Source organism: Electrophorus electricus, chromosome 9, assembly GCF_041902795.1.
Source record: "Electrophorus electricus isolate QZ-2024a chromosome 9, ASM4190279v1, whole genome shotgun sequence".
In the NCBI taxonomy this organism is placed as follows: domain Eukaryota; kingdom Metazoa; phylum Chordata; class Actinopteri; order Gymnotiformes; family Gymnotidae; genus Electrophorus; species Electrophorus electricus.
Window position 1 is genome coordinate 20,411,420 of NC_137505.1, and position 119,579 is coordinate 20,530,998.

Consider the following 119,579-nt stretch of genomic DNA (forward strand, 5'->3'; position numbering starts at 1 on the left):
TCTAGGCTACAAGCAATAATGTCCAGTTAAACTAAGACAATCTGAGTGAAAAAAAACTATTTAATACAGACAAACACTACTGTCCCAGACGCGTATACCCACTGACTGTCTACAGTGTGGGCTTATATTTGCCTAATTTAATACATTTAAGGCTTAATAAATTTAGCAATAAACCTTTCACGAAGTTGTTCGTGCGTACCATGGACCTGATTAGTATCTCTAAAGCTACAGAGGAATTGATAATACAGTGTGATGAAAAGGATAAGAAAAAAAACTCTTTATTGTTAATTACTGCACTTATTGTCACAGTAAAATAAATTAACAGCTTGTAACAGGTAAGTGAATTTATAAGCAATCACATTCGTTTACAGTAATATCTAAAAAGATGCCGTACAAGTTTATCTTTAGATAAAGATATCTTTAGATACTGTTGCTGGAGTAAACCCGGCCCATCTGGTGAAGCAAGTGGCCGAGCTGAACTAGAAGAGTGTGAGATGGAGTGAGAGAGCTGGAGATACGGGGAGGAGAGAACAGATTGAAAACAAATCAACTAAGATCTCCTATTGCACATCACAACGGCTGCTAGTCTCTGCGAAGTTTTTAATGCATTAACTGCCTTGTGAACAGAAAGTAAAATAAGGCACTTTTACACTATTGGCTATTTGTTTTGAAGTTGCGCGATTAATGCGATCATGGACTGCAGAAGTTTAAAAGATGCACGTCGGGCGCTATACCGCAACAATGAATGATAACGTTGACATAAAGATCGATTTGAAAATCGCATTTGTATTTGCAAAATCTGCGTGATCCTGCTTAAAAACAATCATGGATTTTCACTGCTGGCCGCAAGCGAGAATGTTTTGATGAACGTTAAGTTTTCTGAAGCGTGTGCATAAACTTTGGACGTGAATCGAGTGACAGAATCTACAAGCCTGAAGTTCGTTAACATCGGAGAGGTAAAGGAACTTTAATGAATCTACATGCTTTAGTTTATTCATTCTGTCGAACATTAGTCAGTTTAGCAAGACTTTTTGGCTAGTTTGTAACACTGGGTACAGCACTAGTTAGGTATGAAAAGATGATCATGTTTGAGAGTTTTGGACCATCCCTGAGTTCCGTGGTTCCGCATCATGCTAAATACCTTGCACTTTGTATATATTTTTAATAACTAAAGAAACAAACAAGCCTTATTTCTGGTGACATTTAACAACAGTTAATTTTGGTACGTTTGGCAAGTTAATTTCTCATAAACGGACACAGAGCAAGATAACTGTAACTTTCTCTCTCTCTCTCTCTCTCTCTCTATCTATCTATCTATCTATCTATCTATCTATCTATCTATCTATCTATCTATCTATCTATCTATCTATCTATCTATCTATCTATCTATCTATCTATCTATCTATCTATCTATCTATCCTTTGTGAGTGTGGGCAGATAATTTAATGCTTCTCTATACATTCACAGTTACATCATTTTTACATTGATTTCGATCTGTTCAAATACACAATTAGCTCAAACAGACCCAAACTATTCAGCTTCAAACAAAACAGATATAATGGGTGCCCTTCTGGAAACATTTATTATTAGTTATCATCATACTCTCAAATAGTTTCATATGCAAAATAGCTTTTGTAATGTTTACTCTCCCTGTAGTTCTTGTAGCTTTGTACAGGCAATTTGATATGAACTTTGAACTATGAATTATGTTTGTTTTCAAACATAATTCAAACTGAATGACTTTATAGCACTCTCTGTAATATTCTGCTACACTAGTGGGCGTAAGGTGGTGTGCTCTGCCATTAGAACTCCCAATATATAAACTATATAACAATATATAAACATGTAAACCTTCTACAGGAAAAACTTTGTTTACTGTTTATCTAGGTTTGCAGTTGACTAATGAAACCTATCAGCAGTTTGTGTGGTGGTTTAATAGTTACCATAGACTGAGGTCTGTTGAATTATAGTATGTGCTTAAAAAAAAAAAGTAACAATGTGTGTGTGTGTGTGTGTGTGTGTGTGTGTGTGTGTGTGTGTGTGTGTGTTTGCGTGTGTATTGTGTGTGTGCGTGTGTACTGTGTGTGTGTGTGTGTTGTGTCTGTGTTAAATTTAATGTGATGCCCAGTTGAGTCCATTAGCATAAGAAGAAAGGTCTTAGTGAATTTGCCATTGTGTGGAATGAGGAGTTCCAACAGTCAGAGGCAGAATGAGTGAAAGGGTGCAAAGAAATGATGGGCTATTCAGGCCATATTGGGCTCTGATCGTCAGCCTCTGAAACACGGGATTCCTGCATCACTTTCATTTATGAGGCCTGCTTTTCTGGGCATCACTCTCTCTCTCCTTCCTCTCTCTCTCTCTCTCTCTCTCTCTCTCGCTCTCTCTCTCTCTCTCTCTCTCTCTCTCTCGCTCGCTCTCTGTGGTATGCACAATTTAATAAACACTGGAAAAGGGGGACCTTATAAAACAAATATGAATATGATTCTTTGGTAGAGAAAGTGCAGAGACCACAACTGACAGCTCAGCAGCAGTTCTCAGTGAGTTAGGGCAGAAATGCTTATTCTGCTAAACGATACCTGAAAACTACACAGCAGTAAAAAGACAAAGAGCTGCAATGGTGGAGGCATGATGTCCTTGCGTCAATGGTTTTTTACATTACTCATTTCTTCATGTATGCTGTCAGTAAACAAGAACTGTGAGTCACCCACACGATGTCCTGCACTAGCCTCTCCTAACTGCTACCATGTTTGCAAAAGAGTTGAGGCAGACGGCACTATGTATAAATAAATAAACAAACAAATTAATAAATAAAACTGAGAAAGGATGTGCCAGGCAAGCTTCAGCACAATCTTCTGGTCGTAAAAAAAAACCAAGATGTCTTAATATGTCTGAAATAATTCTCATTAATAATGGTTTGAACGATCACTCTTTCAAGCATTCAATTAAAATGACCTTAGTTTGATTAATGACAGACACTATTATGGGACACATTAGCAGTTAATATTTTAGAGCTTGAATGAAAACCAGTGATTACAGACTGGCTTTTGAGAGACATTGTATCAGGTAGCACACTAAAGGGTTATTTGTCGAACAGAGATTGTCTTCCTGTCTTTAATGTACACTGGAGATGGTAGAGGCCTTTTTACTGCAAGGAAAGAGTGTAATTATGTGGACAGCCAATGAGTTCAGCATAACTGGAATCTTCCTTGTGCCTTGGACAATGTTTGTGCCAGACAAGACCTTGGAGAACTGTGAGGGTTTGCTGAAGTACACTTGTGTCTGCAAGTGGATTGATGGGGACAAGAAACAATGTGAAAGACAGCTATGTTTGGCACAAATATGCAGCGTTCCTTGTGGTGAGTTCAGCTGCAGATGAGGCCACAGAGGAGTGAGAAGACAGAGACAGGACAAGTGCTAACTGCTTACATTCATGGACCCTCTCAAAGAGTGTATTTTTTTTTTTTTTTTTAGTTTTTGCTCCCCAGTTCTGGCTTTAGGGCATAGGACAATCCCTGCCTTTTTAGCAACTGGTGCTGGGGTCCCCTCCAGACATGTGCAGCAGTCTCACATGAGTGTCTGGGGTTAATTAAGACCACATCACATCCGTTTTTGAGTGTGGATAGGATTCTTCATGCCTCTTGTGCAGCTACTAGGGCATTGTTAAGCACCAGCATTGTTCACTCTGGGCCTATCATCAAAGAAACCAATGAAACCACACACTCATCTGTGTAAGAAATGGCTTCAATGAGACTTTAATAAACCACTAAAAAGTGCATGGGAGTAATGTGCACAGGGCTGAACATTTGATTGATTGACCTCATTACTCTGAAACTATCCCAGGCCTAAGAAAATATGCCCCGTTACACGGCACCATTGCATCAACAGAAGTGGTGAAAAAGGGGCATTTATTTTAAGACTGAAATGGTAGTCCTTTCCCATAACACATAAGAAATGACATCATGAAATCATGAAAACATTTCTTGTTAATGTGTGTAAAATTTATGTCTGAGTGAACTGTTTGTCAGGAATGGTAAGATGGCACGTTTCTTCACAAACATTCTCAACATTTTTTTTTGGGGGGGGGGATGAACTAGTAAGAACCTTTCGTCCCATTTGATAAATAAAATGACACGATATTTCTTCTTAAATGCACCCTTTGGCTTAAAAGTCTATTTTGACCTGTTTTTGCTTTTTCTCTCTCTTATATATTTTGGTCTTCCATCATAAAAATGAAATTATCATACAAAGGCTGTTGACGCAAAGATATACATGATTTGTGTGAACTGGGCAATGACTCCCCAGAGCATTGCTAGCCTTTCCCAAGTCCCACATCCACCTGTGATTCAGAGCAAAGCTTGCAGAGGATGGACTCCAGTTTATTTCATTACTTGACCAAGAGCAAACACTACATGTTACCAAAATTATATGTCTTTCTAAGCAAGGGAGAACATGTAGAGACAGCTGGTGGTTCCACAGCGTGTGGCTCAACAGAGCAGCTTTAGGCCATGAGAACAGTCATGCTGGCAGTTAATCATTGGTGGTCCACCTTTTGAATAAGCTAGTGCATGGACATGGTGACCGCTTAGTGTCTGACTCACCGGGAGCAGGGATGATGGGATAACTGGAGGTGCAGTGGACACTGAAAAAAACAACACGGAAAAAAACAAACAAGAATAAAATTGGACTTTGCCAGCCTCTGATTAATCAAAAATACTGTACAGTATCATGTGTGTTGCCTGTCTGAGGACAAGCTTTTATGTCCTGCTCATTTCTGAAGTGTGAATACAACTGGATGAACCACTGTTAAAGCAGGGCCAACCGCTTGACAGTGGCCATTAGTGACGGCATCATCGTAACTGGTGTCATCTTCAGAGAATTCATTCTGTTTTCTCTGTCACTGACATTGACTCAAACAATAGTCTAGTGTTCCAAGTGTTTGTTGTGAGTGTTAATCGGATGCAGAAGCCATTTCTGAACCACAGAGAACCCACAGGCAGCCCTGTGAAGCCTTCATCAGGGACGTCTTGTGTTCAGGCTTCCAAGATGGGATTGTTGGAAGCAGTGAGGCCCATGTGAGTGAGTTTTAATTTATCGGACGACCTCCCGCCTCCCATAGATCCTGATCGGGCTTGCCAGGAATGGAGTAGGCGGATGGATCTCCCTATTATTCTCCATAGGATGAGTGAGCCCAGCCTGGGGGAGGGTTGGGGGTGGTGGGGGTGGTTGCTGAAGCCCTGCCAGGCCACAGACTCCGCTCCAGCCGACTGGAAGACGGGTGGGACATGTCTAGCGAGAAGAGGCCATGTGGTCCTCTTTAGCAATCGACCCGCCCCGCTCCCTGCCGCACGCACACATGTGCACACGTGCACTCCCATGCCTGGCCTCTCACTGACCGCCGCACTGGGCCTCAGCCAGGCTGAGCCCGCTTACTGAGGAACCAACTCATTACACGCAGCAGGATTAGGGTCACCTCCATTCCTGTCAACGTCACCCAGCCCCCCCCCCCCCCCGCAACAGAAATGTAGGCCTGTCCGCTGTGCATGGCTACATAGGCAGGTCCTCTTAGAGAGGCACAAGAGCCATGCTCGGGATCAGGAGGAGCACTACTTGTTGACCACTGGGAGGGGAAGTTAAAAAACTTTAGTTGTTGCATTGTCACTGCAGGGTAGGGAACTGGCCACCAGCTTCGATCAGATCTGAGAATGCATAGGTGTTGGGGTGTCAAGCAGCTGGTCTCCTCCTGGCCCCCCACACACTCTGCATCAGACAGCATGGCCCCTCTCCACAGCTGACACGACGCTGACTCACAACTCAGACAACAAACTGAGACACAGATGGATGTCTCACACTGAGTGGTAAAATACACTCACCCATGGCTAGAGTGTTTAGAAATCTTCTGAGAGAGACTTCTGAGAGAATGGAATCTGATGCTTTGAACGTGGCAAATTGGTGAGTGATGTTGAAGAACTTGCTTTATGCTTTAGGTCCTTTGGTTAAAAATACAAATGGGAGCTTTGTTTTTGAAGATTTGTCAACAATTTACCTCTGTGTTTGCTTATGCAAATCTCAGTCTTGATGATTGCTTGCTCAAGTAAATCTCAGTCTTGATGATAACTGCAACTACATCAGCAAACTGAGTAGCTAACTACAACTACAACATTAGCTAATTGATTAGGTGCAACTTAAAGCTAATTTCCTAAAGCTCATCACTCTCTTCTTGAGTCAAACTAAGAGGCAGAATACATACAATGACAGCAAGTAATACATAAAATTAATGTTTTATTCATTTTAGTTGCTATATTCAGGTTAATTGTGAGAACAAAAACATGGAAGGGTTACTACACTATGGGTTACTATGACACAGATTATTATAACGGGTTACTACATCATGCATTTCTATGACACGGGTTACTACACCACGGGTTACAAGACCATGGGTTACTATGACACGTGTTACTACACCATGGATTACTATGACACAGATTACTACACTACGGGTTACTATGACACGTGTTACTACACCATGGATTACTAGGACACAGGTTACTACACTACGGGTTACTATGACACGTGTTACTACACCATGGATTACTAGGACACAGGTTACTACACTACGGGTTACTATGACACGTGTTACTACACCATGGATTACTAGGACACAGATTACTACACTACGGGTTACTATGACACGTGTTACTACACCATGGATTACTAGGACACAGGTTACTACACTACGGGTTACTATGACACGTGTTACTACACCATGGATTACTATGACACAGGTTACTACACTACGGGTTACTATGACACGTGTTACTACACCATGGATTACTATGACACAGGTTACTACACTACGGGTTACTATGACACGTGTTACTACACCATGGGTTACTAGGACACAGGTTACTACACTACGGGTTACTATGACACGTGTTACTACACCATGGATTACTATGACACAGGTTACTACACTACGGGTTACTATGACACGTGTTACTACACCCTGGATTACTATGACACAGATTACTACACTACGGGTTGCTATGACACGTGTTACTACACCATGGATTACTATGACACAGATTACTACGCCAGCATGTGAATTTAAAAAAAAGGATCTGTCCCTACCACTGTAATCCCAACTATGTTGGTTTTGTGGTGGGCATTCATAATGTTAAGTAATTGCTTTTGCACATTATACCTAGAAAGACCTATAGTACCTTCCCACATACCATACATTGTGTTTGTTGTATAAATGCCCAATAGCTATAATTCCTGAGATGTAATTATGGCTTGAATAAGGGACCTTGCCCTCTGTGGAGTCTGTGGAGGATGAGTGCGCTAACAGCTGAGGCTGTGGTAACAGAGTGTTAACAGCACTGTTGGGCTTCAGCGTCTCCAGCAAATGGTGTTGAGAGGAAACAAATTCTTCCATGAACTCAGTGAGGTGACAAGCAACAGCTGTGTCTCTCGCAGAGTGTCATCTCAGCGGGCCATACCTCCTTTCCAAACACTTTTCAGTGCAACTGAAAATTGTAAAGGCTTGTAGTACCACCCCATAATGATTTAATTAGCACCACAAATGTACACCACGGCATTTCTCATGCAGCCAGTGCAGAGGGTCTGATATTAGAGAGGGACTCCTCATGTCTGTGTATAGGTTGTGAAGTCAACATCTGGTTTAGATTGCAGGAGGAGAGAGAGATTATCCACAGGATATTGCATTTACTGAGAGTTCGATGGGGGATGTGAGTCTCATCCTTTGGACTTCGTATATTGACATTTTTCCTGGAGGTCAGGAATATTATTGACTGAAGCCAACTCATCAAAGCATGCTTGTATATTAGTGATGTGCTGATGGTGTTTAGCACATCTGGCTTCAATAACTATTCATATCTACCTTAACAGGGCTCCACAGGAAAATGTGATCTCAGGTAGCAGATCTGCTGTCTAGGTCAAGGAAAACACCTGCAACATTGACTCTTGTGAATGGTTCTAAACTTCAACTTCTAAGTGGAGCTAAACTGAAAATGCTAGTGCTGAAGTTAGCTGAGCAAACAGCAATGGGAGGGTAAAGCTAAATTGAAATCTCTAATTCCACAGTAAATTTAGTATCTCTCCTCAAGGACAAGGCCTGACTATGAGTTCTGGAATGGCAGAAAATATAGTTCTACTCAACCATTATTTTGATATACTGTTGCGAAGACAGAAACAGTAATATACTGCATGTCCTCAAGGGAAAATTCTGGTTAGTAAAAAGTGGATTAAATTAAAGGTTTTCATGTTGCTGTAACTGACAAGAGGAAGACCACATTGGTGGACCAGCCACAGTGGTTAGGCCTTGTCTCAGAAGAACAGTCGGAATTTCCCCCTTTTTTGGAAGTGGCTTGAAATGGTCATGTTGATTGACTAATTCTTCTCAGTATTGTGTTATAAAACAATTTTGTGAACTGTGCAAGAGGTTGTCACTATCTGATTACCTACAAATAAAAAAACACAAATAAAACAAATCCATTAAAATGTTATGACATTTTTTTTCCATAATGACCTAGATTCAGTTTATATACACAAAGCCCTGAAATACACAAGAAGGCTTTTATTAAAGTAAATTGGAAAAGGTGAGTGGTTACAAATTCCATAAAATAGAGTCTAATTAAATGAAAGGTGTTTGCACTAGTGGAAAAAAGTGTCATTGGAATGGAATATTTGATACAGGTAGACAATAGTAACTGTATTTACTCGATCCAGTGGGCTTTTCTCATGATTCAGCTTTAACAAAGAATTGCCTTTGTCTAAGGATGGGTAGAGAGAGGAAACTTCAGTTCCCTTGACCTGCTTGTTGGGGTCACTGACTCAGTGGGAGAAATATGGTGGGCCACTATCTCCAAGTGGTGGACCACTATCTCCATATCCTCCATATCCTCCTGTGCCAGTGCATGGGGGCTGAGGAAGTGTCAGGAAACCGAACATCTCAAATTGGGAGGGTCGCTTTCATGTGTGTTTGCATTCTACTGGAGACTGGCGAAAGCCGGAAGCCATCAGAATGGTAGGCGGCTCTAAGGCAAACGTTCATTCCATCCAACTGCCAAGAATGCTGGAGTGGTCTCAGATTTCCTTTGCACTCTTACTTTATGTTGATTATCCCTGTCATTTAACTCATGATAAAAGGACCCTGCAGTGCCTCATGCTGCATTTAGTATTATAATAAGTCATGTACTTTTAAACTTAGACACATAGTCAACACAACTGAATACTGGTCAAGCAATTGAATGTAATATATTTTTTTTAATTGCCTGAAACTGCATATATTGGGGAAAGGGAGAGGCTGCATGCTATGTTTCTGGGTTTATTTGTGCTCATCTAGGGCTGTGAGTAGAAAGGTCTACTTCATACCTGTTGCTTTCTTTCAAAGCAATTACAGGCACAAAAGGAACCAGTCAAAGCTGTCCATCACAAATTCATATCCCCAAATTTCATTCTCTGTGAGTTTCTTTGAAAAGGGAAAAATACAAATTTGACACTTCGTGTTCCCACATAATTACTGTTTTTCAGCAGAATTACTGCAGTTACGTAAAATGAAAAAGGAAATATTTTAAAAGCTACAAGCAAGCAGATAATGAAGAGCTTGTTGATTAAACTGCTTGTCTTTTCTTTTGAAGATACCAGCAGGGGAAATATAAGAGGAAAGATGGGTGGAATCTAGGGACTCGTTCTAAACCTTATTGATAATGTCTTTCTTTTTAGCATATGTGCCAAAAAAAAAGGATTAAAGATGGCTGTATTCTGAAATTAAATACATCTAGCCAGAAAGCGGGCATTTATCCGACAGCCAGGGCCATGCCGTCGGGCTCGGCACCAGACGGAGACCAAGAGCAGCGGGATGCTGTGGATTAGCCCCCAGGCCTGCGTACTCTCTTCACCCACCATCACGTGGACTCGAGGTTCTGATCCTTTTCACATGCTGCACTTGTCAGAGCAGCCAACCAGAATGAAAGAGGCACTCTCTGGTTGTTCTCTCACCCTCGCCACCACCTGTCCACTTGGTTCCTGACACCTGTACCATCCCATCAGATCCTACAGCCCTGTCAATGGGATCCGTTGCAGGCTGATTCTTTGCAGAGTAGCGGCGAAGGCTGCGTGTGTTGTTGGCATCCCCTGTTGGGTGCAAGAAGCCCACAGGTTTGCATGAAATGCTCGCAGGGGTGCTTTTCCAGAGTGGGCCGTGCTTCTGTCATTTCTGGTTTCTGATGCCAGGTTTGTAGGAATGTGGGCATGTTGGAATTTGGGCGTTGTCTTTGAACATTGTCTCTCACTTAACGATTGTGTTAATCACATGGAACAAGAACAACATTGCATTGCAAGGGTCCAATTTACTTGGATAGCTTTCTTTATATGGATGGTTGACAAATGTACAAATTGTTATCACTGGTCAAGAGCCACTCGGTGACTACAGAAAGATCACAGAGAAACACACAGCAAGAGCATTATGTTATCAGGAGCTAAGGTGCCTTTTGAAATCAAAGTTGCTAAGTTGCATCTACAAAGGAAAAGCTAAAAAAGGGGACAATGAGACAGAATGGCAAACGGGCACTCTTGGCTTAGTAGAAGTGAAACAGATGCCATCCAAGCTCAACAGCCCACCTTTAATCGGCTTACCTTGGCAGTGAGATCTTCTACTGGCAGCGGCAAGGGGGATGATGAATACAGTCAGCATTCCTTTTGCAGCATGCTGACCATAAGAAAAAATATATTTTGATTTAACATTGCATAAACTCATGCAATGCTTTGTTTAGTAACAAATGGATTCTTAAACCTTGTAGACCACTAACATACAGGTTTCAACATGACTCTTAGAAGGCTTCCAAAATGGGGCAATCACAAGCCACAAGCTCAACAAGCTCATCACAGTACAATACCACAGAAATACAGGATGTTTTGTTACCAAACTTCCAAATTACTAGTTCATATATGTTTAACAGATTGGGACAATACATCTGTGGTATCTTTGTCTACCTAGAATCAATACTGAAAGCTTTGGCAAACAAAAAAATGACTCTGAAAATTATTTTAGATAGTTCAAGTGCTAATTGCCATTATATTGCCTTTAACTATAAAAACATTTACACAGGATAGTTCAGGTCCAACAGCTACAAAGGTAAACGGCTCTTCTCATGTGCCGTCCAATTTGGACAGTAAAGTGTCAAGGCTTGCCAACAGGTGCAAAGTCTTCGCACTTTGATTTGTGATTACATTATTGCCGTACTGTCTGCAGTAGGCACTACAGACACCAGCATCCAACCAACCTCTGGGGCTCGAATAAAACTGAACATCATGTGTTTTATTCATTTTATAACCTTGAGGATCAAATCCACATCATAATTTTCACTGTATTTTATCCATCTAGCACTAATCGAACACAAACAGCTTTAGTAGTTATTTCTTTTTGTGAGTAACATTGATGTTCATTTATGAAATGAAAAGTTCAGTGGAGGGCTGTGATATTAGCCTGCGGAGGGTCAGGCCAATTAAACCGCCGACATCATCTGTTCTTTAGCCACTCTTAGCAGTCTTGTTCATCAGCTAAAGTGCAAACATTGTGGATAGCCTCAGTCAGTGCCTGAGAGGTCCCAAAAGAGGGACTTCCTTTCAGTCCACCCCCTCCCAACCTCTCGCCACTTGTTTGCACTGCACCAAGGATAATCTTGTAGGTTCCACAAAGTTAAATAAGTGGCATGCTGCCACGACCGCTCTCAGAGTATGGTGTCTGAGTGCACTGACGGAGATACAGGAGAGCACGCTCTTTGTACGCTCAGTTCTGTAATCGCTGAGCTACACTTCCTTCAGCTTTGGGTGTAGGCAGGAGGTTTCTTAAACGCACTGAAACAACTGGTATTATGGGAGTATAAAGGATGGGGCTGATTGTGGAATAATGATGATCATTAAGAGACCACATACTTCCCTCTGGTTGTTTAGTGTGTTTTATTGTTTTTGTTTATTTTCATCCACCTTTACACGGCATTATAAAAGGAAGGACGCTGACCACAGTATTCTTTCTCTTTTCTTCCCCATCTCTTGCCTTTTCTTTATGTCTTTGAAATAAAAACTCTTGTCAGGATGTGGTGCTGTTAGTGTGCAGCCAGTTATGCAGCTTTGTCACTTTCTAATTTTCACGCTCTCACACATTTTCTTTTCCTTGTTCTATGCAGGCTCTCGAAGAGCGCCATCATGGAAACCACAACTCCAGCCACCCCTGAGAAGAAGGGGTGTGAGGGTTCAGGCTTGGATGCCAGCAGCTTCTCTGAGCTGCCCAAGAAGCTGTCACCCACTGCAGTAACACGAGGTACAGACTTGCACTCCAAAACGATTTGCTTCCACTTTGCTTGCAACTCCTAACGGGTCCCCATCAATATTAAGAGAGAGCGCTCTCCTAAATCATATGCGTCAGATGATTTTCATCTTCAGGTGAGCAAGACCCATGTGTGAAATATCAAATAGGAGATGATCACATGCTTTAGAGGTGACTTCAAGGACAGAGATCAATTTTAATGGAAGCAGTCCTATGGCACTTCTATGTAAAGTAGCCTTAAAATCTCATAAAAAAAGACAGTTCTGCAGAAGACTTTCACATAAGTTTGAACATAAGTTGTAACTTGTTACCGCTGAGGAAGCCATTTTAATTGAAGAGTTCGAAGACGCACATTCGAGTTGGCAGGCCTTCCAAAAGGTCCATTCATTTAGCACTTGTTGACTCTGTGGTGCAAAAAGAGAATAAGGCAGTGTGTAGAGGCAGCACATGTTTAAAAGATGTCAGTGAATATGTGATGAAAACCCAGACTAACGAGGTTGAAAGACCTTGTTCTTACCTCCAGAGTATAAACGTTATAAATTACTTAAAGCAGCTGGTGGAGCACTGGTCCGCACTGTCCATCAGAGTCCTCTTCCAGACATGGGGATGGTGAAAGACCTTTGAAATGCTAATGGCCTTTTCATATTGTGGCATTTTACTGTTTAATTAATGAAGGGCTTGGTGGCCTGCCATGAGAAAGCAGTGATCATTAATTGTTTAAAGAAAGTGGTAAAAAAAGGCATTGGTCTGCAAGGCTCTCAAAAGTCAATATTGAGAAAAGATTTTCTGATGATTACCCCAGATGTATACTGAATTCAAACACTGGACAGTGTTTCACACAAACAGTAAATTAAATAGTTTTAACAGAGTAACATCAATTAAAAATGTCATGCAAGAGACTGGTTTTCACATTTTTGGATGGTGAAGATGTTCACTGGGGCAGGTTCTCACTACAAGGCAAATTCAAAGCTCTGGAGTATGAATGTCATACATAACATATATATGACTGTTGGAACTTGCAGTCCTCACTCACTTTAACCATCTTGCTTGGCGAGAGTAACCAGTGATATGATAATAGAATGCACCATGGTTAGCATGGTATTGTTGTGTAATGGGGCATTGATGACAAGACGATAAAAGGAAACTATTATAATGAATCAGAATGGTAATTTTTGATATTTTTCAAATAGGACACACACACACACACACACACACACACACACACACACACTCAAGTTAATTAGTGATCATTCTTTGATCATACATTTATTAGTGGTAGAGTAATTGTGATCAAGATTATAAACATAAAACAGTATTTTATATGTGTGTGTGTGTGTGTGTGTGTGTGTGTGTGTGTGTGTGTGTGTGTGTGTGTGTGAGTGTGTGTGTCTGTGTGTGTGTGCGTGTGTGTTGTTCCAGAAAGTGAGACAAGACAGCACAGCACAGATATAACATTTTGTTATTTTAGAGTTCACTGTGTTTGATCCTTCAGTAGGCTGATTAGGCTGATTCTTCTGTAGTTGAATTTGATAGCCAGAATGCTTATTGTCATTCACTTGCATTGTCTATATTTTGAGACACAAGAGGAGCGTTCCTTAACACTTGGCAGCAAAATGTTAATATTTTTGTACCACACATTAAAATAGGTGAACTTAGAAGTTTTTATACTGAATTTGAATCTATTTATTGAATTGTTTTATCATGCGTGGTTTTAAAGTGACTGGGGCTGTTAAATCTGCTTAAATGTGTACAGACATACTTCTAAAATGTCACATGTAAGATTTTCACCTGTATTTGGCCTCAGAAACATCCTCAGTATCCAGCAATATTCTGCCAGTACAGAGGAGCTCCACTTTCCTTGGTACCGCATTTACATACTATACATATTGATATATGAATATATGGGAACAAAACATTATGGATGATAAATAAATTCTGAAAACATATTTGGATTCAGCATGCAATAATACATAAAGATATTTTTATGGGACAAAAAGTTTGTCTTTGTTAACTTGTGCTTCTCTCATTTATGTAGTCTGATCAGTCTCAGCTATAAAAAATAGATTAGCTATTCCTACCCAAAGTGTTATATCACAGTGTTAATCAACACAGTTAGGTAATCTGGATTAGATAGAACCATGAGATCTTTCTACATTGAATGGAGCCTTGCCTGGAACTGAATGGCGGTCAGAGGTGACTTGTAAATGAATTTAGATGAGCATCTCTAATTCTATTGGCAGTCCACATCTGTCTTATACACACTTAAAGCAAAGAAGTGCTCCATCTTAAAGATTTATAATGCTTTTTTGCCATTTGTGTTGGTTTAGTAGAAGCCACTCAACTGTTGCTTAGGGTGTAATGTATTCATATTAAGTACAAGGTACACAGTTAAAGGTTTTGAAAAAAGTGTCTGTTTCAAAGAAGGACTTTTGTATCGCAGCACCAGAATTTCTGACGTCATGTTTAGCCAGATTGCAGTGACAGACCATAGTGCAATGATCCTTTGGGCAATCGTTCAAGAAGAACAATGGATGGGAAATCTGACCAATTTGCAAAAGTAGCACAGGATCAGGAATTACACAGAGATACACAGGCTCAGCAGTCACACAGAGAAAGTAAATAACAATGATAAGTTTAATTTTCTAACATGTAGGACAATTCTCGCGGCTGAATTTTGAACATATTGAAGTGAGAGATACAGACTGTTTGGTAGGATGGCAATCCTCATTGGTTTTCTCCTGTAGTACTTTGAGCCGGTAGTAAGGACACATTATTTATCTCTCATGGGTGAACATCAGAGTGTGAGGCGGGGGGTGGGCAGGGCAGGAGTATTCTGCTCAGCCATGCGGCAGGTGGCCCAGGGGACCAGGGGGAATGCGCTCGGGGTCAGGCCACTGGCAGAGAAAAATGTGGCTTAAAAAAGCCGCTCCGTCCATAGCCCACTCTAAAGGGACAGCCACTAATCTTCCTGAGAAAGGGATTTATGCTCTGGGTTTCCCCCTCTTCTCTTTCTCTTTCTCTAAATGAGGCCCTTCCGCCACTGTGGGCTCTTGGTCCTGTGAAAAGCACTCAGAGAATAGGGATCTTTCACAGGTTAGTTTTAGCAGCCAAAGTGCAGATCAGCGTCACCTTTCTGCTAAAAACTTGCCATTCTGAAGCTCGCGTTGGACTTTTAACAACGAATGTAAAAGGACACTTTCAGTAGCATTTTTTTTCTCTAGAGTTCCACATGAAACTGTTATGATGACTTGATTTTGTGTTGAAGAAATTGATCAATTAATTTAGAACAAATTATTAATAGGGCTTGAGAATAATCCTGTCAAACACTCACCAGAAATGCCATGGTACAGTATAAATCATAATTGTTTCATCTTGGTATTGGCTTAAAAGAGTCAGAAATAACTATATTCAGTGGTCTATGTGTATCAATAAAGCCTCTGCTAATGGCCGATACCTGAGAAGGCTTTCAGGCAGATTACAGGAAGGCCTATTGACTCAGTGCAGTTTTCTCTTCCTGTCAGGAGTATATAGCTGCCCGTTATCTGGAACTGATGGCTTTCCTCAACAAGACACAGATATACTTACAGAGTGGGAAATATTCTTATTTTTAAATGTACTTTTTTTTGCTTAGCTCTGTGTGTCTGCTAAAAGGTAATGTGACTCAAGAATGTGTCTAATTTAATTACCAAATGTTTTAGAGAGAACAGGCCTTAAAGAACGCTTGCAGAAAAACCTTTGTGGCAACTATTAAACTGATGTGGTGCTGGGTTAGTGCATCTGAAAGGGCCCACTGCTTGACTTTTACTTGTGCTGTTGACTCCCTGTGCAGTCTAACTTTTAAATCCATGTGGAAACGTCTTTCACTAGTGGTGGCCCAGTGAATAACTAGGCTAAGGGGATTTGTGAGGAGATTAATTCATGTGGCTTTTTATAAACAGTTAACTTGATGGCTTTCCAAGACCCCCCCCCCCAACTCATCTTAAATTTCACTTGGGGTACTGGCCAGCCCTGAAGGGCGATTTACAGATTAGATATGGTAAAGGAGAGCAGGGCAATGTCTTGATATGTGTGTGTGTGTGTGTGTGTGTGTGTGTGTGTGTGTGTGTGTGTGTGTGTGTGTGTGTGTGTGTGTGTGTGTGTGTGTGTGTGTGTGTGTGTCTGTCTGTGTGTATGTTTTAGACTATGATTGGTTGTTTGGGGTGTTAATACTAGGAAGCCATTAGAATTTGAATAGGAAGCCAGAAAAGTTGCAGTGCTTTCGTTAGCAGTTTAAGGAAGTTGAAGTCATGGCCTAGATAGAGGATGAGGCTGGCTAGAGAAGTCCAGCACATTTCTCAGAGTTAACTTGACTTAAGCCACATGGGTTTTAGAGGTTTTTCTTCATCATTTTGATGTTGGCACTTAAAAATATCGGGCATATTTCAAAGATTAAAATGAGGGAAATAATGAATAATATATTTATACTGTTAACTTGTAACTTCTGAGGAATAATGTAGAGCTTTTAAGAAATTCTACTAAAAAGGGTGTAAGAAAGAGGTTCCATGATTACAGGGTAGAAGAAAGACCCATTTTAATGCTATTGGCACTGCATTGTAATAATATTCAGACATATCACTGCACATTTTAGGACTGACAGAGATACAAGGCAACACTTTAATGCTAGAAGGCGCTGCTCTGGCTTCAAAGCCTCTAGTTAAAAGTCAAAAAGAGAGAGCTTTAGGCAATGTCTGCACACATAAATCTCCCCAGTCTAGAGGAGTCTGTGCACATGGGCTCCAAAGACAACATGTTACATTCCAAGCCATTTACAAGCGGTGGGAGAGGAGTCGGGAGCGATATATGGATGCTTTAAAGGATTAGCCAGCTCCCCCTCTTATTCCCTCTTTGCTTCTCCCGCTTCTTTTGCCTTTCCGCTCCTTTTGAAAGGCATGCCGTTCCCAGCATGCACAGCTTAATCCCGGTGTCAGACGCGGAGGTGTTTCCTTCCTGTTTTCGTTTCCTGGTGCAGATTCGCCAGCACCGAATGCTGCTCTCCCCGGGTGTCCTGTGGCTTTGTTTTTTTTTTGGTTTTTTTTCCTGCTCACTCCAGCGTCGAGGCCTCGTGCACCACGGCATCTGATCTTTGGTTATGGCTCAGCCCCACAGTCTATAGGTACTTGTGGCAGGAGCTTGGAACAATAAATAACTGGAGGGTCTAAAAAGAGAAGGAAGAATGCAAAGAGAGCTGTAAATGTGAACTTGTGTCAACAGGCTACTTCCTCAGGCCAAGGTTCAGGCGAGCCAGTGTGAGATGTGATGTCTCTAGTGTTCAGACACATCTGCGCTAACCGTAATGAAAACACAGAGCCAGCCTCCACCCACAGCTGAGCCCCGGGCCAGGTCAGCAGAGCAGTTAAGCGTGACAGCAAGAACATGTCTGAAGCCATCTAGGCATCCTAAGTGCACAGGCAAGGACAATATACACTCCAGAGCAATATGTCCACCACGGAATCCAGAAGACAAAGATGGCATAGCTTACTCGAGTTTGCTCAGTATATTCTGCTCCACAGTCTGTATTGCAAAGCCATTTGGTTTCCATCACCATTTTGGTATTTTTAGACCACAAGAAGATTTCTGATGCCTCAGTGATGCAAAGCATTTTTTAAATAGATGGGGCTTTTATTTTACTGTTTTAACAACATTAAGCCAAGCAATTGACAACATGCTTAACAATCTCCCTTTTACTGACTATTTGCATTAATTAAAGGCCAGCCATGTGCTGGCAAGGCTACGCTGTGTTAAGATCAAAAAGAGTGTGCTTTAAAAAAATTATTACTGTGTTCATTTTAGGGAAGCTGACTCAATTGTGGTATTATTAGCATTGTTATTCTGGCTATTAGTAATTAGCACACCTATCAACCAGCCTAGTCTCAGGAACATTCCAAAACGCCAGCTGTTAACACCTGCAGGTGAAACAGCACTAACAGCGCTTCAAAAGCCCGTGGTGCCAATTGAAGCCCCCAGGAAGCAATTGTCTGTTTGTGAATCTCGTGCACGTGCATCATTATGCATCGGAATGTTGATGTGTTGAGGAACTTCCTGAAGAATGAGGAACGTCACAGTCCATATATACACAGAGGCTGAACATACCTTTGTCCTCCTTTCATTTTGTACTTTAATTCCCCTATCAGAAAAAATATGCAACCTCGCACTATTTTAGTATAAATTTTAAACAGTATCATTAACATATTAAATTAGTCATATATTGAATTATCATTCATCTATTGCATTTTAAATAAAATTTAAAAATACAGTAAAAATAGATTTAAAGTATTTAAAAGTGTTATTTAATTGTCCTTTTCATTCACTGCATACATACATACAGCTGTTGAGGGGACAGAGCTCTCTGTAACTGGCAAAGATTACAAATGGCAAAGAACATAGGGGAACACAGAAACTGTGACGATAAGGTTAAAGTGACATAGATGTAGGCCCTGATGAGGGGGTCATGGAGCAGACACTTCCCAAAATACACGATTTTCCAGGAATTTGCCCATTTTCCCATAGACTGTCATAGTGGCCTCGTGTTGCGAAGGGGGGCCTGACAGCAACAGTCATTACTGGCCATGTTCCAAGGGCCCGGCCCAGACAGGCTATAGTAAACTGTGTGACCAGCAAAATAAGCTTCAGGGGTTGACTGTGTAAATGTAGCGAACCGAGGGATAACAAACAGAGGAATCCTCCAACCACTGGTGGACTAACAGCCACCCTGGAGTGAAGGTGGCTAGGGGGTGTCTCTTCTTCTCCATTCAGCCAAATAGTGAGCGCTAGTGGAGCGCACTGCGACGGCACGAGCTCACAGTTTTCCCGTACAACACGCATGACATGGCGTGGTGAAGTGACCTGGACTGCGAGATCTGTGTTTTGTGCTTAGTAGTGGATTGTGGTTGTGGCAAATTAGGGCTTATTTTTCATGGAGGTGAGGTCAAAGCCCAAGTGAAATTGAGATTTGTTTGCACAGAGGAGCGTTTGGTATAGTTTGGCGTTCTGTCCGCAGAGATTTACGACTGATTTTAGAACTCTTCCCCTGATACGCCCTTTAATTTCAGCCCTAGCAGAAGTGAGCAATATGGCTGCTATGGTTTAAGGAAAAAAAACCCCACAAGCGTTTACTGACAGAAGCAGGTTGAACCTTTCAGGTGCATGCTTCGGACGGGCCTGATGTGGTTTGCTTTGAATATAACAAGGGCAGTCCTTTTTTCAGGTGTTGCTGATCACACCCTGGTAAAAAAAATTAGATAAACTAATAAAACTTCAGTGCGTTTGTGTGTGTGTGTGTGTGTGTGTGTGTGTGTGAAAGGTTGAGTAACATAGGCCACAGGCTCTACAGTATCCTATCTGCTGCGTGTTCTTTTCTTTCTGTGTGGCCCATGGTCAACAGTGTAATCCTGCCAGAGATGGACTCCTTTGGAAACTCAGAAATGTTTTACATGGGAAATGGAAAGTTTCCGTATTCATTTGCCTTCTGTCAAAGCTGGTTCATAGTCTTGGCAAAAGGATGAAATCTCCACCAGTCTTTTAACAACTTTCTCCATGAATGGATGACTTAAAAGGGGTGGGGGAAGTAGCATTATGGAATATATGGAAAATAAATCACACATTTGAGCACACTTTTTGGGACAACATTTACATATAAAAACCTTGAGAATGCCCCTTTCTTTGTAGTTTAGAGGACTCTAGAGTGTAGGTTCAAGGTCAGTCCAAATTGTCATAGTACAAACCAGTGTGAACTTAAACTCTCTGGATGAGTTCTAGCCCTGTTTCACAGCCCAGGTAATTTCCCACAATGTAAACTCTGCATTCTTGGCTTGGGCTTCAAAGAGAAGCAAGGTCATCGTGCAGCACTAGCAGATTCGGACTTGTTCTGAGCCCTCACGTTCAGCCCGCTCCTGCTCCCTCCAGGAGGCTGCCAGTTAAGCATGCTCCAGAGGGGGATCTTATCTCATCTGTGACTCAAACGATGGCATGAAACCGGCGGAATAAACAGGTCATGGTCATGGCATGCTGTGGCAGGGAGCCACGTACACATCATCACAAACACGCGGGATCCAGATACAGCAGAATTCTAAGCGTGGACACAGGCCTTTGGACATTGTGAGCTGCTCGATTGGACTTGAAATGCATGCTTGCAAAAGTTCGCATGCATGTATATTCATTGTTTTTGTGCATGCTATACTTTCCCAAGTGTTAGCTTTGACACAGGGATGGTTCAAGCCCTTAGAATGAAATCCCTTCCAAATCCTGCTTATTCAACACAGTTGTGTTGCATGAAAGGATCATGCTTGCACTGGAATTCCCACGAAACACGTAGAACACTTAAGAGGAAGGGAGGGGGTGAATGTTTATATTTAGAAATGCAAACATTTCTTTCAGCTCTAAAGAAACAACAATTTAATTCCTTCATGTGGGGAGCTTGAGTGTTTAGTGTGTGTAACAAGCTATTTCATTTTCACTGTTCTCATATCCCCAGACAATTTCCACCTAGGCCTGCCGCAAAACATCAACCCGATCTTATCCTTATGTACAGTAGCTCCTTTACAAAACTTAGATTAATTGTTTCCCTTTTTGGTTTGTTGGTGTAATTAATTAATTTAATTTGTATGCTTTTTGGTTTTATTACAACTGTATAAAAATTATTTGAATGTAGTGTTTATTAATTCATTTATGTTAGTCTTTGCAATTTTAGCAAAACTAGCAATTATTTGATTATAGTGTTTAATTTGATTATAGTGTTTAATTAATTTAGATTTTTTATTTAACGGTTTTAATACAACTTTATACCTACTCAGTTACTAAGGAAGTTCAACAAAATGAAGAAAAGCCAGGTCTCTGCAGCTAGCAGTGAGACTGCAGCCAGCCATGAACTCACCACAGTGCTAATGTTCCGCAGCTGAAGAAACACTGCATTGCTCAGTGGTTGGGTGTGGAGAAGCCCAGAGACACTGGGGCCTTCAGACACACCCAGGCATTAGATCATTCATTTTAACGCTTTAAGCTTTAGGTGCTTCAGGTACAAGACCAAACTGGGAAAAACAAGTGAGAAGGAAGAGGATACAGACAACTGCAGTGGTCAAGTGTAAATAAGAAACTTTTTATTAAAAAGTTCTTTTTCTAACAGTGGAGGTGGTTAAGATCTTTGTTCTATTCTTGAAGTTTACTATGCACATGGGAAAATTCAAGGTCGGCTAACAGTTAGTGAGCAATTTAAGCTGCTTTTACCCTTGACAGAACTAATTCTAAATTAAACGAGTAAATTAGTCTCTTTTCACCTAAATTTCCTTTGCTGTTTCCCTCTGTTTTCCTGCGGTTCGGTACGAGCTCTGTGCATATTCATTAGCTGGAGGTGTCTGGGCAGCAGCCAATTAGCTCCAGGTGACATTTTCTACTGTCAGGCGAGCCTCACCCTACTGCCAGAGACAGGGAGACGTCAGGGCCTGGGGAAGCTGTGGCAGGCCTGCCAAGAGTAGGCAGAAGGGGGAAAAACACACAGAACCTCTCCCACACTACCCACCACCGTGCCACAAACACTCAGCGTAAGGCTGTGGATGCAAGCAGCCCTCCCCACCAAGTTTGCGATGTTGCCGTGTCACTAAGCGAACCTCGGTCAGTCACTTACTGCATTTGCCCAGCGGCCGCAGGTTACACAGGAAGGAGGGAAGCAGTTGACTGAGAAGTCGTGCTTGATCAGCCCAAATTGTAAAGTTGGATCTGGGAGCAAATATGCTTTGTCTTATATGATTTGGTAGCGCTGATGCTGTATGTAGTGTCCCTTGAGCCTTTCCGGGGTAGCCAGACAGAGATCTGCTTCCACTGTTATGATTTTGTCATCCTTTATGTTGACAGATGGATTTCTGTGGGAGTTCTTATTGGTTTAAAGTGGCAAAGAATATTCCCATGGAATTTAACTTTGCAACCCAAGGAAATGCTATCAGGCACCCTTACTCATTTTTCTTTTTTTGTAATTATAAAAATAAAACAAATTATCAAAAGATCTTATATAAACAACTTTAGGGATATTCTGGTGTTTTGTTTTGGGGTTTTTTTTGTTTTGTTTTGTTTTGTTCCCACTTTTGTCAATCCCAGCTGCCTTAGAGCATTCACATAACTGCAGAGAACTTAAGGGAACCCCCAAGGGTCATTTGTTCAGTTATTTTTTACAAAGCACAGGAATAGATTTACTGTTGTCACAGCATATGCGCGGCACCTATGGAAAATCTGTGTCGGAGTAAGACTTTGGAATGTTATTACAGTGAGCGCATAGTTTTGCCCTAAATAGTCCTTGTGTTTTTCTATGTTTTTGTAGTTCAGGTTTGACACCTCAAGCAAATTTGACATAGCAGCTTGTCAGAAGCGCTGGGACAGAGCATGTAAATCCTAATGAAAATGTAGTCAAACAGGAGAGAAAAAAACATCGCCCTGTCACTCTTCATTTTCATTGGTGCTACATGTGTGACAGATCCTGTGATATTCACCACAGCACACACTAAAGCTTTTAAAAGTTTAAACATTGAACCATTTTGCTAAACAGCTACTGTATGCCTTGTGGTGAGCCAGTCACTGAAGGTTTCAAAACTGACTTTCACACTTGACAGAAGAGTGCATGGAAGGGTATGAGCAGCCGAGCAAGAAAACACTTACAATTTGTCTCCTGTTCTAAATAAATGAGTCCCCTGTGTGAAGGAGTGCATGTTCTAATTAAAATCCCTGTCCACATGTTCTACCTGCTTGAAGCGCTGTTCATTTCTTTGCTTTTTCACATGACAGCAACATGACAGCAAACAAGACCATACAATCATTTTAGGATGCTTTAAAGTGGCAGAGCAGCGTTGGCTGTCCAGCGCTGAGCTGTCAGATGAATCAGAATTGACTGTGAAAAAGTACAGCAGCATCTCATAGCAGCAGACAGGATTAATTTCTGCATTCATGCGCTGACAGCTGCTGGTGGCCAGAGTGCTTAAAGAGGAATGTCACTTACGGCGTATGACTGCCGGCCTTTGTATTTCTTAAAGTGCAGCTAAAGAGTCTTTTACTGTCTGATATCTATTCGCTTCAGCATACTGTCATGCGTTCAGACCAATACTGATGCACAGTGAGATCCATCATTACCCAGGCTGTTGAATGTGTAGACATATGATATAAAAGTTGATGGCCTTCTATTATAACCAAATAAATGCACGCCCACCACGTCAGACCTTTTACTTCGTCTAAAACAGCTTCGTCGGCATTGTGTTTTGCACTAGCTTGTTCAGTGGAGAAGCAAGAGAATGAAATAGGGGCACCATGTGATACCCATTACCGAAGAGAAGAATAAACTGTGGATCTGGACACATCTGTGGTACACGTGTACCGTCATCAAGCAATGGCGACGGTTAAACTTCAGTGTGCTTTGAGATTGCTTTGAGGTAAGGGTGAAAGGCTTTTTAATCAGATTCCTGCTAGACTTTGCCTCACTCTCCTCCATGCTGGTCCTATCACAGAGGTAAAGAGGCCAGATGTTTGTTGAACTTTGCGTTTAGATGAACTCTAATTTACATTTGAGGTCTGTTATTGTATGCGGTTTATCTCACCCATCGGTCTGGTAGCATTTAGATCCATGCTGGGTTGGCCTTACTCTATGCGGCATTCGTAACACAGCCTAAACGTACAGCGAAAATGTTTTAGCTTTTTTTTGTATGTTGCTTCTCAGCATCAGTAACACAGCCTCTCACAATGTATTTATAGGAAACATAAAACCTAGAACCCTCTTTGATAGTCATCCAAACGTCTCATTAAGAGAGTCCTGGTAGTGATTTACATGTGGGCCTAATGACAAGCTCCTGATTTAAAATGGAGCTTAACAGCACCGACTTGTGTGGCTATGTATTACAATACCACTGTGGCTAAGAAAATATTTTTGGGTACTATTTAACCTATTTTGCAAGGAACATATTGAGACATCGGTCCGTTCTCATTGCGTTTTAATTCATTTGCTCAGCATACCTTGATCGTTTACTGGACTGAGACATATCCACGTCCTGATCTTAGTTTGCTAGTAATACCTGTTCACTTAGCTTTCTCAAGCTTAGGCTGAGCTCGAGAAAAGGCCTACAGACCCTGGTTACATGACTCGACTCAAATGCTTCAGCAGACGCCATTAGGTCAAAATATACCACCCATTTTGCAAGCTGAGGACACACACTGAAAAGTTTTTTCTCTCTTGTACAGTCCTTTCTCTTTAGAGTGAGTTTGCCTGTCATTAATGGCCTAATTAGAAAATTAAGGTGTCTAAAGTGACAGGTCTCTCTATTATTTGTGTTAATGACCCTCCTCTTAGCTGAGACAGAACTCATTGTAGAGCCCTTCCTCACTGTCAACCAGCAGCCATTCAGGCAGTGGGGCTCTTCTCTGCCACCTCTTTCAGATGTTCCCTGATACACAGCTTTTATGTTTCTCACCTTCACTCTCACTGCCCCTATAATTGCTGACAATTTTCGATACTAATTTTGTTTCATTGTCATTGCAATGAACATATATGATGAGAACTGACTTTCTGACAGGTGGGCACTCTTGAGAGGGCTGTTTTACAGCTAAAGGGGGGGGGGTTAAGCATGATAACATTAAGATGACAGTTTTCAGAGTTACTCATGATTAGTCATTCTCAGAGTACAAGTAATAATTTGGAAAGAAAACTAGGGTAGGTATATATAATTCTATATGCCTAAGTAAATTTATGAATCTAATATTTACAAAAATACTACAATAACCTTTTCAATTATGAATTATGCATCGAGGTTGCTATTAATATATTTCCTAACTTTGCAACATTAAGCTGTACAGTATTCACTACCATTAGTATTCACTACTTGTAATATTGTCATATTGTAATTTATAGCATAGTATAGCATTTCCTTCTTGACCCCTGCACCTCTGGTCACTTCTCCTGTATGTGTCATCAAACAGTGCTGTGCTGGCTTGTCTTTGTCAGATCTCCAGTGAGCGCTGTTGAATCGGAGGTCGGTCACTGGTGCTTTTCAGTGAAGTGTCAGGGGACCATCTCAGACCCCTCTGAAGTGTTTACCTATCCCCCTGTCCCTCCTCTGGCCGCCTGGGCTAAGATAAATATTGCCCTACGCAGAGTGCACTCCGAGCACCACACAGAAGCATGCTTCTGCTCCTCGGACAATATTTACAAGAGCTCCAAAGAGGACTTAAACAAGTGTGTGAACAAAAACGTCGTGGACTTAGAATTGACTTTTACACCCTTAGTTTGATTCCAAGTACAAGAAGCTTTAGTGTGGGCTTTAATGCTAGCCCTTTAAGCACATATTACTGAGCAGAAAGCACACGCGATATGAGAAACATATACATTGCAATTACATTGCAATTGCAATTATTGTGTAAGCATTTATCAAATTAGTTTAAACTACTATCTCTAAAAAGCCCTCTAAATGTAATATCCTCTAGTCACCAAAGTATCTAGAAAACAGGCAGTGTTGTATGACCTAAAATCATAGGGTACTGATTCCTGACTTGTCTGAGCTTGAACAAACCTAAATCCCTCACAATGAAGTAGTGCATATGTTGGTATGGAGCTTTGTTGGGCCTTACACATGAGGATTTGAATCAGCAGGAGCAGGTACACTAACAACCCCATTGCTGCAGATTCTGACCTGTGCACTGGTGGGCAGCTGAAGAAAGGTGCATGTGTTACCCATAGCACGTTGTTTATTTACTTTCATACTTGTATCACAGCCAGGTAAACACTGCAGTTGCAAACTGTCAGAAAGTCCCCAAACAGAATGTGGTTTCAGAGGCCTTTGGGGAGTAGCGATTTCTCTCGGTGCCCCCTCCCACACACACACACACACACACACACACACACACACACACACACACACACACACACACACACACACACACACACACACACACACACACACACACTCACACACACGCACTCTGCAGGCTATAGTAATCACCTGGGGTGACCTCAGTCTCAGTAGCCGTCAAAACACTTCTCGTTTACTTAGATACATTGAAATAACGTGCCACTCATAACTTTTTCTGCCATTCTTATTCATGTTTTTGGCCAAACCATTGAGATTCGGACAAATGTAGCTAAATTATTTGATTTCAAAGGAAAGTTAGCAAAAAGTAAAGTTTCTTCATCCAATAAACTGTAAATTGCATATGAAGTTTCAAAGCTTATGCTCAGCTACTGAAAGCAGATTTTCATCACCTACAAGATGTACAGGCCTTGGACAACAAAGATATGTGGAAGTCAGGTCAGAGATGAAGCCTAACTGATTGAAATCTTAGTAGGATGTATTCTTAAACAAAGACAGAGGGCCTAAAAGAATAAACAGGTGGGTTCCTGAAATAGGACCAGTTTTCCCACAGAACCATGGGAACGCGATGTCGACGATGATTTATGGTAAACCACAGTGGTCTGACAACAGCTCGTACAGGCTTATTCCACCTTAAGAAACAATGTTGTGTCCTAAAATATGCGACAACAGCTGTGAGGGACTTCTCACTGGGTCAGTGCAGATTTTTTCCCCAAAAAAACTTTTGTCACCTGGTTTCTTTGACAACCAGCAAACAAACAAACAAAAAGAAAAATTGTCCACTTAGCAACAAAGGCATTAGGATGTATTCCAAGGTCCTAGTAAGTGGGTGATGATCTGTCCCACGCTTTCCTCATGAATCTTTAGCGAGTCATTTGAGTGGCACGTGGAAGGACAGCGTCGCTTGTTTTGGAGACCCTCTGCTGAAGCACTGGCACTGCTGCATTGCCACTCCACTCCAGAGAAGAAAACCACAGTCTCAGTGCTTGTTTGCCTGCCAGCTCCTGGAGTTTGCAGTTTAATTCATGCCATTGTCGAGTGTGGTCCCTTCCCTCTTCAGGCTTTAGCTCGAACTGCTGCCCCTCTCACTGGTCCTGACTGAGGCTGTTTATCCTTTTTTTTTTTTCTTGAATAGGACCAGCATTGTTGCATGGGGACTGGATTCATTTGATGTAGTCATTACCTCTATGACCCCTTACTCATGGGTCATGCAGGGTTTGTGAGCCAGAGCCCGTTATGGGCCCTCCTCCAGTGTCTTGTGAATCACCGTAAAAGCGGAATGTACGCCTATTGTTGGAGCGAAAGATCTGCCTCCCATCCCCCTGTCCCCTCAGTAACAGGGGGCCCCCATGCCAGACTGTTGGGCATTCTCGCAATCCCTTCCCCCTCCTCCCTGTTGCTATCCCATAAATTGAGCCTTCCCTTTGGAAGTACTAATTAAAAGCCTAATCTTCTCTTCCTTTGGAAAACAAGAGCTGAGGAGCGTTTCCTTAGAATGCTCCATTATCTATGTGTCCAGTGGTACTGGATATGACCGCTGTGCACTGCATTGTAAATGCTTTAAAAATAAAAACCCTAATAAATCATCATACATTTCCAAAGAGTCTGTGTGAGGCAGCAAGCTCAGGCCAACATGCTGTTCTTCAAAGAAAAGCATTTCTGTTGCTGTTGTTATGGTAGTTGGAATTGTAGCTTCTTTGAAATATGAAGGGTGCCGATGGTGAAGCCAACAAAAACTATGCTGAGCCAAGTGCAAGAGCCAAGAGAATATGGTGGTGAAGAGAAGTTGCAGCCATGGGGAGTGACACAGTCACAATGAGGAAGCATTTTAATGAGGGAGGTCTTGTTGTCAGTGGCATTGAAACAAGGCCTTACTGACCCAAAGCCCCACATAATGGATGTTATACATGGAAGTCCGGGACTAAGTGTTTTGCCTTGTTTATATTCCTGGACCCTGGAAGTCAAGAAAAACTGCATCTGTGCATAGTAGACCAATAAAAAGATGCAGAAGGATAATAGCTGAGAACTGGCTTTATGAATAGTTCAGATAAAGACAGTATGTGTCTGGAAGCTTATGAAGGCATAAGTGGAAAATGAAGAATGAAAGAGAGTGAGAGAGTGAGAAAAGACAAGAGATGTGCACCCTAGCTTTACAGATTGTTCTCTACATTCTTGAATGTTGGAATGGAACCACGAAACAAATTATTTTGTGCCTCTCCAGCTGTTTATAGTTTGGGCTTTAACAGCAAATATTTCCCTCAAATTCCATAGATGTTGGAGCCAGAGCCTAGATGGTTAGATGTCTGTTTTATGTAAATGGACCATTGATCTGACTGTATCTTATCACAGAATTTAGACCCTTTCTCTTACACTCTTGCTCTATGTGTTTTCTTTCCATGAAGAAGCCCTGCATGGAGAGATCTCAGCACAGGTCGAGTTCCAGCTGGGATTCCCTCAGATGGATGGACTCCCACTCATGTTTTTATCTGTCTAAGAGAGCACTTCCTGCATAGCCACTTCCCCTGCTCTTTTGCCTGTGTGCTGTAAAAAACCTGCAAGTGACCCATGAGTGCTGAGGCAGACCTGATTGTCACAAGAATGCAGGGATGTTTGGACATTCATTGTGCCAGCAAACAGGCAAAAGAGCAGGACAGGATGTTCTTGTGTTCTAATTTTACGTTTGTGGACTTGGAAATGGGAAGCCCAGTTTTGAGTTGGATCCAAGTTGGGAGCCCTTTATCATTTATAAACCAGTGCTCTTTGTTGGATTTTCTTATTGTGCAGAATGTTGATGCCTGTGGAATTCCAAAAGATAAAAAAAAAAACAAAAAAAAAAAAAACAGCAATTCACAAAGAGCATAAATGTTTACCAGAGGATGTGTAAGTGCCATTTTGAACACCATAAATTTCATTGGCAACCAAGAAATTAGTTCCAGTGGGACACTAAAGAGTGATAGATGTGAGGGGCTTTGGTAAACCTGTTTTAATTCACACCATCTTAATGACTAGCTTCCTTTCATATAGCTTTTGCTCATAATTAAATGCCAAGCTTGTTATTATTTCTCAAACTCTGATGATAATGGACCTTTTTGTGCAGAAGTAATTATTTAATCTTACAAGACCCATGAGTATAAAAGTGCTTTTAAGCATTCTGGTGATAAATTAGGGCACCGACAGGTGTGTGATTAGCCTTATGTGCAATTAGTCTTAGAGCGAACCCTTATCATCTTGTTAGCACCACAATTACGCCAATAGCATGCTAACATGGTAAAATGTGCAAGAGCATCACATCTAAGTCTAGTTACAAACACTGCCATAGACTTGTATTGCATGCCGGTTTGCAGTGATGCATTGGCCTTATTAGCAAGTGACCTTAGGCCAGGGATGCCCATCACTGATAACTTTTGTTCCCTGCTTGAAGTTCTGCACTAGTCTCTGGGCACAGTGGGGGCTAATAATTCTCACTCAGGTCTCTACTGCATGATGAGGGCCAACAGCTTGCTGGAAATTATGGATGAATCAGGCCAGTTGTTTGACACGACTTCAGGTTGCCAGAGAGAAGTCAGCCGAGCCCAGCTCTGTAAACATTAACAGGAAAGGCTCACAGGGCCTGCGGAGGATCCTCCACATCTGGAGCTACTGTATTTATGACAAGGTCCTGTAAACAAATGCCTGGGCTGGAGCTAAACTATCCAGTGTTCATTAACAATAGGTAAATCACGTGAGAGTTTCACAATTTAGCAGTCTGACTGGGCTTCATGTTGTATTGCTTTATTAGGTGAACAAAGAATTCCACCCATTTCTGTGATATAAATCATATACTGCGTGGGTGAGTTTTTATTGCTTTGGTTTCTTTTGGAGTATTTCTAGCAATTTCAGTTGTCCTGTTCTGGCTATGTGTTCATCTGCAACTGTAAAGTTAAGAAACATAGGTTTACATTTACACTGATAGATTAATAGAATTCAGGAGAATTCAGGGACACCTATATACCTATAGTGTCACCTATACAGAGTTAGTGTAGCACTATGAGTTAATGCTCTTAGCTTGACAAAAAAAAAAAAAAACTCATTATCAGTATTAAGTATATATATTTTACACAGTTCTATCAGTGTTAAATGAAAAGCCATTCACTCAGTATTTCCTTTCATACCTGGAAGCTGTTTCCATGCACTGCCCTAAACCTCTAATCCTTCTGCCGCCATAACTAACACCTTGGGGGTGGGAAAAACATCAGTGCAGACTAAACAGAGATGTTATATAGTGTGTATGTCTCCTAGGTGCTCGATCACCAGAAAACCCAAAACTCCTTTGGCTTCTTACAAATTGCAGACTGTTGCAAGTTGATGTGTATCAGTTGGCAAGTGGGGGAAAGGCTTATGTTGCTGAAGAGAACGAAGAAACAGACTGCACTCTACCGGGAGCGGCTCAAGTTTTGGAGGCTACCACTTGGCTCGTGGCTTCCCAGGGTTCAAGGCAGCTTGGGGACCTGTAGCGGATGGCATGGCACTGTGTAGTTAGGCCCCTTGCCAGTTATGCTGTTGGAATTTCCTGTCGGAGTTGACTCCCTCCTGCTCACTCCCTCGTTGTTCCTGAGCAGGACTGAAAAGCTGCAGTAATTACACAGTCGTTGCCTGGCCTCTCAGGATATTATTATTGTTCTTCAGTGCTTCCTCTGAGGATGAGTCGCTCTCACTGCAAAGCTGCCCTGCTCTCGGCTTCACTCGGACATGAAAAGTGAATGTTTCTCCTGAGCTTTGAGATTTGGAGCGGCCTGTCGTTAGCGTCTGACACCTGGCATTGTCTTTAAAAAGGAGATTCAATCCTAGCTTAATCCTCCTACAAAAACAGTGGCTGGTTCTCACCAGGTCCTTTCAGGATGTTTTGTATGCTGGAGATAATAATATTGGGGTGTGATGCAGGTTTTATTTTTCTAACTTAAATTAAACAACGTCTGACAAAATATATATTGTACTAGTACAGTGTAGATATCAACATAAAGCACTCTCTCACTGATCAAAGCCCTGACCCCATCCTTTGCAATCAAATAATCTGCTCTTGTTAAATCTCCACAACACTTACGTGAAATAATATACAAATAATATACAAAATGCTGACAAATTTGTAGGAAGATTTCTCATCAGACAGCCAAGTGTGGTCTAGCAGCAACCACTAATGCTAATAAAGTCTGTCTGTCTGTACCAGTAGCTGAGAGGTTCCACACCATGGGGACTGGGGCTACTCCAGCCATGAGACTGCACCTGTGAGCTCTCTGGGGCTTTTGCCTTTGGCGCCCCTCTTTGACTAAGAACAATAGAGCTGTCAGGGTGATGGAGTAAGCCTACTCAGCCAATACTTACACTGAAGCTCCACCAACATGCCTTCTCTCGTGGGGGCTCTGCGTTAGTGTGGATAACTGTCCACTCGGATCGTGTTTGTTGCATCGTGTTGCAGGCAAACAAGCCTGTTATCTCTGTGCTTTTTGTGTCTTTATGGTATTTGTAGCAGTGAGTCAACCCCTTGAGCTAAACAAAACTCCCACTGGAAACTACATGGCCAATCCTGTGCTCTGAAGTGGTTTAATGAAATCCTTTAGCGGATTACTTAATGGAGGTTCAGAATGAATTGAAATAACTTTTAGGAATAAATGATTGTGGTGTTAAGCAGCCATGCAGGCTGGAGCCAGATATGATCCCTCATGCTCTCTCCAGTACCAGCCTCCATCATTCTTAATAGCACAAACATCCCAGAAGGCCACCTCCCCCTTGCTAAACACGTCCAGCTCTCACGCCGGCATGCCACAGACGGACTTGGCCATGGTGCGAATGAAGGGGTTATGCATGCACACACTCCCCTCTCCCACACACCCTTAAAGAGAGGCTCATTATCCTGAAGTGGTCTGAAGAAACCTCTCTCTCTCTCTCTCCTCCCTCTTTGTCTTTCTTCCAAGTCACTAAGGACAGAGAAGCTAACTTAATGGCAGAGGAGGAGAAAAGTACAGATGACCAGAACCTGAGAAAATTTGGTCACTTTTTCCTGAAGGTCCCCTGGCTTGATGAGGAACAGTTTTTAAGACGCCATCCTCATATATTCTACAGATGCTGCATAATAACGATGTTATCCTGCTTTACTGGCAGTTGCATTTTCCATTAATGTTGCACAACACAAACATTGATCATTTTTCCAGGACCGATGTCATAGAGATTGCAGATGCCTATGTGCAACACAGATAACTGCAACATCTGTAATCCATACACTATCTGTTATACTGTACCCTTTTTCTACAAAGCTGTAACTTTTTTATCCACAGATTTGTTTTTAATGTCTCTCAGGCAATTAACTCAGCTATTAGTTAATTGAGCTTGTTGGGCGAGAGGAGCATCTCTAACAAAATGCTTTGACCCAAAGGCTTAGTGCTCCATTTAAGGACTCGCTCTCATAGCCAGTGCTCTCAGATGCCTTCATGATTTCAAGAACCAGAGCTCATCACACAGAGGGTTTGAAGCCTTTTAAGGATGACCCCTTTGGCTTTTAGCAGTCTATGAGTGAAGCCGCGTGTGCTTCAGAGTCATCCAAGAGTGATGGGCCTGGCATGCTGACTCATAGAGACCTCCTCCCAAAGCGGCCCCAGTGAGAGGCCTACAGTCCACCCTATCTCCACACTACCCCCGAGGTCCTCTCAGGTAGAGATAATGATCGCAAGCCTCCTCCCCCTCATACGCTCTGCTCTCAGGTCATGCCTGATGCATGTGACACCAAATGAATGTGAATGTGAGTCAGGAGCCTGCCCAATGTGAGCCCCATGCAGTAGGGTGCATTCATGCCTACAACTTTCTTTAGGCACTGGCTTTTCGGTCAAAGGAAGCACCACAGAGCACATGGTCTGTTTTCTATATCTGTGTTTATTGTGAGTGTTTGCTCATCCTTAGTTTGTGGTCCCATTCTGCAGTTATGCTGAGTTGTTGTATATATGCTCTCATGTGTCCCGGAGAATAAGTGCGTCATTGTTTACCGTCTCTGACTTGCTGCCTCAGTGTCTGGACACAAGCATGCTTCCATGCGGCCTGGAAATAGATGAGTTAACTGGGAACTTGTTTTGGTTTTTTTTTCTTTTTTTTGTACCTGTGCTGTCATGTTAGTTTGTGTTTTGACAGTGCTTCTGCCTTGATTCGCTCTGTACTCACACTTCAGTTCAAAGAGGGCCCTTGCAGGTCTTTGTCAAAAACCCAGTTCAGAATGTCTTATGTTGAAGATGTAGGATCTCACAGAATTACTTTGATTATTTATTTATCCCACTTCTCCTGTGTGATAGTGCCAATATCTTGCACAAGTGCCTTGCTGCCTCCAGAAATTCATGTGAGCAGTGTTGTAGCCTTTTTCTTTCTTTGAAAATTTTTTATCTGAACACCTGACTTATTTGATGTCTCCTTTTTTCCTCCATGTTCCTCTCTCTCTCTCTCTCTCTCTCTCTCTCTCTCTCCTTCTCTCTCTCTCTCTCTCTCTCTCTCTCTCTCTCTCTTTCTCTCCTCTTTGACTCCACAGCACCTCCTCTCTTCCCGACCTTTCACACGCCGATCCCCATTGACATGCGTCACCACGAGGGCAGATACCATTATGAGCCACACCCTCTTCATACCATGCATGGGTAAGTCAACTACATCTTTGAACCCCAAAATCCTTCTATCTGCAGGGAATTTTTAACTATCTCTGATGCCACAGGAGCCAGATTAAAGCTGCCCTGGTAATGGCTGAGCCAACACATACTCCGAGATGGCCAAGACACAGGACAAGGGCAGCACCTCACGTTCAGGCCAGGAGATCTCCCTGCTTCACTCAGTGCCTGAAAGGAGAGCTTCCACATAGAGCATGGAGCAAAATGCAATAGAGGATAGCCTGTTTGGTACAGAGCTGACAGAATGTTAACATTTCTACCCAGTTCTACTATCTCTTCCTCACATGTTATTTCATTGTGTCAGACAGCTTTGCAGTTCTGGCTTGCACTGAATCAAAGGAGCCTTGCCAATTGACATCCTCTTTCCATTTGTGGGGCTTTTAGTATGAGCGGTCAGGTACACACAGACACACACACACACAGACACTCAGCACCAAACGCCTCTTGATACGAAGTGCACGAGAAGCAATGGTGTGAGGGTGAGCTCACGAGATTGAACCCGGTAGGAATCCTCCTCTCTCTAGCGTTGGATCTGTTACCTTGACCTTGCATCAATTCAAAGGCAGCTTGGAGCTATGACGTGAACACTTGGTAAGTCAAACTTACCATGCATATAAATGCTACAATTAAAAGGCTCTGGCCAGCTGATTCAAATTTTCAACCATTGTAATTAACCCACTCTACTTTATCTCTCGCAAAGCTCACAAAGAGAAGTGCAATGGCAATCAATAGAACTGTGCATACTCATTTACATTCACAGATTTGATGGTGATATGTGATGCATGTCTAGCAGCAGCAGAGCTATTTATCACTGAGTGTAGAAGAGCCAAAAGAGGAGCACCGTCTCTCCTCTTCCTGCCTTGATTAATGTGACTTGCTCTTGACAGAGGCCCCCTAATTCATCAAGACCTTGATGTAACTGTCTTTTTTCTTTCCACCTGCACCAAATTCACCTAATTACAACGTATGTTGCACGGCAAATTAAGCACACTGTCACTGGTTGGTGGGGCCGGTGTTTTGTTATCTACTCAAACTCGAGTGCCATGGGTCCAGGCCTTGACCGCTAAGCATGTCTGCCCTGTATACTTCCTCTCCATTGCTGTTTGCATGTAACATAATGAGAGGCTGGCCGTTTTGTCAAAGCCATCACCCAAACAGCCTGCAGTGGGGTTTGGTCCTGTATGAGGGATGAGCCCTGCTGGAATATTCTCACACTGCGACTTAAGGGTGACAATGATTTGGCAGCATCTGTAGGACACCTTGTTCAAGCCGCTGTAATGTAGTTCCTCTGTTCACTACACAGAGTCCAATCAAGGTTGCTTTTCCTGTTTATATAAGCTGAATTGGTGAGCTTTTTGACAACAGCTGTATTGTTGGTGACGGTAAGTGAACATTTTTATAAAGGATGTTCTGTAATCTTATAAAGGACATTTTAAGCACCCCAAAGAATGGAAGCATCTTCCGAAGAGAAGAAGCCTCCAGACAGTTTTTGTGTATCACCAGAGCTTTTGCAAAACAGGCCTGACAAATTGCAAGTTATGTGTGCCAATATGTAAACGTGGTAATTAGTATCAAAAATACAGCTTTCAGTTACCAGAACCTCAATAACAGTGAATGAGGAAAACACAGTCTCCCTTCCATCTGTCTCAGGGACTGCATTTATCTATTTATTTACTCGTTCATTCTTTTCTCATTTATTAATTTCTTTTATTCATTTATTGACATTTTAGCATGGACATTTTTTCAAGGTATTCTGTGGTAAGTTACTGGTCATAACAGTCTTCTGTGCTAACAAACGAGCATGGACACCCCTTTAGCTCTCTATCCCATCTTAGGTTGATGTTGTGTTTTTATGCCATTGTTGTTGGGTTTTTTTTTTCCCTCCCAATGTAAATTGTCCCTAGGTGTGTGAAAGGCACTATATATATTGAACTTATTATTATTGATTATTATTACACCTGTTATTGTTGACAAATATAAAAAACAAAATGGGCAGAGACCAATAAAGTGTATGGCCAGAAGAAGTCATCCAGTAAATGTAAATAAACCTTATACAAGCCCATAATTCCTCTAATAATCCTAGTGTATATCCACAATAAACCACAAAAGTCTGACTATATACTGCACTTGCTATTAAAAGGGTAAATAATGACTTAAATCTGGCACAAATATTGTTTGTCGCCCTGAAGGTTTGGCAATAGGCTGCAGTGTGCTTAGAGTAACGTGAGTAGTCTGCTGAGGTCGAAGGCCACAAGGCACCTCGAACGCTGTGGTGCGGAATCACTGGCTCTTTTGCATGGGGAGGATGAGTGGGTGACGGTTTGGGATGAAAGGCAGGATTATGGAACAATTTAAGGGATTCCCCAGTCTGCCAATCTGTAGGACCTTGTCTGCCAAAATGAAGCCAGTGTATTTCTCAGTTTCATGTGAATGACTATTTTTTTGCATAATATTTATTGAAAGCTTTAATAGCTAAAGCTTTGCTCAAATGGGTACTACAATAAAGGGAAATCGCTAAGGGTTTAAGCGGGTAAATAGAGTGTATGTCTGCCAGAGCAGTGGCCTACAGTAATGCAGGAGGGCTCAAAGCAAGGGTGCAAATGCAGGAACTCTCCATCCCTCCTTCCTGAAATGCAGATTATGTGATAGTGAAACAAAACTGCCTTTCATTTGAGTTACACTGACATGAGCCACCCATGGCATTGTGATGAAACCTTCTTAGGATCTTTAGGTGTCAACTCTGAGAATGCTCCACTGCATAGCTTGTCCATGACTAAGGTCTCTTTAAGTCGGTCAAGTAACATCTTGTCAGAAAGAGGGTGGAACAACATGATTTCAGTTATTGCGTCTGTCAGAAGGGCCTCCTATACCTCGCCTCCAGTGGGCCTGACTCTAAATTATGGCTTATTATGCAGGACTCAAACAGGCACCGTGCAGTTTTCCTGATTTATTTAGTGTTAACAGGTTATGGTGTCATTTTCTGAAGGGTTGGCAAATGATTTAAAATATGGCATATGGGAACCCAGAGTTTAAAAGTGCTCAAATAGTTGCTGTGGTCAGACTTGTCTTCTCTTGACGTGTTTAAATCTAGCACTGTTTGTCATTTTGTCTGCCAGTTTTCACATGGATGTTGAAATAAGTGTGATAACTGAAGCTAGTAAAAGAATGAAAAATTTCCAGGTTAACTATGTAGCCTAATTGCAGTTTGTGTTATGCAAGGTCAGATGAAAAACATCCCAGGCATTTGCGTTGAACATTAATCATCCATCCCCATCTACTGATTATGCTTTGCCTGCAGGCCTTCTGTGTGAATGTGAAAATATATGTGTTGATTTGGAAACCAGATAATCATTTTTGTTTTTAATACGTCATCTTATTTAAAACGTCAGATTTGCGAATTATTTTTTGCGGCTGATTGATTTGGGGTACCTAAACCAAACAGACAACCAACCCCACCTCACTCAAAACCCCAGGATGCCGGCCAGGCCATGCCGATCCTGCCACCTGCACCACTATGGTTTCTTTGGAGAGGCGGTCAGGGAGACTGTGGTTCAGTGATTAAGATCGAAAAGGGGGGAAATGCCCCACTGTTAGCAATGTGTGCTGTGGGGCCGGTTTGTAAAATTACAGCGTTATTGGAGCTGAACATTAATGCTGTGAACAAATCTCCCCCCACCCCAGCCCTGCCTGGCAGGCAGAGGGGGGGTGGGTGTTTTGTGTATGGACCGTCTGTTTTCTCTCAGCTCCCCCAGAACAGAGCCGTCTTTATGGCCACCCTTTCAAAGGGGCTGATGGCAGAAAGTTGGCGCATGCACAAGCCTGGTAGTCTGCAGGCGTTTACTGGAAATGGAGCCGTCCTCAGCCCGAGCGCCGGTTAGCCTCCACACACACAGGAGGCATAAGTGAGTGACTGAGATGAATCCTGCCTGTGCCAAACATAATGCATCTGACACACACCTTTCAGGTAGCTGCACTGCAGACCTGGACTGAGCCCCCTTACTAACAGCTCTTGTTAGGAAGGCCTAAATCGCCTCCTGCATCCACATAAACTGCTATCAGAGGAGAGTTATGCACTAAACATAACAGAATATATTTAAACAGATGATGCCTTAATTAAGCTATCTTCCTTTTTCTTCCCCAGACGTTCAATTCAAAATCAGACAAAAATAAGCAAAATCAGGAAAACCAACATACTGAAACATCTCAGCGAGTCAGTGGATTTATGAGCGACTATTCCTCTTACCATGACTCTCCTTTTTTGTCTGAGTGATGTCGTCCTGTTTTCTCCGTGAATGAAAGTATAGCGTTAGAGACCTCACGCCTGCACTCATTAACATGGTTGTTTCCTTTTAGCCTGGAAAGTGACAGGTAACAAATGGAGCGTGAGAATTCAGTCTGGGCCGCTTTAGTTAACATTGTCTGACATGTCTGCTGCAAAAGTCCCACTCAGGCCAGGCTGACACTGTCGCAAGCCTGGTGCCGAGTTTACTCTAAAGTGCTGAGTTTACTGAAAAGGGTACAGTAAACACGTGTTTCATGTTTTAGTGGGTATATTGTTGATGGCAAAGCTACTGTTATTGCCATACTCAAGAAAGGCCTGCTACTTATATTGATTGTTGAGCGGGGCCTTATAGTTGCAGTTATGTGAAAACAGTCAGACCTGCATTACAGGACTGGGACTTCAGTCATGGCAACTCACAGGCCAGATCTAATCTCAGGTCATGTAGCAAGAGAAACTCTTAATTTTTGTTCTTGTTTTTCCAAGTTTGCTTTAAGTAGAATTTGCAACATACAGGTGTTGGTGAGGAGAGTACACCTGCCGTATCAGTGGTACGCACAGGCTATGTTATTTAGCACTAGGATTAGGACATTAATGGGAAACATGTCCTGAAGGGAGGGTGGCAAATTAATGTTGTTGCTTGCAGACTGTGGCCAGATTTATGTCCACACAAGATCTGATTGCACTGCATGCCAGTCGACTTCAACTTGTGCAGTTTCAGATGAGATCTCGGTCCAGGCCTGTCCTGAGAGGGTATAGAATGGCAGTTAATATGTTCAGGCATAATCAGCCACACAAATCAGAAATGAAAACATGCAGCCCTGGTCATGGGGTCATGCTAGACCCTCTGACCTCCAGGGAGGATGTTTGTTTTGTCATTCCTCCAGGTGTTATCCCAACCATAAACACTACCAAAGTCTAATTAGACTAGCATAGTCTGTCAGATGTGTAGATACCGCTCTTCAAAAGACCATGCGTGAGAAAAGATCAGACACGGGAATAGAGCTACCTTCAGGAAGTGTTACAGTTACACTCTGCTTCCTGCATGGCCTTCCATGGGTGGGCAGAAGGCCCAGTTACCTGCCAGGGGATGACACACTTATACTCCTGCCTCAGCTCTCAGGTTATCAGTGAACTTCCGCCCCGTTCTACAAGCAAAGATGGGCAAAGGTTGGCAGTGAGAAGGTGTGGACTTAATAAACAGCCTCAACACACCTCTGTAGACATGTGTGTCTGTGTAAGAAATACATTGCACCCAGACATCGCCACTTACACCAATGCATTACATTTATCTCAGTCTCAACATGCTCACTGCCCAAGGCATGGAAAAGGAGGAACCTGTCGTAGGGTATAATAGCTAGTGTGGGTGAAGTAAAAAAAAAAATGTCCAGTTCCACATCTATTCATGACTGATTCATTTAAAAGCAGTGCTCAGATCTCAATGTGTATGGACTTAGCTGATGGAAAGTCCTTTGTCATTATACTTAAAATGTAAAATGATAGATAATTGGTAAGGGAGGTAAGGGGTCTATCAGCAGTTTTACAGTGCAGGGTTTTACATGAGCTAAATAAAGTTTAAAGAAATACTGTTCTTTGGTTATTACTCTGCCTCAGGTTTATCTTGAAGCATTTACTAAACTATTGGCAAAGGGACTCTCCACATATTGCACAGGCAAAATGAACCTGTCTCGTAGTTGTCCAAGCATATAGTGACTCTGATCCTGACTCTGACTGCTTCCCTTTGCAGGCCTGCTGGATTAGCTGGAAGCCCAGTCATCTCAGATATCCCTCTGTACCGGCTGTCCCCCCATGCTGCAGCTGCAGCCGAGTCCCAGTTCAGCCCATCGCACCCTTACGTGAGCCCCCACATGGAGCACTACCTGCGCTCCGTCCACACCAGCCCCACGCTGTCTGTCCTTTCTGCCGCGCGAGGCCTGAGCCCACCTGATGGTGAGCCACACCCCCCAACCAAACAGATACACACACACACACACACAAACACACACCCACACACACATACACTGTTTAACTGAAAGCACTCATGGTTTGAAAACAGCCAACACTATAAACTCGACCCATCATGGTGAAGTTATGGTGCGCTGCCCCTAAGTGTGGAGACTTAATGGCGTTTGAGTTTACACTGCATGACCACGCATCAGGGAACGAGACTGAGGCAGCAAGCTGTGGTTACGGAGCACTCGGCACAAATACTTCCTCCCTTTCACACACAGACACTATAAAGAGTGTGACACCACTCTGCCGTGTGGAGGTTTACATAAAGGCTTATCTCTTCTGTTGTGGCAATTAATCCTATGTCAAATACGCTTTGAAACTTAAAACATTCTGAAAACCTGCTCTTATATGGCATGTGGAAAAGAGAATGAAACCATGGAAATGGGCAAAGAAAACACAACCAAAAAAGAATTTCCCCAAATTTAACTCCCTTCCTGATAGCCCCATTCTCCCAGCCGTGCTAGAATAACAGGTTGGGACGAGCAGGCCTGAATTAAAGATAAATCACTTTCTACAGTCTGCTGGCAGTAATAGCTCTGCGCCTTTACACTTAAATAAGAAATGCGGAAAAGATCGCATCACTGATTAAATGATGAGAACGCAAAGAAAATGGTGAGAATTAAGCTTGAGTGAGCAGAAAAAGCAGTTGCCTCTCACCTTCTTTTTTCCTGTAAAGAATACAAAAGCTCAGAATGCTCTCCTTTGAAAGATTCAGTCGCAATAAATCAGATTTCTGACAAGTGGAAATGTGAAATGTCATCATGGTTTTCGCTCGTAGTCTTTTCTGTTATCTCAAGCCATATTCAGCACATTCCCAAGAGGCCAAGAAAGCCAGAAATCTTGTTAGCCTCTTCACAGTAGCAGGCCCTCAAATATCGCCAGCCATGTACTGGATTGAGACGTGTGGATCAGACTGTTGAGAGGCCCAACGGGACGTGCCGCTGACTGGCTGAACAGACTGCCATCCCCGAGGGCTCCAGCAGGGCAGACTCGGCCACACCCCCCTTCACCCCGGCAAAGAGGCGGCGCCCCGTGACCCCGGCAAGCATGGAAAAAATAAACGGCCTTGTCCCGCCACAGGTCCAACACAAACACACGCCTGTTCTCTTTTGCCGCGCTGCAGCCTAATTGTCCTTGATGGACCAAACGTGGCATAAATGGCCCCACGACTGCGAGTGAAAAGAAGGGGCGAGAGCCGCTGCTCTCTGAACAGCACAGACGTGTCCCTTCAGCGCACAGGACGGGCGAGAGGAAACAGGGGAGGCACAAAAGGTTATCCGACCCAGCCAGAAAGAAAACCAGATTCATCTCTTAAGCTGATTGGCCCTGACACCTTTAGATTGTGGTTTACTATGTGCAGCTGTTAACACATCTTACATCAATGTTACAGAGGTGCTTAAGGGGTTCCTCTTATATGTGTAGTGGAGAGCGTTGTACATTTGTGGGGACATTTGTGTAGCGAAGGAGAGGGCCTACACATGGGCCTAAATGGGTTAAGCGTGCTCTTTTGTCCTGGCTGTCTTCTCTACTTAAGCTGCTCAGATGCCTGAGGTTTAGGAGATACACTAACACTCCTGGGTCCTGTCTTGCATCGCTGTGTACAGTGACCCACGAGCAGCTGAAAGAACGAGGGCTGTTCGGCCTCCCCGCCCCGCCGCCCGGGACCAGCCCGGCCGACTACTATCACCTGATGGCCAGTCACCGCAGCCCCTACGGAGAGCTGCTGATGCAAACAGGGGCAGCTGCCACAGTTGCTGCTCATCTGCCTGACTACATCAGCCCCGTGGACAGTGAGTAGGCCTTACGCCTGTGACCTTTACCATTAGTCTGTTCACAGCATGTCACAAATCCACCATCATGCAAGAGTCAAAGCAAGAATTATCCAGTTCCAAAAGTAATTTCTATTTAAATTAGAAAGGTGTTTTGCACTTAAATTTTATATTAAACATGTTCCATGTTTTACCGAAAAAAAAAAAAAACTGCATCAGTTAAAGAATTTAACATACTTTGACCAACTTCCTTGTCTTAATAGTTTTAAAATTCAAATTCTGTTTTATAGGGCATTGGTTCAGATTTAGATGAGTTCAAAAATACTGAAATCATATCCCATATCTCATAATAAAATGACCTGGATGCTAGTGGCTGCTTGCACTCTACTCTGGGAAGGGAGGATGTAATGTTGATACAAAAGAAGTCTAAAAATGTGAGTTATGATTTGAGTTACAGGATGCTCCACAAGGTTGCCACTTCAAAAGGAAGTGCATGTTTTCTTACATGTGTATAAAACATGACTTGTGGTGAAAACCGTCTATAAACATGAACACACTCTGCTCAATTTATGAGCTGTTCCTTTTGGGACCTCTAATTGAGACTGTGCAACAGGTGTGCTATGTTATTATAAGTAACATCCTTACACATCCACCATATCCTTAAATGGAGTGCGTGAGCATGAGAGGGCTATTTTGCAGAGGGGGTACTGCAGGCTATGGCATGGTTTTCATCTCTGCTCTTTGTTTCTGAAGCACTGTTATGGCAGGTACACTGCACCCTCCTGGTGCTTTGTAACATGATCCAATTAGTCATGTTCTGTAGCTGTGAGAATGCCTGATCTTTTAAGATCCCGACTGCTTTTTGGCACGCCGCTAGACGGGGCAGCATTGTCAAGAAGATGCCTGGAGGCTCTGACCTCAGAACAATGTTGCATTCACTTGGAATGGTGTAATGCGACAGCATGAAGCCTGGGCCTTTGGGTGTGACTACGCCGGGCCGCATGGCCCGATCTGCGGAGTGGGGCTGGTTTGTACAAACACCCACAAGCACCAGTACAGCGCAGTGCTTTCTACTCCTCGCGCCCGCGTCTTTGGCCTCCACTGCTGGCCGGATTGATGTGGTCTCGCTCCCGGCATTCGCTGGTCCGGGGCTCTCTCCTCTGGTCCACAGACACAGGGCCCTCATTGAGCGAGCACGCCAACTAACGTCTCGGCGGGCAGACCCCAGAATAATGGAGCCCCTTTAGTGGGACTGATAAATATGCATAGCGCAACCCGCCGTTTGTCTTGGAACAGGAGACCGGTGAAATTCATATGCATATTTAAAAATCAATTTATGTACTAATAAATTCAACGGACCCACCACAAGAGCGAGGACTCGGTGAACTCAGAGCACTTCTCTCACTTTTGATGATCCTTGTTTGAGTATCGGCCAGGATAGGAGAGGGTTTGTGCTTGGGCTTTCCTGTAAATGGTGAGTGTTTTTGTACAAGTGAGAAGCGTGCGCACGGAAAAATCTGCACGCTGTCATTAGGGCCAACATGTGCAGCAGTGTAAAATTCTCAGACAGCCTGCCACATTAACGCACAGTCGGGCTCAAATGGAACATTAACTGGCATGCTAAGATGAGTGGATTAGAAGTAGGTCTCAGAGTAAACTAGACAAAACGGCTCTGATTTTCCTTTCAAGTCGATGTTTTCTTTATGTCAGCATTGCTATTTCAGCACCATTCTTTGTTTCACGCCAGGAAGACAGACCCGCTCTGTGTCATGTGTAGCTAAGACCACAGTTGTCAGGAACCCCACTCCTTGTGACCAAAATCCAAACCAAGACTAGATTTAGGGTGCAAAACCAACCATCTGAGACCGAAATAACACTTTAAGCATGTAGCCAGGTAGCATGTTTTATTTTTCTTTCACATTTTTGTCTATCCTACCTTCTAAGTGAACAGAATGTTCAAACAATTACCAGCAAAATCCTTTATTAATTAAAGCATAAAATACACACTGGTTACATCATTTATTTATTACTAGTTGAGACCTAGCTAGTGCATACATTGCAAGCTCTTTCCATTGGTTGCAACCCTCAAATATACCATGGCTGCTGCATGTAAAAAAACTAAATAAAAACGTCTGTAAACAATGATAGGAGGTAGTGTCGGCCAAGAGGACGCCATCTTGCTTAAACGCTCCAGTGCCAAAAGCTTGTCCATGCCAATTGTGTGTACATGCCAATGACATGCACTTAACATGTTAATCACAGTGTCTGGCAGGACGGCACGCAAAGCAATAGCATGGGTAGTACTAAGAGTGACAGCCCCATTTCCAACCGTGCTGGCCCTGTACAGGGCCACTTCTGTTTAGCCACGGTGCTCCACGGGCCCTTGATGTGTACTTACAGTAGATCTATCCTGCGTGCTGTGTCACGGGTGATCTCACTCCGTGCCTTTGAATACCTGGCTCTGGAAGCACTGGCCCCAAAGTCCTCATGCATGGATGGATGCACGCATAAATAAATAAATCAAGGCCCATCACGAACCGTGGCCCTGCTCTGGCCCGAAGCGGAGGAAGCAGCTCTCGCGTGCCATGTCTGGTTCAGGCGCTTTGAAGGGGAGCGCTCGGGGAGATGGAAATGAGAGAAGCAGGGTCATGGTGGACTTGTTTGTGTGGCGAAGCCAGTGGGGAAGCGCTCAAGCTCCCATAAGCACCTGCCAAAGCAAATGCCTTGTGTCCAGCTGCAGAGGGGGACATCAAGTGTAAAGGATGGAGGTCTCGTCAGCACAGTGGCACACCAACGCTGGCGCTCACACACACACACACACACACACACAAACTTGCACACACATGTGCACGCTCATTTATGTTTGCATTTACATACTCTACTTATAAAGACACAAACTTGACTGGAATGAGATTCAGAATGCTGAAAAGCAGTGCTTGGCTAATTAAGTCCTCAGACATCCCATTATTTGGACTTCCCAGGAATAACCAGTCCTGCAGCCAGTGGTGTAACACTGGCCTCACTGGCAAAAGCTCAGGCAGCACTGAGCTCTTCTGCTGGGCATGGATGCCACTCAACTCCAGTTCAGTGACTAGGAACCACGAGGGCTAGCCCAGCTAGAATCGCCCGAGCTACAAACCCCGAAAACATAAAATAGCAATAGCATTATCCACTGTGGCGACAGGCTTTTCCTTCTGCCTCTGACCCCCGGATACTTGCAGCCTGCAGCTCTTCGTTACAGCCTGCCAACGGGCGGCGGGGCAGACGCCCGAAAGCCTGCTGTAATGGATGAAGGTAAAGGGCAGCAGGGGTGAGTAAATAACTCCGTGCCAGGGCCAGAACACTGGGCATCAGCTGGAAGCCGAGGGGCCGGACAGACGATTAACACCCACTGATTACATTATTCTGAACCTCCACAAAGGCGTCCGGGTAAAAGCAGCACTGCAGATGCCTGCAGTAATTGCCTCCGCTTTTGTAAACACGCAGAGTGCGCCTGTAATTTTAAAGCCATACATCAGGCCGGCTACCCAATTAGAGCCGCCCTCCACCCGGTCCCTTCTCCAGCATCGGCATCCCCACACCACCCTCCCCACTACCATCAAGGCCCCGCGGGGTTCCCCTCGGGCCGCGCCGGGCAGCCCCAAAGGCTCGCGGCTCCGCACATCTGCTTTTGTGCTTTCGCAGGGATCCAGTCAACCCTAAATTAGAGCCACGTTGCCTCTAAAGAGCAGGCCACGGCCGAGCCTACGGCCCTTCCGTGACCTTGGGCGGGCCAGCCGGGCTTCTGCCCCCCCCCCCCCCTCCTTTGGCGGAGGAAATGGGTGGCATTTTGTGGCCAGCACACACACCCACGTGGCAGCAGAGAGGTGAGCAGGAATGGATGAGTGTGTTGGTAAAGATGCCCTAATTTGGATCATATTGAGCTCCGCCTTCTGTGGCAGAAAGGCAAAGTCCCGTGCACGTGATGTGAAGCGACAACAGCACTAATTATACGTGACACCTTTATTTAGAAGCTGTGCCAAGGAGGCTTCCAGAGGTTCATTTTTGGTCTTTGACAGCTCTTTCATAAATATTCCATACAGTTCTCCACAGTTGGGTAGCTTTGATGCAGTTTTGTTGTTGTTGTTGTTGTTTGGAAGTCACTGACACTGTCTCATGTGTGTCTATGTTACATGAAAATGATTTTAAATAATAGAACGGACACTTGGATTCCATGTTGCAAAGTACAGGGGTTGAGTCTCTACAATAAAGAGAAAGTGGATGGCAGTAATCAAGCCATCAGCAGCAGAGGCTGGAAGTCTCTGGATGTTTGTCTTGGTGAATGAGTGATGGGCCTGTGTTGCTGCTGAATCGTCTCGAGCTTCCTGAAGTATGGAACAGCCTCCTGCTTCTGCTTGTAGCCATTCTCTCCCTGCACACACACACACACACACACACACACACACACACACATACACACACACACACACACACTCACACACACACATACACACACACACATACACACAGAGCATAGTGGATTCAAACAGGACCAAAGTCTGATGTTGGACATTTTGTAAGTGCAAAAGTAGTACGTGCATTGAGTCAAGCGTGAAAATAAGAGTCGATCTATTTAGGCTCAGAGCCGAGCTGAAGTTGAAAAAACTAAACAGCCTTGCAAGATTCAAAGAGATATTGCTATTAATAATAGCACAAAAAGACCACTGGAAAACATACCAAATCAGTTTGATAATGTTTTCTTCTCTAAAACAATCAGCCCACCAGGAAGGGGTAGTTTGTGACCCTTTTCAGTGCCTTTACTCTCTAATTGTGCTCTGAAATCGAAGTTGTTAAATTGCCTTCATTTAGGACTGGTGAGATGGTATCACTGTAATTACTGTAAACGATTGGGCTGATTAATTATTCATAGCAGGACGCCGAGCTTGCAGGAGTGTGGGAGCGATCCTGGAGATAAAAGTAGGTGAAACAAATCTCCCCCCACTGAGAGTTCACGTGTGTGTGTGTGTGCGTCCTCTCTAGTGTCACGTTTCCCCAGTCCCAGGCTGACACCCAGGCTCAGCCGCAAGCGGGCGCTCTCCATCTCGCCCATGTCGGACGCCAGCATTGACCTGCAGACCATGATCCGCACTTCGCCCAACTCCCTGGTGGCCTACATCAACAACTCCCGCTCCAGTTCCAATGCCAGCAGCTCATATGGCCACCTGTCCGTCGGGGCCATCAGGTACAGGCAGGCCTGGAGGAGGCAGGAGTGCCCGGCTCTTCTCCTGGAGCGACTGGAATCCAGCTGTTTCGTGAAATCCAGGCACATGTTAGAGTTGTGTGAAAGCGGTAGAATCAACAAAATGCGCTGGACTGAAGTCCTTCAGGATCAGAGCTATGCATACCTTACCTGCGTGAGACGTGTGACCTAAGTGTCACACGTGTCATTCATAAATCTTGCGTAAGCAGAGATCAGATCAGAAGCACTAACTCCAAACCCTCTCTACCACCTCTCAGTCCATCCTTCACCTTTTCCCATCCCGTGGCTTACCAGCAGCTGCTTTCGCAGCAGAGAGGACTCAGCGCGCTGGGCCACGCGCCCCACCTGCTCCAGCCCACGGCCTCCTTCGGCACCCGCCAGCCGCAGCTCTGTCTAGCGACCCACAGCACCAGCAGCAACCCCAACACCGAGGTCTGCCAGGTGAGGCAAGCCACGCACGAGCCACTACCAGAACTGTTGAACGCATCAGGAAAGTTTAGGGCAGCTTTCCAAAAAAAACCTTCTTCAAAAACCCTTCCTTCTCCTTGGATTTCAGGCATTCGTAATATATGTTCACTAATTTTAGAATTGCTTATTCATACGTGTTTTTTCCATAAAGAAATCTGAGGGCTAAGACCCACCCCCAGGGCTGTGTAATGTTCATCATCCAAGAATCTAAGTGTTGCTTCCACCTCCTCTATCACTTCCATGTAAACATTATGGCCGCCCAGAATGTAAACTTCCTCCAAATCTCTGACCCACTCTCATCATATCCAGACACCCACTAAATCCATTTTCATTCCTTTTCTATTTCACAACCCCAAAACGCGCACACACACACACACACACACACACACACACACACACACACACACACACACACACACATGCACGCACTTTAACAGTGATGAGAAACACATTTCCCCTGCTTTTCAGCAGGGCCATGTCAGAGTTATTGAGTTATTGAAAGCATTGCTCTCCGCAGTTCTTCAGTGGCTGGGTGGGATTTGGAAAGTGCCCCTGACTGCAAACTTTGATTTTCCCTGAGTCTCTGCAGCTCAGCTCTGGGTTCAGCGAGCCTGGCGCGTTGTGTTAGGGACTAATCCACTGATCAAAGCCCGAAGCCGCACTCTGCCAGTTAGAACTTCTCTCTTTTTCATGCTCCCATGTGACGGAGGCGCACGGGGCCAGTCTAAACTGTTTAGTCTGTGCGGCGGGTCGCCTCGTGAGTGAAGGGATCTGGAGCCCGGCGCCTCAGCCGTGGCGAGCTCGCCACTGCCAGCGCCGCGCCGTCCACCTCCCACTATGCTTCCTGCCTCTTTCGTTGCTTCCCTTCACCGTTTGCTGTCCTCTCATCCGTCGCTCTCTCAGAATGCTGGAGGAGACTCTGCTGTCAGCAGCACCGTCAACCCAATGATCACCAAGAGGTCAAAGGTGAAGATGGAAGCGGACGGACCGCGCCCTATTTCTCCTTGCTCCCAGGTACTGAACATTTGTCAAGGGCCAAAAGTTACTCTGCAGGTTTATGTATCTTAGGCAACACTGCTTTTACCACAGTACTGGAATAAAATTCACAAGCTGCTTTCTATGGCTTGTATTAGCCAGGGTTCCCAGATATCTCTTCTAGTAGTGATCAGAGGGAGAATTACTTCCACCTGTGATAAGCTATTTCCTCCCTCAAACCTTGTAAACTACGCCAGGAAGTGTTGGTGCTTGTGACAAATCAATTAAACATTACTGTCCTCTAAAAAGTCTCTCTTACACACTCTCTCTCTCTCTCTCTCTCTCTCTCTCTCTCTCTCTCTCTCTCTCTCTCTCTCGCTCTCTCTCTCTCGGTGTTGCTTCCTGTTTGCCGATAACTCTCACCTCCTCTTTAAACTCCACCTCACTCACAGTTCTCTCACGCCTCCTCTCTCTTCTTTGTTTTCTTTTGATAAATCTGGGGCTCCCGACATGCGCAGCGATAGCGTGGTGCTGTGACGCGGCGCGTCGGTGCGGCGGATGATCAGCAGGCGGTCGGGAGTTGACGAGCGCGTGTGCTGACTGCGCAGGCAGGACTGAGTGCAGAGGACGAGCTCTCGGTCGCGTCCAGCTGCCACCCAGTGGCCTGGCATCACTTCCCTGCTTTGCGTGGTCCCACGTGGCTGTACATCCCGCTGCTTTCTGTCATTCGCCTGCTAAATAAGCCTGTGCTTTCTTGAATTGCTATCAAACGAAATGAGCATGTGGAGGGGGTGGGGGGGATATCGGATGTGGCTGTAAAGCATTCCATTTGCTCGCCACATTAGAGGAGGTTTGGACCATTTAGGTTTAATGCAGGAATCATTAGAGCTCAAAAGCATTCTGAACATTCCCAGACCCCGAGAGAACAGCGGGTTAGAAAACAGTGCTGGGAACAGGCTAGGGATTTGTAGAGTGCTTAATCAACACCTGCATATGGTGGAGTTCAGACCCACAGTTTAAAAAGAATGAGTTTGGCATTAGGGTTATCCCTAATGCTTCTGCAGTCAGGTTATGGACTACACAACAGGTCTTGGATCAGTGTGTGACTGTATAAACACTCTGCACAGCAGTAGACTTGTTCTCCCAGAACCTGATTCAACTCTTTTCTGCAGGATCACGTGGAGCTGAGAGAAGAGTTGGATAAGGACGAGTGCAAGCAGGAGCCCGAGGCCGTGTATGAGACCAACTGCCATTGGGAGGGCTGCACCAAGGAGTTCGACACACAGGAACAGCTAGTGCACGTGAGTGACACTAGTGCACAGGAGCTAGTGCACAGGAGGTAGTTCATGCGAGTGACACTACTGCACATGAGCTACAGTAGTGCATGTGAGTGACACTACTGCACAGGAGCTAGTGCACGTGAGTATTGCTAGAGTGACCGTAACAACATGGGCTCTTGTATGAGATCGAGTGGAGATCAGTTTCCCCCAAAGCAAGAATCTGATTTGTGTTCATATCAGCAGAAGTATTATTTATTCGGCTCAGGACTAGTGGACTGTATTACAAAAAAATTACGAGAAGAAACAATAGTAAGTAATGAGGAACATAACACCCCATACATCTGATGCTGGAAAGCCTCCCCTCATTATACAATGGCATGTGAAAGTCCCATTCAGGCAGTGTTGTAACTGATCTCTTCCTGTTGCTGACACGTGCGAAGCTAATGAGCACATCAATACCCGCGGAGGTGCAAGCAGTCGTACTGGAGCCTTCTCAGCTCACACAGGGCACACACTAGCTTTCTCGCACACACTTGTGGCCTGTGTCTCCGTATGGCCTCTGACCTTTGACCTCACCAAAGGCCCGGCAGTAAATCCGTCGTCATTCTAGCAGCTCTGGCGTAGCTCTCTCATTCCGTGACATTCGAGAGCGGCCCCCTCGGTGATTAACAGCTTGAGCCTCGCGCTGTGACACCAGCACCTAGGGCTAATCCAGCACCATCCAGGCCTGGCCTCTCGGAGCCCGGGCCTCTGATCCAAGAAAGTCCAGGCCATGGAGCAGCCTACTTAGATTATGGCCTCCGACTCTGCTCCCATTCAATTCTGCCTGTATGGCACAAGCCTGAACCAATCCATTGTCTCTCTACTTCTCTAAAAAGTGCCTTATTTTATCAGTAATGTAAGCAATAGGACTTCTAGACAACCCATCCTGGCTGTTATAATGGCAAAAGTGCAACCACATTGTGTCTCAAGTGGTTGCAGATGAGCAGTTGTTTGGAATGGCCCAGGCCATTGTCCTGCAATAATTAGATTTCTAAGAAAGCGGATCAGATGATTAAGAGGAAGGCAGAGCAAGTGGAAAGGTTATAATTATTGGCATAGGAGGGGGGGGTTTGAAATATTGTGTTTAGAGAGCAGAGCAACACGGCCTACACCATCTCCTTCCACAGCCCTAAGGTCCTAGGGCCTCGATCTGTGTTTTTTCCATGCAAACTAAATTACACACCTTGAGAAAGTTAAATAATGGCATAGGAGTTTGGTTTTATTTGCTCTGAGCGGTCATTCCCCCATAGCTCCAAATTATGGTTTCATTCTGGTAAGAGGAGCATAGGATTCAAATTGGAAGTGCATTCCTAGGCACATGCACACTCTCCTCCTTAAAAAAACCCAGAGAGGAGAAGATCACTTCCCAACTCTGAGAGAAGACATACCTTCGTTATCCTTGTATCCTGCATTTCTTATCCCACACACCATAAAACGCGGTTTCAGGATCAGTTTAATTAAGCTCTTTAACTTTTAAGGGAAGTGGAAAGAAAAAAATCAAAGGGAATACACAGCAGGAATGAGCAGTAGCTTACTGTGCTCTCCTCCGAGACATCCAACTGACACGAAACGTCATTATGTATCAGATCACTTCGAAACTTCAGGATGCTTTCAAAGGTCGGCATTTGCTTGAATCGTGTCCAAGGGAAGTCGGTATTTGATACTGATGGATTTTGTTATGGAATTTCTGTGCCTTCATGTTTGCAGAATGTCCTTCATAAGCGTATGTGCTATCAAAAGAGATTCCACCTCTCTGATGCAAGCACAAAGTAGCACCTTCCCCCTCAGACCTTATCGCTCAGATGTGATGAATTGATCGTCGCGCGTTCCTTTGACGGATGGGGCTTTTGTTTCATGCCGTCGGCTACGAGTCCCGTGTTTGAAACGGCACTCGGGGTGCTGAGGGCCAGTGGCCTGACGGGGCCCTGCTCTCCTTACAGCACATCAACAATGACCACATCCATGGGGAGAAGAAGGAGTTCGTGTGCCGGTGGGTGGAATGTTCACGCGAGCAGAAGCCCTTCAAGGCCCAGTACATGCTTGTGGTACACATGCGTCGACACACGGGGGAGAAGCCCCACAAATGCACGGTGAGTAACATACCACTACTCAGCAGGCTTCAACCTGCCTGCCCCTTCAGCTGTGCCTCCCAATGCACACATGCACACACATGCTCATGTTCCCACTGCAAGCTAATACACTTTTCTATTTATAGTCTTCCAAATGGAGCTCTGTGATACAGCACAGGTGAAAGCTAGCCCAGAACTCTCAGTCTCTCCAGTGTAATTTTAGATCCCACCTACTGGTTTCAACTCATTCCCAGGCCCTGCTCTCAGTTTTTTTTTAAATCTAACATTGAGGGAATGTGGCATTGGCTTAAATCATCTTAAATTTGTTTAAACGTACAAGGATGTAAAACCTTCCTCACCTCTAAGTGAGTAGCCAGAGATTCTTCTAGAAGCAGGCCTCCAAAGAGGAGTTCCGAGTGCTGATTGACAACACAAAGGCATAATTAAAGTGTGTTGAAGAGAACAGGTGCTTATTAAAACATGCAGCCATACCAGTGCCCTCGGACTATACCTCAGACAAGTAGTGAGAGCAACAGGTTTCGTTGACTTAAATGACAGCTTTTTTAGACTGGTCTGTTTTTAACTGAGTGTATAGCATCAGTTAAAACTAGCAGTAACTGTATACAACATGAAGTAAAGAACTGAATGGCCAAAGAGGACCAGTCAAAAACAAGCCTTGATGACATACATCAAGCAGGTGGTGAAATACCTGTAACAGCTGCTCTAGTGTTAGTGCTGCCGGCGGTGTGTGTGCGCGCATGTGTGATGGCATCCTGCTTCAATAGCTGGTCCTCTGCCTGTTCTCTGCCAGTTTGAAGGTTGCTCCAAGGCCTACTCTCGCCTGGAGAACCTGAAGACCCACCTGAGGTCCCACACGGGAGAAAAGCCGTATGTGTGTGAGCACGAGGGCTGCAACAAGGCCTTCTCAAACGCCTCGGATCGGGCCAAGCACCAGAACCGTACACACTCCAACGAGGTAGTGTCACTCACATTTGCAGCGTCACACCCTCCCGTTTTTATCTCGGGAAGAGGTCAAATAACCTTTGCTAATAGAATGAATGTGCTACGTAAAGGTTAAATTTAGCTCATATTGCGTGCAGTCTAATTTAGTTACAGAATCGGAAAACCTGCATGAGAACTGCATACATGGAAAAAAAAAAGGATGCTTCTTTCACTGTACAGTGATTTTAATTCCACCTTCTTGCAGAAACCATATGTGTGTAAGATCCCAGGTTGCACGAAACGCTACACAGACCCGAGCTCTCTCAGGAAGCACGTGAAAACAGTTCATGGGCCAGACGCACACGTCACAAAGAAGCAGCGTGCCGATATTCCTGCCAAACCTCAGCCTCCTAAAGGGAGTGGGGAGAACGAGGCTGGCACAATGCACGCTGGGAGAGGAACCGAGGGGTCAGCCGAAGCCAACACCACCCCCAGAGGAGAGGAGGACCGCCTGCAAGTCAAGACTATTAAGACTGAGAACACAGCGGTAAGAGCACTAATTCAGTCTCTGCTCAGTATTAACAAATACTTGCAAGAAGATTTAGAAGTATGCTTACTTAAGTCTGATTTCATTGTTAGACTGTTTTAATATACTAATACCATTTCATTTCCTCAGTGGTGTTTTGCTAATTTAACACTTATTGAATGACTCTTAAATGTCTCACATGCTTTAAATCTAATGGACAGGCTTTACACAGGTGAGCACATTCTATATCCTGCCTTTTCCTGCATGCCAGACATCAGAGCATCTCAGTACCACAGTTTATTTGTCATGGTTCATTAGCTTTATGATAACACAAAGAAGACAATTTTAAGGCCAAATTACATTTTTAAATGGTTAAAATCATGTTATAGTCATTTAAAAAAATGATCTTTTTGGGTTTTTTTTGCATGTTTTAGTTTTACATTTAACAAGCAGTTAGGCTGCATAGCGAGGCTTGACACTGAATTTTTGTCTCTGTGTGTGTAGTCCTTCTCACTTCATTAGCTGTTTTTGTCTCTAACATAGAGACACACATCTTATTCCACCATATTCTGTTCTGTTCCTCTGTTGCCAAGGGATCAGTTTCATCTGTAGCACAGTAATAAAAGCCATTATATAATGAATATTCAGAGGCTGGGGCCACAGTGTGTCGACTGAACAAAAAGCATCAGCAATCATACTGTGATCAAGAAGAGCTTTTTAGTTTGGATTTGTTCAAAACTCAAATCACTGGATACTTTTCAGCTGGAAAGCAAAATAGAGATGTGGCCATATATTTTTACTCTTAATAGACTTATTTATTGTGCATCAAATATTAGACTGTTAAAAATATCAAATTATTTCTTGTCTTTCCTAGATGTATCAGTCCAGCCCTTGTGGGCAGTCCTCATGTAGCAGCGAGCCATCACCACTTGGTAGCACCACCAACAATGACAGTGGAGTAGAGATGGCCATGCACAGTGGAGGCAGTTTGGGGGACCTGAGTGCTCTGGATGACCCCCCTGTGGTGGATTCCACTGGTTCTCCAGGGACCTCAGCAGGTGTCGGCCTTCAGCTTCGTAAGAACAGGGGAGGCCTTCTGCAGCTCGAGCACATCAAGAAGGAGAAATTAAAGACTATGAGAGACTCCTGCCCATGGAGCAACGCAACTCCTCAAGTCCAAAACACCAAGCTGCCTCCAATACCGGCTGTCGGTGAGTATGGAAGCAGACAGCTTCTGTTGTTTGCTATGTGACTTGTAGTTTCAAGGCTAATGCTGCTACTTCTCCCCCTCAGGGTCTCTGCTAGAGAGTTCGTGTGCAGGCTCCCTGGGTGGCAGCCTGCCCAGCCAGCGTTTAGTGGACTTGCCCTTGTGTGAAGTGACGGTGCTGCACCAGCTGTGCGAGCGCAGAGACAGCACCAGCAGCACGCTGAGTTCAGCCTACACACTCAGCCGCAGGTCCTCGGGAATCTCGCCCTGCTACTCCAGCCGGCGCTCCAGCGAGGCCTCGCCATTCGGCGGGCGTCACAACAATGTGAGCTCGGCCGACTCGTATGACCCCATCTCTGCCGACCTGTCTCGCCGGTCCAGCGAGGCCAGCCAGTGCGGTGGGGCTGCCCTCCCCAGCCTGCTCAGCCTCACCCCGGCCCAGCACTACCGCCTGAAAGCAAAATATGCAGCGGCCACAGGGGGCGCCCCACCCACGCCCCTTCCCAACATGGACCGCATGAGCCTGAGGACTAGAATGGCACTGTACAACGACTGCCAGGAGAGCTCGGCACATTTGTTCCAAGTCCGAGCCATGGGCAACTCACGGCGCTGCAGTGACACGACCTACGGCACGCCTGGTATTATGCCTCATGAAGTCCCGAGTAACCTGCCAAGGAGAGCCAGTGACCCCGTCCGCCATGCGACTCTGGATCCGTTCTCCATGCCTCGAGTCCAGCGCTTCAACAGCACGAGCAGCATGAACCCCTCCCGGCTGCCTGCTGGCGACCGCCGCAGTGTTAACTTGCCGAACGGTACCTGGTCCGACGGTGGGTTGCATCGCCATCCATTCAGCCAAAGGCCGCCTAGCATCTCGGAGAACGTCGTCATGGAAAACTTGGCCATCGATGGCGCTGACCAGGCGGAGGATGACATGGTCCTTCCAGATGACGTGGTGCAGTACCTCAGGTCCCAGCACTCTGACCCGAATGCGGGAATGGCCTATGGCAGCACTCTGGCGCAGGACTTCCAGAGCGGAGCAACCTCCGAGCAGCAGAGGCACTTTTACGGGCAACGGCGCATGGCCTTGGCCGATGCCGACCTGAGCCACACGGAGCAAGCGACGGCCCCCTGCCACATCAGCCCAGGTCCCCAACAGCCATTCTTAGCCTCCGCCAGCATGAACAAGAGCCACATGCCTGTCCAGTGGAATGAAGTCAGCTCAGGTACTGTGGACAACACAGCAAGACTCCCAAAGCAGCAGCTGCTCAGAGCCAACCTGGCACTCATCCAGCAGAAACAGCTCGTTGGGCCTTATCAGTGCTTTGACACGAATCTACAGACCTCACCGATGAGCCAGAATGTGAATCTTCTACACCAAGGTTACCCCCAGAGGAATGCTCAGAGGATGAACTCCATTCAGCAGTACAAACAGTCCTACGTCAACCCATGTCAAAACCTCAGCGAGCAACCGAAGGCACAGCAGGGATGTCGGCAGGAAGTGAACCCTAATCCCTCATCAGGGAGCACCTGCCAAGGCCAAATATGCAACAGTATGGCTCTGCAAAATCAAGACATGCCAAATTACAGGTCAGCCTATGCACACCTGGATAACTTCAACCAGCAGAATTATGCCCCATCACCCCAAATCACCCTTCAAAATGGGGGCAGAGCTCCGTTTCAGCCCAGGCCTCCGACTGAACCCAAACCTCCAAGCAGGTACCACTCAGGTTCAGGTATGCCCCAGCAAAGTGGCTACATGCTGTCCAGCGCTGGCTCTGGCTTTAACACCTCAGAGGCTAGCCCTAAGAGACCAGCAGGGACTGCCGACCTCGCTAATCGAAACAATAGCACTGCATGCAATTTGGTAGAGAGCCACATGTTGGATAGCAATGTAAACTATAACTCACCCATGTCACCCTGTGCCAGTCAAGCTCCTTGTAACACAGTGCATGCAATGGCATCTCCCGGGGTCAACCAGGTCAGCAGCACAGTGGACACTTCTCAGACTGTTGAGCATACTCAAATTGATTTTGATGCCATGTTGGACGATGGAGACCATTCCAGCCTGATGTCTGGCACATTGAGCCCCGGTCTCTTGCAGAGCCTTTCCCAGAATTCCTCACGGCTCACCACCCCACGGAACTCTGTCACACTGACCTCAGTGCCAGCAGGAATCAGCAACATGGCTATTGGTGATATGAGCTCTATGTTGACTGCCCTTGCTGAGGAAAACAAATTCTTAAACATGATGGCTTAAGGATCAATGAATTATAGATGGGAAAAACCTAGGAAGAAATGTAATATGTTGTGCTTGGTGATCTTTCTACCTTTTTGTATACATCAAAGGAATAGTATTATACATGTGACAACATCCACTTATGTCTTAAGGGGAGCAAAATATGTACATATATTTTTAATAAGAAAAAAAAGCACTGATATATATATATATATATATATATATATATATATATATATATATATATATATATATATATATATATATATGACATATATGAGGGATTTAAGGAATTTCAGTTTAGTACATTTACATTTATGGCATTTAGCTGAGGTTAGTATTACCTAAGGCTTGCATTTAAATAGCTTACATTTCAAGAAATAATATATGAAATACCATCAGACTGAGAACTTTAAAGGCCTCAAGATGGCATATATCCATGTCAAGAAGCCATATGTTTTGAAGCATTTAAAAAAGATCAGGGTAATGGTCTCAGGCCATCTTAGAATAATCTGAATTTCCTTTCCTCAGCAGTGCATTGAACATGGTTCACTAAGTGCCTTGCAAAGAAAGTAGTAATAACTATTAATTAAAAGTCAATAAAAACACAAGCATTAAAATCCAGTCCAGTTGTATGTTATCTCATATGTAGTTACCATAATAGAGATATACATATTTGTGTTGCGTTTTAATTTCAGTTTCATTAGTTAATAGTTACTATATACAATGCTCATTAAATTATGTTAATTAAAAGAGGACCTGCTGGAAAACAATCCTTATTAGACCCCAAGGAGATGATGAGTTTCTTTAATGTTCTCATATATTCTCCAAGTGCCCTCCAGGAAGTGTAGATCTTTGGATACAGCCTGTCAGGCTGTTTGATTGAAATGGACAGCAGGGAGTCTCTGACAGAGGGCTGCTGGCCTTCGTTTCCCTCTACGATGTCTTTAAAGGAATATGCAAGTACTGTACATGCTCTTAGCAAAGATCACACCCTAATTAACAGGTTCACCACCCCCATGAGCTTACAAAAAGGAGTGTCTTTGACCCTATGGTGGCGTGGGAAGACAAATTACACCAAGGACAAGATGATAACACAAACTGATTTTTGAATGTTTGAATTAAAGGAGGGTTTTTTTTGTATTCCAGTGTCCCATTTAACATGCTTGTATAGTTTTTGTACATTTTTAATACAGTATCTTGAAACTTGGAAGCATCTGTTCTAGGATAGTTTCAATATTTTATCTCTCTCTCTCTCTCTTGGAACCATATGGTGCATTTCTAGTTGGCAAAATGAAAGCAGGTGTCATTCTATTGTCTTATAAGTATCCCCTGATGAATTTTTAAAAAAATGAAAATTTTAAGATTAAAGGGAAGAGATCTTCATTTCAATATGAACTCATTTTCATATTCATTTTGCCAATTTTGATCTAAAAATATTATATTTCAGTAAGGAAATTAATTTAGATAATAACAAATGTAAGTAGCGTAACAGTATATAAGACTGCAGCAGGTCAACACAACTTTTGAAACAAATCTTAAGGTCCGTTTTGAAGGTATGCCTAGTATCTTCTTTATATGTATACTACAATGTACAGTTAGTAATATCAAGGACTTTACTCAGTCATTTATTTACAATTGCGCATACAGTTCCTGTAATCTATCTCAGGATAATGGTTGAAAAAAATATTTTTAAGAAAGAAATGATAGTGAAGTGTTAGCCTTCATGCATTGATTGATGTTGCCTGGTGTTACAGGTTAAATTAGTGATTAGTGGCACAGAAATAAGCAAAGCATAGGTCCTCATTGCAAAGAAACAAACAAAAATAATAAGTGCATTGTTGATGCCATAAACCCTCTGAAATATCAAAGAAAAAGGTCGATCAGAAGCAAAATGCACAGCAAGCATTTTCTAAAGTTAGCAAGCAGACTGTTCAGAAGGAATAGTGGCAGCATTGACCTAAGGGAATGCCTGCAGGAACTACATAACACACTTGAAGGGGGTGAAGGAAAGAGATATCCGGGGGGTGGGTGTTATTCTGACAACCCTGTTTACTGAAGATTCCTTTTATTCAGAGTCTGCTGATCACTTGGGCCACTGGAATTCCACATTTTCTCCGAGAAAAATAGCCTCAGGGTAAGACATATTAGAAGAACTAACAACAAAACTGACTGAATAATAGCAAATGACAAGAACTTTTACACAAATGTCACAGGGAACGGATCTTAACTTTACAACTTGACAACGTGTACAGAGATGACTAGGTCAACAAGTGCCATGGAGGTCACAAACGTGTGAAGTTGCAGCAAAGACATTTACATCTGTAGTTAACATAGGAGGATGTCCCTGGGGGCAGAACGCATGCAGCTGTCCACTCTCTGGGGGACAGCAGACAGCTGAGGGAAGCACCAGTCTGGCCATAGGGCCGGACACCCAGAAATCTAATCAAGCAGCTCCAGGGTTGTAAGAAAACAGTGACGCCTATTGTCTCAACTGTTCAGCATGCAAATATATAGTATTTGAATTTCCATGCTCGTAAATTCTTTTAAAATGGTCAAATCTACATAAAATGAATGCAAGGGAACTTTCTGGAAACCCTTGATCAATAAAGCTTCTATGTACCTGCCAGATTAAAAAACAGATGTGCAAATTTACTTGAAAAATCCAGACACTGACAGTAGCCAGCATTCCAGCTCTGTGCTCCTGTTGTCCAGAATCTTGCCTTGCCCCCACCCCGATAATGATGTTTTGAGAATGAGATCCCTAAATAAGTCTGCAAAACCCAGCTGGAGGTGAACAATGGGTCATTGTTTTTAAAGGAATCATCTGAACATCTAAGAGCTACACAAGCCCCAAACCTTTTCAAAGGAGGCTTTGTGAGTTCCCGAATGCTACCAGAAGACTTAGATCTAAGGGTAAACTAGGGAGTGATGTTTTAATGATAAAAGAGAATCCTATTGTGCAAAGTAGAGAAAAGTAATGTTAGGGAAGCTGCACTTCAAATGTGTATTTTACGTCTTTAAATTAGCTGTCAGTGATGCTGTCAGTTGATGCTGTAGTTTGGTTTGTTTTAAAGAGTTATAAGTTAAGTGATGCTTGTTGCTAGATTGTGGTGATCCTTGCATTTTACCAACAATTGATGAACTTAGTTTTATGAAACTAAGTTCAGATTTCTATCACCATATATGATGTATCGTTTAATCATTTAACTGCTAAAAAATGTATCCAGTTAAATAATCCAGTTAATTTTGCAGAAATATTGAATTACTAATAATGAAGGCTACTGAGTCTTGAGTACATCATGTGTCCTGCTTATACAGCAGCAGTTCTCAAAGATGTTATGACCCATTTGTCTTAGCTGTATAAGAAAAACTTTGTTTGGATTAAAACTGCTTTGGTAGTGATTACCATTTTCTCTTATATATTAATAAATATCTCTTAGCAAGTGAAGAAAGCACTCAAGGGTGTCAAGTGCTACTTCCAGGCATTAATAGTGTGTTTCACTATGACCTATGATCCATGAGTCCAGGTCATCATAATAAAGTGATTCACTTGACCAGGCTTCCCTCTTGATTAGCCCAGTTAAGACTCTCCATCAAAAGGGACTTTTTGATTATAGCGCAGGCATTTGCGATCAGAAGGACTTGACCTAGGTCAGGATCTGGGATACCCAGCCACCTTTCCCAGCAAGCTCTGGGTAAGGCATGGTGCTTTGGCTCACAGAACACCCCAGCATGAAGGATGAAGGGTGACATTGTAGTAGGGGTGAATACTCAGCCTTCACTTTGATCAGTCACCTATAACGGATATTGTCATAGCAGGTAATAACTACCTCTTCTGTTAAGCTGGCCACATGGAGTCATATGGGTGTAAGTATCTGAACATTTCAATATAAGAATATGTGCATGAAATAAGAAGAGTGTTATAGAGAACACAATCCAAAAGCTTTTTTGTCTGAGACTCAGCCATGATAAGAGCTGAGATACTAGTGACGAGTAGCATGCCACGATCATCCAGTTGTTATTTTTGTTTGTTTGTTTGTTTGTTTTCGTTTCATTTCTTTGACTGACTGAGACTTCAGTGCTAGGAAAAGAAAAACGATTAGTATTGCAACAGTACCATATCACTGCACTTGGCTTGGTTGACCTTTCATCCACATCAGAATATTTTGCTATGACTACTTCTTTCTTCTTCATTTTTTAAAACCAGTAACATGAACATTTGACTCGCTGAATTACACATTACTGGGTATTACATATGGTGGGTGTGCTTAAAACACATTACCAGAATGCATTTTCCCCAGTTTAATTACACTTTAGAAACAGGAGACAAAACTTTGCCACCAGAAAATAAAAAGATCATGTTTAGGTTTCCACACTATACAGAACTGAACTATTAATTTTCCACTTTATTCTTTACAATAACTCACAGTGTGGCCAAGGCTAGGTTATTTTGATTGTACTACGACCCAGATATAGGCCTGGTAATGAATCATAATCCACTGAGCGTTTGCTTTGTCTCCGCTCCTGTTTGTGATTTTCATGGACAGGATAGCAAGGTGTAGGGAAGGACAGAAGAGCCTCTAGTAGGGGGACTGGGAGGTTGCATGGCTGCCATTTGCGAACGACGTCATCCTAATGGCTGCTTCATACGGAGGCCTTCAGCGCACACTTGAGCAGTTAGCAGCTGAGTGTGTGAAGTGTGCATATCAGCACCTCCAGGACTGAATCGCCTGTAAAAGGATGGTACGCTCCCTTCAGAGGAGAGCCTCCCCCGTGTGGAGGAGTTAGGGTATCTCAGGGTCATGTAATGGGAAGCGATGGGAAGGACTGTGAGATCAACTGCAGATTAGGTGCAATGGTTGCAGTAATTTGCAGACTGTGCTAAACTGTATTTGTGAAGAGAGAGCTGAACTATAAGGCGAAGCTTTCAGTTTACCAGTCGATCTACATTACAACCCTCACACATGGGGATGAACTCTGGGAAATGACTGAAAGAATTAGACTGTGGATACCACCAGCTGAAATAAGCTTTCTTCAGTGGGGCGTGGGCTTACTCTCCATGACTGGATGAACTGCCTACCTATCCAGGGCGAGTTCAGAACTGCTGCTCCTCCACACTGAGAGGAGCCAGTAGAGTTGGTTCAGGCATCTGATAAGGATGTCCCCTGGCAACCTTCCACTGGAGGTACACTAGGCATGGCCAAGTAGGAGGCATCAGGGAAGAGCCAGGACCCGCTGGAAGGATTACATGAGGGGGCTATCCCAGGAAGCAACTGAGGACAGAAGCTCCTGGGCTTCTCTACTCACCCTATACCTGATATGGACAAACCAGAGAAAATGAAATGAGATTAATCATAATTCATATTGGGGGTTTTTTCTAAGCAAGGTTGCTAATAAATATTTGCCCTTAATGTTTGTACATTGTGCATTTGTGCATTGATGGCCAGCCCCCCTGAAAAGTTCTCAGGAATGAAAATGTTAGTTTTTGTTCATGTTTTTTTTCTACAACAGATGTAGAAATACCGCCAATAAAAACTCCCTTGGTTCACAGTATTAGACCATGTTGCATCACATCTGCCTGTTATGAAAGATTATCTAAAATCCAAAATATAGACTTCCCAAAAGACATTAGCTCAGAGGGAGAATCCATAATATGATTAAAAATTAACTAACCTCTGAAGTCCAGCGTGCTTGTTTTAAATGCTGTCATCTCCCTGAGATTTCCTTCTAAAGGCAGATTCGATTCTCATAGCCTGTGGTGTCTTGAAGCTGTTTCTACTCATATCTAACCCAGGAACCTAAATGCACAGACACTAAGGGATCATAGAGAAAGTTAAAATCCATTTACAAGTAACCCTGGCCTCTGTTCCATCTGCCAAGTACCTTTCTAGTGTAGTTTCTACTCAGGGTGGAAAACTCAGTCTAACATAACCCCTACAAAGACAATCAAAACCTTCCTTTGGTTTTATACAATGTTCATGGTTTAGGTCAATAGTGTACCTCTACACAGGACACTATGTATACTGTCAAATGTGTAACCCAACAGCTGCATATGAATGGGATCACTTTCAGTACATATATTCTGGATTATATTTTGGTCTGCTTTAGGTAATATTTAAAAATCAACCAAGAATTCCTCCCACTGTAACAGTGATTCAAAATAATTACAACCTTTAATCATAATCAAGGAGGAACTTCAATAAACAAGTTCAATAATTTGTCTGAAAATTGAGATCATCATGTGCAGTATCAACAACATAATGTAAACCATGGGCTCTTTATAACAAAACACATACTTCTATGGCTGGATATGGTCTGTCTCTTGAGTCTAAAACTATTAGTGTTATTGAATAATCAACCAGTAAATATTCATGATCTGGTCCTATGCAGAGCAGCATCTGCCTCCTACTGCCCCACCATCTGCTTAAGAGACTTAAAAGACACTGGTTTTCTAAAGCACACAGCACAGCACTCAGTGTTCATAAATAAACGTGACCTGAAAGTCATGTGCAGAAAATCTCAAGCTATGCACTACTTGAATTAGCAGATCTTATGGTGGGCTCAACAAATGTTTACAGGATTACATAGCAAATGAAAAATATGTAGATTCGTACGTAGAATTGTCATGCAGAATTACAACGGCACAAGTCCAGAACTGTGGAAAAAAGTCTGACCTACATCTAGCCTCTTACGTCACATCATTGTACTCATGTTACACTGAGCTTTAGGTATTTAAAATACTAAAACAATGTAAAGTAAAAAGTAACACTGTAATGTAAAAAAAAAAAAAAGTATTTTCAAGTAGTAACTAAGAACATTTATATAGACATCATGCAGTGAATCAATATTTCCAACTACTTAACATTCAATACTACAGAACACCACTCTTCTGAAAATTATTTTGGGTTTTATGCTATGGACTATGTATATTCATGTCCAGATTAAAGGTTTTTTTTTTTCATTTTGATGTTTGTTTGTTTAACACAGAGAAACAGTTTGACAGAAATCTAAATGAAATAATTTGGCTTTTTTTCAGGCTGAGGTTTCAGCCCACACTCTTTTGCCCACTTTAACATTGTATCATGTTGATACTAGGCTCCTTCTCTCGGACAGCAAATGGGGACCTACACAATTACTATTGCTCACCCAGGTCCTCTTAATTTGCTCATAAGCGCCACATACTTGATTTTCTAGGCCCAAACCTGAGCCCATCATATTAATTTCTAGTGGGAAGTCGCTCTTGTGCTGGCCTTTGCAACATACAGCAACTCTGGAGAAAACCAGGACAGGTAGACATATGGCCTTACCAGTCTGCCACAGCACCCTCTTCTGTAATGTGGAAAAAACATCTCTGCTGTCACGCAAAATTGGAGGCAGGGATTAGTTATTCTTGGGGAAATGTGATCCTGATAAGGTACATTGGGTATATGTGTGCAATTAAAAGTAAAATTTAATGATGGTGCTATCTCTCTGTACAGGTGTGTGGTAGTAGTACACTGAATTCCCAACGTTGGCCAGACACATTGGCCAGACACATCGCAAATTCAGCATGCCACGTCGGTGAGAACAAAATAGAGATATCAACTTCAATAGAACTTCTGCAACAAAAGGTTGCCTTAAATTTTCTGACCATTACATCACCCTCCAATAATGCAGTCCATCTAATTCAATCAGTTTCCTTGTCAGCTCGTGAACTAAGTCCATAGACTGGATGATTCCTGTCTATCGATCCAGCCCCCAAGTTGACATTCATTAGTGCTAGGATCTAGAAAACAGTTTACTGGGGTTTCCTCCATGAAGAACATTGTTTGAACAAAGTCTCTGGGGAAGCATAGAGGGGAGAAACCTTTGAAAGAAGAGAGTTAGATGTAACAGGAATCTACCTTTAAACTTGATCCAACAGAGCAGGACAAGGATGCATAGAATACCTACATCCAAAAGAAATGGAACATTTCTCCTTATTCTCATGGCCAAGGGCTCATTTAACATATAGTGTGCATTGAGCACATCAGAGAGCAGAAATTTAACAAAAGAATGATATGGTGGAAATACGCAATGAAACTTTAACTTCTTAGGTGTATTGTTTATAATAAAATATTTCAGATAGTTCAGATACTGAATACACATATTTCATGATGTCAATATTAAAGATTAATAACTGAAATGACTGTGAAGTCAGAGTTGTTCCTATGCTAGTTATGACCTTTCTACTTAGGGAAGGGTCAGATTATCAGGTCTTATGTGTCTTTCGGATCATAAATGTGCAAACCTATTGTGCCTCTAATACGTGTTAAGGCAAATATGCTCAGAATAATAATTTAAAAATTGCCAAATTCCTCTCACACTGTTGTCCTTTTTGTCTAAACTTCATAATCCTGGATAATCTCAAAATGCCTCATTATTATTTCACAAAGGGACATGCAGAACACAGAAACACCATGCTGTACAGCATCGGGGGTGGTGGGGCGGCTTGAACATAAAATAATAATAAATAACAATTTCAAACAGATGTGTGTCAGACTTGGCAGGCTTCAGTTGGTGTTAAATATAGTAATTTCACTCAAAATCAAGCAGCATGGGCTCGGCTGCTGGCCAGTGTGACCATATTAGGGTCCCTAATGACCCCAAGGGTTACGGGGTGAGGAAGGAAAAGCAGATCAGAGGGATCATGGGGCCAGTGGGTGGGACAGCCTCCATAAATCTACCTCATTCTGAGAGGAAACCATCTTTTATTTTCCCATTTCAATTAAAACACAATCACAATCTGCACATTGTGTGCTGAGCCATGCACAAAGGTTAGAATTCAAAAATGGATTGCAAGGCAAGAAGAGGAGTGAGTTCAACAGGGCATCCTTTTATATTTGCACTGTCTAACACACTGTGTATCTCAGGCCTATACAGTGTGTCTTTTCTTTTTCCCTACTTTAAAAAGAAATAGCTTGGTAGCAGCATGGTATGATTGAACAGATGGATAAAAGCAAAAACATATTATAACATATCTTTGAGGGGAAAAAATGCTAATGTTTAATTCTTCACTAAATTACACACACAAAAAAAGTGGTCTTTTCATTAACTCTGGCGCAAGACTTTCAAGTCCATCCAAAATCATCCCTCTTTGCATAGACAGCAATAACAAGGTTAAAACAGAGATTAGAGGATAAACTTATTTTGTAAGACCCTAGTTTGAGTGATGAAACACTCCTGCACAAAAGACCTTGGCCACACTCTAGTGGTGGGATTTAGGAACTACACACCTAACCAAATGGGCTGTCACCCTGGGAAAATTTCACTTTTCCCACTGAAACAGTGGCCTTCATACAGTTTAGTGGAGCAGAGTAGCCTTACACTGACCACACTACTTCTTTAAGGTCAATTTTTAAAATAAAAATATTTTCACATTTAAGGTTGGAAATAAAATTAATAAAAGTGTAAAGGCCAAAACTAACTTTGGCTAGGAATATGTTACACATTTAACAATGGCAAAGAAATTAATTGTTATTTTAGCCATGTCAATACTGATCACCCAGTGTTAATCAAATTGTTTATATGTTTACATGTTTTGATCAGGATATTTATTTGTTTTCAAAACAGAACTATTGCAAATAATACATCCAAACTGAATTTCTTTCAATCAGATATGTAATGTTCTTATCGAAGAGATCAAATCAGGCATCATTTAAACTTTTAGTTCCAAAATTTTAAATAGTGGATTTTATATCTGACAAATTATTTTTCATAATGCATTACAGAAATATTTTTCTTAATGCCAAGCAGACACAGACACAGTAGGAAATAAATAAGCATTTGACCCGTGTTACTTGGCATGTTCATTTATGCCATTCTTTTCTCATAAGAAAATCCCAATAGTGGTTCTTTGGACAGGGCACATATACAAGGAAGATAAGGAAACTTTAATGTTTGAGTAATTAACTACAGACAGAAATAGCAGACTGATTAGACAGAAGAATATTTAAAAAAAAGATTTTTAAAAGAAGTAGATAAAAAAGAAGTATAATAGATAACTATAAAATAAGACAAAACTCAAAAATAGAAAATTCAGTGCAGTACATATGGAATATCATTGTATTAATAAAACATTTATCTTGGCATTCGGAACTCTCTGCAAGTGTATTCAAGGTTAAAACAAGCTTTTAAACAACATTTTTAAACAAGAACAACAACAACAAATAGACATTCTTTTTCGATGTGTTGCTGGAGATCTGCATCAATGTCTTGAAAGTCATCTAGCATAAGTCACGTTTGCTGTTCAGATGTTTCATATGTCAACAAGCATAACTGGCAACTTAGTCCTTCAGTACTGAATTTGTCTTTCAATGTCCACAAGACACGCATGGCTTAAGGTGGTTCCCCCACAGCAATCTGGGCATACACAACTCTCTGCAAGTGTGTTCAGGTTAAAACAGGCTTTTAAACAAGAACAACAAAAATTATCATCATCAGTAATAACAGTAGCAGCTATTATACAACAGCTGATTATGCAGCAGTAGCTCTCATTGCATTTAACACGTCCGATAGGTCAAATTAGCATTAAAACACAAGTACGAATGTGACATGAAAAAGCCAAGTCAAAGAACAGTACATAAAATGTATCACATAAAAAAATCAAATTCATGTTCCACAAAATCATTTTAGTTACATAATCTCTATATCATAAGATGTTTTCTTCTCCAAGTAAAAATGAACAACTACCAACTAGTAAATATTTGTCATTCACAAAACAGTACAAATAAAAAATATACATATCTCAGAATAATTTCTAATTCAGATGTGAAATCATATTTCAATCCTTGATTTAGTAAGAATGTATTAGTTAACCATCAAGGGCCATTTGAAATCCATATCAAGATGCTCAACTCTTCTGTCAATCAAACATGCTATGACACAGGCTGTATGCCAAGTGCAACTGGGCCATTCATGGTGAACCCAATGAAAAATGACACTCTGGCATCTAACTTGCCACATAATTTACTTTTAAATAACGGAGATACATGAACTTTCACATTCTCATTTGCTGTGTCTGCCACGATGCCATTTCTAGAAATTCTTCCAGTAACACTGCGCAGGATGCTTTTGATTTTCTCATTCTTCCATATTTTCTCATTTTGCCACTGAGTTGCAATCGTCTCTGCAGAGCCTGCACATGCATCAACTTCCTTCTGAGAAATCAGGCGGTCGTAACCTGGTTTCCTCCCCAAGTAAAAATGAATGCTTGCCCTCTTGCCATTACATATTGGTTTCATCTCATTTGAGAAAGAATTTCTCAATTGGGATACATAACTGCCCAACTTATCACTCATAATCCCACCTGAATAAATAGGGATGGTTTCTGGCCATAACATCACAACTGAAAGGAAATGCAATGCCAAGCTTTCATTGAGAGGTATGGTACGTCTAAGCATCTCACAGAGCTGTTGAAGAAGGCTCATGTAGGGAAAGGCATTTGACTCAGGCTTAATTTTATTCAGGACAATATTTGCATAGATGAAATTGACAGTGTCTTTGCAGCGCCTCTCATCTTGTGGCCCAGTGGTGTTCAAAATCAAATTGTAATTACCAATAACTTTTTCGATTATTGGGCCAATGCTTGCTGCAGAAACATCTTTAGAAAGATATTGCAGCAGTCCACTGTAGGAGTCAGCATTCTTCTTCTCTAAAAACATCCGTGCTTTCTCAACTTTGTACATGTTGGTCAGCGCTTTATTTTTCATCAGCTCTCTTGAATCTGTCAAACAGACATTAACATACTGTTGAAAGCAGCGGAAGATCTCCTGCCTTGTCCTAAACTCTCGGTTATCTTTTGTGGAATAAAATGAGCCCAAGTTGACAAAAAAACTGTCAAGAAAATCAAAGTGCTTCTTCATGTTGTCTTTAAGGTTGTTAAGAAGATCGGTAACTCCCGCAGACTCCTGTAGAAAATGGTAATAGGAGGTGTTCTTGTTTATTTTTGGATCATTTGCTGCCAGATCCTGTATTTTAATCTTTCCTGAGAGGACCTGAGTAAGAATACTGCGATGAAGCTCATCTCCAGAAAAAACCGGGATCCTCTCTAGAATGTCCAACACCATAACTGCAACTTGAAGCTCACCAACACAACCAGCAGTATTGTAGTGGCTAAAATCTTTTTTCCCTAGAAATCTAACTTGAACTTCTTTTCTGGCAATTTCTTGAATGTCTCTGAAAGCTTCTGTTGCAGATACAGCCATTTTGAGGTATTCTTTTAATTTGTCTGCTTTTATTGGATTGCCTTTGTCATTGCTGAGGGCTTCTTTTAGCTCATGCTTAATCACCTGTGCAGTTGTATCACAAATGTAAGAGTTATTCCCCTGGAGATCCCTTGCCTTCTTTGCCCAATCTTTTGCTTCTCTAAAGTCTTTCTTCTTGAGGTAATGGTACCTGGACAGAAGCTGGAATATTACTGCATCTTTATCAAAGCGCTTTGCAGCATTAAGCAAGACATTTTCCTCAAATCCTGGGCTTTCTTTTGCAATTGCTTGGATAAGTGGCGAAAACTGGGTGTCTGCAGCAGGGTTCTCTGCTGAGTGATGCCTTCTCACCAACATATTGCGAACATCCTGCATAAGTTTTTCCTTCCCCTGAATGCAAGTGTAAAACACATCAGTTGTGAGCAGGAAGTCCGTGATATGCGCTTTGAACACATGAAAAGTAGTTGAAAGCTCTGCCAAACAATGTTCTGCCATACTTGGGTGGATCACTCTCACAGCATCGTACACCACACTACACTCTGCTGTGCAACGTGTCAAAAGGGTAGAAAGCTTCCCAAATTCATCTTCAACTTTGCATGATCCAGAATGTGGCCTTATTGCCAAGCTAAGAAATTCTTCACATACAGAGACTGACAACTTTGCAGTCTTGCAGTAGCAGCCCAAGAGAACAAGGACTGCAAAGAGTTGAGCATGTCTATCTTTAAAGTTGAAGCCCTTCAGCGTATTTTTCACAACACCCTGTATGTATTCTGCTGAAAAGTCTTTCTTAAGGATCATAAAGCCATAGAATGTTTCAGCATTCTTGTAGAACCGTTCAATTTCTTCTAGCTTTTTCTCGAAAAGTTTTCGCTCCACCTCGGATAGCTTGTTCCCAATGAAAACTGTGTCATCGGTTGATTCAGTCTGCAGTCCTGACTCAGCCCTCATGCAATTCATAAGGATGACCTGTGGAGACTTGTAGGAAATATTTTGCTTCAGACATGCTTTTTCGATGTGTTGCTGGAGATCATTTACTGCATCAATATCTTGAAGGTCATCTACCATAAGCAAAACAGGAAGCTGCGCTTGCTGTTCAGATGTTTCATATGTCAACAAGCCAACTACCTGTTTGGCAACATCAGCATAATTGACAATGTTGTCCTTCAGTACTGCACAACGAAATTTCTCTTTCAATGTCCACAAGACATGCATGGCTAGGGTTGTTCCCCCACAGCCAGGGATATGGAGTATGTTAAAGCAAACACAAGCTTGTCTGAGGGAGCACAGGTCTGGAATAATAGTGTCGGTAATGTAGTCAAATTTGTCTCGTTTGATAAATGGCGTTGATCCTGGCTGCTCTGAGAAGTAGAAGTTCCACCAGGACACTTTCCCTCCCTTGTAAAAACTTTCTTCAAGTTGCATCTTGTCCTCATTGCCTCCTTCACACTGGTTTACACACAGAATACTCAGTGTATCCATGGTGCCTTCCATTTTCTTTGATAAAAGAACCATACCCCCACATGCAGGCAGAAATCTGCTTGATTTGCGATTTTCTGACCAGAGACTTAGAACAGTACCATTAATCTCAGCAAAACTGAGCTCATAGATAGTTCTTTTTGAAATGTCAACTGCGTACCGTGTCTCAATTAAGTCGTTCCAATAAGCGTATGATCTTTTATTTTCACAGATGCATAAGATTTGCTCTGTTCCATTCAGTTCCTGCAAAAACATACTGAAGGTCTCAAGCAGGGGATCATTTTTGTCAGTAACATCACTTAACAACATGAATATAATGAGGAATTTCTTGTGTGGCAGTACATCTTTTCGGCAAAGAAAGGCCACTACATCACGAATAGAGGAACCTTTCTCTGTTAGCCAATTGTCCACATCCGAAGGTTTTTCTTCCTTAACTCCCCCATTACAGAAAACCCAGCTTGTCGTTCTGGTCAGCTTTAGCCTGCTGGCAATGTCCTCAACTGGTCCTGTAATTTTATACTCCTTTGGCAGATGAACATTAGTGTTTCTCTCCTCAAACATCTTATTCAAGCCAGTCTCACTCGATTCTGGATCAAAATCCAAAACAGCCGTGAGGTTCATGTCTAGAAGGAAAGCCAATGATTCTCTTTGAACTGTATGTGATTTGTTGGTGACCAGTACATATCGCTCAAAATGAGACTTGTCCAATGATTGGGAGCCTCCTGTTAACATCTCACAGAGCTTAGAACCCTGCACACTATTTCTGACTGTAACAAGGTGCTTCTCCTCAGCGACTTTTCTCATCTGGTCCAGGTGCGTCATGTTCATATTATCAATATATTTGTTGTAGTCCTCCAAGGATGCTGTGGAAGGGTTTTGGACAAGCAGATTCTTGCTGCTGCTACTGTCTCTGATGTAAAAAAACTTTCTACTGTCCTTCTCATCAGACTTGAGTTCTTTGCCTTTAGTTTTTTTTAATTTCCTTTTGTCTGCATTGTAAATGTGAAAGGATTTGTTTTTACAAATCAAGAACAAAGGCTCAATATCTACCTCTATGACAAATTTTCCTGAAAATGTCATATCGGCTTTAAGGACCTCAATAAACCTGGGGGGTTTAATACATTTTTTTGCTACATCAATAAATTTATGTTCAAAATGACCCTCAATTGCATTGGCTTGTTTCTTAACAAACGCTTCTTTATCTTCAACAGAGGTACCCAAAATTTGCCCATGTGTAAAATCTGGGGCATCTCCAACTCCAAAATGCACAGTGCCATTAGTACGGCTGTTCATACAGGCCGCAGCAAATCTGATGACTTCCACGGCATATTTATTCAGCTTTTCCTCGGCTGTCACACCTTCAAAATTGATAAATGCTTTGTACTCGTGGCATGGTTCTATGAGGTCTAAAGCTCCCGTTTCTGTTACATCAAGTGTGTTGTTCTCTTTGTATCTGTAGGCAGCATGAAACTGATTAAAAGGGTATGGTTTGCATGAACTACCAGAGCAGCTCCCTGGTGTATGTAGCTGATGATCTTTCAGTTTAATAAGTTCATCCCTCATATGAATGATTAGTTTTGCCGGACCTAGCAAAATGCCTACTTCTCTGAGATCAGACTTCTCCAATAGTTGAAGACTAGGCCCATTAATGTTCTCATCATACAGAATCTGTGCATATTCATCATCCACATCTTTTAATCCGAGAATCCAGTCTCTCACGTGGTTCTTGTCCCAGTCCTTAATCTCTGCAGGAAGTTCAGATGTATGCAATAGGTCCCCTCCATCATTCTGAAAGATAACAACCAAAAAATGTTACTTTCATTACACACTTTTAAAAATATTAAACAAAGTATTTGTGACAAGCTGTCATATCTCTAGCCCTTCCAAAATCACCAGTTTTTCTCACTAGTCTTACCACAAGAAGAGCTGCTTACACCCAACTTCTACTACTCACAGAAAAACATTCCTTTTAGCTGCCTAGAATTCATAATTATGCTTTTTTTAAATTATTTTTATTTTGTAACTTAAGGCTTGTTCTTCCTAGGCAAATAAAACAGCTGTTGCAGACAAACTAAGCATCCTGTACATAAAGATGAACAGTACTAACACACTTTTAACCTACAGGAAGCTGGCTCAGTTGACAGGCATCTAAAATTTGCCTCAACAACGTACCTCCAGCAAATTTCCTCGGTCTGCCATTGTGGACGCAATAAGCAGCAGCCTTTGCTCTCTCAAACCTAAGCATAATAGAAAGCACTGCATATTTGAAAACGTATTTGTTTAATACATTTTGTGAAGAAATCTAGACACACACTTACCATTTTAATGTAGTATCTCATTGTTCTCTTCAACAGGAGATCGACCTAATCTTGGTTCAAGGGTGAAATTCTGAAGACTTATCAGTCGGGAAAACAACTCGCTTACTGGGAAAAATGGGAAATGAAGAATGTGGTATTATTCTCTAATGTAGACAGCAAAAAGATTTTGAAAGCTTCAGATAGATCAGTTTTGTTTACTAAGCTGTGTTAAAGACTTGCGAATTATTAAATGATGGAAGACGGTGAGAGGCTAAAAATAACAAAAAGAAAACAAATGTATTTATTCTATTCGATCGTTACTTTTGCAATCTTACAGTAAAACAAAAACACATTATCCATATTCCGATAAGGAAATAGTAAGCTAGTAGCCATTTAAAATCACTGCATTACCAGTTAGGCCTACAAGCAAGCTCATAGCAATTAAAATCGATCGCATCGTACAGCTCATCTACAACTAAAAACGGCGGATGTCGCACAATTTTGGTAGCAGGCTATAACAACAGCGAGATAGCTGTTTTTAAGATACAGGAAAATATTAATGGCACTTACCGACCTACGCTAGTAAACGGCGCATCCGGATAAAATTGCATTAATAAATTCACTTCCCTGTTTGAAACCGCGGAAGCGATTCCAAATGCCCCGTTGTTAAAACGCAACAAACGTTTTGATGATCCCGAAGCTTTAAGCTAACAAACTGATCTACTTATTTCACAACATCTGGAGATGTGGGTGTGACAGAGGCAGCCGAGCTGGTTTATGGGGAGCCTGTCCGATCTAGGGTGGATTTATGAAGAGCCTGGTCCTATTCCCGATATAAACAGCAGAGGGCGCCCGCTAGTCTTCCAGTCAATAGAGTTGAAAGGAGCCGAACAGCTAGAGAGGATAGAGTTTTTTCAAATACGGCGAGTTTCGATTCTTCATGCTGCATTGGTGAAACGAAAGGAAACTGCTGCTCTGAAAATTACGTAACTATTTTTTCTCGTGATGTAGAGATAATAAACGTTTTCTTGGTGCTCCCGAAATTGCAATTAATCATACAATAGGCTGTATCATGTATATTGATTTTTTTTATTGATTTATTAGTGCAAAACACTTGCATGAAAAGTGCTATACAAATAAACTTGCATCCTGTTTTAACAAGTGTCTGTAAACCAATCTCCACAGATGATCACTGTACAATTATGATCTTGCCCTCTTTTTGGTTTACTTTTTGTTTAAAAAAAAGACAGATGTCAAAAATGTGTATAAATGTTGTGTATCAAAAGTGTATATGTGAGACACAGTGAACATAACGTGTATGAAAATTTCAATAAAAAGCTTCAGTAACAAAATGTCTCATATTAGTCGTGATGTGGCCAATCAGGATCCATGACTGTTCTGCTGGGTCTTGTCTAAAGTGACCTGCTGCCGCATTTAAAGGAGACATATTATGTAAAATGAATTTTTTCAGTGCTTGTACACATACATTTTGGTATCTACAGTGCCCACCAACCCACAAACTGTGAATAATAAATAAATAACTGTGAAACAACCCACAAACTGTGAAATTGTGAAATCCTACTGAGCAACAACACATCAGAGCTTCTGGTTCACTCCTGACATCTGCAAATTAAAATACAAGTTGACTATTTCTCAGAATGACCTGAAGCTCTTCTTCTGTTAGTGAAGCACCCTTGTAGTGTTCTCATATGTGGTGATGGAAGTGATGTCCATGTAAATAAGGATTTAACCCCTGCCATGTGCTACTTGGACAAGAAATTATCCTTTCAGTTTGAGCAGTGTTGGGGATAGAGAATAGGGACCCGTATATCTCTAATAGTGATTACAAGACAATAACTGACACTAGGACACCTCATATAAATATGTTGACTTTCAGGTACAGTATCATTTGTGTTTTGAATCTGTGGGTTTTAAATAATGGTAAGAAAAAGCATTTTAACAAGAACCTCATAGGGGGCTTTTACTATTTTGCGGAGAATAAGATTCATTTTAACGAGTTAAAATTTTTACACTCCATGCTCTTTTACAGAGACGGAAGGGTAAAAGGACTGAGAAAGAAGGTTAGCACCTGCCATCTGGTGCTGGGAGCAGGCCTCACTCACCTGTCATGCACAAGAGACCTGCAGCTCCAGGGCAGAGTAAAGGCTAATTTACTCCCCACATATGTAAGCGTATAAAATTTGTTTCTGTTAGAGCGCTCATAGAGCGTGGTACCTACATTTCCAAGCCTGAAAGGCCTCAGACATTCATATTTAATTGTCTCTTATGACTAAATGACAGGAACAGGCAAGAGTAGGCCAAGTTCTGAACTGATCTGAATAGATGTGCGTCATGTCTTGGATCTGGCATGTCATGTGTTGGGTTAAGGGGGATAGTGCTACCTCCTCCCGGTCCACCTTCCATGGGACCACGTTCTTCTCTCCAGACCCACTAGACACAACAGCAAAACAGGAGCAGTTGGAATTCAGCCTACCAACTATTTGTGTTGGGTTTCAGTAAATGTACCTGAGTTAGAAGGTGAGATACTACCTGTGCATTTAGAAAAGCAGGTAGGCTGTTTTTGTCCTGCCCTTTCTTGCGGCCTTTTCATACTCATGCAAATGCTCCAATAGTGTTGGCTGAAAATAGAAAGAGATTATTTAATTGAGAGTGATAAAATCAAAATGGCAGCATGTCATAACTGTATTCTCTCGTTTACAACAGGGTAATGAAGCTTTATCCAATAAGGGTGTGTGAGGTCACAGACCTTAAAGTAAGTGTATAGGCTGTTGGTCATAGTAGGGCTCAGATTAACAGAGAGGTGATTGTAGACATCCACTCTGCAGCTCTGCCGTCCACTGATAGGGTACGTTTTTATCACAGATAGCTGTCTACATAGCTACATTTTCTCCCATATATCCCACATTTCTCTAGACATATGCCATTGTTACTTTAAGGTGCAATTAGTCTTGCGCTCTGGCAAACGTGTGCACCTGTAAATAATTACAATTATTTTAATGTGTAACTTATGTTAATGTATAACCACAATGTAAATAGAATCCATAAAGATGTTTTCAAAGCCAGAGTTATGACAAATGTAAGTAACTTATACTGGACATTATATTTATTACATTCTAGATTTATACTGTATATATTTTTCATAGTGTAAGTGTATCGATTGCCCGAGTACTGAAGGGTGTGGAGCAGGACGCACAGACTTCCTCGACAAGGACAAACATTTAATTGAAACATAAAGGCAACGGCACTCACATGACTTACAAACAATAAACACCACACGGTTAACACAGAACAAATACGATAAACACGGTAACATTTAACACCGACAAAAGAACATTTAACACTAACATTAACACCTGACATCAACAATAACCGACAACACTGCACACGACAAGAGTTTAAATACACAGAAGACTAACACAATACAGGTGTGTGCAGGTGTGGCTACGAAACAGGGTCCTCCCACTGCACCTGGCGGGCCAACCACGTAACTCGCGGGAGGCGAGTGTTCCGTGACAGTAAGATTATGTGTATACATCATTTTATAGAGCTTTTTCCAGATTCAACATGAATGCTATTTTCATTTTGGACAATATACATAGGAAAAAAGTGCTTCTTTTACATTTCATTGGATGACCTTTACTTCAAAAGGGAGTTGCTTTTTAGCAATACACATAAGGCCTGTGATTCTAAGGAAGGAAATGATTTAGGTTAGTTTCAGAAGGTTAGAAAACTTGAGGTTCCCAGTTATCCCTGGAACTGGACCCTGCATTCCCAATATAACATGGAAATGTTTAATAGTGCTGTAACATGCCCACAAAACAGTCCAAGTAGAAAAAAGTTTGATACAGGCTATTTTTGCAGCTTGCAAATAAAATGCACTTGGATGTGCCAAAAGGCCTGTTGCAATCCTTCAATGATGTTTGAATAAGTCCCTGACACACGGGCAGCCAAATTCAGTCCTGATGAGTTTAGTTCCAACCCTCATCTGATACACCTGGCTCTAATATTAAGAAACTACTGAAGGACTTGTTTAACTGGACCAGGTATTCTAGATTAGGGTGGGAACTAAACTCTACATAACAGTAGATCAGCAGGACCAGATCTGGGTGTCACTGCCCTAACGGATGAGTGCTCAGGCTTGGTCCTGCTGAAAGCTGACCTCTGGTGAGTTGCAAGATGAACACTACAGGAAAAGATTATTTCTGGGACCAAAACATTAAAAACCTATATTTGAAATGTCCTTCAGGATTAATAACTAAGTAAGCAAGCATATATGCATGTATGCATGTAAGTATGTATGTATGTATCTATCTATCTATCTATCTATCTATCTATCTATCTATCTATCTATCTATCTATCTATCTATCTATCTATCTATCTATCTATCTATCTATCTATCTATCTATCTATCTGTATGTAAGCATGTGCTGTTACATAAAAACTCATTTTCTCCTACTGTGAAGGGCTCTTTTAGAAAACCCATAAAACATTCTACATTTATTCCATGTAGTTGCTGTAGAGAAATTTGTAAAGAATGTGAACACTAAACAAATTCATACTTGGAAATGTTTCTAGCACTTAGCCTATATTTTAACTATGTGAAGGTAAATGGTTTATTCAGTTCACCATTTGCAGTAAAAGAGTAGGAAGCTGTAGGCCAGAGCATACACGTGTGTCTGCAAATAGCCGTGTGCATATGAAGGGATCCGTTCCACACACTGTCCACCCTTTTTTTTTTATATTGATCAGGCAGGTCGTTTCATGCATCGATATTGTCTGAGTCCATCCGTCCTTCTCGTCAACCATGGAACATAATTAAACTGTTTAGGCCTTCAAAAACCCAGAAATGTCCTTTAGAAAATGGAAAATTCACAGTTCATATGCCTTTAGACATTCTACCACAGAAAGAAGTCACAAACCTGGCTTTGTGGCATTTTTTATTGTTTTAAATTTTTTTATCTTCACAAATTACAGTTAGGCTGCAGTTGTGTCATCGTTTCTGCTGTGTCTGTCTCTTGTTAGGTAAACATATTAAAAGTGAACCAGTGATTTGTGTATTCAATAAAAAGCTTCCGTTACAAAATGTTTCATATTAGTCGTGATGTCGCCAATCAGGATCCATGACTGTTCTGCTGGGTCTTGTCTGAAATGACCTGCTGCCGCATTTAAAGGAGACATATTATGTAAAATGAGTTTTCAGTGCTTGTGCACATACATTTTTATATCTGGACTGCATACCAATCCAAAAACTGAAATACGACAACCCAGTCAATTTCTTGTCCACTGCCTATGTCAGAAAACATGGGATAAAACAAGCTGTTCAGATTTGGCTCCATTATACACATGAGTAAATGTCATTTAAATTATAACGCCCTTCACCTGAATATCTCTTTTTTGACTTTTGCCAATCTTCAATCCTTGGAGATTTTAAATTAGTTTCTGAAACATTTCCACATTCTTTTTTTTTTTTTTTTTTTTTTTTTGCAGATATATTCTAAATTAAAGTTCTCATAAAAAAATTGCAACTTAATATAATAAAAGCATCCGAACACAGACGACACTCCCACCGCTGCGCTGTGGCTGACCCCACCCGAGCACAATTCCTTCTATGTAGACATCACCACAACGACAATGCTGCATACTTAAAACGTGGATACTGCATACTAAGGTATGCAGGAAATTTCTCAGATTTTAAATATGAGAAAGAAGTTTGAAAAAGTAGAGTTCTACTATGATGTTGAAAAGACAAATCAATAGTAAAACCTTAACACTTAGTAAAAATGAATGTAATGTTGAGCAGTAAGGAGGCGGACACAAGGGTGGAGAAAAGTGAGATTTATTAAGGACAAATCAAAAGTCAGAGTCACTGGGATAGTCCAAAGAGAAACGGTGCGAGAGAAATGAGCCGAGACATGACAGGGACACCACGGATACAGGGATGCCAGGACGGTGGCCATTCGTGACAATTTATTTTCATTTTTAGTATTCCATGTAATCCGTGCTCAGCTATCTATGCAAAAGCAACAAGGCAGAGAACCGAGGAAAATTGAGAACTCAGAATAAAGCTTCTGGTAAGTTCAGCCAAGGAAAAACTTCTCCTAAATATTGCATGGGTGTGGCAGCTGCCTATGACAAGCCACATTAAACCTTTGCATTCCAGCCTTCAACTAGGCTTCGAAAGGACAGACTGTCACAAAAAATGTGTGCAGAAATAGCCTATGCTTTAAAAAGTAATGACTGTAGTCAAACCACACATGTTCATATGCCTATGACACAGAAACAGAAGACAGATGAAAGGGAAATTCCTCCAACCCTGAGAGATGAGATGTGGTTGTATTTATGATAACCACGTATAAACGCTTTCCTAGCATATTACAAGATGTCCTTTTTGTCTTCTGCTTGAGTCTTTTCACAAGCATACACGTTACAGAAAGTGTCATGCCGGACACCTGCTGGTATCCAACAGGTCAAAAATCCTTTGGTTCATTCTGGGCATGAACGAGTCAGGAACATACTGAGTAATAGAATATATAAATGTTTTGAAATGAAAATTACACTGTATGACACATAGCTGCAGAAGTGTCATTATAGACGAGAAAGAGGGTGAAGCTTATGACATCTGACTCAGCAGTTCTGGGCCTTAAACACAGACTGCTGATATGAAATAACTCATTTCCTTTGCTCTTTTACCAGGCAGGATTTAGGAATGGGTTGGAAATAGTTGCAGCAGATGAATCCAGGTGTCACCTGGGATCCCTAACAGATTCTAAACATTAAATCTACTCCAGTAGGACGAAAGGGAGGGTAATGGCCAAAGAAACTTCGGCCTGCTAAGAAATGTTTCCTAGGAAGAATGTACAAATAAAAAAAATTCAAGTGCCTTTAAACACGAATGTATGATTGGTGTTAGGCCTGCTGATTCAAGTTTTTCCAGGACCATAAATCTCCTGCACGTTTTAGGCTTGACAGAGTCCTGCTTAATATTGTCTTGCCCTCATGGGTCTGGAGTTTTTTGAAAAACAAAATCCATCCTGCCCCGATCGGGCATGTGGTTGAAAAAAGTTCACAGAGGAAAAGGGAACTAATGCTAAACTGAATCATGTGGATCAGCAGATGGTGTACAGCTAGTTAAATGACAGCACCGATAACCCATAAAAGGATTCACACACTGTGACTTCTGTGGGCTAAGGAACAAGAACCAAGCACACTGAGGGCATGGAGAAATCAGTGCCTGGACCTATGACATCTGGGCCTTGCTGTTTCATGCTGATGAGAGTACATGGGTACAGATAAATCACATAAGTCTGTGTAAGCCCTGTGTTATCACTAAACAGTGGTATAATGATATCAGGGGCACATGCTAGCACCAATTTTTAAAACATTTACATTTACATGACATTTACATGCTAGAGGATATTGCATCCCTTCATGGTAGAAAAAGTATGTCTAAATTACATTCATTCCAAATAAGATTTTGCCCTGAGATGTTGTGGCAAGATTGTTGAGAATTGGGTACAGGTTCTATGGACACTGATCTGGGTTGAATATCGTGGTCTGCCCAACCACCATAGTTCAACCCAAATGATCACCTATGGGAATAGATGGAACAACTGTGGGACAAATATAGAATTTACCAAAGATGGACTGTCCCTATGAATTACCACAGCTGGACTGTCCCTATGAATTACCACAGAGGGAGTGACCTTTGCATTTCCTTTCTTACTTTATTGAGATCAAAGTTTTTTGCCCACTCCCTAGAAGGCTGGGGAGAAACATCTGCTAAAAACATATAAACACAAAATTTATTGTAAAAGAAGTGTTGAATCAAGGGTGTCTACAGAAGCGTCCATATAAATCTTGAAGATAGAGAGTAGTAGTGCAGTCTGTAAGTAACTGGAGGGAGATTTGTTGTTTTGTCTATGTAGCCAAGCACATACTGTATTCTGCAGTGGCAGCACATCTAGACAGTTATGGTTGGTTGCCAAATGTTTATGAAAAGTAAAAGAAAGAAGCTGGTAGTTTCAATTTCTAGAATAGTTTGTGTTAGTTTCCATGCATCAGCAAAATGACCCTCTCTGTAGACCTCTAGAACATACACAGGCCTACAATATCCCATATGGAAAGGCTTCTGGCACAATATAAAGAAATTAAAAAATATGGAAAATGCTTTATATTTAAGACAAGATAGTCTACGTGTTCAAAATTTTGGGTGGGTTAAAACGTTTTTGTAAACTATTAGGCGTCTCCTCTATGGTCTTCCTGAGGAGTGAGTCACGTTCAAGCCTCAATTGAGTTATAATATTCATCCACTCTTCTTGGTGCTCTGCTGCCATCTAGTGGACTGAAAATCATTAGCATCCTTGTCCTGTGGTCTGCCTGAAGAAAATAAAAAGACACATTAATATTTTAACACCAGACTGACATCAGATTGTCGCTAACCTGTCTGTCTGCATTGGGTATGGTGTCCTTTTCTTGGGCAATATGCCTGAACCAACTTGTACCATCCAACTTTCCGGCCTTTTTTTTCAGCGTGAAGTCACCAAAATCTCATACCACTTTCGCAATGCTTTCTCTTTGCATCTGCCGTTGCAGAGGTTAGTGAGGAAGGGTGGGTTGCAGACAGTGATCAGAAAATACCCTGCTGATTCAGCTTCCACAGGGCTGGGCCTGGCCCAAGCCACAAGGTTGTGAGGTTGGGAGAACATTATGGCAGAGTAGAGCTGCAATATTAATGTATGTGGCAGATGCTGCCTTCTATTCTTGGCTTTATGTCTTCTATTGTAACTGCTTGAATTCAAAGCTAAATGTGTACACATTTTTGAAGGCCATATCCAATATAATGTGGATGCCAATATTGTGTGGTGCATACACAGCATTGCATCTCTATAAACACCACTAATGCCACATGCATCTCCATAAACACCACTAATGCCACATGCATCTCCATAAACACCACTAATGCCACAAGCTTTTACAGTTTAAAAGTCTTGAGTTCTTTATATATTGTGCCCATTTCTTCCAAAGTAAAGGTGCTATGTAGAAGGTGTTTATGTCCTTTGTGTGGGCAAGTTCTACAGTGAAGATGTGCATGTGCATGTCCTACATAGGAGATGTGCATATGTGGGTCTTATGTAGAACGTGCATGAGTGACATGTTGTGTGCTTATTCTGAATCATTGCTTCCTAAATGAAGAGAACTGAGTCTACGCAGTTTTCATTTTACCTGAGACAAAAATTTCAAACCCAGCAGGACTAAATATGATGGAGCGTATACAGTATAATTACTCTTTGCACTCAAGCAGCAAGACAATTTATTTCTTCTTTCTTTCTCTCACTCAACCAGTTTAATACGATCAAATGCACTATCAAACAATTGTATATCATTGCAATATAAACATTGAGTTGGATGATTTAAAGTGCAAACATTGCAAACATTGCACTTCAAAGGGATAAAATACCAATCGTGTCTGGGTGCAAATGTTTGTTCTGGCTCAATGAACCCTTGCAGCCAGTTCAGGCTTTCGCAAAATTGATAAATCACCTTTAAATAACTAATCATTAGGCTATTAATACATGCAATTATAAATATTGAAGAATAATTCGAGAAAATAAATAAAAGAAATAGATGAACAACAACTTCATTTCCTTGGTCTTTAATCAACTAGAGTTTTGTACTACAGAAGTGGGAATGCAATTGTAGAAGCAGGAGCAAGAGATTCCACTTCCATACTGGTCTGTTCTCGTCATTTTCCCAAAACTGACCTCCCCTCTAAAGATCTTAAGAGTTTACTCTCTTCCACATTTCCTACGATAACAAGAAAACCAAGAACAAGAAAAAAAAAACCTAACTTTACAGATGATATTAATGTCAAATGTTTATCTACAAATAAAGTGCTGAGATGCAAAACATTTGAACTTACATGGGTGATTTCTTTTTTACTTGCTCTTTAGGGTTGTCAAAAACCTCTTCATTATTTATTTTTTCTTGTTATCTTGGTATTGGCAGTGCACTTGCTGCTGCAGGCTCAGAACAAGGGTTCTTTATCGGACAATTCCTTGTTTAATGCTCCCTTGTGAAACATACACACATCCATAAATGTCCATTCCATCCTGCAGTCCCTCATTTATCTGACAAACAGATGACAGACCCTGCTCCATGTCCCATGACAGGCTTTCCCCGCACTTTAGGAATTGGGCTAATGAATTTTACACCTTTTTATTGTGAGTAGGCAAGTGATTTTTGTATTTAAATCCCAATTGTTTCCAAATGTTTCCAAGTTTTGTTAACAGATTATTAGTTATAGTCTAAATAATAAATTTATAAAAACCAATCCTCTATCTGAAACATCCCATTTATATTTAATATCTTTTATATTTTATATATATATTAACATTAACACCTGTAAAGTCCCTTGTTTGATTAAATGTATTATAGTTCACGTCAAATTTGCCATAGTTGATAATCCCTGTTGTTCAGAATACTGAAGTTATATTTAAATATCAACATTACAAAGAAATATGTTTAGTATTTGAAATGCCAGCCCTACGCATTACTGAACTGAACCAGTACCAAATTCCACTCCTTCAGTATCCTTTACTGTAATTGCCAGCTATGCTGTTGACGCTGTGAGGCCACTAGAGGTCAGTAATGGTCAAATTTTCAAACAATGACAGTATGGAAGTTTTTCTCCATGGCATATTGTCTCATGGTTCACATCAGTATAATAAATGCATGCAGCCAGTCTTCAGAGGACCTTTGATTTTCTTTATTTTCAAAATTACAGTGAGCGTAAGCAAAATATATTTCTCAATTTCTCTCTACCCACTTATTGCCTTGTTCTGACAGTGGTTAGGTATCGCCAAAAATGACTTTCAGTAAAAGGAGTTTAATCAAACTAAATACATTAGAAATTTAACTACCTGCTGGCACCTAGGTGTAGTCCATATTATTTAGATGGAAAGTTCACAAGAGAATGCTAAATTCAGTTTTCTTTAGAGAGTACAATATATTGACTTGTATTGTAGTTACACTCCTTTGAATGAGATTAGGACCTCTGTATGAAGTCAGTAAATATAACCTGTATATACAGATGAGTGCAAAGGTTTGCATTCACCTTACATTATCTGTAAATAATCCAAACATTTACTTTTATTAGACCATTAATTTTTAAAATAACATTAAATAAATATAAGCAAATAGTAGCAGTTTAAATTTGCAGGTGAGTAGGTCTTCAGGAGCAGTTTGCTGAGGGCTACAAAGAAGGGATTTCCACCAGGAAGTGTCAGGAAAACTGAACTACCAGGAAAGTTGTTTGAGAGCTCCATAAGAATCCAAAACCAAACATCAGGGGATGTGAAAAGTCCTTAGATGTAAATAAAATAAAAGTCAACATCTCCACAGTGAAGTACAGTGTACACAAGTGTACACTGAAATGTTTGGGAAGAAGGCATGTTACAGATAATCATTGCTTTCTTCTAGACACAAGGCATCATGCTAAAGAAAACATTAACAACCCAGATTAATTTTGGAACAATATTATGTGGTCTGAACTTTTTGGTCATAATTCACACAGGTACGTGCCTTAGAAGAGAAAACATTCCTACAGTAAAATATGATGACAGAGCACTGATGTTTTGGGGGTGTATGTCTGCAACAGGAACTGGAGGAAGAATGAATACCGGCCAGTATCATCAGTTTTTCCAGTAAAGCCTCCTACCATCCGACCAAAAGCTACAAAGGAAGCTTGTATGGATCCCTCAACATGAAAATGACCCAAAGCATAAAGCAAAGTCAACAAAAAAGAAGGGTTAAAAAGAAGGTGGACACTTTGCCATGGCCTTCAGTCTCTAGGTTTGAATGTAATACATCTGTGGATGGATTTGAAGAAAGCAGTTCAAGACAGCCTACAGAGCTGATGGAATTAGAGCAAACATGCCAGCAAGAAAGAACTGAAATGACACCTGTGAAGACCCAAAGAGGCTCGAAGAGAATTCAAAGGCAATGGGTGAACATAGAAAATATTACAGTATATCATAAAAGAGAGATGCAAACTTTTGAAATGATATGATTTTATGACACTATCATTTTCCTGCAGTATACATTTTGATCATATTTCTTACTTTTAAGGACCCAAAGGGATATTTGTGAAATCTGAACTTTCATTAAATGTTGAATCCATTACAATAAATTTCTTTGTCTTACTCCTACATCCAGTAAGAGGATGTAAACTTTGCACTCAACCATAACATCACCTGTCCTGCTGTCCAGTCCAGCTGGTAGCAATAGTCTTATATCAGAGCTGCCCTGGGCGAACAAAGGTGTTGATGTGTCAGCAGTTTTAGCCCGCTCGGCCCTGTAATCGGCATGCTGCAGCATATTGGTAAAGTTACTTGAACATGTCACTGGACTGGGATCCTGTGGGACTCCTCAGCTAGCTGTCAGATGTGCTGAGAGAGCTCTCAGCTCATCTCACCCTCACAGCAGAGGAAATGGATCAATCATCCAGTGGGTCTGCAGAGCTGAGCGGGAAACGCAAAGCAATTGACGACGCCGACACAGGCTGACGCAAGCCTCAGTCCCGACACCTTTACATTCACCAGGGTACAGGAAAGTTTTATTTTGACATCGAAAATATTGGTGTCTTGTCATCTGCAATGGCTTCCATCACTTAGCTATCAGTGGACAGGCCCAGTTAATATTTAGGATGGTTCTGATGTTTGGGCTCCAATAAGCCACTGCACTGTGGGAAGCACGCTTAGATTTAGCAGTCACAGTGAAGACATTTACTTTATGCTAATATTTTGAGGTCCAAAGTATTGGATTTATTTGAATGACTCATTAGTAAAAGGTTTAATGCCTAGTGCGCAGCAAAGCCTACCATTATCATTACATGCCCTCTGGCAGCATAGTGGCTTGGTGGTTAACATGTTTGCCGCTTGGGTTTGAGCCCCTATCTGGGTAGAGTTTCAATGTTCTGTATGATTTGTCTGTCAGCATGTCTAATAAAGTTGTCTGAATGTGTGTGAATGATTGTGTGTCTGTATGCCCAATAGTGGAGGGCGCTCTGTCCTGGATGCTGTCCTCTCTCCCCTCCCTGCACCTGATTCAGTACCCCAAGGGGCTGAGGTTTCTGTGAGAGTATGCTGTGTGCAACTGGCTGCTGCTTCTCATGGGCATGTGACTGTAGGTCTAAGCTGTGTGTGTTAATTGTAACGTGACCTTGGGTTCCTTGAAAAGTGCTATACATCTTAATTCACTCTTATATCTATTATTAATGACCACGAGGATTGACTGGACAGTAAAGTAATAGCTGCGGTAACGAAAATTACAGCTATGTTGTGTATCTTTCTTGCTACTGCATGAAACAGGTAGGGGAAAAAAAAAAAAAGAATTCTGTGCTGAAAAAGAGAAAAAGAATAAGATTTACCACAAAAAAACAACCATCCAAACAAAAAATCTATAAATGGGTGGTCTGATTCCACAGTAGTGAGTGTCATTTCTGCTGCACCATTAACACTTTAAACCCACTCCGGACAACACATGCCTTCTTATTGCTAAATATATGAATGACAGTAGACTTTAGTTACCCCCCTTGAATGGGGATTAGCACACAGGTTCTTTGCACTGTGTCAGTGTAGAGGCAAACCTACAGTATAATCACAACTAAAGTTAAAATCTAACCACTGACTGTTAGGCTGGCATGTGCCTTTTAGAAGTCACTGTAATCGTGACACAGGCTCGGATTCATTTGGCCTTTACTAGGAAGTCTGGAATGCTGTTCATTTTTGCTCCTCTTCAAAACTGAATTTTTGATTGAGCTCAGACATGCAAATCACCTCATTAGCAAGACTCTGAGAGTGAACTTTGACTCTGATTTGAAAACTTTCAGAATAATCCTTTAAAACAAGATTGACAAAATCTAACAACCCTCACTGCCCAGGACAGGCTATATACATTAATATCTTTTCACACCCTCTCAGTGGCTATTCGTATGGGTCATAGATGCTTCATTTATGCCCAAGAGCATGTTTAAATTACATTAGTTAAAACAAAAAGGAACACATTTTTCTCTCTCCTTACCGAGAAAATTCAGTAAGCTATCACGATGTGAACAAGATTATTAATACCTCCTCTTTGTTACTCACTAGCGCATCACAGGAACTCTAAACAAGTACAAAAGAAAATGTTATATGGAGGCTCCCAGCATCTCACATCTGATTAATGGTATGTTGCTACAGCAACAGTAACAAACAAGGGAGTGCGATTATTGTGCAGAGTTAAGGGGACAAATATGACATCAACAATTAAAGCAATGTAGCCAAAAGGCTGGGCCAGTGTTGCTGAGAAAAAGTTGGAAGTGGCAGTGCGCAAACTACCTTTGCTTGAGATGCACCACTTTTTTGCAATTTAAATAGATAGCGTTTATTTATTTATTTGCTTAAAACCTCAAGTAAAGCCAAAGAATAAGAGCACAGGCCAGAGCAGCATGAAAGTGTGCAGCGTGTTTGTTTACCCAAAAACGTTTCACAAACAAAGCAAGAGATCCTAGAAAACCAGTTCAACTGTATCAGCATTTATGAAATTTGGATGGTGTTATCCAGTGGGACTACTTGCTAACTACGCTGTCAGCTAGCGCAAGTCACCAAGTTTCACTGCTAGCCTAGAAGAATAGTGCATGAATTATGCATTTTGCTGTTTCCACTGCTTTGTCATCTGGCACATCTCCATTTTCCTCCACATGCTCAAACAACAGAAACCATTTCCCTTCAGGGAGATCAATATGATTGCCACAGTCAGCACATAATGACCAGAAAGGACTTATTCACTCCTTTTCTTTGTGCCTTCGGTATAAATGCCATGGAATTACACATCTGGCACAAACAAGTGACACGGCAATGTCTCTGTGTGCTATTAGTGGCGCTGATTAGCCAACAATAAGCAGGAGTGACTGGAACACATTGAACGGTTCCCATGCTGACGTGAATTACGCAGGCCACACTGCTTCTGTTAAGAGCCTTTCTCGATGTGAGCTACCGCACACCTTTTACTCCAAAGCTCTTTCCAGCTTGTGTGGCTGCTTTGTGTCACAGGACGTCAAAGACACGGGGCATGAAAGACAGCCAGCGCCTCTTTAATGTTCCTCAGGTTTGGGAACTCAGGGTATGGAACGACTTTTAACATAATCCTTTAAGCTCACTGTAGTTGTTCCAGTACTGTTAAAGTGTGGCTTGAAATGAAAGCCATCACATCCAAACGTAAACATTTTTGAAGAAACAATGCCATACTCTTATAGACTCAGCTGCTCTCAAGCCTAGACCTAAACCTATTAGGAGACCTAGTCCATGTATAAAGGAAATCCCTTATGCTCTCCAATTACAATATGTGACTTGTAGAGAGAAAAGAGAAATTCAATACATTGTTCATATAGATAGAATTGTGACGCAAGGAGTGAAGTGAAAGAATCAAGCAGAATTATTGAGAAGCAAAGCAAAAAAAAAAAAAGCATTCAAACAACAGAGAAAGACAAAGAACTACAATTTTATTTATTTATTCTATTCACTGCAGCGCACTGGTGGAAGAGGCCTGTGTGGTTAAATAGGAAAGAGGTGATGAGCAACAGGTGTGAGCAATTAATCAAGATGTGGGTAACTGGGCACAGGGAAGTGAGTAGCAGGCGTGTTTGGTGCTGGAGTGCATGTGTGTTCTTGGCTGGGCGCTGACTCGAGTGTGACCAGACTGTTTCCACGGTGTTTCTGACCCTGTCACACACTCATAAATCCAAATGTTGAAATGGAAAATGCTGTAGCTGTAGGGTGTGGAAAATGGAGATATATGAAATTGGCCATGTAGTGCAATCTGTTTTATTCAGTCGCTATACTGAATGATCAACATACCCTTGTAGCTCAGTTCAACAAATGAAGAGACATTTCACATTATTGCACAGTATGACAGACATTAGCAAATAGCAACTCTAATTATAGCAGTATAACTAGAATTTAGCAGATGATGCTAATACACTCAGGTTTTGCCATTACAAATCAGCATCCATACAAGAAACACATGGGCTTGATCCACCTCATCTGGTAACTGTCAGAAGAAGTGTGCTAAAGAATAAAAAAATGTTTAGGGTAGTAGGTCCACAGCTAAATACAAATAAATATAAAACATCCAACCAAACAAAACAACTAATTAACTAAAAAATCATCAAACACAAATATTAAGAAAATTAAAATGAAATAGCTTATGTCATTCAGACACACAGACGCTCAAAGAAGAAAGGATTCAGATAAACTTCTAATATTTGATGTTCGGATGTGTAATGGGAGCAGGGAGGGAATGAGACGCAAGTGGAAGCTTAGAGTATCTTTGTTCTCAGCTAGCAAAAGGAAGCACACCACCAGCGGTGAGCTGGCGAAAAGCTGAAAGGAAACTGGCAGTATAACTCATGGCATTTTAGGATGCAGCAGCGCAGCAGTAAAACTCAGGTGAGCACAGTAGCAAAGACCGATGCACAGCTCTGGCCGAGCATGACTGTGGGTTTAAATAGGCAGAAAGAAAAAGGCAAACAAGGGACAGTTGAAGGTAATCAATAATTAGGGGCTTTGGAATGGGGAAGGTGTGTGTGTGTGTGTGTGTGTGTGTGTGTGTGTGTGTGTGTGTGTGTGTGTGTGTGTGTGTGTGTCTCTTAGGCTGGGTGCCTGGTGCACTGCGACAGGAAGAAGACACACACTCACTTGGTGCTGTCCTACCATTTAATTAGATCTAGAATAGCAAATGTACCAGCTTATTTAAAATTAGACATGCAGCTTTACCCCAGCATTTTACAATATTACAGACACTGTCAAATGGAATTTCAGATCATTTAAAATGTCATTTTGAACTGATGCGTCATACACTCAGATATTCAGAATTTATATCTGTGGAGGAAATTCGGCGCTTCACATGGAGAACTGTGGCAAGCCTTACAACATTTGTGCCTGAAGCAGATATCAAAAATGCCACTGATACGGCTTTTAATGTCAACTACACTAGTGAATTTAATACACTACAAAAAGGAACTCATGTTAAGAAATTTAAATGAAGCAACATTACGCTAGATCCAGGACAAATACACACACACAAACACACACACACACACACACACACACACACACACACACACACTCTCACATTCAGAAAAGATGACAGGATTCAGGTAGACATCTTCATTGTCACTTGTCTGACCAGGTGGCCTTACATAAGAGTGAAACAATTAATCAATGATTGTTCTGACTGAGTGACCAGTTTAGCACTGTTAGATGTGCATAACTGACTAAACCAAGGTGCTTCAATGATCACTGGGTTATATGGAGTGAATGATGTTATAACATGGACAGCTCTACATTCACTGGCATGCAAAGACTGGTGTCTTTGCAACTGCGGAATGTCCCAAGTTTTTTGTCATCTTGTACGGTAGTTTCTGCAGGGCTCGGCAAAGAATGTAAGTTCCACATAAATTAGGTGGTGAAAAGTCATGAAGAGAAACTACCTGTGAGGAACCTTGGTGACCACATATAAACTCAGCACATGTGAACATCTCGACCCAGCATGAATATTTGATCATCTCTTTATTCCATCATGAGGCTCTAAAAAATTGCATGTTGGAAATATTCATTACAGTTGGCCATGGAAAATTCATGTATAATTATAGTAAATGTAAATGTAAATGATAGTAAATGGCTATGACTATTAGTAGTTTAAGTACTGAGATACTTTATGTTATAGCTCAACCACCTCACATAGACACAGATGTGACTTTTAATTAATGCACCATTGTCCTTAGCACACCTACTACAACTGTCAAAGACAATAGCCACATCCTCTATATCTATATTCCCTTTGACACTATTTTGCACGGTGTGCATGGATACACCTACTCATATATGAATGAAACTGTAGCAGTAGGTTTCACAGACCATTACAATTTTCTAACAGGGTATGAGAGGATTGCATGGAATGTGAGCAGGGCATGATGTCAGCATTTATGACTATGATTCACTCCTTAAAATGTCACCCAACCATGGGCTCAGCAAAGTAAAATTCATGGCACACATACTGGAACATACCTTTTGAAAGAAGTTACTGTGTAACAATAACTTCCCCTAGGCCAAATCCATTTAGAACTTCAACATTTGATCCTTGCCATGATTAATGAAGTTCTACAAATACCTGAATATATATATATATATATATAATTCGCAGTACATGTGGGTTGCTCTTTGTGGGTGAAACCTCAAAAGAGCTTCACACTTTTAAAGATTCTTAAAGATTCTTAAAGATCACTCTGATTCATTCTAGTTAAGTTGCAGATCACTCCATTTATAGAGGACATTCTTTGTTTGAATTTCCCTGTTTTGGCATTGAAAGAAATTGCTATAGTCCTAATATCCACTGTGATATTCATAGTATTAATATTTATATACACCTGCTTGGTAAACTGTCCCCAATGGGTTTAAATCTACTGTTTAAATCTGGTTTTAAATCTACTGTTTTACTGTGTTCCTCTAAAATGGTTTCTGCTGATTTTCCTGTTAGTAATGTACTGACCATTAGTCTTTTTTGCTAAAACTCAGTATGTCTCCTAAGTAGAGACTCTGAGCAGTTGCGTGGGCGGGTCCTGATTCTAACCTTCCACCCTTTCCACAAATCACACTTATTTATTTTATTTTTGATCCTGGGTGGTAAGTGTTCTTTCCTAATTGCTTATGCCCCAAAAGTATAGAAAGTAGATATTATTCACATAAACCTTGCTTTGTGTTCAGTATTAGGATATATTGAAATGTACCTATTTTTCAGAACATAGAGTAACCTTTGAGTAACTTTTAGAAGTTTGAAGAGATTTTTAGAGCTTTCCAGTAATAGAAAACGTAATATATGTAATATAACAAGCTCCTTAATCCCAGATTTTTTGCCACGTCTACATTTTCTGAGATGGTATAAAAGACTGCAAGCATACAACAGAGGCATTTTGCTTAAGACCAGCAAAAAAAAATACTCTATGGAAGCATGTGCTAAGATGTGTGAAGCCTATGGATGGGAGGTCATCTGAGACTTCAAAATGGTAGCATTCCTGATGGGTCTCCAAGGCAAATTACCAGGTATCCTTTCTATCTTTGCCTCCGGTACAGCAGGGACACCGAGGTGCACTGCCACAGGCAGGATTAGCAACAGCAGACCAAGTTCTGTGGGGAGGAACAACATCAAATGGGAGCCACTGGTGTACTCTTAGAAGGTGTTGATGTCACCACTACACATCAAATTGGGCCTTATGTTTCTCACAGCTCTAGCTAGGGAGTGGGTAGCCTTCAAGTACCCTCATACTCTCAAGACTTTTTCCCTAAGCTGTCTGAAACAAAAGTCAAAACCAATGACTTCACTGGACCACAGACAAAGAAGATCTTGAATTCTCCAAGAAGTTCACTAGAAAGGAGAAAGCAGCTTGGAACAGTTGTTTGTTGTTTTTTGCTGACTTTATGTGAATAAAAAGATACAAATTCACTCACGGGAAATAGGTAAATTTCAAAATATCACAAAAGTCCAGGTCACAAAAGCAAAGTTTGTGGGACATAATAGCCATTTTCTATACATTTTAAGCATAAGCAATTAGGATATTGTCACGGAACGTACGCCTCCCGCGAGTTACGTGGTTGGCCCGCCACGTGCAGTGGGAGGATCCTGTTTCGTAGCCACACCTGCACACACCTGTATTGTGTTAGTCTTCTGTGTATTTAAACTCTTGTCGTGTGCAGTGTTGTCGGTTATTGTTGATGTCAGGTGTTAATGTTAGTGTTGAATGTTCTTTTGTCGGTGTTAAATGTTACCGTGTTTATCGTATTTGTTCCGTGTTAACCATGTGGTGTTTATTGTTTGTAAATCACGTGAGTGCCGTAGTCTTTATGTTTCAATTAAATGTTCATCCTTGTCGAGGAAGTCTGTGCGTCCTGCTCCACGCCCTTCGGTACTCGAGCAAATGTTACAGATATACTACTGTATCCGTACTACCTAGGATCAAGAACTTTGTTAGACAGCATAAAGTGTTGTCTTTCTCATCATGTGATCACAAGTAGCTGTTACCTGTGTGGGCAAGGTGTTGTCAGCTCTCTGGGCTCTTTAAAAGGCAAAAAGCAAGACTCAATCTTCTTTTCTTTCATCTGATGAAGGTCATGCAGGCCAAAACATCATGACACTTTTGTGAATAAAGACATAAAGACATCTTTAAAGGAGTGAGAGTTCTCCATTACACAGCATCAGACTCAAGTTCTACAGTACATGAGTACACCAGAGAACTCAAATGCATTAAAACCTTCATCTTTAGCTGCATTCCTGCTGTAACTGTCTTTATTAGCATTCGTCCCTGCATGTGAGGTTAAATGCTGATGGACTCCACCTTCACGTCTGCCTACATGGATGTGGATCTCATCCTTCAGGCCCTGAGACCAGCTCTCTCTTGGATCTTTTGGCTGAGGTCATGGTTAATAAGTGAAAGTCATTTTGGTCTGTAGGGGATTTTTTCTCGTGCTGAGGCTGCGTGTCAAAGTGGAGCGTTTTGTGCTAAAATTACATTTTAAAGGTTCTTGTCCTTTTTTCACAGACTTTTTCACAGTAATTTTTTTTTTATCAGGTTCTATTTCTGGTTCTGTTTTATCAGATTCTGGTTTTTTAGAGTTTCATGAATTATGGGATGCAAGCCAGGTATATCAGCTTTTCTATTAAGTTAAAATCTCAGATTATGTCCATAGCAAAGAGTACAATGAAAGGAATAGGAAAAAAGAATCCAGGTTTCTCAAGGCCAGCCATGAATGCACGTTGCTCAAAGGAGCACAGAAAATAGGAGCACAGAAAATAGGTGCACAGCCAGACTCACTCACTGTCCTGCACTCTGAGTACCAGCTGCTGGAAGACACCAGAAGATACAGTGTGCCAAGGTGCAGTTGAAATCATTTAAAAATGTTGTTTGTGCCTGCTTTGATAAAAATACATTTAATTAGCTAGGTCTAAGGAATCCTGTGTATCCTCTTAGACTGTAAAATTATATTTAGAATAATTGTGGGATTTTTTTTTTATTGTATTTATTTATTTTGGTGTGTGTATTTATTTAACTGTGAGATGCAATATCTGAGAGACTGGGAAATAGCTGCTGGCTGGTTTATGAGACTATGCTGATTGTGCAGGATTGTGCAAAACTTACAGAGTTTTGGAACCGTGTTTGGATTGTGACGGGACTGTGCAGTAATAATAGAAATGTGCACCTAACTGGAGCGGGATGTTTTTACTGCTGATAGTCTGTGAAACACTGTCGATTTAAACTCAAATTACCACAGTAGAATATGTGATGCATGCTTGTGAATGTGTGATTAAATATTCTTTGTGACAATATATAATAAATATCATAGAACTGCACCGCATATTTATAGTGAAGCAGCAATGTTTCCAGAGAAACAGGGTGTTTCAGGCAGAGGTCCTTCATCACCTCTGCAAACAAAGAAGATTGCAGAAGGTGAAGGTGTGTGCATTTCGTTGTCTGGATTGTGCTGTTAATGTCTCCACAAATGCCAGATTGTACGTTATTTGAAGTTATGGCATTTGCTGACTCAAGGCAATGGAAGAGCCAGAAGTATATACATTTCACAAGCATAACATTAGGTCAGATGGATATGGTTTGAGTGTCGGTACCTTTCTTGCCACATTTATACCTGCTTCCCATAATCTAATTAATTTCCACAAACTAATTAAATGAATATAAAGCAGGTATGGGTCGCATGCCTTTCTTCTGAGAGGACTGTTGGTGGTTGAAATTTAAGAGAGTGTGAGCTGAATCTGAATCTTTGTGGGGTGTGTGCGCACCACTGACAGTGATTGTCACACAGGCATACTAGTATAGCATCCTTGACAAAAGTCATGTATAATAGAGACTTGTCTTTTCCCTTTTTGTCTCTTCTATTCCCCTTCTCCGTAAATCTACAATGCACATATATAGTCAGAATAGCTTTAAAGAGCAGTACTGAAAGACCAAAAGTCAGTTATCTGGAAAGCAGACATCAGATAAAAGGAATATTTCTTTCATGATGATATGCTTTTATGTATGATAGATCAGATTTGCAGGTTTCTGCCAAAGAGAAGGTGCTTATGCCACTCCAGAACAGAATGACAGTGGAAAACATGTTTGTGTATTGTAGCTGTGAGCTGGTAGAGAGATTGTGAGGGAGAAGTTAGCAGCTAGAGCCTGTTTGACTAGGGAGTGGAGTAAAATGCAAACAAAAAGCAGCACGTCATTGTCCATAGTTGTACTCGGCCCTCACAACAGATCTCGGAACACTAACCTACGCTCCAAACAGTGACTAAATCAGCATTTATTGTAGAGGAACAGTGAGTTCAGTCTGTGATTACAGTGCCTCATCACTACCAGGTTGGATGTGCAGTGGGTGGGTGTGAGGGATAACTGATCAAAGTGGAGGAGTGGCAATTAAGCCAGGGGCCATTGATGGAGCTGTGACAGAGTATGATGCCTTGCACTTGCCAGGAGGAAAGCAGGAGGGTGGAGGGTCACAGAGGCTGATACTGTAACAGACCGGCAGGAAAAATGAGAGGCTGACCGTGAGAGCCCCAAAACAGCCTGTAGCCTATATCACGCTGAATATTCAAAACACTTATCTTCAAGATTTTGGTGGTCACAGAAAATTGGATTACACGTTGGAAGTGGAAGTTTCTTGTGTATGTATTTGTTTTTAAACCAGAATTATGTACTGCAGTATATTGGCACTGCCAGTAGCCAAAAACAATTTACAGTGATGAAAAAAGTATTGAAGGTTCTGCCATGTAGTATACCATCACCATCTAAACTCAGTATGAAGGAAATCATTTATAATAGTAAAATAAAATGAATGTCATCCAAAGTGATGAGCTTAAATGATCTTAATTTAAATAATTAATTTCTATATAATGGATACTGAGGATGGTTATAATACTTTGTTTCAGCACCTATAACTTGCAGAATATTTGTGTTAGAACCAAATTCTCATACTATAAAAACATAGAACTCATTAACTGATGCCAAATACAAGGAGTTCATCATTTGCCACACTACCGAGTAAAGATTAAAAATTGAGACCACACTACAAAATATGCATCTGAATCAGTTTACTATGCATTCCCAAACACCTGAATACACACACATAAGAGTTGGTTACTTTATCATATGATCCCGACAGGTCTCCAGCAGCAATGAAAAGCTTATTCAGACATTTCTTCCTATGTGTAGCAAAACGACAGAAATCTAAAAAGTCAGCCAGTCATCCGTTATTTAAGTTTAGGTTTACATCAAGGGGGACCATCATTTACAGCGTAGCTGAGAGCCACAGGGAGAGTCCTGCCCTGCCTCACCTCATCCGATGCGGATACAAGTATGGATGCATGCAGACCCCCATCAGTTTCTCACCCACCATCTTGGCATGCTGACAAAAGGAGGATAGAGAAAGTATTGAGTTTATTATGCGGTTAGTAACACTTCCCCCCCCCAAAAAGGTGTAACAACCAACCTCATCCCTGTCAGCAATTGTTTAGCCTACTGTAGCAGAACGGTGGTTTGAAGTGATCGTAGATTAAATTACTCATTTTACCTCAGAGACTGCTCTTTATTATACAAGTTACATAATTCCAACTTCAACAGTATTAAATGTTAATCAAAATATAGATTTGGTCCAAAAATATGTACTTTCTTACCTGAAAATCTGTTTTTGGCTGTAAAATCTGCATACATCTTCACACAGCTATGTAATTTCACATGCAAGGTTAGGCAGAAAGCGGAGGTCGTACATGAAGTTCAAATTAACCAGTTTATTCTTTAAAAATGCATATCCCCACAGAAAACAAGCAGCACAGAGCTGGGCAGAAATAGAATGTTTCTAAACCAGAGAACAATCCATACATGAAAACCAGAGAGCGATCCCAGCAGGCAAACTAACCACACAGGGAGTAGACTGGATCAGTAGCCAGCGAGACAAACAGAAACTACTCGGTATGCAGGGATAATCCATGGCAATACTTCACAAACAATAAGTGTTATGAAATAGATTTAACTGGGCAGACTGGTGATAGAGAACAGGTGACAATGATCAGTAATCAGGGAAGGCAGAGCTGAGGAGCTGATCTGAATTGGTTGAACCATGTGGTGTGACTGGAGGGCAATTGATGGAGTCAGGATCAGGGGACGTGTGGGAACCACAGCCAATCAGCTTCAGCCTCTGTCAGATGCTGCAGGTGTGTTGCTGCCTCAAGACAATCTGAACTTTCCTGGATGCTTATGTGTTAATGTAGAATAATATAAACGTCAATATCAGCAAAGGCTTGTGAGGGGAAATTCAGGTTTACTAACAGAAGACTAATGTGACACCACAAACAAAGACATCTGCAGGAATAAAAGAGAAGGTGATGTTTTGACTGCAAAGTCAGCTGTGGATGCCTGATATTGTGTCTAATTAATTGTTGGTACTCGAGGGCTTGCCATTTTTACATAAAAAAAGAAAGACATCTGAAGAATTAATATACTCTTTCAAAATTTGAATTTCATTGGTTATTTCAACTAAATAGATATTAAGTGTACAAGGCATCCCTGAATTTTCACTACTCTTTGTATGTGCTAAAAAGCCTCCAAAGCTCTTTAAATCTCACCACTGCTTTGTGTGATACATCCTGTAAGGCTTTGTGTGCTGTTTCTCATTAGGCTTCATGCGTATATCCCATTATACTTTGTTTATGTTCTAAATTGCCCAGGTGGCTCTGGCACTCTAATCTCTTAACCCACTAACACTCAGAACATTTTTGTGCATTCTTGAATCCGCTCCCATTTTACTATTGCATAGATGTATTGTAGGAAGTCTGAGTGAATTATTACTCTTAACTGTTGGCATGGTCACATCTGTTTCTCCACATTGACAGGTTCTCCTTTCAGCAGCATTGCTCTGTTGGCAAACACCCATCTGTGAGCCTGTTCTTTTATAACTGGACAATAAGCTTCATTTTATGTTAGAATGTAATAGGTGTAATATATTATACACTGCCTGGCCAAAAAAAGGTCACCACCTGGATGTAACTAAGCAAATAAGTAAGAGCCTCCCATTGGATAATTACTGCATGGGTGATCATGTTTCAGATGGCAACAAGTTGTTGAACTCTAACTGATGCAGTGAATAGCTTCTAATTTGTTAAACAACCTGTGGTCATGGAAAAGATGTTAATCTGTTTCAGAAGGGGCGAATTATTGGCATGCATCAAGCAGAGAAAACATCTAAGGAGATTGCTGAAACTACTTAAAACAGGTTAAGAACTGTCCAACACATTATTAAAAAGTGGAAGGACAGTGGGGAAACATCATCTTCGAGGAAGGAATGTGGTCATAAAAAAAATCTTGAATAATTGTGATCTGCGATCACTTAAACGTGTGGTGAAATCAATTCGCAGAAAAACAACAGCAGAACTCAGGACTATGTTTAATAATGAAAGTAAGAGGGTTTCCACACACACAATGCAATGGGAACTCAAGGGATTGGGACTAAACAGCTGTGTAGCCTTAAGAAAACCACTTGTCAGTGAGGCAAACCGGCAAAAAACAGTTTCAGTTTTCTAGGGAGCATAAAGATTGGACTCTGGAGCAATGGAAGAAGGTCATGTGGTCTGATGAGTTCAGATTTACCCTGTTCCAGAGTGATGGGCGCATCAGTGTAAGAAGAGAAGCGGCTGAAGTGATGAACTCATCATACCTACCGTACAAGCCTGTGGGGGCAGTGTTATGATGGGGTTGCTGCAGTTGGTCAGGTCTAGGTTCAGCAATGTTATGTGCCCAAAGAATGAGGTCAGCTGACTACCTGAATATACTGAGCAACCAAGTAACTCCATCAATGGATTTTTTCTTCCCTGATGGCACGGGCATATTCCAAGATGACAATGCCATGATTCATTGGGCTCAAATTGTGAAAGGGTGGTTCAGGGAGCAAGAGACATCATTTTCACACATGGATTGGCCGCCGCAGAGTCCAGACCTGAACCCCATTGAGAATCGTTGGGATGTGCTGGAGAAGACTTTGCATAGTGGTCCAAATCTCCCATCATCAATACAAGATCTTGGAGGAGGAAAATTAATGCAACTCTGGACAGAAATAAATGTTGTGACATTACAGAAGCTTGTGTAAACGATGCCACAGCGAATGCATACCATAATCAAAGCTAAAGGCGGTCCAACGAAATATTAGAGTATGTGACCTTTTTTTTGGCCGGGCAGTGTATATATAAAGTTATATATAACTTTGAAAGTCATCTCATTGTCTCATGCAGAATTTCACAATTCATTGAACATATTACATGAATGATTCATATCAGAGAATGTTATGAATGCCCTGTGAAATTTCCATGTCAGTGTTGTTAAAGAAATTGCATTTCTTCTGCAAGTGTTTTTCACTTTTAACTCTGCAGAGTTCAAATAACAGTTTGTACCAGACCTCCAGATCAAGCAAGTTTATAACACAACGCGGTAGGGAAAGTTCCCTCAGTGGGATCCTGTCCAGGAAAATAGTTTTATGGCTGTTTTACTGCCTTGAGCTGCTTGCACTTCTCCATGGAAACAATGTGCTTCTCCATGGGAACATTGTGCTTCTCCATGGGAACATTTTTGTTGCCTTTGCTTAATCTGCAAGGGATGGGAATTCTTTGCCCTCCAGGGATGTCACATCATTGATCCTACAGCATAATTGATCGGTCACTGGGTGTATGACAAGTCACAGTGAAACAATAATCTGTTTTCTACAGCAACTTGTGAATTTGTGTGTATTTTGTGTTTTATTTGTTTCTGAGCTGAAGATGACTTCAAATTCAAATTCAAATTCGGTGTGGACTCCATGATGTACTTTAGATCAGCAACATCTTATTTTATTTTAATAAATATTTTAATTTATCCATTGTTTGCTTTAGCTGCACAGCTTTGAATTCCAAAATCATTCCAAGTTTTTTATACCTTAGTGGAATAGGAAATCATAAAAACCAACAAAACAGGTTCGTTTTTTAATTCCTCTTATGTATCTCTTTCGTAATCACCACACTCCTCAATCACACCAAACACAAGGAAAGTTCAGAAATGTACAGAGCAAGGAATCTGCACTGGGGCCAAAACCCCTGTGTCTATATACACTTCTGTCTGCACTGCCTGAAGTGGACATAACAGGTGAAATAAATGACTGTGCTTTCACATTTACTTGGAGAGTTGTTTTCAAGGCCTGAAGTGCTGCCCCTAATGGTTTGTGTGCTCAGTGAGTCTCTCATGTAAAATAAATGTTAAAAACAGCACTATAATACAAATGTTTCCAAGGCAGCATGTTGTGTATTTACAGTTGTGAAACCATCAACTGTTCAACACACAGTGAGTTGGTAACAAAAACAGCAGTGTTTTTTTTTTAATGTTTTGTCTGAAGGCAAAGAGATTCATGATGTCAAACCCTAACTGCCTAACGTCATATCAACCCAAAGTGCTTAAGGTAAAGACAATCATATCTGTTGATGAGGGAACACTCGAGCAGGACATCTCCTGCAAAGCACATTTAAACATGGCTGAAGAATATACAGTTTCTTCACTTGTGCAAGTTTTTATTTTGTTTGTTTATTGCAACAATATGGTGGAAGAAACTAATCTGGTTTAATAATGCTGGAGTTTAATAACAGAATAGGCGACACCAGACAAGGTTGTTATGGCTGTGTCCAGGTTGTGTCCATAATGCAAATGAAAGCAAAAGCCATGACTGCATTTATTGAAGCAAAAATATCTGATAACAGATTCATGTGGCCTCCAAAGTCTGTACTCAAAAAATCTTTCAGAAAATGGAGGATGAACAGTACAAGAAAACTGGGTTTTGAGGCAAGTGTGCCTTCCACAAATAATGGCGAGCTCCAGTTTTCTAAGAAACATATCTTTACGCTTCTGGAAGTATATTGGGCCTGAATATAATATTAATTACAACAAAGACTGAATTATTCATTTAGGTAGAAAAAAAAGTTGCATTCTCCAGTAGGATTAATATGTAAATTAGGCTTTTTGGAAAGAGTTCTGTCTTTAGAGAGATTAAATTACACTTTCACTGACTCCTAAGTAGCACGGCTAACAACAAAACAAGTGATAAATATATTCTAGTCATAAGTCAGAATACAATTCCCTCTGAACAACACTCTACTGGAGGAGAGGAGACCAGCAATAGCCTTTCAGAAGTTTTAGAACATGGACCGAATCTGTACAAAAGGACAACACTACTACTAGTAATAGAATACTGTAGAAAAGCATTCTAATCGCTTGTGGAAGAAGTTTGCAGATTGTGATTTTCTACACTGGTCAACCTTAGATTTGCATCACATATGATTTGCAAGCAAATGAGGTTGTTCAGTTCATATGTCTTGTACATCTTCTGTTTGTCCATCTGTCAGTCTGTCTCTCTCTCTCTCTCTCTCTCTCTCTCTCTCTCTCTCTCTCTCTCTCTCACAAAGATAGACAGACAGAGAGACAGACAGACACACACACACATTATTTCTCAATGTCTCTGTAGTTGGCTAATTAGAAAGCTGGCAGAGGTAGCTGGTTAGCATTTTGTGATGTGTGCAGTTTCTTATGTGTTATGTAACCCATCAGGGGCTAACTGAAGAAATCCTGCATAAGGCTATAGATGCAGTTGAAGCCAACTCAGTTCTATAACCCATGTGAAAACATATCTTAATAAGTTCCAGTTTACACTGTACTTGATTGTTTGGCAAAGCATAATGCAAATGATTCATTAATAGCAAAGGGAACTGCATGGTTGGCAGTTACTGCTCAGGAAAGCTATTACTTGGGAATGTGTCACATTGGCAAAAATGAGAAAACAACAAAGTAAATCTACTTTCCTAGACCAGACTGACCTCTAACTTTGACAGTGCATTTTCAATCAAACTGTTCGATTGAATCCTAGTAAAATGGATTCAGTTTTCTTCAGTCATTGTATGATACTTATTTATTCAATGAATAGCACACTGCATCTTATTCTTTGTGCCCCATGACTGACAAAAAAAGAATACTGTGTGGTAAAAAAAAAAAAAAAGATATATTGCAGTAGCACTCGAGGTGCTAGCAGAAGCACTTGAAGTGCTCAGATGCAGTGGAACTGCTGCAATACCCAGAGCATCTTCTTGGGTGCAGCACTGAATGAGTGTACCTGTGGGCTGAATGTACCTGTGGAAAACAAGGCAGAGGTGCCCAGCTAATATTAGTTTTAGTTTTAGTTTTTTTGTTTTTTTTAACTTGTCAATAAGCTGGCCCTTACTGCCATTTATATATGTATATATATATATATTAAGCAACACCTCCAAAAACCAAACAGTGCTTTTTGTTTTTTTGCTTTTTAAAAAAAGTATATGCAAAATCCAACAAATAATTAAGGAATAAATTTGCATAGTTTTGAATGAAAACTTTGAGGATATATGCAAATTATATTTGGTCCATCCAAAATATAATTAAATTCCCTAAAGTTATATCAGATATTCTGCACAATATCCTCAGTCATTGGCATTGTCATTTAAAACCCAGTATACTGGTGTACAGAATTGAAACAACAAATCAATAATCAACATTCAACAAACAACATTCCTGGTCCTTTCTAGTTTACTCATGGAGCACACTGCACCAAGCACACATCAGAACACAAAAGAACACAAGTTCTGCCAGTGTGGGACTCACAAGTCGTACCATCATAAAGTAAGACGAGGGTGAGGCTGATCATCATCCACTCTCCTACATAGCCCTGCTAATCTGCCAAGCTGCACACACCTGTGTGGTCTTTCCTTCTTGGTATTCATTGATGGCGTCTGCTGTGTTTTTTGTTCTTTTTGCTCCTGTGAGCTCCAAAGGAACACTACACCCAGAGGGTCTAAACAGTTTTCATTCCCCAGGCATGTATAGGTATGTATAGGTATATGTTTGTGTGCATGGAAATATATACATATGCACATACACATCTACACATCTACATACATACAGTGGTGTGAAAAAGTGTTTAATGGGGGGTGTTTAATCACTTTTTTACACAGGGCCATGGATTTTTTTCCTCTTAATAATAAAAACCTTCATTTAAAAACTGCATTTTGTGTTTATGTGTGTTATCTTGGTCTAATATTTAAATTTGTTTGATGATCTGAAACGTTTAAGTGTGTCTTTCTCTTTTGTAGCCTTCCCTTAAAAGCTGGATATGCTTTCGCTAATAATGGTGGTTGTAGGCATAAGTGCCTAACTTTGTCCTACAGCACCATGCTGATATATATATATATATATATATATATATATATATATATATATATATATATATATATATATATAGTATAAAAGGACACATCACATGCCATATCATAATGTTCATATTATGAATTTGAAAAACTTATTGAACACATATTTAAGTACTCTTGTCACAAGGAATATATATCTGCCATTTCACTTTTTCAATTTTACAAATTGCATAAGTCAGTGAAGCATGCTCAGTTCACAGGGTGAAGGGGATGCCACGGAGGTATGGCCCGAAATGGCGTAACCCCACTATCTCCTTGTCACACCAGCTGCAGTATTGACCTTCCCAGTCTTATCCTGTACCTGTGCGAGGAGAGCACCGATGCCTTTATCACCGATAGACTGGCAAGTGAAAACTGGCTCATTGCCAACCCTGGGGAATGCCAGCACCGGCACTGCACACAGCTGAGGAGCAAGCATGCACTCAGCCTCTTCGTCCCACTGGAACACAGCGCCCTTCACCATGAGTTGGTCTAGCGGAGTGGCTATATTGGCCAACTCGTGCATGATGCACTGATAGCACGAGGCCAAATGGCGGAAGTTCTTCTTACCCACATTCTGCAGGGTGGGCCACTGCCCCATCGTGTCCACCTTCACTGCATCCATTTCCACTCCAGCCCCGATCGCAAGATGTCCCAGAAGCTCATGCGGCACTGGAGGTTACATTTTTTGGAATGTAGTTGGAGGTTTTCAGATTAATAGCCTGGAAATCCTGCTCCAGGTATGCAAGTGCATCATCAAAGCTGGGCAAGTGGAGCAGTATGTCATTTAGGTAGACTATTCAGTGATCCTTTGGGACAGTGGTTGATCACCTGCTCCGTCGGGCACTCAAACATGGATGGGGCATTTTAAAACCCCAAAGCCATCACTATGAACTGCCACTGGTATGAACACTGTCTTCACTTTGGCATCTGAACTGAGTGACACTTGCCAATATCCACGCTGTAGATCCAGTGAGTTGAAGCACGCAGAGCCAGCACGCTGATCCGAGGCGGGATACGAGGCGGGATTAGTAACAGCACCGAACTGCCAGTAGCCCACACGGAAGAACCAGCTGTTATCCTTTTTCTTTGCCAAGACCTCCGGTGCTGCCCAGGGGCTGTTTGACTGCTTGAAGAGTCCTGCTGCCATCTCATTCATTTTCTGCTCCTCGGCTTCTTTGTAAGTCATTGGAAGCCAGTGGGGATGGAGCCAGATCGGTGCAGCATTGCCAATGTTGGAGTCTTTCTCCACAACTGCAAAGATGTCACAATGACAGTGCGGAAGCTCCCACAGCCACTCTTTATGCTCTTCTGTTCTGCTCTTCTGCTTCCAGTGTCATGCAAACCTCCTCATTACTCACCAACACTGATGCTTCTCCGCCATCGTTACTGTCTATGGCTCTTGTGGATCCACCAACTAGCACTGGCACTGGCATTTTCCTCCATTGTTGGCAGCTTCACCCATGACAAGCCGTGGTGTCTCTGACCCGAAAGCATGCCCGGACCCTGGAGATTCACCAACAGGCTCTGATGCTGTGTGTTTCGCATCTCCAAACTGTGCTCGCCCCACAGAAAATGAAGGCCATACTCTTTATCCTCTGCTTCTCCAGGAGCAGCTGCCTGAGCGGCAACACTGCAAGCCCCTGCACAAAACATTGCTGGGGCACCGTGGTCAAGTCATCATGTAATTGTGGAGGCAGATCCACAGACAACTATAATGCTTTCTCCTCCAGTGCCAAACATAGCTACATCGAAGTGATGGCAACGGTACAGCCACTGTGCCAGGTGGCCACTTGCAAGACATGTGGAGTATTGTTTTCAAGCACCACTGTAGCATGGAACACAGATACATGCTGTCTTTCTCTCTTGCAGGGGCCAACTGGGCTCTGCTGTTGAGCCTCGCTGCATGACTTTCCCCTTTCACATGCTTTTGACTGGCTGGACCCAGACTGCAGGGGCAGGCATAAAGTTCTCTACCCCTTATTCTGAGCTACAACCTCTTCACTGTCTGCCTTTGAGTTCACTGATGTAGTGATAATATGACAATATAACCAATCAGCTTACCACCAGAATATTTATCATGATGTCCTGACTAGTGTGACTATATCGCTGTGTTGTGTACTTAATTTCTTGAGTAATGTATTTGCTGTGTTCTGCCATCACCCCCTATTGTTCTATTGTTTATTTTGACTATGAATCAAATTGACTTATATAAAGCAGAATTAGTTAATTACTTCAAATTGATCTTGTGGACAAGTGTGTAAAGTTTAGTCGTAACTGGACTAAGTGAACGAAAGGATAGGTGTTTGAAAGTGGTTACATTTAACATCTAAATGATACTGATTTATTCATGGTCAGATTATCTTGTTGACTTTTCTGTTCGTAGAGACAAAGCTTAGCATGCCGAGATATCTTTAAATCTACACACTTACACTTTGAATCTAATATGAAAAGCTGGTGATGTTTTGTGAGTTTTTGGTGATGGTATAAAAAGCTAAGAAATGCCCTTTGCTGCTCTACTGTTATGTGTTAGAGCATGTGAGAAATAGTGACAGCTTTGCACTGCCATTAAATTCCAGTAACTGTTACACTGAATCATGTTTACATTTACGGCATTTAGCAGACGCTCTTATCCAGAGCGACTTACAAACGTGCTTTGTCATTTACTCATAGAATACATCCTAGCCAGTACAGCAGGTTAGAGTCCAGTGCCAATGATCTAGAATGCTGTAGAAATACAGGGATCACTGCTGATGCCTAGAAGTACAAAATACATAAGGTCTATCTTAGACAATGATAAGTGTAATAAACACTAAGTACTAGAGATTGTTAGAGCAGGGTCAGTTGTCATTTAAATATTCCACGAATAGATGGTTCTTCAGTCTGCCTTTGAAGACTAATACCAACCATGTTGGCTAATACCAACCAGACTTAATGGAGGGCTTCTGTAAGTTGTTGTGAAGAAGTATCTGAAGTCTGTTGTAGATTGACCCAACCTTAGTAAAAAAAAATTCTGATGTGCTCAAAATATCTGGATGTCAGATTTGCGCAGGTTTAGCAAAACAACCTCTTTGCAACATGTTAAAGCGTTTTAAATTTTACAAACCGGTATGTTGCATTTAATATGAAAAGCTGGTGACTTTCTGAGTTTTTTACTATGATATAGAAAAGCTAAGAACTTTGCAGCTCTAATAGCTTGTACTGACAATATGATAATATGCCTGCCAAGTAGTGCATGCCCTGCACCTGCTCTGTTTAGTCAGAATGAATGACTCACACCAAGCAGAATTAATGCAGAGCTCCAAGAAGATGTTATGAAGTGTGAAGTTTGGTGGTGATTGCACTAAGCATTCTAAACTTTTTCAATTGCTACTGTTTGAAAAGCATATGATGGTATTGGATGCTAATCTCTGAAAAGATTTATATTTCAATGTGTTTTATCATTTAGTGATAATCATCATTCAGTGAAAATGATTATTACACGATTCAAATGTTTACCTTCAACAGCTGCTTACAGAAAGCATACAACACTCTCTCTCAGACACTATGGATATTTGCCTCACTCTCACATCCACACCTCTATCATTGCCTTCATTTTGATGTACATTCTGATTAACTTTTTCCATGTTGTACTCCTCACTAATGCTGCTAATGGGTTCAAACTTAAAAGGCTCAACAGAAGACATGTTTATGTTGATGTCAGATCAAGAAAATGAGACCAAGACTGGTGCAATCAACTGGCATCACTACACAGATTACTTTGCAACGTAAACAAAATGGTGGCCTGTAAATGAATTTTTTTTTTCAAATCTTATAAAAACTAAATCATCTAGAGTTTATATATATATATATATATATATATATATATATATATATATATATATATATATATATATATATATATATATATATATATTTTTTTTTTTATTTTTTTTTTTTATATATATATATAACTGAATGCCAATGTTATTCTACTAAGGCCCACACATCTGAATAGTCAGGGTTGACTTTGAGGCCTACTGGAAGACTAGTAACCACAGGGGGAAAAATGACATATGGGGAAGGACTTATGGACTGAAATATGTGTAGAGCTGAGCTACAGACCCAGCTACAGTCTGAATGGTCTTGCATCATGTCCCTGGCCAAGTTTCATGTCTGTAGGCTTTAAGGGTGGGGCTTCCTGATAATTCAAAAAAGAAGAAGACAAAGAAGAAGAAACTAAAAACAACTAAGGAATATAGCAAAGGGCATAGAAAAATCAGAAATGGAACTGGCAAGACTTTGCAAACACTAAATGAATGTAAATACAGTGTGAAAAGCAACAAACCCAGACTCCTGCTGTTAATACTACACACTGCACCACCCACTTCTTTAGAAACTCTGTCCTCACAACAATCACTGCCACTTATACTTTACTGTCCACTTATAACTGTACATTTGCATACTCTAAGCCATATATCGGCATGCACAATTGGCATCACTCCGCACATCACTACCACTAACTTGGTAGTGGGGTGGTTGTGGGTGTTGAGCTGGTCTGAGGATCAGAAGTGTTACTGGTATTTCTACATTCATCAGTGCCACTGCTGGGCTGAGAGTTATTTGCATACCTGAAAATATCCAGTCAATAATGGTCTTGTCTTCATAACAGATCACTGAAAAAGGTGAAGAACATGGCTAACATAAACCGTGTATGGCAACAGATGGGTTTCCCACTACTATGACTTCTCTCGTGACATCTCATAAATAAAATGTGTTACCATGACTTAGTAAAGCATTGGATGTGTGGGACAGAGATTTGAAGTCATGACTTATTGAAAAAGAGCAGCATACTGCATGGGGTAGATGTGATTACATATATAAAACAGGGAGGGGGTGGAATTTTCAGTGACATCATTCTTAGTTACCATGCTTAATATGCATCAATGATCACACAACCCATCATCAGTGGTCATCTTCTGTCTGTAGGATTACTGATTGGCTGAAGTTTTTGGGTGGTAGTGTGCTTTCCAAACAGCAGTGTAAACATTTCAACAGCTGCAGTACCAGATAAACCCCTGAAACTCATAATCTCATGCTAGTACCATATCAGTAAAATTGCTGTGTTGAGAATGGATGCAGTTTTTTTAGAAATGGCCTTTTCCTCTACATTTAGAGATGCTTGATAAGGCTGAGATCCAGGGGCAATGCGGGCCACTGAAGCAATTAAAATTCACCAACATGTTGTTGGAACTATTCAGTTACCATTCGTGTCATATTCTCTGGTGCATTATCATGCAGAATGTGTCTATCTCACACTCTGGATAAGCTGTAGCCATCAAGGGATGAACTTAGACAACACTAATGATGTTGAGCCATAGATTGGCAATGATAGGCTATGTTTTCCCACTTAATGTTTCCACATTCCTTGCCTGCCTTATTTCTACCGCACAGCACATAGTGACATGACATAGAATGCATAACCTGTGTATGTATATCTCACTGTATCATATCTGATATATGACACATCTTTCTTAGTCCGCAAAGCGTCTGGACTATGTGCACTAACAACCATACATGGTTCATTGCTCTTTGCTCTGCTGAATGTCATGCATGCGGAGAGAGCGGTTTTTAATTACAAATACAACTCTGTCCATGCTCAGCATTCACCAGTGTTAAGAAATAACTTACATTAAATATATTGTAAATTTTTTGCATAGCGCAAAGAACACGGTAATAGATTAATTCACCACTATTAATTCACCACTCCTCACTGTCTTAATTCAGCACTGAATTTTGCTTTCTGTTTGCTTAATTAGCATTTATTAAGATTACAGTTATACCATACCAGTAGACCTTTACGATGTTTCAGTTAGTTGTGCACTGATATAAACTCACCGCCCTCTCCTTCAACTACAGGTTTCGGCATGAGTGAATTAAGTTTTATGAGGCGGTTATTTCAGCACCATGGACAGTTCATTAACAAGCGATATCTCAGCATTTTCACTACAATGTAAGATAATAGATAAATAGATAAATAGATAATAGAAACAGATAATGGATAAACATACTGCGAATTGTTCTGCTCCTGCTAGTTGTGGTGACATATCTTTTACACGCGTCATCGTACTGATCACAACCTTTTTTTTTTTTTTTTTTTTTTTTTTTTAATATTGTCGTGATTTGGTTTTGCAGTATTCCGAAGGGTGCTGTCATTAGTATGAATGGACACGCCCTTTCGCTCCAATTAAAAACTGAGAAACTACGGTTCGCTGTTGCGGAGAGTAGGTACCAGAGCAGGTATAAACTAAACTGCGCACAAATGACTTTGCACTCGAAATCGTCGCACTGCCGTATGCTTGTTCATCGCAACTTCTCGGAACGCACCTACAAATCAGCCTTCGCTTGAAATCGTCGCAGTGACAACTTGTTGAAACTGTTCTACCGTAATTCCCTTCGTGATGCTCGTATTTAAGTGACCACAAAGTTAGGAAGAATGAATCTGTTTTCGCCATTCCAGTTGCACAGGATGTTTTGTTGCCGGACTAACATATTGTGTCATATTTGGTGGGAATAATGCCGTTACTAATATGTACAGGCCATGATTTCTGAAGAATGGGAGGAAATTAGAAACGTCTCAAAAGGACAGTGCCTCGCGCTCCGTCACCGACGGAAATATGAAAAGCACACGGCTGTGGAACTTCGCAAAAATTGTTCTGTTTTGGAGAGTGGTTGATGCGCAGGTAAGTTGTGCACGCATTGGATCGATTCTTATATTGCCTAGTCTTTATTTTAATGCTCATGTTATTCTACTGTTTACGTTACGCTGCCTTGAGTTAAACTTAATCCGTTTATTTATTTATTTTTGTACAGTGAGGTGGGACTCAAACCGTAAAACCTAAATTATGCATAGTATAAATATTTTTTAAACTGTAACCTAGAGGTTAGATTTGCTGTTTTTCAACTTCATCTGGAATCTCATCTTTTTTACATTGATGTTTCCCATCCCTTATAAGTATGCATAGTAAATGGCTTGCTAAGTTAGTATTGAGACACTTACCACTTCTGTGCAGTGTTCTACTTGGCTTTTTAGTAGTTATATACTCAATATATAATTTATATTTATTATGCTTTTTAGAAATCCATTTTTGTTACATACAAAAAAATAAAGTAAACAAAACTTGATAGTATTGTTTTGAAGCTTTTTTTTTCTTTAAAGACAGAAGCTTTTTTTTTTTTTTTTACTTTAAAGGTTCCTGTTTTTGAAAAGGAAATGTATCATGGTCTTTCAGGACTTGAATATCTCCCCTGGAGGACTTTATCCCCTTAGAAAACGTCAGAGAGAGTCATGTTATTTCCTTTGTACTAAAGCTGGTGAGCAAGTGCTGTGCAGTTATAAATAGTTATAAATCATGGAAACTGTGATTTATGTATGTTCTTGCTTGGGGGTGAGGGGCGTCTGTTGTGTAGGTAAACCTCACTTTAATCCAGCCTGTTAAAATGGGCCTTTTACCTGCCAGGAGCTGCTGTTTCCTGGTCCAAGTATCTTCTTCCCTGCAGAAGAGTGAGCCAAGGCATTTGGATCCCACATAGTTAATAGTGAAACCATATGATTTCAGATTGAACAGCTGCATATCTATCTGGCTGTGTACAGGCTCTGTGATCTCACCTTTCAATGTCTGCTTCGTGTGAGACAGTGTTTGCACTGTGTGAGATTATCTTTTCCATCATCTTGTCACTCACGTATCATGGGAAAGCAGGACTGTGATGTGCCCTATTGGTGACTTTCATTGAGGATGAATTTTATGAATCAGTTATTGTTTCAGAGGCTCCCAGACTCTCAGCTCCACTACCGAGCAGCTGCATGACTGGCCCTCACTCCACATCCCCACATAATTACCCATCCCTCTCATCATCTTTATGTAAACAATTATTTTGTCCACTTAACCAAACATGTTCATTTCAGCACGAGAAGTGATGAGGACATAAATGTGATCAAATGGTGCTTCCAAGGATGACAAGAAAACTAAGTACAGATCAGTGTGAAATGCAGTCACTCAGCTGGACTATATTTAATTAACTCATGTGGTGTTGAAAGAGGACTTGCTATGTTTGTTTAAGTGCAGCTGGATAGTTAATTTAATGCAATAGATTTTGCATTTAGCTCTGTTGTAGTTCAAAAATAATGCACAATGAATGTTTCTTAAAACAGATTAGGCACACAAGTCTGATTTGATTTAGAAGCAAATCAATTATTTGTAAGGTGGTGTTTATGGATTAGATTTAGTAGTTACACTGATTCTTAACTTGAAAAGCCATTTTTATTTACTTGCCCCAAATAATAAAAAATACATTAATTGTCACACAAACAGAGGTTGTATGAACACTGGCTAATCTTGGCTTTGCAGAAAACGAGTATGAGGAATTTGAAATGTGTCCCAGCTTTGTGTTTGTCAGAGACAGACCTGATCTTTCATAATCACTGAGGTTTAGATTTTCCAGTACACCTACAATATTTTACCCAGTGCTTCTCCAGATTAAAAGTGCTGTGTGACTGGCACTCACTCTAAATCCCCACATAATTTACTCATCCTTAGTAAAGATGTATTTCCATAAAACTTTATGGCTTTATGGGGGAAATGTAATGTTATTAACGCATCACATGATAAGAGCTGAAGGCTCTGAGCAGAACCCATGTGACTGTCCATGTAGTAAACAGGAAGTGACATAATAATAGAATACAAAATTAATATAATCAACACATCCTGCATCTTGTTATGTTAAGTCTAAGAAATATGAACCAGGGAGCACTATTCATTATTCTTCACTGATCTGAATGTTCTGTTTGTCAGGAAAGTTATTCTTAATTATAAACACAGAACAGATTAGTCCATGTGTTATATCTTATTTAGAGCTGGAGCCACATGTGAGCATGGATACACATGCACGCACGCAAACACACACACACACACACACACACACATGCACAAAGGGAGATACCACAAGAGGAAGATCCTAAAAAATACAGTTTTAAGAAATTAAAAAATGTTTTGTTGTAGGTAACAGTTAAAAATGGTAGCTTACATGGCCATTTGTTTCCTTGGTGTCTGTGTATTGTTTTCACTTCACAAACTAATGATCTTGTATTCAAAAAATATTATACCTTCAAGTATTTACTTTAAATGATCATGAAGTTGATCTTTATGACCAACTGCTTCCTAGTAATATTTGCATATCATTACATCAGCTGTCCTGATTTCAGCAATGCTGTCTGCATCCAGTGAAGTTTCACTGTGTAACAGAGTATAATGATTCTGATTGGTGTTTTGAATGGCTACCTGAAAAAGTTGAAAAAGTGACATCATTAAACCTTTACCTCCTCTTTCATCAGACATTAGAGATTTGCCAAAACTGGTTCTAGATGGAAATGATTCCTTGAACTGAATATTGGAATGTTTCTGTATTCACTCCATTCCTAAGCCTTTCACAAAGTATATAAGTATTGCATATCACCAGATACAAATACATGTATTATGAAAGTATGTTATGAACAGTGTGTTATGAACATAGCACGTTAGCAACACGTGCACTCTTTACTCATTTAAGAGCTCTTAGAAAATGTGTTAATGTGCAATTATTTACAAGAAGGAATACATTAAATATGCGTGAAGTGTGCCCAGGCCCAGAGTTACTTTGCTGGGCATGACTGTGTGACCTCTTGGGCCTGGAAGTCTGGTTGTATTTAATATCCTATCTACTGATGTGTTTTCATCTAATTACCTCTTAATAAGCAGAAACACATTACTGATTAAATGCAAGCTGTACTCATGGCAGCAAAGGTTGAGTATGTGCTGCTTATATATGGTAAGAAAAAAGTCTGAATGACTAGTTAGCCGTTTTTGGTCCAATGAGCTGTGACAGACTATCAGTCCATCAGAATTTCAAATATATGTTCCAAACAAACAGCTATTTCTTATAAATCTTTAAGTTTCTTTTGCATCACTGCAATTTTTTAGAGCAGTTCTGTTGGACTTAAATTAGGTTTAACTGAAATCAGAATAAATGTGCATCTGTGAAGAATTTGTCTTGATAAAACTAGGCATTCCATATACATTTTATATATACACTGTCTGGCCAAAAAAAAAGGTCACCACCTGGATTTAACTAAGCAAATAGGTAAAAGCCTCTCATTGGATAATTACTGCATGGGTGATTATGTTTCAGATGGCAACAAGTTATTTAACCCTAACTGATGAAGTGAATAGCTTCTCATTTCTTAAACAAGAATGTCGAAAGATATCCTGTGGTCGTGGAAAAGATGTTAATCTGTTTCAGAAGGGTCAAATTATTGGCATGCATCAAACTGAGAAAACATCTATGGAGATTGCTGAAACTATTAAAAACAGGTTAAGAACTGTCCAACGCATTATTAAAAAGTGGAAGGACAGTGAGGAAACATAATCTTTGAAGAAGGAATGTGGTCAGAAAAAATCTTCAATGATTGTAATTGGCAATCACTTAAACGTGTGGTGAAATCAAATTGTAGAAAAACAACAGTAGAACTCAGGGATATGTTTAATAGTGAAAGTAAGAGCATTTCCACACACACAATGCAAAGGGAACTCAAGGGATTGGGACTAAACAGCTGTGTAGCCTTAAGAAAACCACTTGTCAGTGAGGCAAACCGGCAAAAACGGCTTCAATTTGCTAGGGAGCATAAAGATTGGACTCTGGAGCAATGGAAGAAGGTCATGTGGTCTGATGAGTCCAGATTGACCCTGTTCCAGAGTGATGGGCGCATCAGGGTAAGAAGAGAGGCGGCTGAAGTGATGCACCCATCATGCCTAGTGCCTACTGTACAAGCCTGTGGGGGCAGTGCTATGATCTGGGGTTGCTGCAGTTGGTCAGGTCTAGGTTCAGCAACGTTATGTGCCCAAAGAATGAGGTCAGCTGACTACCTGAATATACTGAACGACCAGGTTTTTCCATCAATGGATTTTTTCTTCCCTGATGGCACGGGCATATTCCAAGATGACAATGCCAGGATTCATTGGGCTCAAATTGTAAAAGAGTGATTCAGGGAGCAAGAGGCATCATTTTCACATATGGATTGGCCACCGCAGAGTCCAGAACTGAACCCCATTGAGAACCTTTGGGATGTGCTGGAGAAGACTTTGCGCAGTGGTCCAAACCTCTATCATCAATACAAGATCTTGCAGGAAAAATGAATGCAACTCTGGACAGAAATAAATGTTGTGACATTGCAGAAGCTTGTGGAAAGGATGCCACAGCGAACGTGTGCCGTAATCAAAGCTAAAGGCGGTCCAACGAATTTTTAGAGCGTGCAACCTTTTTTTTTGGCCAGGCAGTGTGTGTGTGTATATATATATATGGGAAAAACATGCAGAAAAAAAGGAAGGAAGCAAACGCAAGTCTCCAACTGAGCGGTTTATTGAAAGTAAGGAAAATAAAACTGAACATAAAGCAGCAATAACGATAACGAAGGAAAGCCAATGCAACACTAATGACCTGAACATGGTCACACAAACACAAAAGGCGTAAAGCATAAGTACATAATAAGACACAGGTGGTGAGATCAATGAGGCAGACACAGCACCTGGGATAGGGGTGGCAAACATGCAGTTAACATGAGACAAGCACATGATCAAAACAAACACAAGCCGCATGCTAAGGCATCGGCATGTGTCGGAGGCTACCAGCAGGGTGACGTCGGGACAATATATATATATATGGCAGCAGTTTCCAGAGAAACAGGACATCCCAGACAGAGATCCTTAACTTTGCCCTTTCAGAGTGTGCACTGACATACCTCATATTGCTGTGCATTACTCACTGCATTACTGTGATTTCACCATAAAATGGTAAAACTTAATCTTAATTTAGAGAAAGGTTTTCTTAGCAAAAGCTCTGCAACGATTTTGATCAGATCCTGTATGATATACAGTCTCACATATGCATTCATCTTATTTAAAATCTTTGTCTGTGCTCTTACTAGCTCTCATACAATGATTATAAAATGAAGAATGAAGGATCTGTCGTACACACTGCCATATGTCTCATTTTCAGTGCACACCTCTCAGAAAGCCTGAGGGAGTTTCCATTTTTTCCAAAGTGGGGTGAATGCCTGATCTAAAACAGTAAGATACTGGCATAGTTTATTAGTACATTTAGAGGAAGCTCCACATGTTTCTTTGATTAGTATTATAACCAACACAGAAAGAGAGGCAGAACCAGCTGAAGTGCTCTGCATTATAATCATGGGCAACAACAATATTCTGTATTTAGTGTTCAAAACCCACATCTGTTCCTCAGATGCATCACCATTACCATGGATTTCTCTATTAGTTCCCCTATTAGACCTACTGGCACATGGATGCATGTATTGTTTAGGCTGCCCAATGGAAAATATCCTGTTGATTTGATTCATAGTAATCACTTCAAGCAAGGTGTGAAGGTGGACTCTATTTGGTCTAAAGCTTTTAAGATAACAATGTGGTCTGGGTAGTAATACTCAAGTTTCAGAAAAATGTATGAAAAGGTTTGTGAATTGTGTTCGCTTTCTTGGATCTGTACATAAATGGAACCCACTATCTGAGCTTATCACAAGTCAAAATGATAAATGAACACTAAAATAGTAATATTTAACAAGTTCAAAATACCATTGCATTTAACATCTTTTTTGTACAAATAGTTGAAACAATCAAGTTCATTGTTGGAAAAAGCTTGTGAACCCTAGTGTCACCTCTGTTACTAGCCATGACTTGTGAACCTTAGTGTCATGTCGGTTAATAGCTATAAATTGTGACCCCTAGTCTTACCTCTGTTACTAGCCATGACTTGTGACCCATAGTGTCACCTCTGTTACTAGCCATGACTTGTAAACCTTAGTGTCAACTCTATTACTAACCATGGCTTGTGGCTGTGGATCACTGCAGCTCCACTGATTGTTTTGAGTGTACTTTTGACCCTTCCACTGAGTTACAAGGGGTAGTCAGTGAAGTCTTCCCCTTCAAGAACCTGACACCTCATCAGTAGTTTTTGATGGCTTATACATAAACAGACTATTGGCTACTGGCAGTGCTCTGTAAGCAGCCCTGCCAATTTTCATTGATATTAGAGAAGTGGTAAAGTTCAGCAACCTCACTGCTAGACTAGTTAAATTTTGAATTATAAGCCTTCAAAGTGGGCATGCATCATGAAAATATTTCAAAATGTGGGATTACCATACACAAGTCAGCAACAATGATGTAATATTAGCTAGCTAGTAACCTAGACATTGGTTATTGTAACTTTTTCTTCTTCTTTTTTTTATAGAGAACATACTTAGATTTGTGGGTTATTTTGGTCACTTTCTCAGCCATTTTACTTGGGATTCACAAGCCTTTCTTTGAAATTTTTATACCACTCCATTTGGAGTGTGCCTCTGAAAAACCTCTGTTTGGAGGGGTGAAATGGGATCGGGCCTTACACCTGAATTTGGATCATTTTCAGACTGCAATAACAATCAATTTTGAGTTTTAGCTCCGACATTCTGCTGTAGAATTTATTTATACAGCTTTATACAGGATGTCATTTGTTTCTCAAAGCCGTTTAAGCTGTGAGGCATCAAAGTGCTCTATCAATCATACTGTCACGCCCTGGCTGGTGTCCAGCTAGAACTCTCCCACCAATCATGGCTCTCTTTCACTTCTCCATTCACAATTACCAGTTTATTATGGCACACACCTGTCTTTCATTTGCTCCCACTTACTCATTCCCCACAGATGCCCAAGTCCAGGGCTGCACAGTGACAGTCCCTACAAGCCAACTTGAGCTTGTTTGACTCAGCTACACTACTAAAGTGTAAAATAAACTCCTTTGAGGAAATGTCGCACATCCTTTACAATTGGAATGAGGTTTTGATATTTTGTAGCATTCCGTATTTTACATGCAGTGTTTCCAAATAGAATGCAGTGTACACTTTCCAGAAAGTTTGTTGTGATTTGCAACAAGAATAAAAATTGAAAATTAAAAAAATATTTTAAAAAATGATCATTATCAATTATATTGTTATCGATTATAGTTGTCAAGTAATTAGCTTTTGCTTCATGTCAATAAACTCGTCAGTCAATTAGCATTTAGCCTTCTCATTAATCAACCAATGATTTTGGCTAACTATCTATACTTGGTAGCATGACTGACAACATCATCCATCGAAAGATTTATTTCAGCATATCGGATCAAGACACGCTTACAATCATCAGTGTCAACATTACGGCTTCACTCTGTTATCTTTTTAGCAGGAACTTGATCACTCCCTGGAAAGTGATACAATTCTCACTATATTCAATTCCAGACCCTGCTAGCTTTGACTTGTCATGTAGATGGGTCCAGAAAACAGACATGCGTCATAAGGTCGGCGTAGCATTTTTTTTTATTAGGTATCCTCAGGCCTGCCCTGCAACTTGCCTTCAAGTGACTGCTTGTTCTGCAGTTTTATTGAGTGTTTAATCTTTTTATTTCATTTGTTTATCCATATTAGCTTACATGGTGTTTATTTTTGTTGTAGTTTGAATGTATTTTCCACCATGTCAACTTATCTGAATGTAGTGTTTGTGTTTTCTACCATGTTGACTAATTTGAATGTAGTGTTTGTGCTTTCCAACATGTTGACTTATTTGCTCAGCATTTTGCATTATTTGCTCAGCATTATTTAGCTCAGAAGTCTAAAAATGAAGAACAGATATGTATGATTATTAGAGTTGGTTTTCTGGCTATTGTAGAAACAAAAGACTTTCTGCAGTATGTTTTTGTACATAGTTAAACACTAGCAGTATTTCAACTGTAGATTGCAGTTCTGCTTATTTGTGGAGAGAAAATTGTGCTCACCTACTTTTGCCCACCCAAAGATCAATTTCTGGCTGTGCCACAGATTGTGGCACATTGCAAATGCTGCAGCAGAATAGTGCTGTGAGGAGGAGGTAACTGAGATGTGTTTTTATATGGCAGGGCAGATCAAACTGACACTTGAACTGATCAGAAGATGCGACTCCAATTATATTTTCCATTTTCCTAGAGGTTTGCATACTTTTTTAATCAGTGCCTTGGTTCTTAAAATGAAATCTTAAATAAAGCTGTGACAATGTGAACGATGTGCTGTGTGTGTTGTTTGTTAAACGAAATTGTCTTTATTTATTATAATGGCTCAGTAGAAAACAGAGTCATCCATGTCAAAATCAGCATCATTTAAAGGGGCTCACAAACTTTGCCTAGCAACTACACACCAAATAGAAAGAAACCCATGAAGCAGAGACCATTATGATTCATAATGGGATTCAAAAGGACAATTATGGCTCATAATGCTTCAATCGAGCATAATAATGGGACTTGTATATCCAATACCAGTGAAAAGCTTGGACATACCTACTCTTTGTTTTTAAACATTTTATACATTTTAGAAAAACAGTTAAAGTATCAAAACAATTAAATTATCACATGATTATGCTGCATTAAACACTCAATGACTGTGTTAGATTTTGCTTTCTTCAAAGTAGCCACCCTTTGATGACAGCTTTGATGGCTCAAATAAATTATCACATATGTTGAACACTTGTAGGATGAGGGTCTAAAGTAAACAATTTGCTGAAGGAACATTTAAAGTAATATTTTTACTTGTTTTTTAATTAAATATACAATAGTTCCCACATCCTCTGCATATAATACCCTCAAGTGATAGCAACTTCAGGAACAAGGAACATGAATAGCTTGAGAAATACCAAGGGCTGAGAGAAGAGCTGGAAAAGATGTGAAAGGTGAAGACAACAGTAAGTCCAGTAGTACTTAGAGCACTACAGGCAGTGACCCCCAAACTGAGAGGATGGCTCCAGCAGATCTCAAAAGCAACATCTGAGATCTGTCACAATGCAGACCTAGGAACAGCTAAAATATTACCTCAAGCTCCCAGGTGTATATATATATATATATATATATATATATATATATATATATATACACACACACACACTTAATGGCCACTTTATAAGGTACAACTGTTCAATTGCTCGTTAATGCAAATATTTAATCAGCCAATCAAGTGGCAGCAACTTAGTGCATTTGGGCATGTAGACATGGTCAATGCAACCTTCTGAAGTTGTCAATGAGCATCAGAATGGGAAGGAAGGATAATTTAAGAGATTTTGAATGTGGTGTGGTCTGAGTATTTCAGAAACTGCTGATCTACTGGGATTCTGGTGTACAACCATCTCTAGGATTTACAGAGAGAAAATATCCAGTGA

The 119,579-nt window shown here is 41.3% G+C and overlaps 2 protein-coding genes across 7 annotated transcripts; one reads left to right on the forward strand and one right to left on the reverse strand.

The window, feature by feature from the left end:
• Positions 1-501: 501 nt before the first annotated feature.
• Positions 502-62,480, forward strand: gli2a (GLI family zinc finger 2a). 3 transcript variants are annotated; one of them, XM_027033122.3, is made up of 14 exons: positions 502-956; positions 12,207-12,340; positions 33,752-33,854; positions 39,908-40,110; positions 41,778-41,963; positions 46,962-47,163; positions 47,439-47,622; positions 48,553-48,663; positions 49,797-49,925; positions 51,887-52,036; positions 52,827-52,991; positions 53,223-53,504; positions 54,358-54,694; positions 54,777-62,480. In XM_027033122.3, the coding sequence occupies exons 2-14, from the start codon at positions 12,226-12,228 to the stop codon at positions 56,945-56,947; spliced, it is 4,338 nt and encodes a 1,445-aa protein (XP_026888923.2). In that variant the 5' UTR covers positions 502-956; positions 12,207-12,225; the 3' UTR covers positions 56,948-62,480. The 3 variants fall into 3 exon arrangements, with proteins under 3 accessions (XP_026888923.2, XP_081576677.1, XP_026888929.2); XM_027033128.3 differs by lacking the exons at positions 502-956; positions 12,207-12,340 and adding an exon at positions 33,929-37,783; XM_081720551.1 differs by lacking the exons at positions 502-956; positions 39,908-40,110 and having other exon boundaries at positions 12,208-12,340.
• Positions 62,481-66,743: 4,263 nt separating this feature from the next.
• LOC113567608 (sterile alpha motif domain-containing protein 9-like) lies at positions 66,744-73,772 on the reverse strand. 4 transcript variants are annotated; one of them, XM_081720871.1, is made up of 4 exons: positions 73,501-73,770; positions 72,948-73,052; positions 72,802-72,866; positions 66,744-72,417 (listed from the first exon to the last, which is right to left on the reverse strand). In XM_081720871.1, exons 3-4 carry the CDS (start codon positions 72,826-72,828, stop codon positions 67,825-67,827), a joined length of 4,620 nt encoding a protein of 1,539 aa, XP_081576997.1. In that variant the 5' UTR covers positions 72,829-72,866; positions 72,948-73,052; positions 73,501-73,770; the 3' UTR covers positions 66,744-67,824. The 4 variants fall into 4 exon arrangements, with proteins under 4 accessions (XP_081576997.1, XP_026851490.2, XP_081576999.1 ...); XM_026995689.3 differs by having other exon boundaries at positions 73,497-73,770; XM_081720873.1 differs by lacking the exon at positions 72,802-72,866 and having other exon boundaries at positions 73,501-73,772.
• Positions 73,773-119,579: the final 45,807 nt, after the last annotated feature.

Excerpts from the sequence above, each read along its gene's own strand:
- gli2a (XM_027033122.3), top strand. The coding sequence starts at position 12,226 with ATGGAAACCACAACTCCAGCCACCCCTGAGAAGAAGGGGTGTGAGGGT. Across the intron at positions 41,964-46,961 it reads CTACATCAGCCCCGTGGACA|TGTCACGTTTCCCCAGTCCC; the intron begins GTGAGTAGGCCT and ends CGTCCTCTCTAG. Across the intron at positions 52,992-53,222 it reads ACCGTACACACTCCAACGAG|AAACCATATGTGTGTAAGAT; the intron begins GTAGTGTCACTC and ends ACCTTCTTGCAG.
- LOC113567608 (XM_081720871.1), bottom strand. The coding sequence starts at position 72,828 with ATGGCAGACCGAGGAAATTTGCTGGAG. Across the intron at positions 72,418-72,801 it reads ACCGAGGAAATTTGCTGGAG|AATGATGGAGGGGACCTATT; the intron begins GTACGTTGTTGA and ends GTTATCTTTCAG.